Raw genomic sequence first — 143407 nt, 5'->3', positions numbered from 1 at the left:
TATGTGTGCTGAAGTTGGCTGGATTCGATCTCCTCTACTTAGACTAACAAGCTCCAATTAATAACACAGTGTCTGTGTTACAGAGAAATGTATAATGTAAATTCTACATTGTATACATTTTCCTCCAATCTAGGGCCACCATAACAAAATACTACAGGCTAAGTGGCTCAGGTAATGGAATTTTTTTTTTTCTCACATCTCTGGAGCCTAAATCCAAAATCAAGGTGTCAATAGGTTTGGTTTCTTCTGAGGCCACTTGGCTTGTAGATGGCTGCCTTGCTGTGTCCTTAAACGGTGGCCTCCCTGTGTTGTCTGTGTCCTGTTCTCTTCTTATACGGATACCAGTTATATTGAATTCAGACCCATTCATATGACCTCATTTTACTTTAAGTACCCTTTTAAAGATCCTGTCTCCAAACACAGTCACAATCTGAGATCCTAGGGGTTAGGACTTCAACATGGATTTTGGAGGAAGTAAACTCATAACAACCACACTTGACTCTGAAGTGCAGAGAAACAGAATGAGCCAGGGTTGCCATTTAATTAGTTGATAACCAGCCAAGGCCAAAACTCTGAGAAATTTAGGGAACATTTGGTGGGCAGAAGTTTATACTTGAGATTCAGGAGACAGGGCTCCCTGACTCTCAATTACTATCTCATAATATGGTCCAACAAGAGATTAATCTATCTTCAAGTTTTTTTTAATAAACTAATAAAAGGTAACCACTAAACTACATTTTAAAAAAACTACACAGAACCCAACATCAGCTACTAGATTTTTATTCTTCCTACCCTGTGCCATTCCCATTAGCCATTCTGAATACAGAACTCTGAGGTATTAAAAACAGATAGATACAGAGTATATCAAAGTTGCACGTTGTGGTGAGATTTATTTAATGAAACAATTTTTTTTTAAATCCCAAGTCTACATTATTGCAACTGTTACAAATAGTTAACAATATAGGGATAAAATACTATTATACCAACCCATCAAAGATGTCAAATTGAAAATGGATGTGAATTTAAATGTTGTATTGGTGATGAATTTGAATGTTTGCTGCTCACTTTCTGGTGAAAAGAGCTACATTTGCCATCTGGTGAGCGTGATTGGTAACTTGTGTGTGTGCGCTGCTTTTCTGAATGTTAAGTAGCAGCAACACTGTAATTTTGCTAATCCTTTTCCAGGAGTAGGATTGTGGGAAATGACAGGGCTGCAAAACACACCAAGGAGGAGCCGTAGCAAAGAGAACAGCAAAGCAGGAGAAAAAAAAGACCTGTGAAGGCTCAGAACTCAAGCAACCCAGGAAATGATGGCAGACACACAGTTGAGGTAGGATATTGTGGGACAACCCCAAGCTCGTGACATCTGAGCTCACCCTGCAGCAGACCTGGTACTTCCTTGGGTTTCTGCTCTGTTCTCATCCGTACCTCATGGAAGCACTAAGAAGGGCCACTCCATCTTAGTTTAGAAAATCAAGTAAAAGAGTGTTAATCTCTTTGGGGACTAGAAGAAAGAAAGAAATCCCTGGGGCAGGGCAGGGGGGTATCTTGGCAAAAGTGCATGGTTTTAATTTAATGTCTGTTACTTTGTCTTTCCTCTTTAACACCATTGAAATTAAATCTCTGTAATTCAATTGAATATGGAGTGGAAGGCCCCAAAGTAATTCTCAAATCCCAACAATGGTGTTACAAGGTAATCAGGAGGAGAGTGTATCTTCTCAACTCCTGCAGGCAACAGGGGCAGCATCTCCATCTGGAAGGATCCAACAGAAGATATTACCCCAGCAACTGCCTGTGTCCTCGAATGAATATTCTGAGTTCTAGGTACAGCAGACTGGTTCTGACTGGTCTTTCTTGATGGTCTTTGCTTAAGGATAGGGTTAGGGAAAAAGCACCATTATAGGAGCTTCCCAGACTCTCAAAGCTTACCATGAGTGAAAAAGCCTGACTCTGGTGGGGAGGGGGGTCGGGGCTTGGGGGAGTGAGAAAACAGAAGGCTGTTTAAAAGTAACATGCTCAAGATCATGCAGTTATTTTCACTAAACACCTCCTGAACACCTTCCTGCCAATCCTGGGCTACCTGCCCACAAGAAGCATTGAGAAGATCCCATTCCTGCCTTGAGTCACAGCCTGGAATGCTCTTCCTCTGATAGGCTTGGGGCAGCTTTTCCTTTCCAAAATCAAATACCAAGCAATAGTGACAATACGAACAGCTAAAGTGGCCAGGCTTTTGCAAAAGGACCCCGCATGCCTTCTTTCTAATTCCTTTGGCAATCTTGGGCAGAGGTATTAAGTGAACCGTAGAGCTGACACACTTGAAGTTAAGCAACTTGCTAGAGGTCGTTCAGTTGCTTGATAAGCCAAGGTCTGGAAGCCATGTTCCATGTCTTGACCCACCGTCCTCGGGCCATGACCATCTCCGCTCGCTCCACCCCAGTGCACAGTGTGCTCCACCAGGGCTGCAGCTCTCCTGGAGATGAGAAAGCCCCAGCAGATAAGCCAATTTGCCTGTTTCATCGCAGACTCATCAGCTTTGCTGAAATCGGTATTTGCTCCATTAAATGGTGAGAAGAGTCTAGAAACAGGTTATTTCTTGATCAAGACTACTTGGTATGTGCCCCATTTCTTCAGCATCCCTGGACTGTCTGTTTACATTAGATTGTGAAAGATTTGGCATTACAGCTCCTCTGTAGCCTCTCTGGGGACACCCCCCCACCCCAGTTTACTGTCTTCCCTAATGGACTTGCAAAAGCTGTATCTAGTACAGAGGAAGACGTAAGAGAGTGTATTTGCGTGTGCACACGTGTGTGCGCCTGCACACAGATGCACAGACGACACCTGTAAGGAGTTGCAGGGAAGTTTCCAGACACTCTGCTGGCAGCTGAAGGTGCAGTGATGAGTAAGGAAAGTCCCTTTGCTCTACAAGTCTGTGAGTAGCAGATTCAAGAGGTACACGTTTTTTGTTTGCTATGAAAACAAAACAAGACGTGTATGACAACTCCAAATTAGAGTTTGAATTAATGAGATTCTAAAGAACTTCCCTACCTTCAACTTTTTGGAGTCCTTATTTTAGTTTATCCTCAGAGTGATCTTAAGGGCCCCACTGAGTGGGCATCTCCTTTCATCACCGGAGCAGGGGCTCGGAGCATGCTTGTGTTCCGGGGTCCATGGGCTGGTGGTGGAGCTGAACTGAAGCCAGCTATCTGTCCCTTCGTCCTGTGCTGTCGCCACAGCCTGTGTGGGAATCTAGAAGGGGTCCCCTCGGGACAGGGTCTGTCTGGCCTGGCCTGGCCCTGGGCAGGGCCTTACCTTATCTGCTTCAGCCCTGGGCTTGGCAGGAAGGGGGGCACTTCTCCCTCAGTTTCTGTTTCCTTTGTTTACCAGTCTTCTAGCCCCACAGGTAAGCTCTTACTGACAGTACAGAAGAAAGTGACCCAGGAAACCACCCAAAAGTCTGCCTACCTGTTGCTTGGCTGCCTTATTTAAAGCTGGGGTTTCTTTGTTTGTTTTGTTTTTTGTGCTTTTTTTTTTTTAAGATTTTATTTATTTCTCTGACAGACACAGCGAGAGAGGGAACACAAGCAGGGGGAGAGGCAGAGGGAGAAGCAGGCTTCCCGCTGAGCAGGGAGCCCGACTGGGGGCTCGATCCCAGGACCCTGGGATCATGACCTGAGCCAAAGGCAGATGCTGAGCCACCCAGGCGCCCCAAAGCTGGGTTTTTATTTAAAGAAAATTAAATTTTAAAGAGAAAAAAATATCTTAAGGTGCCAGTTACTTCATAAACTTTTAAGAATGATAGTTTTATTTTGTTCTAAGGAAAACTCAAGAAGAGTCTTATACCCCTGAGCCACTACCCCCAGCCTTCTCTTTCCTTGTGGCCATGAGACTGGCCCACTGCTCCCCAGACCCCTCCACACCTCAGTGAGTCTGCTGGCTGTGTGGATACAGGGTCGCAGGTGCAGGAACGGAAGTGGGAGCGTAGTAAGGAGTCATGGCCGGGGCTTGTGGGAGAGGCAAGGGTGGCCAGGACTGAGGTGGCATGGTAACATGTGGTTGGATTGAGGATAGCTATGCAGCTGACCCCCTAAGTGTTCAGGGGGAGGGACAGGGAAGGAGCTGGGCAACTCTGAGTTGGACTGAGATGGGAGGTCTAAATGTGCTCATAGGGTTCTTCTGCAGACCGGGTTCCCTCCTGGGCCTAACAGCTGTGCCTTTTCCAAACTGTGCTCCATCTGAGGGCTTCTTGGATGCCAAGTTCCAGCCTCAGGGCATTTGCACAGCCATCCTTCCTGCCTGGAACTGTCTCCCAGGTTTTCAGAGGCTGGCTGCTCTACTCATTCAGACATCAGTGCCAGTCTCAGGTCCTGGCTGAGGCCTTCTCTGAGCACCCAGTTAAGGCAGCCTCCCAGACACCCCTGCCACAGTACCCCACTTTATATATGTGCGTAACCTTTCTCACCAGCAGAAATGGGCTTGTTCACATGTTGGTTTACCTGTGCAATGGTGCCCCACCCCACCCCCCGGAATGTAGCCTGCTGGACAGGTGGAGCCTGACTCTTTGGTCTCTATCTTATTCCTAGCACTTAACATGAAGCCCAGCCCATAGAATGAACTCCATAAATGGTATATGAGTGGTTGAAAGAATGAATGAATGAATGAATGAATGAATGAATGCATGCATGCTTCAGAGAATTGATGGAGATTGGGAACTAGCTATCTCCTTAAAATACTCTGACAGAGTTCCTTACACTCTCCAGCATCATATAGCATCACCCAGGAGCTTGCTGTAAATGAAGAATCTTAGCTCCACCTAAGCCTACTGAATCAGAGTCAGCATTTTACCAATATCCCCAGGCAATTGATGTTCATATTAAAGTGTAAGAAGCACTGCCTGGGACACTGAGACTCAGAGTTGCCTGCACATTGGAACTCCTGGGGAGTACTACAAAACACTGGTGTCTTGGCCCCTCCCCCCTAGGATTCCGATCTGATCGGTTCTTGGTGTATCCTAGGGCCCAGCCAATTATAATGTGCAGCCGAGGTGGAGAACTAGCTGGTGTCTAGTGATCTTTCCTGTTGGCAGGCAAAAAGCAAGACTGAAGGAACGGTAAGTCTTGAGGAGGGTAGGAAGGAAGGGAAATTGGGATTGCCTCCCATCTTGGGTTCAGCTATCAGCAGGGCACTTGTTTGCCCTTACTGGTTATGTTTGAGCACCCTTCTCTGGGTTTCTAAGACACTCTGAGCCCTGTTTTCCTCCCCTTCATGTTGCTCTCTGATGGGAGGGCTGTGTCTCCCCCATCAGACTAGGGCATGACCCAGGATAGGGACTAAACCCTGGTCAGACAAGGACCTCCATAAGCCTTCTCACTTCTCTCCATCCCCTAAAACAAACCAGTTCTCCAGAGCATTCAGCACAATGTTGTCTGGCAGGTGCTCAACAGGGAAGGTGGGTCAGGCTCAGGATAGGCTCCAGAGCCATGTGTGTGAGCATGCCCGTGTACGCAGGTGCCGGTGCGCACGCTGGTGCACACTCCCTGCCGACTTTCCCCACCCTCTCAGGAAAGCCAAAGCTCCTCTCAGGCCTGGTGGGCCCAACAGATCCTCTGGACAAAAGCTAGAGGAAGGTAGAGAGAACAGAAAACTGAGAGCAATTAGAAAAATCAAACTCAGCGGCTGTGTTTTCAATGGAAATGAGTCTTTCCCCCTGCTGGAACCACCCAGAACAAATGAGAACAGGACTCCTGCCCATCCCTCAGTGAGGCTTCCAGTTAAAATGCAGACTGAGTAGCGAGCTGTTCTCCTGTCTGCTCCTTGGTGTAAACAGCTGACCAGATCCTTTGTTGGGAGTGGCTTGCTGGGAGGCAGCACAGCCAGTACACCCCTGGGACCAGGAAGGGAAGGAGGATGAGCTAGACAAGACGCTCACCTGCATGTGAGCCACACCCCCTCCCCCACTGTCTTCCCTGGCAGACTGCCACTTGCCACGGTTCTTGTCTCCCACTCTGGCTCTGTGTCCCCCACATCGGCCTCTTAATGAGCGGAAGAAATCGCTAACTGGAGGCTTTCTCTCTGCCTCGCAAAGTTGCTCACTTTGTACCACCACCTCAGATCAATGCACCCAGCCCTCCGGGGCCCACCCCACCATCTGCCTGAGCTATAGCTCATCCCACAGGGCTTTGTTCCTTTTCATTACTCACTGCACTAAACTGGACCAACAGGAAAAAGGTGAGCGTATCTCACCCCTGGGCCTCTCCTTTGCCCATGGCCCACTATTTCTCCAGGGACCTGCAGAGACCCCCTGCTGAGCTTCTTGGTGGAGAGAGGAGGAGAACCTTCAGAGAACTCTACAAAAGCCTGGCACTCTTTTGTCAGAAAAGTGCCCAGAGCATTTTAGGTGCATTGCAGGGTCTCATTATCCCTACCCACAATTGTTGAGCCTCCAGATGCCCTGAATTTCCCCCCAAAGATCTGAAGAGGGTCCATGAACCTCAAGTGAAAAGTCACTTTGTATTTAAAAATATAAATTCACAAGCCTTGAGAAACTTGGCAGGTAACATAATTGTAAATGAAGAATTGGGTCAGTGGGTGATAAGGCATGGTGGGGATTGTGGCTAAAATGAAGCATTTAAAATCCACTTCAAAAATTAAATTATTACTAGATGAGTCACACAAGATGCATTTTTAGAATGAACTCATGTATTACCTATGTATTGTCATAGGATTTTCTAGGTGTTTGTACTCACCCCCAGCCTCCAGCTGATACTGAGATTTGCCTATTACTCAACACCAATCATTCCTCCTGGAGCATATGCCAGGTCCCCCTCCATCTTACTTGATAAGAATTTTCTCTTTGCTCTCCCCTTGTGCTGCTCCCAGTTCTTGCAGGGGTCTGCTCACTAAAAGGCCCAAGTTAAACAGCACCTCAGCCATGAAGTGACCCTGCCAGCCAGACTTACATCCCTCCCCACCTTTAATTCCTATGGGTGTTCTGGGGGAGCCCATAATAAGCTGCACTGTGCTCCCTGAGCCCTCTGACTCAGCTGTCAATTGGGTGTGGGGGGATTTTGTCCCACCAGGGGACATCTGGCGATGTCTGGAAATACTGATGATCATGATTTGGGGATGGAGTACTTCTAGCATCTAGAAATAAAGGTCAGGGTTGTGGCTGAATGTCCTATGATGCAAGGGACAGCTCCCACACATGCAAATGAAAATTTTCTGGCTCAACTGTTGATAGTGCCAAGGTTGAGAATCCCTGTCCTGAGCTGGCCCAGAATGAGCTCCTGGAGGGCAGGGCTGTGTCTTGGTTAATGCTTTGCTCTCAGGGCTTATGGTACAGGGTCTGCAAGGTAGGAGGTCTTCAGTGCAGGTGTGCTGATGAGGTGTATGGCTGGAGGATAGGCAGAAGAGAAAGAGCTGGGGCACCTGGGTGATTCAGTCCGTTAAGCATCTGCCTTCAGCACAGGTCATGATCTCAGGGTCCTGGGGTCGAGCCCCAAGTAGGGCTTCCTACTCAGTGGAGAGTCTGCTTCTCCCTCTCCCTCTAACCCTCTCACCCTCTCTTAATCCTAATGCCACCTTCCCCCACTTGTGCTCTCTCAAATAAATAAATAAAATCTTCCCCAAAAAAAGGCCTATCTTGGCCCCAGTAGTGTTGAGTCCAGGAAGCGACCTCACACCCTCTGGCCCTCCTCCATGCAGACCACTCCACTAAGGCTGGAGAGCCATGAAATGAGTTTGGTGAGAGGGGCTTCATGAGCTTGGGGAGGGGGCATTAGAATTGTTTGTTTAGTTGGGCTCTTTAGGTTGTAAGAACAGAAATACATCTAGGGCACTGTAGGAGGTGAACCATTCATTCACTTTGAAGAGACGTGAATGGAAACCCAGGCCTTGGCAATTGCGGGGCACTGCGGGAGCGGGGGGTCGGGGGGGGTAGGTAGAGATTACCTGGTTTGGTACCTTCCTTTCAGAAGATACAGAGAAAGCCCTGTCACTTCTTCCCCTCCCCCACCTCCCTGCCCCAGGTTCATCCAGGCTCTGCTGCTTACCCTTGACCTGGGCCCCTACCAGGCCAACTTCTCCATTACCACAGTGCCTAAGGCACTTTTTAGTGAAAATATTTTAATTTCTTTTAAAATCAGAAGAAAAAAAGAATATGATAATATATAACAAAAATATATTTAATAATGAATGTAACCTAGATGATATCCCTCCCTATGCCAATGCAGTCATATAATTTTTAATGTATTTTTATGAAGAGAGGGACCTGCCCACTGGGGCACTGCCCATTACACTTCCCTGTCCCTCTACACCAGGACCTGGCAGGCTCAACTCCCCAATGAGCCAATTCTCCTTGCTTCTTAACAAAAATTCCAGAGAATGTATTGGAGACATTCTGAATAAAAACATGTATCTAGGAAGTCTGCTGACTTTGATGAATTTTCCTTGGGAAAGGGTTTTCCGGAATGGACTCCATTAGGTCAATTTAATTCCTTGATCAATTTTCTATAAAGCTTCGTTAAGCTATTTCCAATGTTTTCACTTTTTCATTTTGATTTGATTGAAACTATTTTCACTGGGACCAGTTCCTTTTCACTTAATTTTTATAGCAGAAATTTGGTCCAGGTCCATAGATCAAATTTTTGTCAATATCAAAGTTCACCAATGAGAGAGTTGTGGCAAGTCCCTCCTATGACCTTTATTTCTACCAAGTCCATTTTCCAGGGTCCAATTGTTCTGAGTTTTGTCAAGAATATTGGATTCCTCCTTGAGTTCTAGTAGATTACCAATGATCTAATGTAGCCATCTTAGTTTTTTCTATACATTGGATAAAATCTTTAGAACTTGTAACTAACTCTAAGCTTAAACCACAAGAAAACTGTGATAACATCAAGGAGCTGGGAGGGAGGGAGAGGAAAGGAGGCAGAGTGGAGAAGAGAGAAGTTTAGCAATCCTAAGGATGTCCTGGGTGGGAGGGACAATCAATGGGAGGTTCAAAATGTTCTTCTTCCCTGTTCCAGCTCATCTTTGTCTACTCTTGTCTTATGTCGTAGGTTGACTACCCTTGTATCAACAGTGGGAAGAGGAAGCCTGTGGTATGAAATAAAATGGCCTGGAAATACCACTGAGTCCCTCCCTGGGGCAAGCCAGTGTTCCTTAGGAAGGAAGGAAGGCATGACACCTGGGGTCCTGGAACTGGGCAAGGATAGTTTCCGTCTGGATGGTCCTGTCTGTGTTGTGAAGCCCTCCCTCCCACCTGTGCTATTTCGCATGATTTCTAAATCATGCAGGGAGGCCAGTGGTATCACCTAAGTTATGGATGATAAAGGAAATAAAGCCAGTAAGGCATGATCTCTTCTTTTATACTTGGGAATTTCATTATGCCTCAGAGCCGCTCACAAGATGGGGAGTGAGGTGTCCCCCTGATGCTTTACAGTTGGCAAAGTTTCCTGACACTTCTGGGGCACAAAGGGAGGCCCCATTGCTCTATGTCTAAATATTTAAGTTGCTAATCAGGCTCGCAGTCCTTAAAAGGAAAATGTTTTCTCCTCCTACCTTAACAATATACCTTAATAATGACAAAATTGAAAAAGAGTGTTTTTTTCCCCAAATGACTGAAAAATGGCCAAAAGTTAGTAAAATAGCAAAGAGGACTGCATTTGATCATTGCTATGGACAGGAGTGTTCTGTTGAAGGGCTAATGATATTTGAAAGAATAGTAAACACACATATAAGTTATACATTGATTTATTTTGTGAAATTTGTCCCCCTTTATTTCAACAAAACTATTAATTATGTAACAACATAATTATAATGAACAACATAACTACATAATTAGTAACACAGTTTTGTCCTATTGATGGAAACGCCAAATGAGACAATCTTTCTTAAATTCTTAGACAGTTTTCCTTTAAATTCTATATGGAGAAACTTCAATTTTCTGAGACAATAACAACTAGAATTCTCAATATATTCCTTACAGCAGGAGTTAGATCCAAAAATGAACCATAAGTTTTATAGATCGTTCAAATAGTATAATAAAGTTATATTTAATGACTTATACTATCACAAGAAACATGACATAATGTTCTGATTTTCCCGTGTAAGTTTCTATCACTTATAGACTGGAAAATCTCTTCCTGCTGTATCTAGCTTGTTACTACTCAGAATTCTAGTCCCTGAAATGTTCATTGCTGGTCTTGTGATGAGATCAGGGGCTGTGGAAGCATGTGGCGCTCAGCACACTCTTTTTTTTTTTTTTTAAACATTTTTACTTATTTATTTGACAGACAGAGATCACAAGTAGGCAAAGAAGAAGGCAGAGAGGCAGGCAGAGAGAGAGAGAGGGAACCGGGCTCTCTGCTGAGCAGAGAGCCCAACGCAGGGCTCAATGCAGGGCTCTATCCCAGGACCCTGAGATCATGACCTTAGGCAGAGGCTTAACCCACTGAGCACCCAGGTGCCCCCACTAGGCACACTCTTAATTCAGCTAGTAGTCTTTCATAGCATAAAGAATCTATTAGCGTTTCCTAAATTCATCACATTTCTCAACACTGGGGTATTATAAAGAAAACCCAGAGTGCCAGTATTGGTTCCAATCTCTTTAATTGCGACTCTACCTTAATCTAGAGTGGTCTGAACATAGTTGCTATAAACTGGGCTATCAGAATGTGAATCTTCTCCTTTATAGTCACATGGGCATTTTACTTTGTTTTCTAATTATATTTTACTGATATATCGCATTTATTGCATATTTTCTATGAAGCCTCTTTCTGTATATTTTTTTAAAAAAGCATTTTCTCTAAACATTTAAAAATATTTTCAGTCCCTTAAAAAAATGACATGACCAATTTAGCCCTGTTTGTTTTTGAAAATAACGTTTTGCTAACATTGTTAATGGCAAGCAAGAGTTCGTACCCAGTAATTAAGGATAGCACAAATTTAAAGAACCCTCCTTCATTTTCTGTCAAAGACCATGCTTTATCTCTTTATCTGAGGATCTGCTGTTTACCCGAACAGTTGTAGTAATGCTGTATGTTGTCCAAATTACATCTTGATTCCTTTAGGAGCATTTTGCTGTCGTTCCCATCAACTCTATGACAGGTTATAAGGTCAGATTTTATTTTATTTTTTTGTTTTTAAGATCTCATCTATTTGAGAGACAGAGAGAGAGGGAGCACACACATGCGTGAGCGAGAGAGCACAAACAGGGAGGCGAGGGAGAAGCAGGCTCCCCGCTGAGCAGGGAGCCTGACATAATATGTGTTTCATCAGGATGTTCAGTCTTGGGACAGACCCAGAAAAATATCATATACAATCACTGAATTGTCCAAAGAATGCCATTGCATGGGCACAGCTAAAGTCACATCTTCCAGTATGGACGGAAACCACATGCTGTATGCAGCACAGAGAATGCTTCTGCCTTTTTGGCTGAAATTCTGGCTCACGCACTTTCCTTTTTTTTACGAGTGTATTAGTGGCATCATTACAGTTACCCTTGACCATTCACTGTCTATAATTAAAAGCTGTTTATTCAGTTCACCACATTAATCCAAACCTTTACTTTCTATAAAAGACATAAAACCAGTGAAATGCTCCTTAACTTTGTTTTCTTTTTCTGTAGTTCAGAACAGGGACAATAAGCATTAGTTATTCATCGTAGCCTTTGTCTATGATACAATCTAATTGATCTGAGTAATAGTTACTTAAAATTTTTTTTATGTTCCATTTCTTTTCTCACTTCTTATCCTCCCAATTAATTAAATCATTGTCTATATCCTAGGTAATTACTTATTTCACTTCTATAAAAATCCATCCTACATGTTTGGCAACTTGGGCATTAAAATTTGAAGTCATTTGGACAAAGGAAAAAAAGACAAAATAACAGACTCTTAAATACAGAGAACAAACGTGGTTGCCGGAGAAGTGGTGGGGGATGGGTGAAATAGGAAAAACAAATTGAAGTAATTTCTACTAAATCAAGGCTTTATTATTTTGTTTTATGTATATGTTATACCTTTAGTGCCCCTCCCCACCCCAAATAAAACATGTTTAGCTGAACATAGGACACATGATTTTATTCTTTTAGGAACATCCCACCAATGTTCCCTAGTGCTGTCCACTTGTCTTTGCTGAAGACTGTCCACGGGTGATTGTCTATCTCTCTTCTCCATTTCTAGTAATCATAGGAGTGCTTTTTGGGGGGTATAAGTGAAATCCACTCACTTTGTTGTTGGCAGTTTTAAAAATTTTAATCAGACTATCTCTTTCAAGATTTTTCTTTTTCTTTTTTCCTTGTTTTGCCTGCATTCCACTGTCATAACTGTGCTATCATGATTTCTAGTTGTACTCATGCTCGGTAATCCCAGGGATTCAAGACAAAATGAATTACATCCAGAGTATACAATTTGAGTATATTTTCATCATAGGAATATAAATTACATCAGTCATAAAAATCAATTTTAAAAAAGTTTGTGAAAAATTTTATTTTTTCTAAAAATTTTATTTAACTAAAAAAGTTACCTATTACACTTTAAAGACTAAATACAGAAAGTAATAAATATCAAAAGTTGAAATCAAAATTACTAAACCTAGAATTCTTAATTTTTTGAAATTATAATGAAATCTTGTTAAATATTTTACAAAAATAAAACCACTGTGATTCTAGCATTCAACTGAATCTATCTAGTTAGAAATACCGCGTTTCCTGAGTCTCTGATCTATCGTGCTTGCGGAGTACCAATAATTGCTAAGACTGATTAGATGCTTATTACATATTCTGACGGCCCTATGAAGTGGGAGGGATTAGTAATTTTTTAGCGTGGGCAAACAGAGAAACCAGAGACTTGTCCTGGCGTCCTCAGGCAATGAGGGGCAGAACCAGGACTCACCCCACAGCTGAGTACCACCCCCGCAAAGGCCACCGGGCAGGTGGGTGTTCTCTGTCTTCACCCTGATACCTCTGGCTCCTTGAGGCCTGAGGCTGGGTGTCCTGACACCCCTAGCCCACCTGAGCCGGGGGCCTGGGTCACAGGTCCAAGCCCGCGTCGCCACCTGCGGCGGCACGAGGGTGCCACCTGCAGGGCAGTGGGGGCCCTGCCCGAGAAAGGCCGCTCTCAGGGCGAGAGAGGTCCAGCTGGGGTCAGGCCCCCACTGTTCCCACCGGAAATAAGAAAGTCTGGATAAGTGGAGTCAGGAAAGACTCACGATGCTCTCCTGACCATTCATTCAGTTACCCCTTTTCACTTCTTCCTTTGGCAGACGGAAAGTTCTTCTCAATGTCTAACCTCTATCCCTCAGACTGCAGTGGAAGCCTTTTGCACTGCAGAGCCAACAGGGCAACCCCAATCTTTGTAGCTGCTTCCTGGGGGTGTCCAGCGGTCCAGGGCCTTGGAAATGCTTTGGGAGTTCCTACCCCATTCCAGCTAACCTGGTCTCTCCATCCATAACTCTCGCTCAGACCCATCTCCTTGCTTTAGGGAAAGTTCTTCTCAGTTTATAAACGTTTGCCTGGAATTTTGCTACCAAATTACACCTTCACAGCCCTCACAACAACCCAGGGAGGTCAGGATTGCTGCTGTTGGTTTCCTAGGGAGATGGTGTGACTTGTTCCATGGGGGGAGGGGTGGGACAGGCTGGAAACGGTGGAGATCTGATCCTTGCCCTTCCAAGCACCCTCCTGGCTATGGGAAAGGAGTGTGTGCAGTGGTGAATTCCTGTGTCTGTTCTCCATGTAAGGGGGCTGTGCAGAGCCAGGGTGCACATTCACGTGCTTTGTCCAAGTGTATGAACGACTGAGATCACTGGGCATCTATTTCCAAGATCAAAAAGAAAACAGAAGAAAAAGACCTCAGCTACCCCATCTCTTATTGTAAAAAAAAAAAAAAAAAAAAAACCACACACACACAAAAAACCCTCATTCCAAAACAGATCATAGTTTTAAATGTGAGATGCAAACCTATAAACTTCTAGAAGCTACGAGAGAAAGTATTTGTGACTTTGGGTTAAGCAAAGAGTGTTCCGATATCAAAAACATAATCTGTAAAAGAACAATGTTGATAAGAAAGTGGCCTTCATCACTATTAAAAACTTCTGCTCTGCAAAAGACACTGGAAATGTAAACACAGCCTGGGAGAAAATACTTAGAAATCATAGCCCTGACAAAGGACTTATATTCAAAATATATAAGAAAAGAAATAACCCAATTAAAAAATAGGCAAACGATCTCAAGAGCTATTTCACTAAAGAAGAAATAAGGATGGCGTATAAACACATAAAAGATTCAGAGCAGCATTAGTCTTAGGGTAATGTAAATTAAAACCAAATGAAACAACTTAAATATTCAAAAATAAGGATATAGCTAAATTATGGTGCATTTGTGAAAAAGCATATTATCCACCTTCAAAAATTATATTTTTCTCTTCAAAATAACATAAAAAATACTTATGGAACAATGTATTAAGTAAAAGAAACAGGATTTAGAGATAGAAACATTTGAAGGAAAATTATGTGTGTGTAACATACATGTATTTTTTTAAAGACTTATTTATTTTAGAGAGAGAGCATGTGCACATGGGGTGGGTGGGGGGTGCAGGCAGAGGGAGAGGGAGAGAGAGAGAATCTCAAGCAGACTGTCTGCTGAGCACAGAGCCTGACCAGGGGCTTGAGCCTGTGACCCATGAGATCATGACTTGAGCTCAAATCAACAGTTGGCTGCTTAACCGATTGAGTGACCCAGGTGGCCCCCACACATATATTAAATAAAAACTGAAATACATAGGGGCACCTGGGTGACTCAGTTGGTTAAGAGACTGCCTTCTGCTCAGGTCATGATCCTAGGGTTCTGGGATCAAGTTCTCTGCTGAGCAGAGAGCCTGCTTCTCCCTCTCCCTCTGCCCCACCTCCCCAGTCATTCTCTCTCTCAAATAAATAAATAATTTTTTTTTTAAAAACCCTGAAATATATAAACACATAAATAAGTCTCATTTCAGGGTGTGGCAATTACAGGTGATTTCAGTTTTTCCTTTACACTTCTCAGAATTCTCCAAAATATTTCCCAATATACATATTGCTTTTATAAATTGTCTAATAAAAGAGAAAATAATGGATGCATATGTGAGCCCCTACGCCTTCCCATTGAAGATGCCACCCCAGCTCCCTAGAATGGAGTTTTATACTTAAATTCCCCCTCCCTATGGCCTTGTCCAGAAGCCCTTTTCCACTCCGAGCTCTAGAAGCTGCTGACTTCCCTTCCCTCGGGCAATACCCCTCCTTCCTGGCTGTGTCCTCGCTCTCCCATCTCCTCCACCTGCTCCTCCTCCCTCAGCCTCCCTCATGGATACTCCTGCTGCCCCTCTCCTATGATGGGGTCCTTGGGGACCCTTCCCACCCCTTTTGCTTCCTGATCTTCTTTCTCTCCCTATGGGATTTCAATCACTCTGTGCCATCAGCAAGGGCACCCAGGACACCACATCACAGTGTCTGACCTAAACAGTCCAGGCAAGCTCCAAACCCTTGCTCATTCACCCAGCCATTCAGCAGATGTTTATTACATGTCTATTGCCAGACACTGCTCTGGCAATAGCAGCAAAGGCGCTGCCTTCCCAGACCTAATATTCTAGCAGAGGGTTTGGGTAATAAACATGGCAACAAATACATAAAGGAATGATCTTCAGAACCTGCCTGTTACAAGGTCCCTGGGACAGTTGAATGCACATGAAAACTTGAGAACCACTCCTCTACACAAGCCTTTCTTCAAGTATGGTCCCAGCCAGTGACCTCAGCATCTCCTGGGAGCTAGTTAGAATGCAAATTCTCAGCCTCTGCCTAGACCTACTGTATCAGAAAACCAGCACCTCTGTTTAACAAGTCCTCGAGGGGATTCTGCATGGCCCCATAAAGGGCTCCTCAAGGTTAGGGACCACATCTCATTTATCTTGGTATCTGTACTAATTTCCTATTGCAGCTATAACAAATTACCCCAAACACAGTGGCTTAAAACAACCTGAATTTATTATCTTAGGGCTCTGGAGCACAGAAGTCCCAAATGAGTTTCACTGAGGTAAAATCAAGGTCCTGGTATGGATGTGTTCCTTCTGGACATTCCAGGGGAGAATCCATCTCTTTGCCTTTTCTGGTGTATAAAAGTTGCCCACATTCCTTGGCTCATAGCTGCATCTCTCTGACCTCTACTTCCATCGTCACACTTTGATCTATGACCCTCCTATCTCCCTCTTCTAAGAACGCTTGTTATTATAAGGAACCCACTCTGAAAATCCAGGACCATCTGCCCATCTCAATATTCTTGACTTCATCACATCTGCAAATTTCTTTTCACCATGAAAGGTACTATATTCCCAGGATATGGGAGCATCTCTGAAGGGCTGTTATTCAGCCTACCACAGCATCCCTCCCAGAACATGTGCTCGGCAAGGGTCTGCAGAAAGAATGAGCGAATGCAGAAAGAAACCAGGGACCAGAGGAAGCCTCCCTCCTCCCCATCCTATGAGCACTGGCCCTCTGACAGCATCTGACCTGGTCCCAGGGTGGTGAGACCCATCCACGTCCCCGTGCACATTACTCCTTCAATTCAAGTGCAGGTGCGTTGGGCAGGTGAGGCTCAGAAGTGAGGCTCCGCCAGCCAGAATGCAGCCAGGTGGCAGCACTCGGCAAACACCGGGGCTGGCAGACCAGCAACCCAAAGGTCAGCTGTGGGGGAATACAGGGTGCCCGCTGGTGGGTCTGGTGTCTGGGGCCACCAAGAGAACATGCCCTTTGGGCTCAAGCGCTAACTCAGCCAGGCGCCGCTGAGATGCAGGAACTCCGCGCCTCCTCAGTTACTCCATGTGCAATGTGGCATGATTGCAGCAGCTTTCCCAGGTTGTTGAGAAAACTGCAGAGAAGGCATGAAGTTCCCTGCCCTGGCCTGGTAAATGAAGGCGGGGTTGCCCCCGCTAGGGAAGGGGTCAAATGGGGAGCCAGAGCCAGCCAGACTGGCAGGGGCAGTGTGGGCGCTGACTCTGACCGTGGGTGGCCCGGGATTAGCCTTGTTTCCCAGGCCCAGCTACCCCCAGGCCTGACAGCCCTGGGCTTTGGGTTTTGGGTCTTCCTTGGCCCTTTATTTTGGACAATTTGCTGACACCCCTTGTCATTCACTGCAACAGAACTGAACTCAGAGAAGGGAGGAGTCATGGGGCCCCAGTGGGCTTGTGGGCCTCCCTGTGGACCCCAAGGTGGAGTAGAAAATGCTCAGGATTTTGGGGGGAGGAAATCTGCGCTCACTTACCAGCCTCCCTGAGCCTTTAAGCCTCAGTTTCCCCTATCCACACTCAGGGATGATGCAATCTGTCCCCGCTCTTCCTTGGCCCTTGGTGGTCAGGACGTGCCAGGGAGGCGAAGGGTAACACGGGTGCTGGGAGTGATCAGAAGAGGCTCTGCCTGGTGTCTTCTGCCTGGGATTTGAGGCATGCCTGGGAGAGGGCTGTTTGTCCTCAGTTAGATTCAGGAATATTTGATAAAGACATTAGCGTGCTGTAATGGAGGATACCAGCTTGGTGCTAAATTAAATATTTACACAGCCCTCCGTGATCTTCTCCCTCTCTTTAGTAGCTCCCTCCCCATGCTAAAATATTTAGCAGGGATTTCAGGAGCATTCTCAAACTGAGCTATGGCTCAGAGTTATCTGATAGTGAGGAGGACGTGACCACGGGTTCCGGCACATTCCCAGGCCCAGCCACTTTCATTGGAGGCGAGGTCAGTCCACTTGGCTCGGCCAGATCTGTGTACTGGAAGAAAGACATTGCACTTGGATCTTTAAAAGGCAAACAAAACAAACCATGTAGGCTAGGTATGACACAGACTGGAGCCAAAGGGACTTTCTAGAAAACAGGTCAGAAACCATAGTGAAAAAAGTTGCACAACCATTTTTGAGGAGGAAGAAATCCCAGCAGGGCAGATGGCAATCTAATATAAATTCAGCCTTTATGTCATGGAGCCCCTCAGGCCGCCCATTTGCCCTTTTAGTATCTTCCTGTTCCTAGGATGGCTAATAGATTGCTCTGCTCCCAGTATTCTGATGGGTGAGAGTGACAGCAAGTACTCCATATTTCCCAAAAGTGGACTGTTTCTCGAAGGCTTGATCCTGGGAAAGGTTTGAGGTCGGCTGGCTCATGGGAATAGGAGTCATATTTTGGACAGTAGCTGTAGGATATATACTGTGGTGAACTTCACAGCAGACATGTCCCAGGAGAAATCATTATGTATTTAAGTTTCAGAAATCAAAACGTATCCTCTGATTATTAAGAAAGGCAGACTTGGGGGGGGGGGCACCTGGTTAGCTCAGTCGGTTAAACGTCTGCCTTCGGCTCAGGTCATGATCTCAGGGTCCCAGGATCAAACCCCGCATCGGGCTTCCTGCTCAGTGGGGAGCCTGCTTCTCCCTCTCCCCTGCCCCTGCTCGCTCTCTCTCTCTTTCTCAAATAAATAAATAAAATCAGAAAGGAAGGAAGGACGGACGGACAGACAGGCACAACTGTTGAGAGCACAAACTTTGCACCAGTCCTGAGTTGAGTCCCTGCCGTGTGACCTTATTCAAGTCACTGCCTCAACTTTCCAATCTCTGAAACAGGGACAGTGACACAGGGCTTCAGTGAGCATTCAGTGAGATCTGCTGTCTATCGAGCTTACAGCACCTGACTGTCGTGAGAGCTTGGCAAACATGGATTGTGATCATCACTCTCAATCCTCTTGTCAAAGCGAAGGTTGCCTTCCCACTAAAGGTTTTGTGTAACTCTGTCCTTCCATGCCCAGGCTGACTGGTGTACATCACAGGGCTCAGGGGCCATCAGGAGCTGCCCTGCCCAGCCGGCCAGGCCCCAGGAGGTCAGCAGGGGAGCACTTCCGCCTCCCACCTCTGACAGCTGGGTGGGGACAGAGAACACAGCAATCTTCCTGCTGCCTTTCCTGAGAACACAACTTCAAAAGGTCCACACCCAGATTTTAAGAAAGCCTCAGGCCCAGCGCCAGCCGCCCTCCTCCCTGTGGTCAGCACCCTGTCCCGGTCCTGCTGATAGAAGTGACCACCCAGAATGCCACTGAGAAGGTTCTGGATAGCACCTGTCCCCTCTCCATCTCAGAGGAAAGACCCAAAGCCAGAGAGGAGGAGGCCCTTGTCCTTAGCTGAACCCCACTTGGGTTCAGATCTCAGCCCTGCCTTTTCCTAGCTAGTGGATCCACAGCAGTGGGTCAGAGTGTCCCTGTCTGACCCTACAGATATCCTTAGTATTGTACCAAATAACGGGCCAGGCAAGCAAGGCTCATAGGCCGGGTTACCTGCAAGCCCCAGCAAGTGGGCGCCTGAAGCAGCATTCAGAGGAGGGGCTCCTTTACAGATGGGACTTCAATCAAGGCCTTACCTTGCCTATAAAATACCCCTACAACCGGGCCTGAATGCCACTGTGTGTCTGAAACCTTAGCTTCTTTCAAATGCAAATATCCCACAAAAGCAGCCCACACAGGGACCTGTGCTCATTTACACCTGAGTTTGAATAGATGTATTCAACAGCCCTCCCTGAACAAGGGGCTAATAATAATTACTAGTATTATATATTCAGCCAAATATTTATTGCACAAACAATATTACAACCATCTCAGGAATCAAAGAATCACCCGCAGTCCGAAACCTTTCAGTTTTCTTCTTTCCTCCTCGCCACCCAGCTCCCCTCCAGCCCTTGGTCATGCCTACGTACAGCTGGACTCCTGCCCAGTGCAATTTCGCACTCAACACTGGATCTTTAGCGATCCCCCGTGTTGCAATCATCCTCGCAATTAGCTCTTACAGTGGGCGTGCTGCTGCTCACCAGCGCGCTGGGGCTGGACGCTTAGGTGACTTCAAGTTCACTGTTTTTAGATAAAATGGCAAAACTTTGTTCCAAGAGCTTTTTCAGTGTCTGAGGATTATTCCCTTAGGATACAGCCTCAGGTGTGGGACTGCCACGTTCAAAGTGATGAGTTTGCTGGTGGCTCTGGAAAGAGATCGGAGTCCAGGTTTTGCCTGCAGCTTGAAGACAGCTGGTGCCTGGGGGCTGAAAGAGAGCTGGGGTCGGGGAGGGGAGGGTCTCTGGGTTCAAGGGGGCAGTCAGCCTTTGCTGGGGTGGGGGTAAGAGCCCTTAAGGGCAGTTAGTCCTAGAGGAGAGGCTGCAGCCTCAGGCTGAGAGCAGATAACCAGGGGCTGCAGGGAGGAGCGCTCCCCGGCTCCTGACACCCAACCTCCACCCCAGCACTCCTCTGGGAGAGTTTGACTCGCCTCCAGCAGGTGCCGTGTCCACACCCGGTGCGTGGGGCTCAGGGGTACAGGAGAAGGAGAAGCCCGGGGAAGCGCTGAGGCACGTGCATGGATGGCCCCCCAATCCAGGCAGGAAGTACAGCAGCAGTCTCTGCTGGGGCACGTCTGTCAGCCATGGCTCGGCTCTGGAGCCGGCCGGGCAGGCTCCCCGTATCTGGATGACTATTTGAGGTGTGCTGGGTCCAACCCAGGGCACTGCAGGCAGGATGATAAGGACACAGACGTGGCTTCGGCTCTCTGACACACCCAGAGTCAGGCAGCCCCCAGAGTCGGACTACCTCGGGGTCTCCATGCTGTCTGCTTCCCAGAACCACCTGGGGAACTTTCGAGAAGATCCAGGTGGCCACCTCCAGAGATTTGGGTTGAACAGGTGGCTTGTGCTGACATCTCACCAGGATGGGGAACCACTGGGTTAGATATTGCATTTTCTTGGTGGGGCGTTTTTGGATGCAAGTACGGAGGCTATGTGAAGCCACGAGGAGAAAACAGAGGTTGCTGTGAGTTGGGATGGTGTTTGCGGGAGGAGGGAGCCTACATTCCCTTCGTCATCTCCATGTGTGCCCTTCCCCCAAAGAAACCCTCCCCGCAAATAGACAGGTGCCCTTCTCTACCGATGCGGTCCTGCAGCTCTCCCCCTGCAAACGGGGGGCTGCCTGAGCCCCTTGTATGGAGGATTGTGGGCCCTCGGCCACTGTGCAGATCTGCTTTGACCTACGAAGCTGCTACGGTCTGCTAGGCCCTCTCACGGCATCTCTGCTTCTTCTCCATGAGCATCTTTACTCCTTAGGTCAAATGACCCTGAAGGCCCTTCCAGATTCTCTTGTTCTTGATGGATACTGGCCCTGAGAAACCCAGCTGGCACAGGGCAGACTGGGACAACCTCCAGGTACCCCAGAGGACAGGCCCTTGTGGTCTTTCCCTGGGGAGGCCAGGGGCCAGGCCCTAAGCATGGCCCTGTGGCCTGGCCCTGGCCATGTTGAGTCCCAGACAAGGAAGGGGGGGCATCACCCTCCTCCCCTCTCAGCATCTTCTCCTCCACACACACCATTCAGGGGCCAGCCCTTCATGTTCCATCTACCCCATCCTGCTCCAAGGATTGCATCCACACCTGGGCAGGGTTTGCCGGGTGGGGAGGTGGGGGCTGGGATCTCCATAGGGAATGCAAAGCTCTGTGACTCCCCACAGCTCCTCGACAAAGGGCTGTCAAGCCCTGGGCATCCGCAGAGGGGCTGGGGCACAGGGTGGGGTGAGCACACCCTTCTAGAGCGGTGTCTTTCCCATAGGTACCCCACGAGGGAAAGGTGTTAGAGAAAGAGGCACAAAGGATGCTGTTGAAATAGCCATGACCAGACTGGGAGGTGTTGGGATGGGAAGTCAAAGGAAGGGGAGTCCCCCAACTTACCGCCCCAGCCTCCTGTCTCTTTCTTAGACAACCAGGGAGGGTGTCTCCCGGGCAGCTGAGATGTGGTGAGAAATTGAGAGATCACGAGGTGTCCCCAGGGGGAGGAAAGACACTGTATTGGGTTGAATGGTGTCCCTTAAAAAGATAATGCCATGTCCTAGCCTCCAGTCTCTGTGACTATGAATTGATTTGGAGAAAAGTGTCCTAGCAGGTGTCATTAAGTTAAGGATCTTGAGATGAGATCCTCTTGAAGCCAGTGACTGGAGTCCTTGTGCAAATAAGAGAGAACACAGAGTGACACAGAGAAGAAGGCTATGTGATTGGAGCCAGGCCACCGCAAGCCCAGAACCTCCCAGAGCCCCCAGAAGCTGAAAGAGACAAGGACTTGGGGTCGTATGGAAATTTCGAAAGGGTTGTGTCCCTCCAGACGCCTGGATCTGAGACTTCCAGGACAGTGAGAGAGTACGTTTCTGCAGTTTTAAGCCATTGCACCTGTGGTGATTTTTTTCAGTCACCCTAGGAGGCCAATGTCTGAACACAGTGGCCCAAAGGGAAGCTCTTCGAGAAGTTCCCGTGAACCATGAACTCTCCCTGAGCGGCCATTTCTTCTCCCATGGACTTGATCCTCCTTCCAGCCCTGATGAGGCAAAGAGAGAGCTTTGTCAGATGCGCTGTCGGGCAGTGCTGGCCCCTCTCCCGGCCTCAGTTTTCTCATCTGCAAAGTGAAGCAGTGACCCCAGCCTGAAGACTCCATCACAGGGACCCAAGAGGAGGGACAGGACCTGGGAGCAAAGTGAAGGTTGGGTGCACCCGAGTCCCACTGTGATGTGCGGGTGCATGATTCCTGCTGTCTGACAAGGTCATTTGGACAAAGAGGACAGACCTTCTGGGCCCCTCCAGGAGGAGCTGGCCAGCCCCCAAGGAATAAGCTCCTTTTTGGGAAAAGTACCTCTGACATGGGGTGCCAGGCACACCCAGGTGCCAGGGAGGGCAAGAGGGAGAAAGTCATATGGATGGGGAAGGAATGTCCTCCAAAAAGGGAATTGTTGTAAAAGTGTCCCAAGGAGAACTGACATTTCTGAGTGACACCTTCCTTTTCCCCCTGCCCTCCCTCCATCCTCTAACCACTTGCAGATGAACCCCCTTTCACGGTCCATCTCTCCTTGCCACGAAGAGAGGCAGTGCCCAGCCCAGCATGGGGCAGGTCCACACATTTACTGAGGCCCTGGAAAAGAAACAACAAAACCTGTGTTAAATTCACTCAGTGCTCCTAAGTTCACAGAGCACTTCCAAAAGTGTTCTGTGGTCACCGCGATAGCCCTGCAAGGAATGAGCTTTGGATCCCACTCTACAGATAAGAAACCGAGGGTCAGAGAGGAGAACCAGCTGCTCACTCTTCTCTGTTTCCTCCCATGTGAAGTTGGGGAGTTGAACCCAATACTCCATAAATTCTTCTCCATGTGGTCCAAAGCGCTCCCCACTCCCCCATCACCTGGCTCTGCCCTCCCTGTGTGCATCCACAGCTGCCCTCCTTGCTCCACATCCTTCTTCAAGGGGTCCTGTTTCACCATTCAGCTGGGCTTTAATCTTCCTGCGGCAGAGGCGGGGTGGGGGAGCTGCTGCACCTGCCAACCATGTGGTTGGTCAAGACCGGCTGATCAATTAATCTGAGCACCCTCCTTCTGGTTTCGGAAGCCCCTTAATCTTCCCCCTTCAGGTCTCAAGGTGCACTCAGAGAAGCCTGCAGTGGGCAGAGGTGGCCCCTGTTCACCTTGGCAGGGGATGCTGGTGGTGGGCTGTGTGACCGCTCTGTGTGCGCCACAGCTTCTGCAAGAGTGGAGAGGAGAGGGGGTGCGACCAGCCCTAGACTTTGAAAGCGGGACACCCTGTTGTGCCTATTCTGCCTCAGAAGCCCATCACTGTCACAGGCATCAAAAGATGACATCAGAAAGCACATAGTGCCTTGCCTTGCCTTCCCCTTCAAAGGGCTTCACATCTCATATGCCATTTAATCCCCCAAACCCTTGGGAAGGCAAAGCCGGGATTATTAACGAGGGACTTGTCCAAGGCCACTCTGAATTCAGCAAAAGCTGGACTGGGACCCATTCCCCCTGTGCTGACCATTCTTGTCAAGCTCTGGTTTGCACAAGCTGGCTGCCTGTTTGCGTGGCCACCTCACTTCCTTCCGAAAATTACCTCTGACAGGACAGGCTGATTAGACTGAGACACACGCACATACACACACTGCTTTACAGCTACAAGGAAACCTCAGCAAGACGCCCCATAGCACGACTCAGGATCCATAAAAAGGGCCTTAGAGATAATTAACTCACAGCAAATGGGGAAACAGGTTCAGAAAGGGATAGAGACTTGTCTAAGGTCACAGACCTAAATGGAGGTTTCAGGACTCCTGGGTCCTGTGCTCCTTCCACTGTGTCTGCACATTTAACAAACATGGCAAGGCAGGAAGCAGAAAGAACCCAGAAGGCCTGGGTGGGCAAAAAGGACAACCTCCATCTCAGTGTGGAAGTTTTGCCCAAAGGGTGCATGTTCCAGAATTCCTCAGGGGGTGGGGTGGGAGCAGGCAGGAAATAGCAGCAACCTGCTCCGTCAGCACCTGGGAGCAGCCTCACAAGCTGGAGGGCTGTTTCTTTTTTGTCCCCTGTGTCCCTTCTACTCTTGTCGCTGTGTCCACTGAGTGGCAGGCGTCCAGGCCCAGCACCTTCCAGATCAGGGAAATGGAGTTCTGGGGAAAGGCAGAGGGTGGCAAAGCTCCCCCGGGGCAAGGGCATTCCGGAGAGAGCCAGTGGAGCTGACGCCGAGGCCAAGAACAGCCCAGGGTGGGGAAAGGACGTGGTGGGGTGGGGCTGCGGGTACCCAGTTGTTTTTTTCCTTTCCCGTGCTCCACCCGGTGCATTCTTCTGAAGGGCAGGCTCCCAGACCTTGGTCCCCGGGAGTGGGGGTGGACGTGAAGCACATGAAGGGGTCCAAGGGGTGGGAGGGCCTATGCGCCCCTCGCGACTCCACCAGGCACAGCGCTTGGGTGGCATCTCCGGCCGGCGAATGGTGGGCGCCGCTCTGGAGGTCACGGAGTCAGGCGTCGGGGGCACGCGGTTGGGCGCTGGCAGGCGCCGGGAGGGGGTGCCCCCTGCCCTCGGCTCCTCCCCCGGGGCCGACGCGCCCCGCCCCGCCCTGCGCGGGAGGGCACCGGGGGCGGGACCCGCGGGGAGGCGCGCCGACCGGCCGGGCCAGGTGCAGCGCCCGCGTGTCTGAGGGCCGCCGCGGCCCCGGAGGAGTGTCCCGGTGTCCGGCCGGCCCCTGCCGCGCCCCTGCGCCCCTCGCCGGCCGCCGCCGACCCTCGGAAGCCAGGTAACCGAGGGCGGGACTCCTGGCCGGCTCCGCGCGCGTCCTCCGCGGTTGGGAGTCCACGCGCACCCCGCCGTCCCCACGCTGCCCGCCGCCCGAGGGCCGCTCTCGGGAAGTTGGCGCCGGGACGGCCGCGCACCGGGCGGAGCGACCGGCACCCGTGGCCCCGCACGCCCCGGTCCCGGGGTCCTGCCCCGCGGGGGGCCGGTGCGGAGCCTGGGCTGGCGCGCGGGGTCTCCGCCGACACGGGGGATGCTGGTCTTCTCTCTCGTCCCATTTCTCACTCCCCTGAGCGTTTGCGTCCCTCCTTGTCCCCGCAGCCCCTTCACAGAGTCCTGCGCTGGGGACTGCGGAGTTGGCGATTTTTGGAGGGATGTTTACATTCGCGCCTCCTGCCGCCTCGGGCCAGATGCATGGAGGGAGAGCCGGCCTCAGCAGGAGGGGTGCGGGTGAGGGGGCGGCCTCTGTCAGGGCGGCCGTCTAGGCCCTGCTGCAGTGGGAAATCCCGATTTCTGCCCTGTCTTTTGGCAGGCCGCCGCCCGGCTGGGCATCCTTGGGCACCCCCAAACCCCAGCCCTGCGCAGGAGAGAACGTGGCTCTCCTGCAGCCCATCAGGGGCCTGGACGGATCTGCTGGGTTGGGGTTAGACGGTGCCCCTGCCCACGCAGGACGGGAGAGAACAGACGAGGGAGGTTTGCCAATCAGAGAACTAACATGGACACATCTCTGATTTCACCCCCTCTCTCCCCCATAAACCAGTGAGGCAGTGGGTCTTATTCCATTGACAAACGAACAAAAAAGGGACTCAAAGAAGTTCAATAATTTGCTGGGAGAAAATGGTGTATCTGAACTTCAAGCCAGTCTCCTAGAACCAGATGGTTGGTTCTCCAGTTTTGCTGGGCCCCTGACTCAGCAGGGTTTCATTTCTTCTCCCCTCGTCCCTTGAGGTTCTTCCCCTGGAAGGGGGAGGTCAGGAGAGGGTCCCACCAAGAAGAAAGAAAATCGGGTCCTGTGGCTCCTGGGGGAGAGAGCCAGCTCCTTGCCCAGCCACAGGACCGCAGGAGAGCAGGCACCTGTTGGGCTCACTGCCCTCGAGGTAGTGCCTGGCTCGCAGGAGGTACTTAGCAGACCAGAAGAATGAACCTGAAATGACAGAGCTCCTTTTGCAGCTGTTGGATCTCTGCCCTTGGTGGGGAAAGAGAGTCCTCTGAAAGGTAGGACCCAAAAGGTGCCTACTACCTCGGAGGGTCCTTGACCTCCTTACCCACTTGGGGCAGTTTGATGCTTTATAAATCGGCAGGCACATCCATAATACCAATGTGCCTTTCCAGACAGGAAGGCTTTCCCTTTCCCCAGGTCTACTTCTTCTTCTTCTTTTTTTTAAAGATTGTATTTATTTGATAGAGAGAAACAATGTGAGGAAGGGAACACAAGCAGCGGGAGTGGGAGAGGGAGAAGCCAGCTTCTGGCTGAGCAGGGAGCCCAATGCAGGGCTTGATCCCAGGACTCTGGGATCAGGACCTGAGCCAAAGGCAGGCGCTAATGACCGAGCCACCCAGGTGCCCCACCCCGGATCTACTTCTTGTGGCTCTCCACTTTCAGACCAGGGAGAAGCAGAGGGAGATGGGTTGCATGCCTAGCTTGGCCCTGTCCTGGGAGGCAGGGGACACTGTCCCATCTGCACCGGGGTCCTACCCAGCCCTCCAGGAAATCTTATTGGGAGCTTGACTCTTCTCTGCCTCCTCTCCCTCCTTACCCTTTCATGGGGGGCAGCCATGGATTGAGGGCAGATAACTTGCTTTTCTGGGCCATGGTTTCCTTATCTGTCACATGGGGACAAAAGAGTGTGCATGACTATGAGTGAGTGGTCCAAAGTGCTCTGTGAGTTTCTGTGTATGAGCTCCCCACGTGGGCTGTCCATTCTGTCTGGGAAGTGACCACACACCCATCTTGGCCTCCCTCAGAGAGCCGGCCTTATCCTGAGCATACAGGAGGTTCACAGGAAGGGGCCCTTGATCAAAAACAAGTCTCCACAGGAAGAGAAATTGCCAAAATTGGTGGAAAATGGGAGTTTTTAATCCTTCTCCCTAACCCCATGTAAGAAGAAAATACCTGGAGGCTCCAGGAGGGGGGACCAGAGGGGTATGAGAGCCCCTTGAGGTGGAGGTGGTCATTGTCTGACTCATTCAAGGCCATAGTCAAGTGCGGAAAGCCCGGCAAGGGGTGTTGGACTTTCCATGGCAGCACCCTGAAGACCGCTGAGGCCTTGCCAGGCAGTCCGTACCCCTGAACTCCTCTGGAGACCCAGATGTCTGCTTTGGCCTCAGGACAGACCAGGGTGCTCACAGTTGGTCAGTTTTGTTCCCTGGCGGAGGCCAGTGAGAGCGTAGCTGGGGTACAAGCCTTTGCGGCCCCTGTCACCACCCCCACCAGCTGTCCCTGCACACATGTAGTGCCCTGCCCAGCTTCCTACTGCCAGTGCCTGAGGCTTAACACGAACCCAGCAGAGGGAGAGCTTTAGACCCAGAATTTCTCAGTGGAAACAGCGTTTGAGGTCCTATCCCTGCTACCTCTTCCCAGCTCGATTTTCCATAGTATTTATCACCATCTAAAATCCTATTTTAGCCAGGTGTCTGTCCCCTACCCCTGGCTGTTAGGGGTGATCAAGAACTGCCGTGGGAAGAATGTTCAGGTTACCTAGAGGGACAGCTCCTCAGCTGAGCAGATGGCCACCCACATAGGGTGATTTGAGAGAGCCAAGGAGAATTGCTTCCCTTAAAGCCCCCCTCCCCAAAAGAAGACTCACAAGGCTGCTCTCCAAAGGTAGTTGGTTCCTTTTGGTAGTGCTGAAAATAGTGCCTCTTCCAGGCAGCCTTTAAAAAATTCCCTGGGACACTGGAAAACCAAGGGGGATCAAAGCTGGGCCCTTGGCAGCCCTGGGGGAAAGGAAGGAGCTCCAGACCACTGGGCCAGGGATGACAAACCAGGCTGAGAAGGTGTGACCAGATGTGTGCACCAGGAAGAGTGAGGACACTATCCTACCCAAGGTCCTGGGGAAAGCTTGGGGCTCTGAGGCCTCCCTTAGGAATCTGATAAGAGTGGTTTCCTTGGAGGACGCAAGAACTACATAGGTGTAGGGACAAGCAGGATGGAGAAACTTGAGTGTGGGGGTGGAGGGGAGGGCCAAGAATTGTCTACAGTAGAAGCTAAAACTTTATGTGGTCAAAAAAAAAAAAAAAAAGCCTAGGTGCACTAAGTAGCTTCAGCTCCCAACCCCCGCCACCCCCCACCCCAGCCCCCAGTCATTCATCCAGCTGTCATTTTTCAGGAAAGGAATTTTATCTGTGTTTTAAGGCAAAACTCTGGGGCCCTGTGGAGTCATCTGGAGGATAGATGGAAGAAGAAGATTTTCCAAGGAAGCTGGCAGGGGCATAGGTGGGAGGTGGGGTCCCTGGAGGCATTTCCTCCTCACACTCATGGGAAATGTAGTCCCTGCCTTCTTTCCTGATTGCGTGGAGGGGGCGATGGTCGCATTTTTAATACTGGGAATAAGCATTCAATAATTGTCAGCTGGTTGCCAGGCACTACAACCCAGCGGGCCACACAGGATGAAAAGCCTGGGGGCCAGGGTGGTCGGCACCCCCACACAGAGGAAGCTGTTCTCATATGGGCCCACCCAGTAGACAAGTGGGGACTTTGGCTGTTTCCCTGAGCCCTGCTCTTGACCCCCAAATGCTTTTCCATTGCCACTGTGGTTTGCCATATTAAGATTGGGAATGTCCCTCTGCCTTGGTGTTGGGGGAGACACCAGAAATTGTGCCTCTAAGGATGTATAGGAGTTTACCAGCTGCTTTGAAAAACTGGGGAGGAAGAGGACAGGGAGATGGAGGAAACAAAGGTAACACTTGCCTGAAGCAATGATTCTGTCCTGGTGACTCCTGGGTCCCAAGCCACCGTGGCTTCCCCCATCCTTGCTCCCCAGCTGCTCCCTATGTCGTCCCTTCTGCTGGAGCGGGTGAAGCCCCAGCCTGAGACATAGCTCATGCATTTTTGACCCCTGGCCTCCTCTTTATCACCGCCATCACGATGAGGCTGGTGGCTTTCAGCAACAGGGGATGGAAAAGTACCCCTGTTGTGACATGAGGTGAGTCAGTCCTCCAGTGATGGGGTGCTCTGTCAGCTCTGATGCCTGGACCTGTGCCCTGGTGCTTGGCTTGCAGTTGGGAACACAGTGCTCGTTCCTTGGGGGCAAGGACAAGGGTGACTCGAGATAATATTTTGAGATTATGTAGATGGTAGTGAGAAGCCAGTAGGTACAAGAGAGACAATCAATTTTAGCGTCTAGGAGAAAAGGCGGGGCCCCCCTAGCAGTGATCCAAGGTGTAATTCCTGCCCACGCTGTGCCCTCGAAAGTGAGGTTTGCTTTAGAGAGCTGTCCTCGCTCCTGGCCTTGAACCAGGCCAGGGCCACCCCCAGAGTGCTCTGTGGGGATGTGAGTTGTGAACTCTGCCTAGGCGTCCATCGGGTGTTTTGCCTGGATGCACCACGGTCCTTGAGACGTTCTTCCCCTTTGATTATTCGGGCACCCCTGGCCAGGCTGACCTGAGCGGGATGATTGGGGCCTGTCCAAGGGGTAGAGCCCAGCTGTCTTGGGCTTCTCAATCCTGTGGTTCCGCATTCGGCAACTCTGCCAGCTTGCTACCAGTCTCTGAGCTGGTCACCGCGTGCCTGGTAGCTGGAGGAGGCTGGTGGCTGGTGGGAACTGGATTCTAATCCTTGTACTAGTTTGTCACAGTACAACTTCGGCCAGGTCGCTTCCTGGGCCTCAGTTTCCTCATCTGTAAAAGACAGCTTGGCTAGATCAGGGTTTCTCACTTCAGCACTGCCCATGTCTGGGACGGTTCTTCTGGATAGTTCTTTGTTGTGGGGGCTGTCCCATGCATTGTGGAGTGCTCAGCAGCATCCTCGGCTTCTAACGACCGCCCCCTGCCCCCCGCCCCCCAGGGATGCCAGGAACACCACCTCTCACTCCTTCTTGACAACCAAAGATGTCTCGAGATGTTGCTAAATGTCCCCGGAGACAGGATCATCCCTGGTTGAGAACCTCTGGGTTGGATGATCCTTGACGACTCCCCTCGGATTATTCTCAGGATGGGGGACACATTTGCCTTTTCTAGTCCCTGTTTTATAAATATGGCCTGTGTGTCAACAAGGAGCCCAGGGATAGGGGTCCAGGGTCTTGTAGGGTGGGACATGAGCTGGGAAGAAAAGGGAGGTTCTGGGCCTTTGCCTCTTGCTGAGCACCAAGGCCACGTCCGCTTTGCCTTCCAGACCTTGGGTTACATAAGAAGATGGGGACGGGCAGGCCTGTGGCCGGCACATGCGCTAGGTCAGCAGCCTTCCACCAGTGACTAATCATCCCCCTGAGCCCTAAGGACTCAGCTTCTCCTCCTACATGGGCCCTTCTCCCCTCTCTCTCTGCCTGTCCCTGGGGAAGATACAGGAAGTGAATCAGCCCACCCGCCAAGCAGAGGGGGAGGGGCAGAGCCCACTGGTGTTGGACACAAGGGCCATGCAGCCTGCACGGACTGGACCCAGCCCTGGTTTGGTCTTGTTTATTCCTCCCAAGTGAGCTGTTTATTAACTCTGTCCGCAGAAGTCCCTTCTGACCTCACTGCTTGACGGAAGGATGAAGAGGTCTCTTCTCCAGAGATGGGAGGGGTTTTTCCATGGGTGCTGGAAGTAAATCGCTGTTCTGGGGATGACAGGCTGTGAGATTTGGGATAATGTTAACCAAAATGATTGGTTTGGGTTTTACTTTCTGTTTCTTTTAAAACTTTTTACTGGGTTTACTTGCTACAGAACATTGATTTCAGGCGTACACCATGATGATTTGACGTCCATATACCCTTCGAGGGGTTCGCCATGGTAAATCTGGTTACTGCCTGTCCCCATCCCAAGTTGACTTTTAGGCGCTACTCTTGACCACTTCCAAGTCTGCACAACATATCACTGACTCTGGTCACCATGCTGTACATCACATCCCCATGACCTCTTCATTTTGTAATTAGAAGTGCACCCCTCTTCACCCCCTTTTTTTATCATCTGCCTTGAAGGCCTATAGATGGCTGTCAGCGGCGGGGCTAGGAGCAGTCAGTTAATTAGACGCAGTCCCTGCCTGCCGAGGCCTTCAGGCCTTCAGTCCGTGCGGACGAAGATTCAGTCTGTAACTGTCTTTACCAATGTGCCCTGTAGACTCAGTGTAGACACAAACAGAACTCTGTACTCGTTAAACACGAACTCTCCATCTCCTCCAACTGACAGCCCCTGGTGATTACCATTCTTCTTTCAGTCTCTACGAATCTGATCATCCCGGGTACCCTGTAGGAGCGGGATCAGGGGACACTCAGACTCCTGCGTCTGGTTCGTTTCACTGAGCACCCTGTCATAAGGCTCATTTGTGTTAAGGGGCATCTGATTTTCTTTCCTTTTTAAACAATTTTTAAAGACTTATTTATTTTAAAGAGAGAGAATGAGAGAGCGAGAGAGAGCCGGGAGGAGGGAGAGAAAGAAAATCTCAAGCAGTCTCCTTGCTGGGCATCCAGCACAGCCCTGGGACCCGATCTCACAACCCTGGGAACAGGGCTTGAGCCCAAAGGGGAGTCAGAAGCTGAACTGACTGCGCCCCCCAGGAGCCCCGGATTTTCTCTCCTTTCAAGGACTGACTAGTGTCCACTGTATGGAGGCACTGCGTGTTCTCTACCCATTCATCTGTGGACAGCCCTCTGGCTTGCTTCGACCTTCTGGCTGTCTTCAGTCATGCTGCTGTGAACACGGGCCTGCAGGTATCCGTGTGAGTCCCTGCTTTCAGTTCTTTGGTGGGTATATCCCCAGAAGCAGAACTGCTGGATGGTATGGAAATTGTGTTTAACTTTTTGAGGGATCACTGTGCTGTTGAGGAAGAAGTGTTAGAATTAGGCTTTGAGGATGAACACGAGCTAAACTAACCTAGCTAACCAAGCATCTTGGTAAGGGGAAGGCAGGGGAGGGGAAAGCCTAAACTGCGCCACGAAACCCAGTGGTGTGTGTGCTCTGGGCTGAAGCAGGGTGTGGCAGGCGAGGAGGCCAAGGAGAGGGTAGAGGAGGAAGGGTCTGGGACCAGGCTGGGGAGCCTGGGCTCTGAGAAGCATGGAAGGGTTGTTTGGTTTTAAAGATTTGATTTGTTTATTTGAGAGAGCATGCGAGTAAGAGGCGGGGGTGGGGGGAAAGGGGGGGATCTGAAGCAGGCTCTGTGCTGAGCACATAGCCTATGGCAGAGCTCGATACCACAACCGGGAGATCGTGACCTGAGCCAAAACCCAGAGCTGGGCGCTTTACCAATTGAGCCCCACAGGTGCCCCTTTGGACAGGGTTTGTAATCAGGAAGTGACACAGGCCGCTGGTGTCTTAGAAGGATGTCACAGGGGTGGTGTCACAGGTGGACCGGGAGGGAAAGAGGCTTAAGGCAAACAAAACTGGGTAACACTTGAAGCCACACTGTTGGGGCACATGGGGGGTTCGGGCATGAGGGTGAGCACACTGCCCAGAGGCGCCTGGGTTTGTGCCTTGGCGGTGGGATGACTGGTGGTGCCCCTGCTGGGCTGGCTTACAGGGGAAGTGGCTGGTCTGACAAGATAATGGAGGAGGAAGCCCGGGCTGGATGGCTTGAAGGGTGTCTTGGAACCTCTTGGGTGGAGATGAGGGTTTGTGGGGTGGGCAGAGCTGTGGTACCAGGAGAGGAGCGAGCTGGTCAAGGGGCCAGGGGAAGGACTGCCATGGGATGGCACAGAGGACTCAGCAGAGTTGGAAGCCAGGAAACGGAGCGGCCTTTTCCTGGGACAGGAATCCAATCCTGTCCACTTTTATCAGTCCAGACAATCAATCTCTGTGCTTAAGGCTGGGCACTGGGGGTGGGAGATACAGAGATAAACATGAGCCAGTGACTTCAGTTCATTTATTCATCCTGTAAAGCTTAGAGAATGGAATGTGGCCGATACCTTTGCTCAGTTAAATATTTAATCACAGTGGGGATAGGTGATAATGGAGCATGTTTTAAAAGTGTGTCATTTAGTCTACAGCTGGGTTTTTCACCTCAGCACCACTGACATTTTGGACCAGAGAATTCTTGGTCATGGGGGCTGCCGCGTGCCTTTGGCTGCAACCCTGGCCTCTATACGCCTTAGATGCCAGGAGCTCTACACAAACCCCAACCCATTCATAGCAACCAAAAATGTCTTCAAAACATTGCCAAATGTCCCCTGGGGTGGGGGGGGGATGACAAAAATCACCTTTAGTTGACATCCTTTGGTCTGGAGGCCAGGAAAGGCTTCTTGAAGGAATGTTAATCTGAGTTCTAGAAGATATATAAGAATTAATCAAGATAAAGCAGGAACAGGTGTGGGGAGCAGAGGGGAGAGTATTCAAGGCACAGGTGACAGTGTGTGCAAAGGCCCTGAGGTGGGAAAGAGCTTGAAGGGAAACCGGTGAGGGGAGCCTTGGTGGAGGTGGGGAGAGTGGCTGGCTTCTAGGAATACTTGGGAGGGAGCACAGGCAAGGAAGCCTCTCTGACGTGGAGGACGGAACTGGCTGGAAGCTGGTGAGTGACACTTGGGCATGTTGGGTTGGAGACCCCTGGAGACTTACTTCCATGTGGAGCCCTGAGGTCAGACAAGAGGTCTGGCGGGAACTAACACATTTGGGAGTTACCTGCAAACCGATGACGAGTGAAGACTCGGGGTGGCGTGTGGACCAAGAAGAGAAGAGCAAAGAGGAGGACCTGGAGGAGAGTTCCACCATTTAGAGACTGGGGAAGACTGCCCAGAGAGGGAGCACAGAAACCGGTAAGGCTTGGTGCTCCGGAAACCGGGGGAGGCGTGTTCAAGGAGGAGGGCGTGGCCGCCGTGAAGTGGGTGGGGCCAAAGCGAGGACTGGCAAGCAGCCCCTGGAGGCTGGAGACCTGAAATGGGGGAGGCCAGTTCCCCTGGTGCAGCTCAGGCAGGTCTGGCGGAGGCCGCTGGGGAGTAAGGCAGGAGGGAAGGGAGACAGCAGGCAGACAGTTTCGCCAGAAGCCTGTCTGTAGAGGTGAGAAGAGACTGTGGAAGCCCAAAAGGGATGTTTGCTCATTTAATCTGCTTGTTGCCCCTGCCTTTTGTCTTGGAAAATAAATGTACATGGATCAGAATTTTAAAAATTGCAAAGATTTCACTGTGAAAAGTCTCCATCTCCTGTCTCCCTCAGCCTCCTAGTGTTCTCCCTTCTTGCAAGCAACTTTCCCAGTTTCGCAAGCACTTTATTTCTTGCGTGAATTAAAACATACATGGAGAGTAGTTCTCCCAAAGTGTTAGTACACTGTGTGTTCTTTTCTGCCCCTCATTTGTTCTTTTCCCACTTAGCTGTCTTGGGATGCTTCCAAATCAGTACGTAAAGTACTTCTTCATTCTTATTTCCGGCTATAGAATGTTCTACTGTATGGATGTCACACCATTTATTTGAGGAATCTCCTGGTTTTTGGACATACAAACAATGTCCCACTGAATCACCTTGTGCTTTAGTCAGTTGGCAGTGCTGGTGGTTACCCGTGGGATAAAATCTCAGAAGTGGAATTGAAGGGCCAGAAAGTGTGTGCCTTTGTATTTTGAAAGACATTAGCAAATTGCTCTCCATAGAATTTTTAGGAATGTATACTGCCAGCAGCAATGTACAAGCATGCTTGTTTCCCACGCCCTCTGACATGAAATGTTACCAAACTTGCTGATATTTGCCAATCTGAAGACAAATAGTTGCTCAATAGAGTTTTAATTTGCATTTCTTGGGCTACCAATAAGGGTGAACATATTTTCACACACATGAGAGCCACTTGTGTTTTCTGTGAACTGTCTCTTCATATGTCCTGCCTACTTTAAAAAAAAAGATTTATTTATTAATTTTGAGGACAAGATAGCAGACTTTGGGGAGCAAAGCAGAGGGAGAAGGAGAAAGAATATGAAGCAGACTCTGTGCTGAGCATCTAGCCCAACATGGGGCTCAGTCCCATGACCCCAAGATCATGACCTGAGCCAAAACCAAGAGTCAGACACCCGACCAAGTGCACCACCTAGGTGCCCCTGTTTTGCTTACTTTCTATCAGGTCTTTGGTCTAGAATATCACTTACAAGTGTTTCCCCCACAGTTGGTCAAAGTTTTTGTTGTTGCTGCTCTTTTTTTTTTTTAAGAATTACTGATGCTGACAGAGTCACCCGAGTGGCAGGTCCCTGGCGTGGAGGTCCCTGAGGAAGCACTGGGGTGGGTTCCAGATTGGGAAACTCCTCTCTGCTGTGTAACAGGCAGAGGAAGGGAGGAGGCTGCCGGGCAGATGGTTGAATTAGTCCAGGGATGGGGCTGTGTTGATGAGGCATCAGAAGATTAGAGGACAGGAGAATGATGGCATTAGCAAGAGAGCCGTTGGATTAGCAAGTTCTAGAAACTGAGTCTGATAAGGGGAAGCGAGTGGATGGTGTTGTGTGCTTTCTTAGGCTCTGTGTTTGTCTCTTGGGCACCGTTAAGTCGTGGGGCCAGACTAAAGGCTGCCGTTGCTTATCTTGCCTGTGATCTGGAGTCTTTCTTATCTCGCTTTGACATGCCACGCTAACATCTCCCGCCCCGAACCACCCAGCCCCAACTACCAGCCAACTATGGATGGCCCCTGTACCCTGAAGCCCACCCGAACTGTTCAAACTAGACAACCCGAAGCCAGTCACCCTGCCCGGCTTCGCCTTCCCCTCCTTCCTCTGCCTCCTGACCAGCACTTGTGCTTCTCCACAGGGCCACGTGTGGCTTCTCCACGTGTGGCATAGCTTGCCCCCCTCAGGAAATGTAAGTAAGGAAAATCTTCTTTCAATCTCAGGGAGGCTCTAGGATGCCACTGTGGGTGGTTAAATAAGTAGGCTCTCAGGGCGGGCTTCCTGGAGGAGGTTGCCTGGAGGTGAGGCGAGGCCTTGCAGTGGGATGGCAGAAACACTGGTTGGGAGGCACAAGGGGGTGTCTGTGGAGAAGAATGGGCAGCTCAGAACCGTCAGAACCAAGGCTGGAGAGAAAGATAGGAGAAGAGGCAGATCTGACCACATAGAAGATCTGACCACAGAGAAGCAGCAGAAGCGATAGGGTCCACAATGCAGGGCAGGGCCTGTGGGTACAATTTAAAAATTCCGTTTTTTAATTCCTAGGAATAATTTCATTTTGTGTTAACGCCCTACGGGGGTTCAGGGTGGGGCTGCTTATGATGAAAGATCTAAACAGGGCCTGGTGGTCCACCCCAACTCTTGACAAGATAGCAGACTCCCCTGCCCCCTTCCCTTTTTGATGCCACATTAACAGCACCCGTCCCTGAACGACCTCAGCTCTCCGCCTTCCCTCCCTCAACGTGCTACCATCAGCACCCCCACATGGCACCCCACACCCACCTTTCTGCCACTACACGGCAGCCATGTTTCCCCTCCAGTCTCAGGGGAACTTCCACCATCCTGGTGGTTTCTGCCTCCTCCATGAACACTCCGCTCCCAGAGCCTCTCTCCCTCAGGATCAGCTGCCACACTGGCCAACTGGTTCTCAGCTTCATGGCATTTGAACGAACTCTTGAAGAACAAACAGCTTCGGAAACATGGCGGACAGAGTAATAGATGGGGAGTGGCGGGCTGCGGCCTTGTTTGCTGGGGGCCCTGACCCACACTGCCGCAAGTCACACAGAGCCTTTTTTGGGGGCTGAGGGGTGGGGGGGTGAAGTTGCCTCTTGTAATAATGTGGGTCCAGATCCCCGTCCTGTGTGCCGTACGTCAGTGAGTCCAAAGGAAGTTCGTGAATGCGTGCACACAGTTGGCGATTACTCATGCTACCTCTCGATTTCTTTCTTGTTGCTTAGAGCGTTATTTACCTTCCGGAGGGTGGAATTTGTGGGGAAGGAATCTCACATTCATCAGGCACCCATCTAGTTCTGATGAACTCTGAACTGGGCCATGGGCTGTGGGGTTTAGAATCATGTCCTATTTGCTCACCGCCCCCCCACCCCACGGAAAGGTAACATGTGATGATTCACCAACACGCTCTGTGGGCCCACCTGCCAGTGCAGAGAATAAAGGGAAGCCATGCTGTGCTTGGCCAATCAGACTTCTAGAAAGAGGAAGAGCTTGAGCAGGCAGCTGGTATGGAAGAGGTGGCCGAGGGGAAGGGTGCGGGCAAGAGGTCTGGCAAGGAGGCCCCCACATTTCTGGCAGTCCACAGGCCAGCCGTCCATGAGGGGAGGTTGAGGGTCAGGATTCCGGGGTAACAGGAGATGGTGATGGATAACAGTAGGATGGGGGCAGCAGGGTATCCACAGGATACCCTGTGGGACTCCCCACAGGGTCTGTCAGTGTTGGGAGGGGGCGGTTGTGCATGTTGAAACCTCTCTGCTTTTAGGGGAGCCCTCGGGACCCTGGAGCTAGATGGGATGGGGATGGGACTCAGTGACCTTGCACTTCTGTGAGTCGGGTGAGGGTTTTTGCCTCCTGAAGGATTCTAAGGTTGCCCCCAGGGCAGGAAACAAGTGTTTCCCCAGATCCCACTTGGGCTTGGGCTCGGGCTCGGGCTTGGGCTTGCAGGAGATCTTTTGGAAAGCGGAGGAGAGGATCTGCAGCTGGGAGAAGAGAGGGAGGGAGCCACCGAGGGGGGCAGAGTGTCGGTTTCTGATACGTGGGATGCCGGTAGTTTATATCTTGGATGTTTTTGGTGCATATCCTCTCTAGAACCTGACTGATGGTTTAAAAAAAAAAAAATGTAAGTGATAAAAAAAGGAAATTGTGTGAAGGAGGATGAAACACTTGGCTTAACCACGAGGCTGGAGAGAGGATGTGGGAGGGAGAAAGTGACAGCCCTGCTGCTCTCCTCCTTCCTTTGCCTTCCCTCCTTCCCTCCTTCCCCTAGTTCGTTTTGGCTTAATCTTCACTGCCCTCCAGGGACAGTTCCTCTGACAACAGACACTTGAATGCTGGAATGGTTCATAACAAGACTAGGGCTTCTGGACTTTCCCCAGGCCCAGCTTGCTGTGTGATCCCAAGTAAGTGGCCCAGCGTCTCTGGGTCCAGTTTTCATGCCCGGTGTCTCACCTGGAGTCCTGGAGCAGAGGAGTTTTGCCTTTTAGGTGCCTTGGCTTGCCAACCTCAAGATTTCCTTAAAAGTCTGAAAAGAGCAGAACGGGGTTCCGAGGAAGTGAACTCTCCAGAGTTTGGTCGGGGGAGCTGTTGAGCTGGCCCAGTGGGCCTCCACCAGGCCCACCTGGGTATGCCAAGTGCAAGCACCCACCCTTCATTGTCCCAAGGCCTCGGATTTGACTTTCATACGGAAAGCACATCTCCAGATAAGGTGGGCTTTGTGCCGCTAAAGCCTGCTTTGTTCAGGCTCCGGTGCTGGTGTGAGGAGGAGGCTGAGGGTTCTGTGGGTGACGTGGCTCCTGGAGCTGGGGGGGGGTGGGGGGGGGGAGGCAAAGTGCTTCATGCACCTGGGCGCATGGCCGGTCCTGCCTCCAGCTCCCCTCCCTGAGCGCCTGCTGCTTCGGGCAGGTGCACCCCGTCCCCTGTCCTCATGCTGGGTGAGAAACGAGGCACAGACAGGTCATGCAGCTCGGTTAGAGTCCCTTGGGCCTCCCAGGGATGGCTCAGTCATGCGTGAGCCAGGTCTTTGGGCTCCCTGCCCAAGTTGTCTTCCCACCTGTTGATTCTCTGCTCCAATTTATCCCCCTGGAACGCCAGCCATGGCCAGTGATTGTGGAAGTGAATTCACTCCCACTCAGGGAGGAAGAGTGGGGCCTCTGTGGGGAAAGTGAGAGGAAAAAGATTTCCTCTAATAATGTCAGCTCAGCCCTGTGACCCCTCCCCTGTCCCCAGGGTTCTGGAATGCACCTGAGGCCCTTCCTTCAAGACCCAAACAAATGAATCCGTATCACACGGTTGAGGTGGCCCCACTTTACTCCCTCCTCACACAGATGCAAACCAGCATGGCATCCTGGGGCCAAGAGATGAGAGACCCTTTTATAGGTGTGTGTCCACCTTAACGGTGCTTCCGGCTTCCCAGTGCTCTGGGGGACACCATGGGGACATGTGCTTGGGAGAGGTGTTCTCAGCATGAAAATGATGTTTTCCTTCTCACTTTTCATCTGGAGGCTTGGTGTTCCCTCCCTGGGCAAAGTGAGTCCGTTTCCACACTAACCAGCTGCTGTAGGGGCTTTCGGGGGCAGGAAGGAAGGACCAGAGCTCAGGGACAGGTGCAGCCAGGATTCCCCCTTCCCACCATCCCATGCTTGCCAGTTCCACGCTGTAGACTCTGGTGGGCCCTCTTGGGTTCTGGGCAGACCCCAGGGAAGAAGCTCAGGCCAGCTGGAGCTTCAGAGGTGGTCTGGCTGCCGAGGCTCAGGGAAGGTGGGGGTTCACTCTTGATGCCCTCCTGAGCTCTGGCTGCATGGTCTTGGGGGCTGAGTTGGAAGGACCTATTATTCCCATTTTTCAGAGGTTTTTAAATAATGCGTTTTGCTTCAGCCCTTGAAAAAAGCCCGTGCTTACTACTAATGCTAGAATAATGACCTGTGTCACATATCAGCCAGTGGGGCTCTTAATCCATGGCTGCATTCAAATATTGTGAAATATATTGCTTATGACCTTGGGCTAGCAGGAAAAATACCACTCTGGCGAGGAGGAAGGAGGGTCGGTTTTGCTATCTAGCTGGTGGTCTGCAGCTGGCCGGAGACATGAGCACATCCTATCAGCTCAGGCACCACTGGACACCCACTGCGTACCCAGCGCTTACACACTGGCTCCTGTTCATGCCCGAAACAGACCAGGCAGGTATTCATTCGGGATTATAAAAGCGCCCATGTGAGGCCATATTGGGAAAATTCAGCAGAGTCTAAAATGCCCATAAGGGCCTAGAATAGACCATGAGCTCAATAAATGGGACTTCAAATCAAATCCCCATTTTACAGAGGAGGAAAGGGAGGCCGAAAAGGACTCTGGGACTCAAAACCAGGTTGACCAGACTCCAGAGCCCAGACTCCCCTGTCTCTGGTGGGAATGGTTGTGTGTGTTGTGCACCCTTTCCTGTCTGGGACTGTGTCCTCCTTCGACCTTCAGCGTCCTCTTGTCAGCTGAGGGTTGGGCACATGCCCCCCACCCCACCCCAGTCCATATGAACCTCTTTCTTCTGCCAGTTCACAGTTCCCCGGCTCCTTGCCACCCCTGACCATTTCCCTAGCACCTGTGCCCTATGTTCTTTGGGTAATAATTACATGGACTAGTTCACCCACCAGTTTGATCCGTTAACAATCCCCCCAGGCCCGATGGGTGAAGCTCAGAGTTAATGATTGCTGAGAAAATCAGCTCATGAATTTGAATCATCTGAGGAGGAAGTCGGGGAGGGAGGTGGCTTTGAACTATTGGGCCTGGATGGGGGCTGCACCCAGGGTCTGGGCCTGCTCCTCGTGCCCCTCAGTGCTCTTGCACCTTCCTGTTCTCCAATTCTTATCTCGCACCACCAGCATGCCGGCCCACTTTCCCACCCCGGCCTTTCCTGTGCGGTCCCCCTCCCTGGGGGCACCCTTCTCTCCTCTGCCAAAGCCAGCCCTTCCCCTCTCAAGCTTTACTTCCTCTGGGAGCCTTCTCTGATGACCCAACATCCTTGCTCTGGGTCCCTTCTCTGAACTCCCCTGCACAGCTGGGCAGGTTTCCTTCTGAGCTCTCCCTAGCATGTCAGGCACTGTGCGTGGTTCCTGGGACTCAGCCGTGAGCACGGCAAGACACTGCTGTCCAGGAGGGGGACACACACGCTGCTCTGGAAACTCCTGGGCAGGCCGAGGTATGACAAGGGGCTCCAGAGGACGCCCGGAACCAGATGGGAGGTGAGGGGCTCGGGTGGACGGACATTGAAGGGGGGCATAGAATTTTCCAGGCAGACAAAGTCTGAGAGTAGGGCGTCTGGAAGCAGAGAGAGCCATGCGTAGAGGTGTGAAATTAGGAGGACAGATGATGATTCCCGTGTGGCTAGGTGGCCTTTGAGGCACCTGTGAAACACCAAGCGAGTGTGTCTGGGAGGCAGGGGGCCTCTCAGAGAAGTCTGTCTCCTTCGTTCCTAGTGATCCCTCACAGTTGATTATGGTGTCTGTCTCCTCAGAAAGAAGGGATCTCTTTGAGGGCCGCCATGATTTCTGACCATCGAACTCAGCAAGGCCCGAGTCATGGGCACCTGCTCCCTGAGGGGATATGGAACCGAATCTAAAATTTGCCTCCTTTGGGGCCCATCCCTAGACCCTCTCTCATTTAGCCTCTCTTCCCTCTGAGCACACGCTTTCCACCTTTTCCTCCCAGCTCTGGTCCCCAGCTCCTCGTTCTTTCTCTCACTGTTGGCTCCGAGTGTCTTGTGTCCTGAGTGGACCTAAGCCGTGTGGAAGTGGACAGTCCCAGAAGCTCAGGGCAGTGGTCCCAGGACTGGGCCTTGCGTGAGATTCAGCATTGGAGCTTGATAACCAGCCAGGTCTCTGGGGGGGCCCCCCGAGGATTCCGACTGCGAGAGCCTGAGGTGGGTTCACCTAGTCTGGTCTGCGTTTCCAGCCTTCACCTCTGCGTCTTTGGATTCACAGTTGAGTTTGGGACTTGATATGAGAAGAGGTTTTCCAGGCCCCTGTCTCGACCTGTAACTTCACCTTCCTCCCCAGGGTAGTTGCCCCAGAACCCACCTGGATATTTTCCAGGTGGGGAGCTCAGTGCCCATGGAGCGGGCCTTCCTCCCTGGGTGTCAGTGCCTCTGTGGTGTGACCAGAAACCCCCCTCCCAGAAGAACCCTTTGGGGGATCTTGGTTCTGACCTTATGGGCTGCATGATCTCCTCCAGGGTTCCAGACCTGCCTCCCCAGGAGATGGGAAGGTGCTGGGTGCTTCATCCTCCCCAAGTTCCCCTCCTTTCCTTCCTCCTTTGCTCTGGGCTTTCTTTTAGGCTGACAGCCTTATCTCAGACTTTCAGTTTCTGATCAGATTAGAGGCTTGGGAAGCGGGTGAAGATGGGATCTGGAGTTCTCCAGCAGCCTGACTTTTGACCCCAACAGTCAGGACCCACATTCACCTTCCATCGACCTGGCAGGAACTCACACTTTCCCAGCCTTGGGGGACGAACCCCCTATACACCTGCCCTGGAGGCCAGAGAATTGTGAGGTGTGGACACCCCAGTCTTCACCCTGCAGAGCTCAGTGCCAGACCAGCTCTGGGTGGGCTCTGTTCTCCCCTTGGACTAGAATGTCAGCGGTCTCAACTCTGGCTATGCTGTAGGTCACTGGGCTTCACCGGCTCTCCCTGACCTTTGGAGAGCTTACCTTAATTGAGCTGTGGTGGGCCCCACCAAGTACTATGTTTGAGAGCTTTCTAGGTAGTTCTAAGGTGCATCCCAAGTTGAGGACCACTAGGCTGCATTCCCAGAACCCATCAGGCCAGCTCTTGCATGGAGATAGTTATATGGGAGTAAAAGAGCTGGGCCCTCTTACTCTGTATATCCCAAATATTGAAATATTATTTTACATTATCTGTATTTTATACATTTTGTGAAAGCGTATTTAAAAATTTAAGTCAGGGGGTGCCTGGGTGGCTCAGTCAGTCGAGTGTGCGACTCTTGGTTTTAGCTCAGGTCATGATTTCAGGGTTGTTGAGATTGACCGTATGTAGCACTCTTGCTGGGTGGAAAGCCTGCTTAAGATTCTCGCCCTCTGCCCCTCTCCACCCCCCGTCAAATAAATAAATAAATATTTTTAAAAAATATAAGTCCGTAAAACAAAATATTTAATAATCAAAAATACATCAATGTAAAATAGGTAAAAATAGACATTACAGCTCTAGTCTAAACTCACAGATAGACAAAAATGATGCAATAAAACCGCTAAAATCTACACAAAGTACGTTGGTGGTACCATTGTATCTCAAGCATGTTTTTTTCCTACCAGACTTTTGATAAAAAGCTTTTCCTGGCTCTCCCCTAGCCGGAGAATGGTGAGAAGAGAGATTTGTCAGATTTCATCGAATATTTTCCGCTGACACGGCCTTTTGTTTTTTTTTCAGGGACTGCTGTCTTTTATTTAAAAGGAGCCATCGCTCTCCTTCCTGAAGCATTTCCGGTTTGTCCTCAAGTTCTTTGGTTTTATCTTGTTCAGATGGAGAGTCTGATGCAGCATTTCCTGTATCAGTTTTGGAACTGTTGTGTTGATATTCCATGTGTTAGGAAAGCAGGCGAATAGAGTAATGATCATTCTAGCAACAGAATTTTGCTTTGTCTGCGCCATGCACTGTCTGAGGAGGAGTTGAGATGTAGTTCACATTTCAAAGGTTTTGGATTTGTTTTGTTTTGTCTTGGGTTTTTTGGTTTTTTTTTGATGTGATTATCTCCTTTTTAAAACATATACAAAAATTGAGACATATGCAGAAATTCCATGCCTGACCTCAACAGTGACCATCTTGTGGCCAATCTTCCTTCCACCCTGACCCACCACCCCTGCTCCCAGCTGGATTCTGTCGAAGCTGATCTAAGACATCCTATCATTTCATCTGTAATTCCTTCACAGTTCTTCTCTCAGTGAATAGGGCTCTTTAAAAAACACAGCTGTGGTTCTATGATTGCACCTTAAGAACTGATCATTTCTCACTGTCATAAAATATCCGGCGTTCAGATTTCCTCAGTTGTCTTGTGCTTTTTTTTTTTTTTTTTTTTTTTTTACAGTTGGTATGAGATTTCAGACCTTAAAAATTCACAAACAAACATTTTGGACCAAGGGAAAATACACCATTTTGGCACTGAGGTGTAAGGTTTATGAATAAAGCCTGGCAACCACTGGGCAGAAGGTTCTAGACAAATGGGCCAGACCCTGCTTTTGGGGTTCAGCGTGTAGTGGGCAATGGAAGTCATTCAGTTGTTCAGCAAATTATGCATTCAAGGGGCACCTGGGTGGCTCAGTGGGTTAAAGCCTCTGCCTTCGGCTGGGGCCATGATCCCAGAGTCCTGGGATCGAGCCCCACATTGGGCTCTCTGCTCAGCGGAGTCGGTTTCTCCCTCTCTCTCTGCCTGCCTCTCTGCCTACTTGCGATCTCTATCAAATAAATAAATAAAATCTTAAAAAAAATTATGCATTCAAGCAACAGTGATACTGCGCCCGGTCCCAGCCTGGGCACAGTGGACACAGCAGTGAACCAGGCAGACTTGGCCAGTCTTGCCAGTGGGGAGCCAGGACATTTCACTGTGAAATTTGCAAATAGGACAATAGAGACTCTTGCAAATGATGCTTGAGTTTACTTTTGAAGAATGGGTAGAATTTCAGGGCACCTGGGTGCCTTAGTCAGTTAAACGTCTGTGTTAAGCTCCGGGACATGATCCTAGGGTCCTGGGATTGAGCCCCATGTCGGGCTTCCTGCTCAGTGGAGGACCTGCTTCTCCCTCTCCACCATACTTGTGTACTCTTTTTCCTCTCTCTCTCTCAAATAGTGTCTTTGAAAAAAGAAAAAAGAATGCATAGAATTTTGTTAAGAAGAGAAAGTGGAAGGAGAGATGTCCTTCTCCTAGTAAACAGCAAGTGCAAAAACATGGAGCATTCAAGGACAGAGAAGAGTGATGGGGTGTGATGGGGTGTGGGGCATGTGGCAAGACTGGTGGCAGGTGATGCTGAGGCTGGGTGGGCTGTGGAGGTCTTGAGGATATGCTAAAGAGCGGGGTCTTCTAGGGCCTCCAGAGGAGACCCTCTGACTTTGTCATAGGAACATAAAATTTGGACCATGAGTTGGGAGAGCAAAGCCTTGTCAAAACTATGAAGAGTTATTGGATTTGCAAGCCCTTCCGGGAGCCCTCCACTAGACCGGGAGCCTCGCATGCGGGGGGCAGGCTGATGTCTCTCTTCAACCCCATGGTTTTCCAGGGCTGGCCTGGGGCAGGGCATTTGCAAGGTGCTCACTATGTGACCACTGACTGATGACCTCCTGGAGCTCCCAGTGCAGGGCGCTCTTGCCCAGCTCTACCTTCACCATGGTCATGGCAGAGGGAGCCCCCTTAAGCTGCGGCTGGGGGAAGTAGGGTGGCTTTTCCAAAATGGGCGAGCTGTTTGGCTTTATGCAACTGTGTCCCACTTACCCTGAATGGGGGACTTCAAGGCCAGGGTTGCCTCTGGGCCAGCAGTCAGGATGGGGCACAGGGAGGAAGGCTCAGATTCGAGATTCTCAGGTGGTGGGTATAATAGGAAAGGCTGGTCAACCTGCAGATTGGCTCACAAAGCTAATTTCTCCAAGACTCGCCAAGGGTTCCCTTATTTCCTTTTAACAGCATTTTTGCTTTGGTGAAAACAAACAAATGACACATGCTCATTGTGGGCAAACTCCAGTGTCATAGAAAAGGAGGAAGGGAGTAGAGCATATCCCTAGGGCTGACCACTGCCGCCTAGAGGGAGCCACCTTGAGCACTTTGGGGAACATCCTTCCAAACACTTTTCCATCCATAAACACAAGCAGTTAAATGTAACACAATTTTATACGGCCGGTGTTACAAGATTTATGCGGCCCCATAACCTGCTTTTTTCATTTAACAACATGTCATGACACTGTTTCCTGTCAGTAACCACAGATCTGTAACATTTTTAATAGCCGCGCCATGCAATTTTGCATGGCTTGACCGTAACTTACTGGGCTAGCTCGCTAGTGCCAGAAATTTGGATTGTTTCCAGCTTTTCACAATGTGCTAAAGAGTATCATTCAGCTTTTTCAGATGTGCAATAATCACCTAGCAGTAAATATCTAGAATAGCCAGGATCCCTGGAACAAAGGAAAGGCTTGGTTCATTCCCAGGTCCTAAAGCCACGCTGGGAGGTCACCATGGCAACCTCTCCCCGCACATGGAGCGCCCATTAGCTACACCTCCAACCAGGGAGGTGGGTCAGAGCCTGAAAGGTAACAGTCTAGTTTCAAGCAAAACTCTAAACCCAGGGCAGAAGGAGCATGAGGGTGTGTTAATGCAGTACTGGGACGGGCTAGGGTACAGTAGTGTTAATAGTCACTTTTTATTGAGTGCTTGTTATCTGGTAGTTACTATGGTTTTTTCATCCTCGCAAGAGTCATTGATAACTTTCATTATTCTCATTTAACTGATAAGAAAATGCAAGTTGAAGAGATTAGGCGATCGGTCCAAGGGCACCCAGGAAATGATAGAGCCAGGATTTGAAATTTTCTGGCATCCACCGCTCAGAATTCTCCTTACTGTCCCTTGGGCTGCCAGCCTCTCCCCCATCAGCATCCCTGAGCCCTCTGGTCCTGACTCCCACCCTCTAGTGCATTCATTCCCACTGCCTTCAGACGGTGCACCCCAAGCCTTCATGGGGGCTCTTCTCCAGACCCTGTGCTGGGCACTAGCCACTCCCTCCTCTCCACCACCCCACGCTGAACTGTGGACAGCTCCCCAAATGTGTATTCTGCCCACCTCCGCACATTGGCTCCTGCTGTACCCTCAGTTTAGAGCGGTCTCTGTCCTCCATGGCTGCTGAACTCCTGCTTATTCTTCAACACTTGGCTCAAGCTTTATGTCTTCAAGAAGTCTTTCCTGACTCCCTGGTGTGATGCCCCTCCTTTCTGTTCCCCCCAGAAACAGCTGATGGTTCCAACCATCAGATGTGTTTTGTGTCACGTGTCAGTGTTGATCTCCTGCACTAGAATGTGAGCTCTTAGGGGATGAAGGGGTCCTCCCCCATGTCCTATGTAGTGTCAGACACATAGTGGGTGTTCAGGAAGTGGGTGCTGAATGAATGAGTAAATGACCAAGCATAGTCTTGTCCACTTTCCATTGCTGCTCCTTGCCCCCCCCAGGCAGCTCTCCCCACGGGGAGCAGAGGGATGACTTTGACCCAGGCATGTTGGATGAGCACCTTGTCTACCAGCAGCTGCTCCCAGCTTCCCTGCCTCTCACCTGGCTGCTTCCCCAACGTTGCCCCTCAACACCGGCCCCCAGCCTCCACCCTCCTCCAGACTGGCTCACCGCTTTCTCTCACAGTTCCTAACCTTGCCCTACCAGGGAAACCGAGATACTGGGCAAATCCTCTAGATCATTGTTCCTGCTGCCCCCCACCCCCCAACTCTGTCAATTTTATTCCATCAGAACCATGAACTTGACTTTTTCTTATCCCTTGGATCTTCTGTCTGCTCTTCTCCCTCTGGAGGACCTCTGAAAGTCACCTCTCTTTGCCTCCTAAGTTGATCTGTACCCTTGCTCGCTCCTTCAAGATATGGTCACATATTTTTAAACTGCAAATCTGTGCACATCAGACTCAACCGAAAACTGCTTTGGTCTTACTCCCTTCCTTCATGAGTGTTACTATTTCCCAGCCTGTGGGACATGGCACTCCGAGACTCTGGCTGTCTCTCTCTCTCTGTCGTCAGATATCTGACTTCGATCACCAGAGCCCAAAACACAGAGCTCAGGGCCAAGTCTGGCAGGCATTGGCAGGGTTGTGGGGGGGCCGTCTACTATGAACCTGACTGCGCTTACCCCATTTACCTGGAAAGAAGAAATAGCAAGTTGCAGCTGTATGTGAACTTGACCTTCAGATTTGTCAAGACAAACTGGAGTCCAGGTTTTTCTGTGAGGTCCCTTGATTTTTTGATGTCGGGTTACCTTTTCTTAATAGACTTTCTTCTTTTTACAGCTGTGTTAGGTTTTTAGAAAAATGGTGCTGGAAGTAGAGTTCCCAGTGCCCCCTTCTGGCCCAGCCCCTTCCCCTATTATTAACAGCTTCCGCTGCCATGGTACATTGGTTACAAGTGATGACCAACACTGATACGTTATTGACTGATGCGGGTAGTTACATCAGGGTTCCCCAGCGTATGATGTCATGTACCAACCTCTATGATACTGTACCAGCGGTTTATTTTTTTTCTTGCCTCTTATTTTTGAAACAGTTTGGAAGCCCAGAGCCTCTGCTTTCCGTACCCATCCATCCCATGACACCCCTCCCATTCATTTTCTCTTCCCTGCCCTGGGTTCAGCTCTTCTCACCTCTCTGGACTCGAGAGCTTCCTGTCCCCGCACAGGGGCAGTGTGCTGTTGTCTCTCTCTTCTTTAGCAGACGGGGATCTCCTTGAGGCACTCCGAGAAGTCCAGAAGCCTGGCAGTCTGCATCCCCCGGTGCCTAGGACAGGCCTTGAGGGCTTTGGGATTCACTGTGTGCTTGGATGCGGGCTGGGTCTGGGGCTTCCAGGGAAACTGATTTGAGTGCAGCTGACAACAGGGAGAGAGCAAGCATGTGGCAGGTGAGAGAGCTGGTCAACCTCGCGTTTCAGCGGCTGCTGGGAGAGGAGAGGAGGTATCCCAGCAAGTATAGCTCTGCAAGGGGGAGAGCTGAGGGGACACACAGCTGCGGGTGGCCGGATGCTGGAATCTGTAGCAGGAGTGAGCAAAAGTCTCCAGAGGGAAGGGACCTCGTGAGTGGGATTCATGCCCTTAGGAAAGAGGCCTGAGATGGATCCATTGCCCTTCCTGCTGTGAAGACAGGGCAGTGAGGGTGCAATCTGCAATCAGAACAGGACCTTCACCATAACCCGACCATGCTGCAACTCCCCCCGCCCCCCATCTTGGACTTCCAGCCTCTGGAACTGTGGGTGAGAAATGTTTGCTGGTTTTTGTTGTTGTTGTTGTTGTTGTTGTTGTTGTTGTTTAATATTTTATTTGTTTGGCAGACAGAGAGGGAAAGCACCCAAGCAGGGGGAGTGGAGGCAGAGGGAGAAGCAGACTCCCTGCTAAGTGAGGAGGCCAGTACGGGGCTCAATCCCGGGATCCTGGGATCATGACCTGAGCTGAAGGCAGATGCTTGAGTAACTAAGCCACCCAGGCGTCCCTTAACTTTTTTTTCTTTTTTCTTTTTTTTTTTTAAAGTAGGCTCCAGGGGCGCCTGGGTGGCTTAGTGGGTTAAAGCCTCTGCCTTCGGCTCAGGTCATGATCTCAGGGTCCTGGGATCGAGATCCGCATCGGCCTCTCTGCTCAGCAGAGGCCGGCTTCCTCCTCTCTCTCTCTGCCTGCCTCTCTGCCTACTTGTGATCTCTGTCAAATAAGTAAATAAAATCTTAAAAAAAATAAATAAATAAAGTAGGCTCCACACAGGGCTTGAACTCATGAGCCTGAGATCAAGACCTGAGCTGACATCAAGAGTCAGACACTTAACTGGCTGAGCCCCCCAGGTGCCCACCATTTCAACTATTTTGAAGTGTTAAGTTCAGTGACATTACTTATAGTCGCAGTGTCGTACAAACATCATCACTGTCCATTTCCAGAATATTTTCATCATCACCCATTAAACAGCAACTTCCCATTTCCCCGTCTCGCCATCCCCTGGCAACTTCTGTTCTATTTTCTGTCTATAAATTTGCCTATTCCTTACCTCTGATAAGTGGAATCCTACAGTGTTTATCCTTTTTTGTCTAGGTCATTCACTTAGCATGATGTTTTCCAGATCCATTCATGTGGTCGCCTGTGTCAGAATTCTATTCCTTTTGAAGGCTAAGTAACATCCCATCACATGTACGGACCACATCGTGCTTGGTCATCTGCTGATGGACACTGGGGTCACTTCCGCCTTTCACCTATTGTGAATACTGCTGCTCTGAACACGGGTGTACAGATATCTGTTTGGTGTCTGCTTTTAATTCCTTTAGGTATATCCCCAGAAGTGGAATTTCTGGATCCTACAGTAATTCTCTGGGTAATTTTTTGAGGGACCGCCATACTGTTTTCCAGAGTGGTTGCACCATCTTACATTCCTCCCAGCAATGAGCTAAGGTTCCAGTTTTTCTCCATCCTCATCTACACTAGTTCCTTTTTTTTTTTTTTTTTTGACAGCCATCCTAATGGTGTGAACTGGTATCTCACTGTAGTTTTGACTTATGTTTCCCTAATGACTAGTGCTGCTGAACCACACACTTTTATGTGCTTTTTGGTCCTGTGTATGTGTTCTTTGGAGAAATGTCTATTTAAGTCCTTTACCCATTTTTTTAATTGGGTTATTGTCATTGTTGAGTTGTAGGAGTTCTTTATATATTCTGGATATGAATCTCATCGGGTATACGGTTTCCCATCATTTTTCACTCTCTTGATAGTACCCTTTGATGCACAAAACATTTTAATTTTCATATGCATATTTAAGGTAAAGCAGGAGTCTGCAGGCAGCTTGGGGCTGCTCTTAGATTCTGTCCACCCCTATTCCCCAGCTTCCCTAGTGCACATTCAACCCTCTGTGGTGGCGAGGACCATTTAGTGGTCCTCTGGGAGGGGCCTTCTGTCACAGTGATGGGAGGGAAACTCTGCCCTGGTTGCCTCCTGGGCTCTGTGCTGTTTTCGGGTTAACATAAAGGAGATCTAGACAGGAGCCCGGGGGAAGGAGGAAATCAGAGGTGGGCTGGCCAGGCAGTATGGCCAGAAAGGGGCCACCTGTCTTCTCTCTGGTCCTCCCCACCGTCTCTTCGTGAAACCTGAACTCCCTCTGAACGTTGCTTCTTTGGGTCAAATGTACAACTTCTGTTCTGAAATGCCATTGATGACATTCATGCGTCCGGTGGTAACTTGAATTAGAGACCTCTCAGCAGCTTCCTGATCTCATGTTTCTAGTTTTCTAAAGCAAGCATGGGAAAAATTCCCTACCAAACAGCCTTCTTTGTTTTTGCTACATATGCCTGACTATGAGTTTTTTGTTTTCCAGCCTAATTTCTTTCTTTTTTTTTTTTTTTTACCCAGAAAAGAGGAAGTAGCATAATAGTTGGGCCCATCCAGAGTTTTTCACATTTGGGGCCCACTGCATTCCTTTATTTTGAACAATTGGTTGGCTGTATGGACATTTTGGGGGAGACACTGTAACCCGAAACTCTCCCCATCCATGCTTGTTTGGGATCATTCCAGAAGGCACCTGACACACACAAGCAACTGAAAGAGACAGAAAATGTTATACAGATGGAGACTTGGGCAGAAAGTGTAACCCAGATTGAGATTTATTCCGGGGACGTGGCCTCTGATTGTAAGAGCTGGTTTTGTTATAAAGGAGACCTTAATGATCCCTTTCAAGAGCAGAGTAGGAAGATGGAAGGAGTAGCCATGGCGAACTGACCCAAGCCGATCGCTCACTTCCAGTCTCTGTGTTTCATCAATTCCTACGGTGGTGGTGTTTTATGAACTCTGAAATCAGGATTCATTTCCAGAGGGTGCCTTCATCTCCTGATTATAATGTGCAGCACTTCTTTCCCTGGTACACGAAACAGTGGTGTGACTTCCAGCTGAGAGTGTCTGGAAGTACGTCAGTGTTTAGAGGTAATTGAGAGCAAGGGGACCCCCAAACCCTCACGGCCAGACAGCACGGGCACAGCACAATGAGAGTCTCAGGCTGAGTTCCCCTGCCATCCACATATTTTTCAGCAGGTGCCAAAGCAGGAGGATGGCCTGTTCTGTGGGCAGGTGAAGTCCTACCTAGCACTACCCTCTTTAACGCTTTTGCACACCTTTTCTGTAAGCACGTGCAAAGTTGATACAACATTTATGTGGGGGCCTGGGGCAGCTGGACTTCTTGGCTTTAGGCTCCTGAATCCTCCCTACAGGGCTCACCTGGGCTTATTCGGGGGGAGTCACCCTGGGGCATCCAGTCACTGTCCCGGCTCATGCAAGAGGATGGGCGCCTGGACGATCCTTCTCATCAGCTCCCATGTCTTCTGTTCCACTCATTTCGCCAGTTAAACAGCACCCATTGTGCTAATTCGCGAACACTTTTTGGTGTGGGTCAGAAATAACCCCCGCTGAACCAAAGGTGTGGCCTCTGGAGTGTGAGTTTCTGCTTCGTCTTTCAAATGCTAATTAACCACCACCCCAGGGGTGTGGGTTAAACCTAACCATTTCATATCACGCTATCTGTGTGAAGTGTTTGAAAGCAAACCACTTGCAGTATAATAATAGCAAATGAATACTTCCGACTCAGGGTACATTGTGTAACAGCGGCATTAAACACAGCTTCTCTAGACCTCAGGGACACCTGGGTGACTCAGTTGGTGAAGGGTCCTTGATTTCTTGATCTCAGCTTTGATCACGATCTCTGGTGGTGATCTCAGGGTTGTGAGATGGAGCCCCACGCCGGGCTCAGTGCTGGACCCGGAGCCTGCTGAAGATTCTCTCTCTCCCTCTCTCTGCTCCTCCCCTGCACCACTTGTCCTCTCTCTCAAAAAAAAAAAAAAAAAAAAAAAGCACAGACCTCATATAACTCATATGGAAATGAGACTATTTTTCACTTAAACTATGTTAGTAATTCTAGAACGTGGCTATAGTTATGAAGATATTGTTATCGAAGATGCTTGTGAAGATGGTGAATACACTTATTTCTGTGAGATGTCAGTGGAAAAAGCAGTATTTTAAAATTAATTCGTTGGGTATAGTAAGGGATTCTAATATGTCTAGCCACATTAATAAGTTAATGTTGCAGAGAGAGAGATTGTGTACTAGTTCATCTGCATCCCAGAAGTTATACATTTTTTCGGACCTTCTCATTGGGAAAATAGCCCATCAACTTATATTCAGCAACTTTATATGTAGGTATATTTGGGAGGTTACAGGGTTTGCTAGCCAAGTCCTCGGGGCCTGGGATCCAGTGTATCGGATGAAATTTCTAGCAGGGGAGGTATCTCCAGGAATAAGGATGGAATGCTAGCCTGAGAGGGGTGAGGTGGTCAGGGGCAAGTTTCACCTTGTATTAATTTTGTTTGGTCTTAAATCTGAGAAATCTGAGAGGACTAGCTGGAAATTTGATGGTGATTTTGTTGTGATGATTTGGCCTTTTTTTTTTTTTTTTTAGTGTTGTTTAGGGCTATTTCAGGAGAACTTGGCAGGTCTTGGAGAATATGTTGTAGCCCATTTCCCTTTCTTTTAGCTGTTCTAAAACATATCTTTAAGCTGTGAGACCCTCATTTAAATGAATCTCACATGGAACACCAATGTACCGTTGAAATCTTAGCCAAGCTTCACATTGTGTCTCTAATGGGAACTGTCTGAAGCCCTTTTGTCTTATTCACTCTTGTTTCTAGGCCTCTGCAGACAGAGACAGCAAACCAAGCTGCTGTTTGAAATACTGGAAATTACACTCTGGTTTTTATAGTGTTGGTGAAATTAAGAGCTTGTCGTGTGATGGGAACAAAAAACACCAGTGAGTTCATTGATGTTCAGTTACATCTGCCGTGATTAAGAAGGGATATAACATATGAATCATAAGCCAGGTTGTTTCATGATTTCGACAGACAGAAAGGTTTACATTTCAGATGCAACCTAACAGTGGTTTAATGGAAGAGTTCCTGCTTCCTTGGTACAAAGACAGGACACAAGAAATCTCGAGCTTTTGTAAGACCCAAGGTCAAGTCTTACCCAAGAGTTTGTCTCAACCTGATTAACAGACAAGGATGGCCATCCTTTAACCTCTGGGTTATAAACATCATCGTAAACATTCTGCGTGGTCCTTCTCTCAGCAGCAAAGGGAAATTAAGACCTAGTGCTCTGTGCTAGCTCTTCGTAACCTTTATTCAAAGCCCCTTCTCTACTGAAAAGGAACTTACAAAACCAGAAATCAAATCCTAGTTTTCTAGCAGCCATTCACTGTGTGATCTTGGGCAAACCCCATAGCTTTTCCACGCTTCCATTTTCTTGCCTGTAGAATAGAAAATGAATCTTCCTCTCTGAAAATTAGTACTAATAGCAAGTGTTTGTTGGACCCTTACTTTACGCCAGGCCCTTTAAATGGGTTCTGGCGTTTCATCATCATGACACCCCCATGAAGAAAGTACTACCGTTGTTTCCATTTTACCCTTAGGGTAACTGAGGCACAGGCGTTAACGTTCCTTGCCCAGGGTTGCACGGGTTGCACTGGTCTTTGAATGCAAGTGGCTTGAATCCAGCACCCAGGCCCTGCCCTGCCCTGCCTTGCCTCCTGAGATGGCCACAGTGGGGGTGAATGAGATGGGCCAGGAAGCAAGGTGATAAGGATGGGGTTGGTGTGGTGGATGAAAGTTTCCCTCCTTCTCAGGGTGACTTGTGCTAGCTAGTTGGGTGTCTCATCTCTTTATACATTTGTTGGGGAGAGTGACTGTCTTATTCCTCTTTTTTTTTTTCCTGTGCAGTGAAAGAAGAGAATGGTATGGAGGCTGCCTACTTCCGTCCATTCTATGTGTCACAAAGCGATACAATTTTTTTAAAGCTTTATTTGTTTATTTTAGAGAGAGAGAGAGAGAGAGAGCATGAGCAGGGGGAGGAGCAGAGGGAGAGAGAGATTCCTGGAGCAGACTCCCTGCTGAACGTGGAGACTGACATGAAGCTTGATCCCAGGACCCTGAGATCATGACCTGAGCCAAAACCAAGAGCCGGCCACTTAACCAATGGCACCACCCAGGTGCACCAAACCCATACAATTTTTGTATCTGTTTAATTCTCACCGTGTCCTTCAAGCCACAGCAGCCCATGGAGAATCCTCAATTACACACTTAGACTTACCCGTACCTGTCATGTGATAAACGTGGTAAACAGTGGCTGAATGAAGAAGTTGGGGACTCCTCTGCTATTGTCATTACCCCTTATGTTTGCAGTTTAGGCTGGTCATTGTATTGGGATGGTATGTGCTGGGAGAGAAGGGGACCGTTCCTTTTCTTTGTCTTTCCCATGACATTGAGGCTACTCGAGGGAGTACTAGAGGACCAAGGTGGGCAGGTGTGTGGAGACCAGCCTTGGCCCCATTGCTGGAGGATTTCCTGGTGTGCCTGAGGTCCCCCCCAGTACCAGACCTCCACCTTGTGTCCTGTCACTGGGTGAGATCATGGTGCTTCAGAGAGTTTGGGAGTCTTGGTAATTAAGCCTGCAAAACTGAGAGAACGAAGGTGGACTATGGCCCACTCACATCGATGTTGTTTGCAAAGTATTAACTTTTATTTTCTTTAACTTCGGTAAAGTGCGCTTTAAAAAATTATTTTCTTGGGGTGCCTGGGTGGCTCAGTAGGTTAAGCCTCTGCCTTGGGCTCAGTTCATGATCTCAGGGTCCTGAAATCAAGCCCTGCATCGGGCTTTCTGCACAGCGGGGAGCCTGCTTCCCTCTCTCTCTCTCTCTGCCTCTCTGCCTACCTGTGATCTTTGTCAAGTAAATAAATAAAATCTTTTAAAAAAATTATTTTCTTAAAAAATTATTTATTTTCGGGATGCCTGGGTGGTTCAGTCAGTTAAGCGGCTGCCTTCGGCTCAGGTCATGATCCTGGGATCGAGTCCCACATTGGGCTCCTTGCTCCGCAGGGAGCTACTTCTCCCTCTGCCTCTACCTGCCACCCTGCCTGCCTCTGCTCTATCTGACAAATAAATAAAAATCTTAAAAAAAATTATTTTCTTCATTATTCTGTAGCTTGGAAATATTACACACTTTTTATAGTGGTAAAATATGCACAATGTGAAATTGTGTAACGATTTTTAAGTGTCTAATTCAGTGACATCACAGTCAGAACGCTGTGCAACCATCACCACCACCCGTTTCCAGAACTTTCTGTCATCCCAGACAGAAATTCAGTACCCATGAAACAACAATGCCCCATTCCTCCACCAATCCAGCCTCTAATCTACTTTTTGTCTGTGTGAATTTGCCTACTCTAGGTACCTTGGGTAAGTGGAATCCTACACCATTTGTTCTTTTGTGACTGGCTTGTTTCCCTCAGCATAACGTTTTCAAGTTTCATTGATGTTGAAGCGCCGATCATAGCATCATTCCTTTTTAAGACTGAATAATATTCCATTATGTGCCTAGGCCGTATTTTGTTAGTCTACCCATTCATCTGCTGGTGGACACATGGGTCGTTTCCCCCTTTGGACTTGTGAATAATACATCAGCGTTTTTAAGAAAGAAGCAAATTTATGGCAATGAAACATAAATATATTGCATTTTGTTACAGAGTTCTATTTTTTTTTAAGATTTTATTTATTTGAGAGAGAGAGAGAGAAAGAGCATGAGCATGAGCAGAGGGGAGAAGACAGAGGGAAAAGCAGACTCCCTGCTGAACTGAGAGCCCGATGCGGGTCTCAATCCCTGGACCCTGGGATCATGACCTGAGCCGAAGGCAGACGCTTAACTGACTGAGCCACCCAGGTGCCCCAGAGTTCTAGATAATAACACATAGAACATAAAGACTATAATAAGCAGCAAAAGTGTAAACAAACCACAAAACGAAAACCACACTTTAAGTTCAGAGGACGAGTGCCGTTGCTTTAATGAATGGTGTTAAGCATTTCACTGAAGGACCAGCGTGAGCCAGGCAGACACCCCGAGAGTTTCCAGCCATCCTAGGAGTGTCCTCTCTAAGCACTTGGGCAGGTAGCTTTGCTCGTAGGCGGAGGTGGTTGGTGTCTCATAAGAGGTACAGGCAGGGTTTCTGGACCTTCTGAGGCAGGGACAGAATTCCCCTGGGGGAGCTCTAAGGATGGGGCCGATCTTGGCTCAGCAATGATGGGAGCTGTGGGGGGCAGAGGGAGGCGTTAACCAGGGTAAATTCCTAGCACTGCTCTTTCTTTGCTAAACCCAGCTTGCATGTTTCTATTTCTCAGGCCGTCCTGAGGGCTTCAGGCCCCTCTAGCTCACATTACTCACAGCTGTTAAGCAGTCTTAATCTTGCATTTAAACAGCCTTGTTACTTGGAGTTGCTGTGTCCCCTACAAGTGCCTCAGATTTGCTTGTCTGCTTCTTGTGTGTGTCTCAGGGCAACAAAGCTCCCATCAGCCTTCTGGAAGAGCTGCTTTTCTTTGGGTGATCTGGGGCAAGGCCTCTGTCCTCCTCTGCCCGCGAATGGACACAGACTCGGGATCACACGGCTGGCCCAGGGGCAGCCCACGATGCTGCCGTGAGCCAGCTGCTTCAGCTGTCCCCTAGCCTAAGAGAAGTCACTGCCCCCCTCTGGCCCTGATGTCCGACATGAGGGGACCTGGTGGCCTCCAAGGCTCTTCCAGCTCTGCAGTTTCATGATCGCCCCTACCAGGAATGAATGACCTCCCTCCAGCCCTCTCGGAATAAATGACTCAGCGGTCTCATAGACCTGCTGCTGTTTTTAAGGAAGCCTGATTATTTTGCCGTCACAAGCAAGTGTTTGTTCAGTGGTTAAACAATCTGATGGTCTTGATCCAGCTGGAGCTGGGCTGGGGCTGACTGGATTTCTTCACGCCGTCCTCTTGCAGGGAAGCAGCCCTGGCACCGGCTGGCCACACGCACCCCGGGCCATGTCAGAACTCTGAGCCGGCGACAGGGAGCAGCTGTCCACCACTGGCCATCCCAACCCAGCTTCGAGATGCTGAGCCTGAAGCTGCCCCAGCTGTTTAGCATCGACCAGGTGCCCCAGGTATGTGCCGAGTTCCCGGGGCGTGGCGAGGTCATGGTCTTTGCCTCCTGGGGTGGGGGACCTGTGCTGGCTTTGTCTACAGCCAGCGGGCCTCCTGTTTCCCCCACCTACACTGAACCTGGAAATGGGAGGGATCCCAAGACACCCCTTCCCCATGACTTCTCTATTTTATCCCAAACAAAGCCTTTATGGAGATTCCACATTCAAGCTGAAGACAAGTAGCCAGGGGCATCCGGCTGGGTAGAAGTTTCCTTTGGGGCCCTCCCTTGGGTTCCTGAAAGCAGGCAGGGGCCAAGTCGCCTCGGGTGTGTGGTTTTGCCCTTGTCCTTACCACTTGCAGGAGGCTCGGGCCCAGTGTGGCTTGGGGCGAATGGGAGGGTGGTCCCGTGGGCCTCAGCCCTGGCCCTATCGTGGACTCCTGGGCCTGGGAGCTCACATGCGGCCTCCCTGAGGCTCCTGGGATGCCTTGACAATCTGCATTTGTAATCGGCCTGAGGTGGGGCCACACGGCAGGGGAGCCAAGGCTCGTGGGCCCACCCCCCTTCCCTGGCGGAGAAGACATTTCATATACACCCTCGGTGCCGGTTCACATTCCCTTCCTTTTGGACTGAAGATGAACCAGTGTTAATGTCAGGGTGGGAAGTTTCAGCTTGAGGATGTCCCAGACTGAAGGGAGACCTTTCACGCTGCAGACTGCCAAGTACTTCCAACTTTCCTCAGAGGCCTAAGACCCGGGCACCCTCAGCCCCCGTGATGGAGACGAGGCGCGGGCAGACTGCCTGTGAGGCTGGGTGTCTGCAGCTGGGTGGCACTGGGGGGTGACAGAACGTGAGGCAGAGCTGTCTGGTGGGAAGAGACGAGGGACGTGGCAGGGGACAGACAAATTAAAAATGAGGCTGGCCTTGCAGGACACCTCCCGCGGGCTCCCAGGGCCGTGTCTCCTCCTAATGGGATTCTCTGCTGGGTTCTACCCACAGACCACGAATGGCTGCGATTAGTGGGAGCACGGGGTGAATTCTTGGATTCATCCATTCATGAAAGTTTTCTTGATAGCCTGCTGTGTGCAAGGTGTCATTCCATGCCAGACTCAGAATAATCCATACAAATACTGCCCCTAAGCAGTTTTAAAATGTGGATGTGTGCTTCTGTTTTAAAGTGGGTTAGGGTGTGTCCTCAAAGACCCAGAGGAGGGATCGACCACTTCCATCATGGGGGAGGAAGGGCCCAGGGATGGCCCCGTGACAGGAGAGATCTTGAAGATGGGTTGAGGGTGGGTAGCTTGTGGGATGTGGACCAAGGCAAGTAGGTGGAAGGACTGGTGTGGGCAAAGGCCTGGAGACAGGGAAGCACCGGGCAGGTGTGGGGCCTTTTGGGGGCGGGGTTATGGGTGCTGCTGAGATGTCTCTCTGGGTGTTTTGGGCAAGGTCACATTCAGAGCAGGTGCCCAGGAAAGAGGTGAAGGGGAAGTGAAGGTCTCAGTGAGTACTTTGTGGGCTTCTGAAGCATGGAGATCCTGAAGACGAGGACCAGAAAACCCAGAGTGCTAAAGAACATGTCTCTTCTGTCCAGTTTTCCATAGACAGTGGAGGTGACAGTATCCTTTTCCGTAAAATGGTGCTAGTCAGAGGCAGAGAATCAACATCGAACCTCACATCCACTATTTGCTTTGAAACCTTCCTTGGGTACTTACATCCATTCCCGGGCTTCGGGGCCCCATGCTCAAGGTTCATGGAGCAAACAGGGGCTCTGTCTCCCTGGAGGGTACTTTTACTTGAGGATTTGCTGGGGGAGGGGGACAGAAATGTTTGTTGCTAAAACAGGTGCAAGTATATTGAGGAGAAAAATGCATACATAATTTGCATGAATATTTAGAATAGACCTCCTACAAATGCTAAGCTTACTTTTGTGGGCTCTTTGGGTTCTGATACCCAGTCTGTGGAGTGACATTGGGCAAGATACTTAATCTTCTGACCTCAGTTTCTGCACCTGTAAAATGGGGTGATGGGACTGTCTGCTTCCTGGGGTTATGGTAATGAGATGGCCCATGTGAAGTGCCCGGCACCTGGGGACCATTCAGTAATGTTGGCTGCATTACCATCATCAAGTCTTCATACAGAGGCCCTGAGTAGCCTCTCGTTGGTATGTTAATGAGCTGTGTGGACTGGGCCACTTCCCCACCCTCTCTGAGCCTCAGTTTCCTGATCTGTGAAATGGAGATAATATCTGTTAATTTAGTCTCACAGGGCTGTTTTGAAGATCCAAGAAAAATGAGATAGAACAGCGGGACTATTATGAAAGAAAGGAAGCATAGCCAGATGGTGTGTTCTTGGGTAGGTGGGTTTGGGCACTGGGGAACCAGGAACTAACTCAACAGGCAAATGGTTTCTCCAGCCCGAGGTTTCTCAAAGGGGGTACTTGGATCACCACCATCAGAATCATCGGGAGCTTATTAAAATACAGTAAGAATGGGTCCCCTGGGTGGCTCAGTCGGTTAAACATGTGCCTTTGGCTCAGGTCATGATCTTGGGGTCCTGGGATGGAGCCCCGTGTTGGCCTCTCTGCTAAACAGGGAGTTGTCTGTCCCTCTCCCACTGCCCTAACCCCCAGCTCATACTCTTGCTCACATCTTCTCTCTCTCTCCAATAAATAAGATCTTAAAAAAAAAAAAAGTGATGAAGAATGATTGCAGGTATTTTTGTATTATTCTTGATTTTAATAAAAAGGAATGCTTTGAGCATTTCATCGTTTAAAATAATGTAGCTTCTGTGTATGTACGTATGTAAATAACCTTTATCAATTTAAGGATATTCCTTTCCACTCCTTGTTTTCTAGTATTTTTTCCCTTTAAGAATGAATTTTACAGAATCTTTTTTTCCCCCATCAGTCCATCTTTTGAGATGGTCGTATATGATTTATTTAAGATATTAGTGTGGTGAATTACACCAACTGATTTACTAATGTTAAGTCAACGTTGCATTTAAGTAGAACTTGGTCATGGTGTAATATCTTTTTAATCTACTGCTGGAATCAGTTGTTTAGGAACACTTTGTTTTTTTAAAGATTTTATTTACTTGTCAGAGAGACAGAGAGGGACAGAGAGAGAGTGTAAGTGGAGTGTGAGGCAGAGGGAGAAGCAGGCTCTGTGCTAAGCAAGGAGCCAGATGCGGGGCTCGATCCGAGGACCCTGGAATCATGACCTGAGCTGAAGGCAGATGCTTAACCGACTGAGCCACCCAGGCATCACCTGTTTAGAAACCTTAAGATTTTTTTTTTTTTTCTATTTTTAACTAGAGAGAGAGAGAGAGCATGCACACAAAGCAGGGGGAGGGGTAGAAGGAGAGGGAGAAGCAGGCTCCCCACTGAGCAGGGAGCTTGACTCGGGGCTGGATCCCAGGACCCGGAGATCATGACCTGAGCCAAAGTCAAATGCTTAACTGACTAAGCCACACAGGTGCTCCTGTTAAGGAGTCTTAAATCTTCTTTTTTTTTTTTTTTTAAGATTTTATTTATTTATTTGACAGACAGAGATCACAATTAGGCAGAGAGGCAGGCAGAGAGAGAGGAAGGGAAGCAGGCTCCCTACTAAGCAGAAAGCCCAATGTGGGGCTCGATTCCAGGACTCTGGGATCATGACCTGAGCCGAAGGCAGAGGCTTTAAACTGCTGAACCACCCAGGCACCCCAAGGAGCCTTAAACCTAATGAGTTGATGTGTAATGTTTCCTTCGGATACTGCCCTTGCTTGGATTTGGATTAGGATTTTGCCAGCCACAATGAGTTGGAGAGCTTTGCCTATTTATTCTATGGAAAACTGTATAATATTAGAATATGTTCTTGAGTGGGTGGTAGAATGTACCTGCATGATTGTCCCACAGGGCCACCCCATTGCCCCCCCCCCCAGGGGAACACCATTACCTGCTAATCTACATGAATGGCAGCCTGTTGTGTGGGGGACGGAACAACTCATCTTGCAGCTGAATTGTCTTTGTGAAAAGAATTTTTTTTACAGCAGCTTTGTTGAGATATAATTCACATAACATAAAATTCATCTTTTAAAAGTACACAGCTTGGGGGGTTTTAGTATGGTGACCTACACAAAGTCTGTTCCACAAACTCTTACCATGGTCAATTTTAGAACAGTTTCATTACCCTAGAAAGAAACTCTGTACCCATTAGCGGTTGTTTCCTACTTGCCATGGCAACCACTGATTTACTTTCTGTCTCTATGGATTTGCCTCTTCTCAGTATTTCATATAAACTGGATCGTGTAATAAGTGGCCTTTCGTGAATGCCTTCTTTCACCAAGCGTCAATGTTTTCAAGTTCATCCATGCTATACCCTGTATTAGTATTTCATTTGTTTTTGTGGCTGCCTAATATTCCATTGTATGGATGCATTGCTCTTTGTTTATTCATTCATTAGTTGATGGACCCTTGAGTTTCCATTTTTTGACTATTACAAATAATGGTGCTATGAACATTTAAGTATCTGTTTTTGTGTGAATGTGTTTTCAGTTCTCCTAAGTACATGCCTAGGAGTGGAATGTTAGATCATGTGGTAACTCTATGCTTAACTGTTTTATTTATTGTCATAAAATACATTTAACATAAAATTTACCATCTTACCGATGGTATTAAATATATTCACATTGTTGTGTAACAAGCACCACCATAAATCTCCATAATTCTTTTTTATCTTGTAAAACTGAAACTCTGTACCCATTAAACAATAACTCCCTATTTCCCCCTCCCCTCTGGCTTCTGAAAACCATCATTCTACTTTCTGTCTTTATAATTTTGACTATTCTAGTACCTTCTATAAATGGAATCATACTGTGTTTGTCATTTTGTGACTGGCTTATTGATTTCACTTAGCATAATTTCCTCAAGATTCATCCATGTTGTACATGTCAGAATTTCCTTCATTTTTGAGGCTGGATGGTATTTTTATATGTATCTACCAGATTTTGCTTATTCATATTCATTCCCTTATCAATAGATACTGGATTACTTCTATGTTCTGGCTCTTGTGGATAATGCTGCTATGAACATAGGTGTACAAATACTCCTTTGAGATCTTGCTTTCAGTTCTTTTGGGTATATACCCTGAAGAGGAATTGCTGGATCATCTGGTAATTCTATTTGTAATTTTTTGAGGAATCACCATACTGTTTGCCACAGCGATGGCACCATTTAACGTTCCCACCAGCAGTTCCCTAAGGTTCCAGTTTCTCAATGTCCTTGTCAATGCATGTTTTCTGGTTTTGTTTGTTTGGGTTTTTTTGACAGTAGCCATCCTACTATGTAGGAGTACTTTTGATTTGCATTTCCCTAATGATTAGTGAGGTTGAGCATCTTTTCATGTGTTTATTAACTGTTCATATATTTTCTTTGCAGAAATACCTGTTCAAATCTTTTCCTCATTTTTAAATTGAGTCATTTGTCTTTTTGTTGTTGAATCATAGGTGTTCTTTATATATTCTAGATATAAATCCCTTATTGGATACATGATTTGCAAATATTTTCTCCTATTCTGTGCACCATCTTTTCACTTTACTATTAGTATCCTTGGAAGCACAAAAGTTTTAAATTTTGCTATTATCTATTTTTTTAAATTATTTTCTTGCTTTTGATTTTGGTGTCATATCTAAGAATCCTTTGGCTAATTTGAGGTCATGAAGATTTAGTTCTATATTTTCTTTTAAGAGTTTTATCTCTTACACTCAGATCTGTGACCCAGACTATTCCTTTTTCAATAAATTGTGTTGGCCCTTTACTGAAAATCAATTGAGTATGTGAGGGTTTACTTCTGGACTGTAACTTCTATCCTATTGATTTATCTGTTCTTATGCCAGTACCAAACTGTCTTCATTAGCTTTGTAAGAAGACCTGAGAAATGTGAATCTTTCAACTTTGTTTTTCCTTTTCCAGATTGTTTTGGCTGGTCAGGGTCTCTTGTATTTCCATATGAATTTAAGGATCAGCATGTCAATTTCTGCAAGATGAACACAAAGGCAGCTGGGATTTATTTTAGGGATTGCATTGAGTCTGTTGATCATTTGGAGAGCATTACCATCTTAACAATATTAAGTCTTTCAATCCATGAACATGGGATGTTTTTGCATTTATTTGGGTCTTTAATTTCTTTCACTGATATTTTGTAGTTTTCAGGGCCCAGGTCTCACACCATTAAGAGTTTGTGATACTGATTCCTAAGCATTGTATTGTTTTTGATACTGCTGTACATGGAATTTTTCCCTTAAATTCATTTCCAGATTGTTCATTGCTAGTGTATAAAAATAAAACTTAGTTTTGTATATTGATCCTACGTTCTGCAACCTTGCTGAACTCATTTATTAGTTCTAATAGTTTTTTAGTGGATCCCTTAGGGTTTCCTATTAAGATTGCATCACTTGCAAATAAAGTTTTGCATCTTGCTTTCCTGCCTAGATACCTTTTGACCTAGCTGGAACTTGCACTATGATATGGCATAAAAGTGGCAAAAGCAGACATCCTTATCTTGTTCCCTATCTTAGGGGGAAAGCATTCCATTTTCCACCACTAGGTATGTTAGCTGTGAGTTTCTCATAGGTGGCCTTTACTGGGTTGAAGAAGTTTAAAAAATTTTTTTCTTTTAGGATTTTATTTATTTATTTACTGAGAGAGAGTGGGGAAAGGGGAAGAAGAGAAGAAGGGGAGGGAGAGGGAAAAGGAAAGAGCAGACCCATTGCTGAGTGCAGAGCCCATCACAGGACTCAAGGAGAGGCTCAAGGTAGGGCTTTACCGGGAGGGGGTGGGTTCTGCACATGGGGGTTGACCTGACACACTGAGATCATGTTCTGAGCCAAAACCAAGAGTCTGAGGCTTAATGGACAGACTGAGCCACCCAGGTGCCCCTGGGTTGAAGAAGTTTTATTCCTGTTTTGTTGAGTGTCTTCTCATCATGGAATGCTATTTCTGTGTCTATTGACATAATCATGTGGTTTTGTTTTTTTCTTCTCAATTAATCTTGCCAGTTTATCTTTAAAAAAAAAATTTGAGAAGAGGTAGATTTGTGGCTCAGTGGAGCCTCTCTATTTTGTATTTTATATCTCTAATTTCTGTTATTTTTTATTGTTTTCTTTCTGCTTTGGGTTCCTTTTGCTGTTTCTGCTCTAACTTTGTAGTTAATCACTCTGCCTTCTAATGTAAGCAACTGAATTACATATGTTTCCCTCAAGTATTGCTTTAACTGCAGACCACATGTGCTTTTTTAGTTCATTTCTAATTTCCATTTTGATTTCTTAAGTAACTTACAATTGCTTAAAAGTGTGTTTGCATTTTTTTTTAATTCCCCAAAGTCTGGAGTGTTTGTTATTGATTTCAATTAATTGATTGCAGCCTGGGAGTGTCCTCTGTATCATTCCCACCCTTGAAATCTGTTCAGCCTAGCTTTATGGTTTAGTACATAATCAATTTTCACAAATTTTCTAAACGTGTCTGGAAATAATGTATAATCTTCTGTTGTTGGGGACACTATTGCGTATATGTCCTATAAAATCCAAAATTTTTCTATTATTACTGATTTTATTGTTTGATCTATCCAGCTTTGAGATATGTTAAAATCTTCTGCCATGATGACAGATTTTATGAATTTCTCCTTATACATAAGTCAATTTTTGCTTTATATACTTTGAGCCTGTGTTTTTTAGGTGCATCTTAATTTATGTAATACCTTCCTGGTGCAGTAAATTTCTTAATATTTTGTAGTGATTCTCTTGCTATGTAGTAATGCTTTCTGTCTTAGAATCTGTCATATAGCAACTCCAGCTTTATTGTTTTTGTTATTTGTCTGGTTTATTTCTTTCCTTCCTTTGAGTTTTAACCCCTTCCTGACCTTATATTTTAACTGTATCTCGTATAAATGGCACAGAGTTGGGTTTTATCTAGTCTGACAGTATTCGTCATTTAACTGGACTGTTCAGTCTGTTTATATTTATAAAGATTACTGACACATTTACATTTATTTTGATCATTTTACACAGTTTCTATTTGTTATTTTCTCTGTTTAGTTTTCCTTTATTTTCTTGCTTTCTTTGGATTGAGTTTTACATCTTTCTTTCTTTTTGCATTTTAACATTTGATTTTCTCCTCCACTTTTTTTATAGTTAATGTCTAGAAATATGCTCTAGGGGTGCCTGGGTGGCTCAGTCTGGTTAAGTGTCTGCTTTCAGCTCAGGTCATTATCCCAGGGTCCTGGGATCAAGCCCGACGTCATTGGGCTGCTTGCTCAGCAGGGAGTTTGCTTGTCCCTCTCTCCCTCTGCTTGTGCTCTCTCTCTTTCTCTCTCAAATAAATAAATAAATTTTTAAAAAGAAGAAATATGCTCAATATTTGTAAGTTAGTGGCTACTGCAGCATTTTAACATGAAAAATTGTACAAGGCAAGAAAGGCAAGGCCTCAGCTGATCACACAGAATGTTCTAGAATGGGGTTTGTCCTTCAGACTAGTCCCAAATGAGAAAGGGAGGCCAGGACTTCATATCCACCATCAGTGGATGTGTGTGCTGCCTCCGGGCAGGTAGTATAGCGTGGGCAATGTAGTGGCCTTTAGCCAAAAGCAGTTCCCATGGAGGGATGGGTGGCTCAGTTCTGAAGGAGGGAAGGGTTCCCTGCTGAATGCATCCTGATATCTACTACAGGAGGACACCCTGCTTTGAACTGATCTGGCCTAGATGTCACATTAAGTAGAAGTAGTCACATGGCCCCAACCTAATTACAGAAAAAGCTGAGAAACATAGGAAAGCAGATGGAATAGTTGGTGAGCACCAATTGATCCCTGCCACACCTAAGTTCTTGGATATGAGGACTGACTGGCAACTTCAAAAACTCCTAAAAACTTATCATTTTATCTTCAAATGTCACAACAAAACTGTTGTATTTTTCTCTTTCTGGAGAAATGTTCTCTAATTTGATTTTTCTTTTTTTTTTAATATTTTATTTAGTTATGAGAGAGAGGGGGAGCATGCACCTGGGTGGGGGGAAGGGCAGAAAGAGAAGGAGAAGCAGGATCCCTGCTGAACAAGGAACCAGATGTGAGACTCCATCCCAGGACCCTAGGATCATGGCCTGAACTGAAGGCAGATGCGTAATCGACTGAGCCACCCAGGTGCCCTTTGTTTTTCATTAATCTCTTTCTCTTAATCTCTCTGAACAGCTTTCTTTGAATCTGCTTTCAGTTCACTAATTTTCTCTTCAGCAAGATCTAGTCTGCTTTTTATCCCTTCAATGACTTTTTATTTCAATGTTTCTTAACTTCCAAGTTATATTAGGTTCTTTTAAGTCTGTTTTCATTCGTATTTTTAAGCTATTTACTTAAACATATCAAACATACTTTTATATTTCAGCATCGAGGAATAGGTATTTATATAGATATCTATATATATATAGATAGATAGATAGATATTTCAGCATCTATTCCTCGAGGTTCTTTGCTGTTTCTGGGGTCTGGTTTGTTTGCAGGCGTGCGCATGCGTGTGTTAAAGCAGAAACCCTCCAGAAAGGATTTGCATTTGCTTTTGTTTCTTACCTGAGGGAGCCACAAAACTTTGACCTCTGTTTATTTGTAATCACTTTAATTTTGCTACTGGAGATTTCTTGGACCATAGAGGCAGTATGGATTTGAGTCAGAAACCCATATGAGATCTAGCTGATGCTTCTGAATTCTGGGGAGGGATTGTTTCAGAGGGACAATTTTCCTTATTGTCTCCTTCTGCCTGGTGGGATTTACTTCACATTCTCTCATCTCTAGAGTCCTAGTCTTTTTTTTTTTTTTAAGATTTTATTTATTTATTTGACATACATCGCAAGTAGGCAGAGAGGCAGGTGGTGGGGGGGGTGGGGAGGAAGCAGGCTCCCTGCTGAGCAGAGAGCCCGATGTGGGACTCGATCCCAGGACCCTGAAATTATGACCTGAGCCAAAAGCAGAGGCCTAACCCACTGAGCCACCCAGGCGCCCCTTGAGTCCTAGTATTAATGGCAAGGTCAGCCTTTGGGCTTGGGATTCATCTCTTATATGCAGAGCCTGGCAGTAGAAAATTTTTCCAGAAGGCATCTTCCCACAGGGTGCTCCTGGTTGCCCTTTGTTAGGGGTCTTTGTGACTTCTTCACTCTTGTTGCCATCTTGCTGATACATTTATCCAGAGAATGATGCAGAGTTCATCCAATATTTTAATTGTTTTAGTCAGAAAGATCTTCGTGACAACTAATGGTCCATTATTCTTCCCAAGCCAGAAGGCCCCCCCAGCCATTCTTCCGGGTTCATTCTCCATCACTCTGAGTCCAGTGGTCTTTCCCTTCTGAGAACTCTGCTAACACTTAGCATTTCCATCAATTACAGCAATCCCTCGTTTCACTTGGGTGGATGCAGTGAAGCATGATGGGCTTTTGCAGCCAACAGACTGGCGGCTGCATCTCAGTTCTGCTGTTAAATATGGCCTTGGAAACTTCTCCCATTGAGCTTCAGTTTCCTTATCTGTAAAATGGGATTGACAGTCTCGACCGGTGCAGTCCTCTCACGATGATCAAATGAAACAAGTGGGTCTGAATTTAGAGACCTATGAAAACCTAACATGCCCTGGGTCTGAATTTAGAGACCCATGAAAACCACAGAATGTGTAGAAGTTACATATGGAGCTAGCAAACAATTATATAGAATGATTCTGTTCTCCCTTGACAAATATTCCTTCATAATCACGGAAGAATATGTGAAAATCTCTAATTATTATATAGCGAAGTCAGCAAAATATCAAAGACAGCTAAATTTAATGATTGTTGCACAATCATTAATGGATGTTATGATGGATTAGTGATGTTGGGTGAGTAATAAAATAAAAACATGCGTAATTTATAAATTACTGCATGCTTATTCTATTAAATTTATTTTTTGCCTTTATTTCAGCAAAATTATGGGTTATAGTGCTGTAATAAACATTATCATGTAATTTGTATTCTATTAACAGTGGTTCCAAATTAGATCACTATTCTTGAGTCACTGAGTCTTTTTTTTTTTTTTAATTAATTTCATTTGGGAGAAACTTCTGTTGAGTTTCTGCTCAGTTCTGCTAAGGTAGAGCAACTGGAATTATCAAAAAATATTCTTGGGGTGCCTGGGTGGCTCAATTGTTAAGCGTCTGCCTTCAGCTCAGGTCATGATCCCAGGGTCCTGGGATTGAGCCCCGTGTCGGGCATCCCGCTCTGTGGTAAGCCTGCTTCTCCTTCTCTCACTCCCCCTGCTTGTGTTCCCTCTCTCACTGTGTCTCTCTGTCAAATAAATAAATAAGATCTTTAAAAAAATTCTTAAAGTCATATTTAGAATCAGAAATGAACCATAAATTTTATCAAGTCCAAACACAATGGGGTTGTATGTGATAATTACAATTAAGAAGAAAAATGTTCTCTAATTTTAATTTCATATACATTACCATCTTCTATATGGTGCTTTTTACTCTCTCTTAAAACAATATCTAGAGCCATAAAGTACTTAAATTTGATTTTTCTTTTTCCAAGAAAAAAGATACCATAAAGAAAACTGAACAGGGGCACCTGGGTGGCTCAGTGGGTTAAAGCCTCTGCCTTTGGATCAGGTCAGGATCCCAGAGTCCTGGGACTAAGTCCTGCATCGGGCTCTCTGCTCCACGGGGGGCCTGCTTCCTCCTCTCTCTTTCTCTACCTGCCTCTCTGCCTACTTGTGATCTCTGTCTGTCAAGTAAATAAAATATTTAAAAAAAAAAGGAAAACTGAACAGAGCAGTATTTCGCTTAGTCAAAATTATTCTATAATCTATAATGCTCATTTTAATCAACAGATTAAAAATACTCTGTTTGGAAGTTAATGTCAGGATTATTTGTATGTGAATCTTCTCTTTCATTGTTCAGAATGCTTTTGTTCCTTTTTTAAAGTTTTATTTATTTATTTAAAGATTTTATTTATTTATTTGTGAGAGAGAGAGAGAGAGAGAGAAAGAGAGAACATGAGAGGGGAGAAGGTCAGAAGGAGAAGCAGACTCCCTATGGAGCTGGGAGCCCGGTGCAGGACTCGATCCCAGGACTCTGGGATCATGACCTGAGCCGAAGGCAGTGGCCCAAACAACTGAGCCACCCAGGCGCCCAAGTTTTGTTTTATTTAAATGTTATTTTTGTTACATATTTCACATGTGGCTCTTTGGGTTTAGAAAAATCCTATACACATCTAAGATAATAAATGTGTACTTTAAATCCCTTTAAAAGTGGAATAGCCAAACCTCAGTATTTTTTAAAGTTTTTGCTAACATCATCCCATAATGAATACCTGTCAAGTGCTCAGACTCAAAATTAATGTCATTTCCTCCCCAGGATGGGGTTTGCTCTGTATTTGAGGACTGTCTCTTTCACTGATTTCTTTCCATCGTCTTGCATCTTTTCTAGATGAAATCCAAGAATGTAATGGCATTTATTTCGCATTCCCATGGTGTGAATCAGAGATCTAGGGTCAAGTCTGATACACGTTTCAGCAAGATGTCCCATATTGGGGACACCTGGGTGGCTCAGTTGGTTAAGCGACTGCCTTTGGCTCAGGATGGAGCCCTGTGTCAGGGAGGCTCAGCAGGGAGTCTCCTCCCTCTGCCAGCCTCTACCCCTGCTCCTGCTCTCTCTCTTTCTCTCTCTCATTTTCTCTCTCAAATAAATAAATAAAATCTTCCCAAAAAGTCCCATATTGGAGAAGATTCGGAGAATGTCGTGCATCATCTTTGAATTGTTCCAAAGGAAGTCATCAGTCCTCCTAGTAAGAAACTGAGACCACGTATTGCCATTTATTTCCAGCTCTCAGATTGCTTTTGGATTTGGGATCAAATTCTGACCTTACATTAGTTTCCTCTTGCTGCCAGGACAAATCACCAGACTTGGTGGCTTCAAAAAGAAGGTAAATTTATTATCTTACAGTTGCAGAGGTTAGAAGTCGGACATGGGACTCACGGGGCTGAAAGCAAGGTGTTGGTGGAGGCTCGAGGGGGAGAATCTGTTTTCTTGCCTGTCCCAGCTTCTCGAGACCACCTGTGTCGTCGGCTCCTGGCCCCTGCCTGACTTCAGACCCCACACCGTGGCATCTCGGCCCCTCTTCTTCTGCCCCCTCCTTCTGCTTTTAAGGACCCTGGGATTACACCAGGCTCCCCTGGATAATCCTGACCATCTCCCTGTTTTAAGGTTAGCTGATTAGCATCTGTGACCTTCATTCCCTTTTGCCATGTTAACCTTACGTAGTCACTGTTTCTGGGATGAGAGCGTGGGCAGCTTTGGGGGGCCATGACTTTCTGGTCACGTTACACTGTTACCACAGCCTAGCCCATGGCAGATTTTAAAATCAGCCCCTACACTGAAAATTGTCTTCCTAGTTCTTAAATCAAACACTGCATTTTTACACCAAATGGAAATCCGATGGAAAATGTTTCAACTTCCTTGCTGCTTTTGTAGGTCTGTGCTCTGTATAGTGCTAGTCATTCAGTGGGACTTTTCACCCTGGTATACCCTACCTGAATTAAGCAATATTAATTTTTAAGACATTTTATGTGTTTTGTCACTGTATCATCTATTAAATTACTAATATCCTTTGAATCCTCCGCCCTAGATAGTGAGATGTAATTTGGCTAATTACTTTTTATCTATCTTTTGTGTTCAGCGGAGAAATTTAGCTTCATTTTCTGTAAATATTGGGGCACATGTACAAAAAAATCCTTCTTAACTGAACATCAGACGCTTCTTTTTTAAAAACACGACACTGATCTCAACGACATTGATCTGTCATCGCTTGATCCTGACAATGGCTGGCTATTACTTCGGTCTGTTTGTAGTTCTAGTAAATTGCATGTGAGTTGTGTACAAGCGGTTTTATGGTATTTTAATTGAGATCCGAAGTGCTCCCTCTTGCCAGGGCTAAGAGTGGCCCGTCCTGGATGAGATAATAGCTTCGTGTCCAGCCCGGTATCAAGGACACCGCAGGCTTCCTTCAACGGCAGGTTGTAATCCGTGTATCAGCTCTCAGCCTGCCCTTTGCCTTGTCTGTTACCTCCGTGCCTTCTGCTTGCAAACACCTTGCCAGACTCCTTCCTTGTCTTTTTCTCCTGCTCTGGCTTTTTGTGCCCATGTCTTTAGGTGTGTCTTGTCCCTTACCTTAAGGGAACCTTCTCTTTTGCAATGAATTGGGTTCTGGGTGGGGAGGTGCCCGTTGGATGCTGGGGGACAGGATGGACCCATCTTGCACGCCCTAGGAGGTTGTGTGGAAGGCAGGGCTCCCCTTTCTCCACCGAGCATCAGCAAGATCCCCAGGCCATCGCCGACACCTGTGGAAGAACGTTTTCGAGACACCAACTTAGAGAGAGTGTCACCCCACCTCCCTGCTTGTCTTAGCCAGCTCAGGCTGCCATCACAGAGGGCCACAGACTGACTAGACAAACAGAACTTCACCTCTCACAGCTCCAGAAGCTGGAAGTCTAAGATCAAGGTGCCGGCAAAGGTTGGTTCTCTGGAGGCCTCTCTCCTTAGCTTGCAGATGTCGCCTCCCTGCTACCCGGTCACACAGTCTGTGCTTACCCACCCCTGGTGTTGCCCCTGCTTCTGAGGGACGCCAGTCAGATCAGACTGGGACCCACCCACAGCCTCATTTTAATTTCATCCCCTCTTTAAGGATCCTGCCTCCGATGACAGTCACATGCCAAGGTCCGGGGAAGGGGTTGAGGGCCTCAACCTACGAATTTTGTGAGGGACACAAAGTGAGGAACACTTTGAAGAAGAAACCAAGGCTCAGAGAAGCACCTGACAGTTGAAAATCACACCACAGGCCAAGAGATGAGAGCTTCCTGTCCTCCAGAGCCCTTCTGAGAGGCCGCATGTAATGTAAGAGGCCAAGAAATGAAGTCTTAGGTGTGAATGCCACTTTCAGATTTGCTCCCCCCACTTCTAGGAGCTTAGAAAATGTCTTAACCTCTCTGGGCCTCAGTTTCCTTTTCTGTGGAATGGGGACAGTGAAAGGCTGTCTCTCACAAGGTCCTGAGGACTCCTCGAGATTTGGACGGGATGTGCAGATTGCCTCACTGAGAGCATCTAACCCCCCACTCTGCCTCACCCCTCTGCCTGCTGTCAGAATCCGCTCCTGTTTCCCACGAGCCAGAACACTAGATGATTTTCCCCAGGTGATTTGCAGTTTAATAGCTAGAAAAACCGAGGGTTTGAAATGGTCTCAGTGGAATTTCAGGCGTCAACTGGCGGGTACACAGAGTCTTTCCCGGAAGCTAAGCCTTGGCAGGCACTAAAAGGAAAACCCGCTGCTGTGGCCTTCCACTCCAGGTACCCGGGGGTTCTCCCTTCTAAATAATAAGCTGCACACGATTTGATTTCATTTCACATTAAACTGCCTAGCCTGGAACCAGGGATGCGAGGTGGATTCCTACAAATCAATTCCACTGTGCAAATTAGCCAGCACCTGCTAACCTGGGGGTGCTTAGGAATGAGACCCAGCTACAGAGTACTAAAGGCAATGATTGCAATTTGCCTTTTGGGGTGAGGACTGGGTGTGAATACAAAATTGTTTCCAAACGTTTCATTTGTTGTTGAGATTTATGTAGTATGTCTTCTTTTAAGATCTACTCTACACAAAGCTCTTTGGCAGGGCCAGAACGGGAAGTGGAGAGAATGCCGCTCCTTTCCCCTGCTCAGAGGGGCTCAGAGCAAGAGTGCATCTAGCATTTTGGCCTAGTAAACTGAGGTTCAATTTGAGGAGGGAAGGGGCAGTACAGAACATCGCTCCTCTGGGACCGAAGGACTCGCCTTCTCTTTTTTTGTCCATTCTTTATGTACTTGTCCTTTTTCTTTTATTTTCTTTTTTTTTGGAGGGATTGCTGTAAATCCTGCCTCTACGGCTGGTTAGTGAGCTTCCCTTACGTGCCTGGGTTCAGGATAGCAGGTCAGAGGAGAGTCTTTTAATATAGGCCCAGTCCTGGCATTGGTGGTCAAGTAGCATCCCCAGGCCTGGGGCAACATTCTTTTTTTTTTTTTTCCTTCTTTTTAAAGATTTATTTATTTATTTATTTATTTGACAGAGAGAGAGAGAGAGAGAGAGATCACAATTAGGCAGAGAGGCAGGCAGAGAGAGGGAGGGAAGCAGGCTCTCCGCCGAGCAGAGAGCCTGATGCGGGGCTTGATCCCAGGACCCTGACACTATGATCTGAGCCGAAGGCAGAGGCCCAACCCACTGAGCCACCCAGGTACCCATGGGGCAACATTCTTAAGTATGGTCAAGTTGTCCAGCTTGTGAATTTCGCAGCCCTTCTGTTCCTCTCTGGCTCTTGACTGTGTAGGTGCCTTGTCTTGCTTCCCCAAATACAGGATCCAAAGAGTAGTCGCACCCTGCATCACCACAGGCAAAATGTAGGTGATCTCCCCCTCTTGTTCCCATCCATCCACTTCCCATCTATGGGCCCCCTGTCCCCACTTTCCTACAGCCCCGCTTCCCTATGTGCTACCACCCCCCCGTGCCCAGCTGTCTGCAGGCCCCCGGTCATGAGCTGTCCTCCTACACAGGATCTGCTAAACTCATTCATGTGAAGGAGTGAATCATCAGTAACAGTGGTTCCATTCTGGAGTCTTTGCATCTTAGTAAGAGGCCAATGCCTTAATAAATTTTTTTTTCTTTATGAAGGGAAGATTGAAATGTGAGTTGGGATAATAGACCCCCAATTTCTGCCGCAGGGCTTTTGCATGCCCACCAAGCATGCACTACCCTTCTCCCATGGATCGCAGGCTGAAGACCATGAGCCTGTCTGCCTCCCTGTCAGTGACCCTGGTGGGGTAGGGAGCTGTAAGCCAGGATTCCTGCTGCCCAGGACAGAAGGCTGTCCACTGTAAACCAGGGACGTCAGCAGGATTGAGTGGTGAATCAAAAACTGGAACAAATTGCTTTAATCAGTTAAGACCCAAACCTAATTCAAATAGTATTTTTTCACTGGACCATGAACCAGCTTCATGAGTCCCCCTCCCCCAGTTGACCAGTTGAACCCAGAACTGAGCTAAGGGAACATAATCATGGTTTTTTAAAAAGATTTTTATTTTGTTTTATTTTACTTTATTAATTTTATTTTATTTTAGTATTAGAGAGAGACTGCACGCGTATATGCACACAAGCAGGGGGAGCAGCAGGCAGAGGGAGGAGCAGACTCCCCACTGAGCAAGGACCCAGAAGCAGGCCTTGATCCTATTACCCTGGGATCATGACCTGAGTCAAGAGCCAAAAGCAGATGCTTAACCAACTGAGCCACCCATGTGTCCCCTTTTTTTTTTTTTTTTTTTTAAGATTTGAAAAAATTTTACTAATTTGTCAGAGAAAGAGAGCACATATTCAGTTTTATAGGTGAGGACACTGAGGCCATGAGAGTCATGGCCGGCTCAAGGTCACATGGCACTTCAGTGGCCCAGATTTGACTCTTAAGCCTTGTAACCCTTCATTCTCCACTTGACTCAGAATCTCAAGACATAGTACATGTTATTTATTGTGTTCTTTTTTTTTTAATAAAGATTTTATTTATTTATTTAACACAGAGATCACAAGTAGGCAGAGAGGCAGGCAGAAAGAGAGAGAAGGAAGCAGGCTCCCCACTGAGCAGAGAGCCTGATGCAGGGCTTGATCCCAGGACCCTGATATCGTGACCTGAACTGAAGACAGAGGCTTAACCCACTGAGCCACCCAGGTGCCCCTGTTTTCTTTTTTTTTTTTTTTTAAAGATTTATTTATTTATTTGATAGAGGAGGGGGAGGGACAGAGAGAGAATCTCAAGCAGGCTCCACCCCAACCCCCTGCACAGCGCCCAACATGGGGCTTGATCTCATGACCCTGAGATCATGACCTGAGCCAAAAACAAGAGTCAGTTGCTTAACCCACTGTGCCACACAGGCGCCCCCCATTATGTACTTTTGAATGGAGATTCTCTCTTAAGCTACAAAGTTGTAACCCAGAAGAGAGAAGGGTGGTGAGATTGCCATTCTCCATCTCCCCTTTCTCCCTCAGACCCAGAAAACCACAGGGAAAATTGTAAAACGTACTTGTGACTCGATTTAGATTATGACTACTAGTATTACCATTGTCATTACTTGCCTCAATGAATCTACTTATTTTTTACCTTTCAAAGCTTATGACAATGTCCATCTACATCAGTGGTTCTTAACTGAGGTCCCTTGGGCCCCAGGGGATGTTGGCACTCTCTGGAGACGTTTTGGGTCATCACAGCCTGGGAGGGTGTGTGCCCCTGGTGTCAGTAGGGAGAGGCTATGGGTACGCTCACCCCTTGCCTAGGACAGCCCCCCCGCCAGCAGTCATCTGCCCAGAAATGTCCATAGCATCAAGATTGAGAAACCCTGGCTCGAATCAACACACAAGGGAAAGAAAGTCTACTGCACATCCTCAACACATAGACTCTCCCCCTTGTTCTTCCCACCCTCTGCCCCGCCTCGCATCCTTAAACTTCTATAATCCTTGTAATCGCCACAGCAATACAATTTACATTCTAATTGTTTTCACGTAATAGCCTATGCTGGGCTTCGGTGCTCTTGCCTCCTTTTCACAATTACGTTTTCAAAGGATCTGCTGGAGTCCCCTGGGCGGGTTGACGCCCATAAGTCGGCTGACCAGTCCATCTGTCTTCTCAGGGGTGGTGACCCGGACGTGCGCTGGGTGGGCCGGCCATGTGGGGAGGGGCTGGCTTGGGCAGGTTGTGGTCCACCTGCATCCTGGGCCCATGCCTTCACTGTGTTCATCATCAAAAGGCCTTTATGAAGCGCTTTGGTGAATATATCCTGGCACCGGGGGAGATCTTCTGCAGAGATCTTGCCACCAGCTCCTGACATCTGAGGCATGTTGGCTCGGACAGACAGCGTTTATGTCTTCCAGCCACAAAGGCATCCAGAGTCTGGCCTGTAGGCCCCAGACAGAGGATACAAAACCAGATCCTTAGGCAACATTCATGACAAGAGTGAGTGGGTCTGTCTGGGAATGCGGAGACTGACCAGATTCCCAAAGGGAGCCGGGGTCTTGAAGTCCCTCCTCCGGCTGCTGCGGGCCTCAGGAAGGACATGGGATTTTAAAATCTATGTAAGGGAGGAGGGAAGGGGAGGAGGAAAGCAGCTTGACAGCTCAGGGACTTGGGGTCACGTGTTCCAGGCTCAAGAGTTCAAGTGCACAGCCTGGGGGAAAAAGATATTGCCAGAGCTGTCCCTCCCGAGACCCTCTCGCCACCCTCCAGCCTCACCTCGGTGCTCCTTTCTCTTCCCCCAACAGGTGTTCCATGAGCAGGGTATCCTCTTCGGCTACCGACACCCACAGAGCTCCGCCACTGCCTGTGTCCTCAGTCTTTTCCAAATGACCAATGAGACCCTCAACATCTGGACGCACTTGCTGCCCTTCTGGTACCTTCCAGCCCCCTGGACTGGCCATGTCATTCAGGAGCCCTGGGGACTGGGGCTTCTTCAAATCCCAGGGGGGTTGGGAAGGCTGAGAGTCCGTGCTGGGATTTTGGGGACTTCCCCCTGGGGCATGAGGCTGGAATTGGAGATGTTGGGGCCCAGCGGCTGGGGTGAGCTTTAGCATATGGATTTCTGGCAGCTCCCCAGTCTTTCCCTGCACTGGGGTCTGACTTGATCTTTTCCTCTTCAGTCTGGAGGTTTTTGGAGTCTTCCAGAAGCCCTGGTTAAAATGTCACGAGCTCAAGTAAGTCACTTAACCTCTCTGAGCTCCATATTTTCCCGACTGTAAAGTGGGAGTGATCATCAGAGCCCAGCCCAGGGTTGCTGTTAGGATTACAGAGGGGCTGTGGGGGCAGGGGGTGGGGAGGACTAGGCAAAAGCATGGGGCAGGGAGCTGTGGGGGCCCCGTGATTGCTCTGGGGCCACAGCAGCCAGGAGGCACTTGGTCGGCAACCCTTTAATAGAGCAACCACTAGCTCAGGAGTCCACTAAGACCCTTGCTGGCTGACACACGGGGGTCCAGGGAATGGGGTGGCTTGCTTCCATCACATGGCAAGTTCTGGCACGGCCAGACTCTGGACTCCCCTTGGATCTTTGTCCAGAAGCCAAGAGAATAGGAGGAACCCCAGGGTTTGCCGCACACAGAGACAGGCTCCAGAAGGCCGTGCTTGCTCAGAAGTCAGAAGGCAGATCCACGACCAAAATGCAGGGCAAGCCACCCTGTTCCTGGGGCCACACCTGTGTCAGCCAGTAGGGGTCTAGGCTTGGGGTGGACTAGGGCAATCTGGAGGGAAGCCTTTGGGCCCGCTGTCATCCCAGGGTGGCCTCCAGATCCTGCTCAAGGAGCCTGTTTGTCATTTTATTCTATTTGTGTGTGTGTGTGTCTGTGTGTGTGTGTGTGTGTGTCCTTTTAAATTTAAGCAAACTTGAGTTAATGTAAGTAAAAAGTCTAAATGGTCCTAAAAGGGCACTTGCAGATGGGGACAGAGTCAGTGTCTTCTTTGGGCCTCTGTTCTCCTCCTTGGAGTTGTTGGTCCTCCCAGAGCCCCTCTGGAGGTGTGAGGGGTGTGCACAGCCCACCCTGAGTCCTTGCCTCCTGCTGCCCTTCACCAGCTTTCTTCCCTCCCACCTCCATCTGGCCCCCTGGCCTCCCAGGCTGCATGGTGTTCCATTGTGTGGATGAACCGCGGTGATGTATGGGGTTCCACAGTTTGGCCTGCTGCTGGGAGCGCTGGCCCTTCCCTGCTTGTCTCTGGGCCTTGGGCGCCTGTGCACAGATCCCTGAGGGGCTGGGTGATTTTGTAGCTGTCCCGAAGCTGGGCTGCTCTGGCCGAGGCTCCCTGCTGCATACAGCCCCCAACACTGCCAGGCTCTGGGAGGTGGTCACCACTGAGCAACACAGGGTGGGGACGGTTTGGGAGAGCCCCAAAGAAAGTAGGTCCAGGGAGTCATCTTGAGATGATTGGAGAGGTTTTGGGACCAGCATGTAGCTTCAGTTCTGTTTTTGCTGGGACAGAGGAGAAAGATCGCAAATGTCACCAGAAGATGGAGTGATGCTCCTTGGGTTCCTGTGGGGAAAGCTTTGGAGGCTCCTTTCCTAGGAGAGCCCGTGAGTAGAGGTGCTGGCTTTCTAGCAGTGGTGGGTCTGGGGAAGTGGGCAGCTCTGTAGGCAGGTCCCCTTGCCTGGGTCATAGGGGAGGCAAATAGGTGGCAGGGCTGTCCTGTGTCTCTGTGTGGGGATGGACCCAGAGACCTAGACTCGGAAGGTCCCCGAGTGGGGCCAGGTGACTCAGAAAGGCAGTGGCACTGTTCATGCAGGAATAGCCTGGAGAGGAGGGAGAAAATCGTCCTGTTGTCTTCCAGACTCTCAAGGACCCCCCGGGGAGGTTGCTTCTGTTTGAGGAACCTTCCTCTAAGGGGACAAAGACAAACGACAGGTCTGGTGACAGGACCCATGTGGATCTTCTGAGGAGTGATTGAGTGCCACAGGGTTCTTTTATGTAAGGTTCAAAGAGGTGGGGAAGGGTTATGAAGATTGCCTTAGATATTTGATGGGCAAGTTTTCTGTGGTCCTGTTGAGGGGAACTAGGGCTGATCAATTGGAGACAGATCCCAGGGAGAGAGGTGTCAGCTCAGTGAAGAACTTTCTGACACTCAGAGCTGCCTTGAAAGGTGGTGAGCTCCCCATCCCTGGAAGCATGCAAGCTGAGCCTGGAGGATCACTTAGGCAGGATGCTGTAAGAGACATGTAAGAGTCATTGCAAGGTGGGGAGAGGATTGTACTAGATGAACCTAAAGGCTTTCCTCTTGCCCCTTCTGCCCATTCACCCTCCCTCACTTGTAGTATTGCACCAGAGTGAGAACACCTAGGGTTCAGTTATCCCAGAGGAATGGGGGCAGCAGATAGTCTGTGAGGAGTATGGAGGAGCCCCCAGCCATGGGGGTCGAGCTGGCCATGCTGTGTTCTAGGTTCTTCGTGTGGAGGTTTGTGACCGCCTTGTATATAACAGACATCCAGAATGACAGCTACTCCTGGCCTCTGTTTGTGTACATGGGCACCAGCTGCGTGTACCCCCTTGTGTCCAGCTGTGCACACACCTTCAGCTCCATGTCCAAGAATGCCCGGCACATCTGTTACTTCCTGGACTACGGGGCCGTCAACCTCTTCAGCCTGGGTATGTGGGGCCCTGCTCTGTCGTCCTCTCCTGGCAACTGGGCTCCCTGCCCCACCCCCTGGGAGCGGAGCCCACCGGAAGGCCTTGACGGGCTTGCAGAAGAGTCACGGGAATGCCTGTGCCTCCTCCGGGCTCCTGATGAGTGTTTTGTAGGAAACTTGCCCAGAGCTGTGCTGGCAAATGTTAACCGATTCAATGGGGACAAAAGCCCCAACCTTGGGGTAGGCTGACTTGTGCCCAACTTCTGGCCACCAGTGGGACATCCCTGCACATCATCATGGAGTAATTCCTCTCCACAGATAGAGGAGATGCATTAATGGAAAGTTACTACTTTTGTCACTGTGGTTCTTTAATTAAAAGTTTATGTAGTTGGCGGGGTTTAACAGTCACTTTGTGGGATCTCCAAAACCTTAACTGTTTGCTGTCACAGGCCAGGGGGAGCAGCTCGTGCATCAGGGCGGGTCTCTCACCAGCCTGGCAGAGAAGAGGGGGTCACGAACCCCGCTTGTCGAGGGGCTTTGATGAGTTCGCCATGTGCTCAAAGTGCCACGGGAACCGAGGGGTGAACCCAAAGCAGGCGAGGTTGGGTGTTGAATCCTGAGCCTCCTCGTGTTTTTCTGCCAGCTATGGGGCCCCTTCCTTCTGGCTCCCCTTCTCTCCCCAGTTGTCAGGCATCCATCTGTCCCCAAGTATCCCTGCTCTGACCTCTTATCCCTCCTGCTTCTGCTCCTGTTCCAGGTATGAAAGCAAAGGCCTTATCTTCCCTTGTCCAAGAGGGTGTCCGTGAGGATCACGTCTCTATCCTGTTTCCTCTCCTCCCTCCCTCCACAACTCTCAGACACACACACACACACATGCATACACATACACACATGCACACACAAACACGTGCATACACATACATACATGCACACGCAGACATGCACACACGTGCATGCACAGACACAAACACACACAGGATTACCATGTCACCTCCCAACCCTCCGTGCTCCCTGAACCACCTCCCTCTCTCTGGTCACGGTCACATCACTCCTGCTTCTCCTCCTGCCTAGTGGACATGTTCTCTTTTCTCTTCTGCTCGCTCCCTGCTCTGCTCCCCTGGCAGTAGACAAGCTCAGAATCTGGCCTCGGGCCTCTGCTCTCATTCAGGCCGGCATCAGGGTGACTGCACACCGTCCCCTAACACCTCTGGACCGGGCTCTCCCAAACTGTCCTAGTCTACCATTAACCCAGGGTCCGTGTGGTGTCCAGCCCTGTGACCGAGACTGTCCACATCCTCCCTCACCACCCCCACCACACACATCCACTCCCCCTCCCTCAGTGCCTCACCTGGCTCCTGGTTCCACCCCTACCTGGTCTCCCAAGTCAGAATCTGTAAATGGCCCTTGGGTTCCCCTCCCTCCCACTCCCCTGCCATCTTGTCTATTAGTTAGTGCACCCTGACCACAGCCTCCTCTCCATCTCCTGCTCCTCCCCCACTCCTGCCCACTCACCCCCACCAGGCTTCTCTAACACCTACTGACTATGGCTCCCCTCCCACTCAAGACCTTTCAGGATTCCCAGTTACCCCGGATGAAGTTTAGACTCCTTAGTCCGGAGGCTTCCAGAGCCCTTGACCACCTGCCCAGACTCGTGCTAAGAGCAGGCATTTGGGAGTCCCCACTAGACCACACCCGGGACACATCACGGGATTGGCAGAGGGGGGCAGTGGGCGGCATCCTGCAATGCCTGTTTGTGGCCCAGCTGCCTCCAGCCCATCAGTCTTGGGTGAGTTTCTTAACCTCGCTAAGCCCCGGTCCTCTCATCCACAAACTCAGCATCGTATCCTCTTCAGGCACGAAGATGAGCTGAGTGTTGCAGGTGAGGTGCACAGCACAGTGCCTGGCTCTTAGCCTCCGAGAGGAGCCATTACCGCCACTGCGTCCTTGACCTTGACGTCAGTCCCCAGGATGGCAGCTCTCATGATAGCTGCATTACAGGCGAGAATGAGGCACCATGAAGGAAAGTGACCAGGTCACGTGGCATGTAAATGGCAGAGCTCGGGTTTGAACTAAAGTCCTGGGGGGCAGCCGCCACCCTGAACCGTTTCCCTTCCTGTCACTGGCTTTTTGGATTTGTTACTTCCTCAAGGTCTGGTGCCCTCCCATACCCCCTCACCCGGGAACTTCCCCTTTCTGTCCTTCAAGGCTGGGCCCCCACCCGCGGCTTCCTCCAAGCCCCCAGACCGGGACCTCTGGCTTCCACCTCAGACTCCTTGCTCCTTTGTCCACGAACCACCTCTCCTTCCTGTTCTCCATTCTATCCTGTGGAAACCTGCAGTCCGCTAGGGGTGGTGTTTGCTCCCTCTTCCCTGCTTTCCAGCTATTCCTTCCTCTAGGCCCTCCTATGCATTTTCACTAGGTTTGGCTGTCTTAATCCCTCACTCAGAAACCTTCCATGACTCCATATGGCCTCAAGAGGATGTTTACTTTCCTTAGTCTGGAATCCAAAGCTGCCTCTCTTCCTGCTCCCCAGAATGCCCTCTAAAGAGATCTGAGCATGAGTACAATGTGTGTGGCGGGTCCCCATGCCACCCTAAGTATTTCTCTGACAGCAGCTGGGTGTCCTACAATTCCACTCATTTCTGACACCGTCCTCCTGGGGACTGCATCTGTTCCCATAGGTGAAGTGCTCGGTCCCCCAAGACTGCCCCCCACCCCCGCGGATGCCAGACACAAGCTCGGGTTGTTACAGACTGACTATACATCTGAGGCCCCATGACCCTGGCTCCCAGACCTCAGAGAAACATTTTATGTACTCAATTACCAGCTGATTATAAAGGAAAGAAGTCAGGAACAGCCAGCTGGAAGAGATGCGCAGGGCAGGGTGTGGAGAAGGGCTCTGAGCTTCCAAAGTGTCCTCTGAGCACGCCCCCTTCCCTGAATCACTACTTGGTCACCAACCCGGAAGCTCTCTGAACCTCTGCTTGGGTTTTTATGGAGACTTCATTCTTCAGGATTGGTGAAGTCATTGGCCATTGGCCTTCCCCTCCCAGAGGTCGGGGTGTGGGGCTGGAAGTTCCAACCCTCTGGTAACACGGTTCATTCTCCTGACAATCAGGTCCCAAAGCCTCAGATACTTTCCAAATCACCTCATTTACATAACTAAAGACCCCTTCCTTTCTCTCCTGGCTTAGGAAGTTCCAGGGGTTTTAGGCGCTTTGTGCCTGGAACAGTGGAAAAGACCAAATATCTATTTCTTACTAGAAGTCATTTGGCTTCCCACTGCCATTTGGGGCAGGGTCTGAGGCTTCCCTGCTCCTGTGTTGCCTGCGGAACTTGGCGTGCCCCTCAGCCCCCATCAGCATACCCAGAGCAAATGCATCCTGGGCTGGAGGAGACCTTCCTGCTCCAGATTAGTCTGGGGAAGAGTCTATCCCTCAGGAAGCACTTCCCAGCGGAAGTCCCACAGGCAGCCTGCTGATTCCAAGCTCTTTCTGCCTGTGTCACCCGGGGAGCACCACTTGGCCGGCACCTGACTCCATCTGTCAAATGGGGTCAGAGGGAGAGCTTGAACTTGGTGCGGCCGAGGCCCGGGTCAGCCCTGAGCTAGGATTCTGGTGTTCTCTGGGTCTTTGGAATAACAGGTGACCATAGGGTGGACCCACAAGGCCCTGGGCGGACAGGCCTGTGGCTGTCTCTCCCAGAGGAGACCTGATGAGGGTAGCTGGGGAGGCCTTCTGGGCCAGGTCCCTGGACACATGTGGTCCCTTTGAAAAGGACAGTGATCTCTGTTCTTTCAAGGGAAAGCAGCAGCAAACGGTCTCCCGAGGGCCCTTCGGGAACCTTCCTGTCCCAGATTCCCAAACTTAAAGCAATGAAACATCGAGGCTAGTCTCTCACACTCACCTCTCCGCTGGCCTGTCCCCCAGCCCACTGATACCATATGTCTCCTCGCCTTGGCAAGGCCCCTCTCTCCCTGCAACGTCTATCTTTACACGAGGGGTGTACCGTGTCATAGGCACGCTGAGAAAAGCTGGGCACCCTGAGGGGTCATCATGGACCAGAGCTTGGGGATCAGAGGGGGGACTGTCCCTGAACTGCCTCAGGTGGAAGCTTGGTTTTGCCACTTTCTAGCTGTGTGCCCCCCAGGTGGGTTGCTAACCCTCTCTGTGCTGTCACGCTGTCCTCTGTAAATGAGGACAAGGGCAAGGTTTATGGTAGGGGGTGATTGTCAGGATTATGTGAGTTACCCAGTGTAAAGCTCTCCGGCGATGCTGGGCTCATTCTGAGGGGAGGGTTGGGGTAGGCAGAGAAGAGAGGGAAGGTCTTGGGGGGTGGGGAGGGCAAGGCACAAGCCAGGTGTGGTGGCCAGGCTCACCCAGTGGCTGGGGTTGGGCGTCCCAAGGGTCCAGGCCACACTGCGGCCTGGCTTCCGGCCCAATGCTGGTTTTCTCCTCCCCAGGCTCAGCCATTGCGTACTCGGCCTACTCCCTCCCGGATGTGATGGTGTGCACCACCTTCCATGACTACTACGTGCCCCTGGCCGTGATGAACACCATCCTTAGCACCGGCCTCTCCTGCTACTCCAGGTACCCGGCTGCTGGGCCTCAGACGGGCGGTGGGGGACGCTCCAGGGAAGGGACGCTCAGAAACCTGGGGCTCCGCTCCAGCCCCGCTTCCCAGGCACCCATCCTGGGCGTCTGAGGGGACTCCACACGTGGCTTAACGCTCTGCTGTCACTGTCGTGAAATGCGTAATGACTTTTGAACAAGGGGTCCTGTACTTTCCTTCTGCACTGGGACCTACGAATGATGTAGCTGGGCCTGTTGCGGGACGAATCACTTATTTAGCCTTCTTGGACCTCAGTTTGCTCATCTGTAAAATGGGGCCTGCACACCTACCTACCTTGTGAGACGGATGTAAGGGTTGTAGGGAACGTGTCCCGCATGCCTGGCCCAGAGGCAGCATGTGGGCAGTCTGCCGGTGGCGACCGAGCGGGCCCACGTCTAGACACACACACTCGCCAGCCGATGACATTCAGGTGTCTGCCGTGTCCCTGAGGAAGCCCCGTGGCTGTGAGGCTCACGCACATGGCTGGCTCTCATTCCCTCTGGTTTCTCCCTTCCACTCAAGAAAGCTCATTGGAGTGTGAGTACCAGAGATGATGTTTGGGGGCTAATGACTCTAGTTTACTAAGCTCTTTATAAAAGCCAACTGCCCACATTTCCTCTTCGCTGAATGATTTAGGAAACCTTTTCAAGTAGTAGTGTTGGGGGACAGCCCTGTCTGGGCTGGGGTGCTGCCCGGGCTGGGGGCACTCGGGTGTGGCTTAGGAAAAGGCCCATGGGAGGCTGACAGGTTGCACCCAATCCCCTAACCCCAATCTCAGTTCTGGGGAGCCGGCTGGAAGCTCCCCATTGAACCACTGTCCCCCCGCCCCAGGAGGAAAGTGGGGGGAAGGGAAGCTTCTGTACCTTGTCTGCAATCACTGTGGCTCTTCCTTTCCTCGGGTGACACTTGGGTGTCGTAGGACCAAAGGTAAGCAGTTTTCACAAACTGGACAAGCTGGTTTTCTGTAAAAAAATGGAAGGATAGAGATTCTTAAAGAGCATCAAGAACACTTGCTCCAACTTGTCTCCACTTGCCTGTCTTGAGACTGGTTGGGAGCATGGAGTTGCTTTGCGTGGGAGGGTGTCTCGTTTCTAGACCCAGTGTCAACAACGAGGGTTTGTTCATCCCATGAAAACAAGCCTGGGGAGGGAGTGGGAGCTGAACTCTCTTCCCCTTCCCTGGCAATGCAGAGCCCCCCTACAGCTATGAGGACAGGGGGTCTGCCCTCAGGGTGGAAACCCAGTCAGACCTCACCGGGTTATTCTTGCCTCCTCCCCACTTCCTCAAGGACGCCTGTCAACTAGAAACTCTTTCTGGAGCTCAGCCTCTGTGCCAGGCTGGAGCTTCGAGGACTGCAGAGGCAATGGGGAGGAGGGGGTTGGGCCCTGCCTCAGGTGAGACAAGGCGTAACACACATAGAAAAGTAACCCGGATGCCAGCAACAGCCCAGGAGAGATGAAGCGTGGCCTGGAGGCACGGGGCACAGATGTGTGGACAGGACACACCTAACTCTGGTCCCTGGATGAGTCATGATCCTGTCTCGTTAGCTCCTGTTGGCTGTGTAGCTGAGCTCTTCGGAATTTAGGATTGGAGAGAGGTGAGCACTGTGGGCTGAGGGGGCATGGAAGGCTCCATGAGTGTTGAAGGAATAGTCCCAGAGTTCATGATCCAGGACAGTTTTCCTAGGAATCCCCAGTGCAAGTTAGCTTAGCTGCCTTTTTTTTTTTTTTTTTTTTTCCCCTTAAAGCTTCCTGAATCATCTATCAGCCACCAGGGTGGATGGTTTTCTTCTAGCCAGAAGTCCATCCTAGTTGTTAATAAAAAATGGGTCTTCTGGATGTGGCATGCCTGTTACCTTTGGACAAATTTATTTGGCAGGGCAGGCTGGCAAGGAATCTCATGATGCCTGTGTTTGGAGGGTTCTCCCTTGTCAGTGAAATGAATTATTTCTGTTTACTTATGGGACACATCTGTTGCTATTCCATGTATCCAACCATTCATTCATCCACCTTCTCGTTCACCATCCCCCTACTTAACCACCATCTATTCATCCATCTACCCAACCAGCCATACACCTATCCGTCTACCCACCTGACCCAGCCAGCCAGCCATCCTTCCACCTACCTGTCCACTCATCCATCCATCTACCCAACCACCCATCCACTCACCCACCCATACATCCATCCTCCCACCCACTTGCCTACCCATCCTTTCATGTACCCATCCATCCATCCATCCATCCATCCATCCATCCATCCATCCATCCATCCATCCATCCATCCATCCTTCCAACCAAACAGCCAAACAACCAACCAGTCAGCCAGTCAGCCAGTCAACCAAACAACTAACCAACCACTCACTCAACATTCCTTAAATACCTGCCATACTCCAGGCATCGTGTTAAGATCTGGGAATAGCAGGAGGAGTGAGGCACAGCCCTTGTCCCGAGAGAGCACCAGTGCAGTAGTCAAAGCAGATTCCCCAAAAGCCCACATGGAGTCATCATTTCCTCTAAAGGCCAGAGGAAATGGCATATCGAGTATAGTGTTACAGAATGTAATGTATGCAAATAATGGTAATACAAAATGATACCTGCTACGATACACAAAGTTCTGCAGAGCAGTAAGGGACTGAGTATTGAGGGAGGTTGAACACCCGAGCTGGAGAGGAGGGAAGGGCCTTTGGGACAGAGCACACAGCCTGCACAGGGGGAGGGGGCAGGAGAAGAAGGCCCTGGGTGGCGGCAGGGGGCTTCAGAGTTGCTGGAGCCGCACAGCTGGAAGGAGGAGAGTGGCTAGAGAGGGTCTCTGACAGTGGCTGGGATTTGACGTGCCTCTTGTGCCCTGCTGTGGCCTGGTCCTGTGCTGGCGAAGGCTAGTGATCTCCACAGGAGGGCTATGCCATGAGGGGCTTCCAGGTGTGTCTGTGGCTGCGGGCGTGGGGGCCTGTGCTGGAATAGAAGCCTAGGAAGAGGTCCAGAGGCAGAGTGGGATGTCCCATCAGAGGGTCCTTTGGTGTCCCTTCTCGCCTGGTCCTCTTCCCTTTCCTGTTTTCATTCCCTTTTTTGTCTTCAGTGTCTGAGGAGTGAGAAAGCTGGCTCCTAGACCAAGAGAGACTCGGCCCCCATTCACTTGAGGAGAAGCAGGTGGAGAGAAAGGCCAGGGCCCCCTGGGGTCCCGGATTTCATGGACTTCTGGCTTCACCTTAAACAAGGACATCTGAGAAGATGTCTCGGGGTGTTCTACCATACTAGGGCTTCAGAGTATTTTCCAAGATTTCTCTCCTCGCCCTCCTCCTCTCCCAAGCCCACCCTCCCTCTCGCCTGGGCTCCATCAGTCCATGGTGTGTCCAGGAGTGGTCAGAGAATGGCCATCTCCTTCCTTGAGCAAGAAGCAGACCACAGACATCCTGGGTGGTTTTTAGTTATTCACGTGCTTACTAGAATATCACGGTCTAATATCACGGCATTCATTCCATTGTACTACCTGTCCTTGAGGTCAGTCTCCACATAGAGCACTGTGGACTCCCCTTGAATCTAGTGCAAATGAATGTTCCAGAAACCCACCTGCTGCTTCTGTAGCATTTGAGAAGGGAGATGGAGAGAACACATGACCTCTCTGTCGCTCTCAGAGCAAGATGGGGTGACAGAGACCTGGCCTGCTCATCCCGCTGGACACCCAGAAGCCCAGCAAGGCCTTCTCACTCCCTTAGGGACGTCAGTCACCCAGAATTTGCTGTCCATCACAAGTCCCTGTAGGCTCTTTATTCACTCATCCAACGTGTCCAGAGGTTGTTTTATTTTGACAAATAGTTGCCCAGTGAAATGCCCTGTGGTCAGTGCTGTGAAGGAGAGAGGTGACTTTTCATCCTTGGTGGAAAGTGGGCTACGCCGTGAGAGCCATGCCGGGGCGGTGGGTGAAGCTGCGGCCCACAGCAGACCAGGGAGGGGGTTCGGAGGTCAGAGCTGGAGGCAGGAGGCTCACAGGCAGTCAGGGGTTCTGAGGGTCAGCCAGATGACAAAGTGCTACTAGACCCAGAGGCCAGCACGTGGAAATGTCCGTGTTCTGCGATGTCACCCACACAATAAAACAGCCATAACCACACCACACACACACACACACACACACACACACACACACACACACATCCCTCTGCAGTGGAATGTTTCCAAAGGCCCACTGGTCAAGCATTGGTTCCAGAATTTGCTTGCACCTCCAGCCGGCTTTGTTGCAACAAGATTTATCAGCTTCTGGAACAGACCCTCTCCTGGTGGAGGCTTCTGCCAAAATCCAGTGCTTCCTGCCAACCTGGTTCTAGGCAGATGAGGCCTGACTTCCTTCTCGTTCTCTGGTCTCTCCACTGGGCTGTGCAGGGACTGGGGCTTACCAGGTGGGGCTTTGGATACTGGAGGGGAGGGGGGAAACCAGTGCTTTCTTTGGAGGATTCTGCAGCTCCTGCCCCTCCTTCCTGGAATCTCTGGCTGGGGCGACACCCTGTGGCTAACTATGGAATTGCACCTTGGTAGTGGGAGGCCCCTCTCTGTGGCTGCTGGCCCTTCTGCCATTTATTCTCTGTTGCTGTCTCTCTTCTGTTCTGCTTTTTCTCCTTTTTTCCCCCTGTAGACTCGGCTTGGCAGATGGAGAGGCTGTTTCGTTTGCCCCTGGGGAAGCAGTTTATCAGGCCGGGAGAAATGTTGTCTCAAGTCACAGGAAATCCGTGGTTTGGGGGATGGCCCTCGCCAGCCAGAGCCAGCTTTCTTCCTGTGTAAGTGGTCACAGAAAGAGCGTGCTTTCATAGTGAGCCTCTTAGAACCCAGGAAAGATAGATGGTGACCATGCATGGGGAGGGGGGAGCGGGCTTGTGGTTGGACTGGGTTGGCCAGGGTAGGCTGTGAAGGCTGTTGAGACAGGCTCTGGCTGTGGAGGGCAATGGGAGTGTGTCCCATTTTCTCCCTGGGGCAGAGCGGGTATAGGCAAGGATGAAGGCTGGGTAGTGGTCTAAGGCTGGCTCAGCCTGCCGGAGGGGTGGGGGTGTGAAACTTGGAAGCCAGACCGCACTGGGTGTAAATCCTAACTTCGCCTCTTATCAGCTCATCTGACTTTAGGCAAGTCTCCCAGAACCTGTCTCTTCCCTCCTGTTCCTGTTCCCTGGCACAGCTATAGCTCTGAGGTGGGGATGGGGAGAGAATGAATCCCACTACACACCTTTTATTAAAAGCTGCCATTTATCAAGCGTTCCTCTGTGACGTGAGCAACTCCTTGCAAGTATGGATTATCAAATCCTTGCAACAAGCCCATGAAGGGGTACAGTTGTGGCCCCTGTGTTACACGTGAGGACTTTGGGGTGCACAGAGGTTACCTAACCTGCTGGGGGTCACATGATCACAGAGGGCTGAGGCAGGACTCGAACCCAGGCTGTCCAGGTCAGACACTGCCTGTGAATCATGGCCTGGTGTGGCCTCACCTCTCCCAGGGCTGGTGGTTTACTCCAAGGCTGGAGGGTCTTGTTTGGGAGGATGATATGTTGAGGTCCCTTATTTCTCTTCCTCCTTTTTCTTCAGCTTCTCTTCCTTCTCTACCCCATGCCTGCCGTGTGTTTCTCTGACTTAGGATGGGGTCAGGAAAGGAGAGACATGCACACATACGCTTGAAAGTTGGAGCTTATCCCTGGAGGCTGCGGGGCTTCCCTGGGGCCCACAGCAGCTGCCTCTTACTCTGGAGCAGGGATCCTCAGGCTTGGCTTCCTGGAGGGCTAGATAAACACATCAGCCTGGGGGACATGAGGGTCCCCTGATGGCTCAGAGGGTGGATGTGGGAGTCTCTGCCCTGTCCCAAACCAAAGGACATGGGGAGCAGAGAGCTTTGTAGTCAGGTGACTGCACCATCTACGGGGACAGGAGTAACCTGGCCAGGGGCCAGTGGCCTGGGCTGGGTGGAGCCATAGGTTGTGTTTGGTGGGGAAAAGGGCAGGCTGTGGGCTGGCACGGGGCATCTGGGGAACAGGGGTGGGGAGCGGTGGTGGGACACGGATTCCTTCCCAGCTGGAGAGCGTGCTGAGGAGCAGGACTGTCAGGGAGGGCCTCCCTTGTCTGACTCACTGTCCCAGAGCAGCCATCCCACCAGCCTTGGCGCCCTGACTTTGCATACCACCTTTGTGGGTACCCCTGTGGGGACAGAGGGAGGACCCAGCTCTCCACAATACACTTGGTATTGAAGCAGGGACCTGCCCTGTCCTGTGGCCTGGGGCCCGAGCACGCCTTACCTGAGCCCCAGTGCAGGGCTGTGGTTTTGTGCAGAGATCTCCCTACTCCTCTCCTGCCCTCCTTGTATCCAGCCTGTCCATCTGCGCAGCCCCATTCGCCTCACCCTGGGCTGCCAGCCCCACCCTGGTTGGGCCCAAGCCCGCTGAGGCCCCATCAGTCTCCGTCTGGGAGGCCCTGCCCTCTCTGCCACAGTCAGCACCACTCATTTTAAGGTTTGGTTCATCTTCGGACTGGAGGAGGGTTGATGAAGTGGAGGGGGAAAGGCCACATTTACTCAGTTTCCCCAGGCTAGTGTTCCTGGGTGTGGCACTAAGGATTCCAGAACCTTCTCCCAAGTCATTAAACACTTCCCTGAACCAAGGGCTTCTGCACAGCAGTCACCTGGACAGCTGACTAGTCAGACATCTCATCTTTCCCAGACGTGCTCGCCCCAGGGGCCTATGCCTGGGGGCCACCCACGCCCCACAAGTCTCCCTGTCTTGTTGTTACTGGACTTTGAAAAGGCTCTGGCATTTAGATAACTTGCCTCCTGAAGCTCCTTTCCAGCCCAGTACCTCCTTCCTGGCTTCTTGGGACACCACTGCGTCTCATGATGCGGCCCCAGGAGATGGTTTCCCCTGAGGCCTTCCCACATGCAGCCATCGTGGCAGGAGAAGTAGACAAGGCCAGTGGAGAAGCTGCTGGCCTCAGGAGGAAGGTTGCCCCAAATACTTGCCTTCTGTTGGTGACTTGCCCTCGGTTACTCATAATGCGCATGCGCGTGTGTCATTTAATGAAAATGTTTTCATTCCCATTTCTTCCCCCTTTTCCTTTCTTGATCTAGGTTTCTTGAAATCCAGAAGCCTGGGCTCTGTAAGATGCTTCGCATCCTTGCTTTTGCTTATCCCTACACCTGGGACTCCCTCCCCATCTTCTACAGGGTAAGGGCCAGGCTCCATCTTTTCCCTGCCTGTTGGCAACACCCGGGACCCTTCCATTTCCTGAGCTCCTGGGGATCAGAGTGCCATGCTGGTTACTGCACATGGGAGTCGAGACCTTCCTTATTAGAGGGTACATAGTAGTTAGGAGACAGCAGGAACATATGCCAGACCACAGACGATGCATCAGTGGCCAGCACTGACTATGGGCTCAGAAGTAATCATGGAGGGCTGCCTAGGGGAGGCAACCTGGGCTTTAGTGGAGGGACCAGGAGAGCAGGCTCTGGAGGCAGATCTCTAATATGTACTCACTGTAGGGCTTTGGCAAGTTATGTGCCATCTCTGTGCCTCAGTTTCTCTCAGCTATAAAATAGGCATGATAGTAACACCTTGGTCCATCAGCCTGTGGGGAAGATTACATGAGGGAACATATAAAATGCTAGCCAGTGACAAGTGTCCAATAAACGCATTATGTATTATCATCAATTAACATGCTAGTAGCAAAGGAAAAAATGTGAATGGGGGCTCTTAAGGATAGATGGGGATTAGACAGAGAATAGGTAAGAGAACAGGAAGAGGGTGTAGGAGGGACACAAGAAGGGGGAGAGTCCAGACACTCTCAAATTAGATGGACCAGAGTTCAAATCCCAGTCCCACTCCTCACTGGCTGTGTGACCTTAGGCAATGCACACAACCTCTCTGAGTCTCCGTTTCCTCATTTGTAAATGAGGCTAACATCCCCTCCTGCACGGGGACGGGGAGGGGAGGGTTCACTTAATCCGCAGATCTGAAGGGCTCAGCCGTGCCTGGAACATGGCCTGCACCCAGTGAGGGTTTCCTTTCCCAGGGGCAGCCTGAGGTTTGATGCTTGAAGCAGGGACAGAACAGGGAGGGTCAGAGCAGGCTCCACCTGTGTGGGCCCCAGGGGAGATTCCCCTGATCCTTCCCCAGGGACAGAGAACACATACAGGAAACCGGAGCAGAGAACAGGCGGGTCCCACGCACCAAAAATCACACCACAGAGGTCCGCGTTATGGACACTGTGTGCTCTCTGGTGCCCGGCTGTGGCAGACGGTGGACAGTGGGGTGGGGAGGTCTCATCCTGAATGGTGATGATGAGGACACAGGTTCTGGAATCATCCTGCCTGGATCCAGATCCTGACGTCATTGCTCATTCGTGGTTTGCACATCACCCTCTGGTCTGGCTTCTTCATCTGCAAAATGGGAAGCTGGAGTCCGCCTCATGGTAATTGTTGAGGCGGGGCTCTGATGAAATCACGCAAGAAAGGGACTGGCCCAGTGCCCCAGGTTAGTGGCGGCAGCTGTCGATGTTCACAAAGATAATACAAAAGCGATGCTTAACTCTTAAACAGCATCATGGCCATAATTAATACATTTTGATGACTCAGAAGGCCTTCCAGGGATTTCTGGGCCTTAAAACCTTAATCAGGAACATGAAAGTAGGCGACTCGCTAGTAAGAGGTGAGTTCAAGGGTGAACAGACCACTTTTTACTATACTTACATTTTACCCCCAGACAGTAGAGTAGCAATAGGTCTACTAGGGTTTTTCTTTTCCTGCATTTCTTTCCTTTTCATTTGTTCCTAAATAACCCAAAAGTCTTTATGAGCATTTGGAGGATTAAAATACAGTTGCCCTGGGTCTCGGATGATCGCAGGATGGGAATTCTGCTCTCACAGTCCCTGAGAGTTCCCTTTCCAAGCCACAGACCTGAGGCATGAGGGCCTTGGCCTGTGGCGTCCACACATGTGCGCAGAGATGTCTTGAGGCGATGAAAAGGGAGAGGGCCTCTGTGCAAGACCTCATGTTTCTTTAACTGCCCGCAGCTGTTCCTGCTGCCTGGGGAGGGTGTGCAGAATGAAGCCATCTTGAACCACCAGAAGCACATGGCCATGACCCTCCTGGCCTCTTTCTTCTACTCCGCACACCTGCCAGAGCGCCTGGCACCCGGTCGCTTCGACTACATCGGTGAGTGTGGCGGGCGGGGAAGTGGGGGAGGCCCTGTGGCCCGGGGTCGTCCAACCCAGAGACAGATGCCAGTGCATGCGGTGTGAAGGGGAAGCAGGGGCAGGGAGAGCAGCATTCCTCAGGAGCTTGTTTAGGAGCAGGCCAGGTGAAGCAGAACTGGAGACCGGGTTGTATGCAGCCAGCAGATGGCAGGGCTTCGAAGGTGGGGGAGGATGGAGAGCAGGTGGGTCTAGGATTTAGCCCATTCCTATGGGCTATGGGGCCCGAGAGTGCCATTATTACCCAGAACATGAAATCCCATTGTTGAACAGACACTGAGGGCGGCCCCGGAGAAGAACAGGACAGACAGTGCAGTGGGCTCTGAGGCAACCAGATGGCAGGAACCGTGCTAAGGAGGGGAGAGTGTCTGTCTCGTTCGGGTGGGCGCAGTAGGGCCAGGAGGCCTAGTAGAGCAGTGGTTCTCAGGTCTGGCCCCCAGACCATCATTTTCTGCATCATCTGGGAACATGGAAATTCTCAGACCCCGGCCCAGACATCCCATACCAGAAGCTTGGGGCCAGCGGCCCAGCACTCAGGCTGTTTGACTCTCCAGGGGAACCTGAGCTCACTACAGTGAGAGAACTGATGTGGGGGAGGGGCCGTGTGAGCCCCGGGACCTCCACCTGCTGGGAGAGTTCCTTCCCTCCCTATCTAGGGAGGCGGGGTGGGCACTGGCTGGAGGAGGCACCCTTGGGTGCCACTTCTGGTGAGGTTGATAAGTCCCGGGGACCAGTGTTCCTTAGATAAGCTGTCATGGGCATCCAAAGGTCAGCCCCTGTCCTTGAATGGTGGGCAGGGACCTTAGTTCTCCCCATGCCCATTTTGCCCAGTGATTTTTCATCTCCTCCCACCTGAGACGTGGCCACATTTGCTTCATTGATTCTGAAAAGACCTTCATCTCTTTGACTTACTCTCTCCTACCAGGAGGCATTGCAAAGACCAAAAGGCTGGGAGGGCAGGTTCCCCCCAAAAAGGAAGGAGACAGGAGGGCCAGGGGACTGGAACTTGCCAGCAGGAGCCCTGTCCACTGGGGAGCCCTGCCTAGATGAAACAGAGGGGTTGTATCTGATGTCTGGGGGCTTCAGGCAAAGTCGTCCTGGGCCTTGTTTTGCCAATGCCCTGGTTTCTTAATAATGTTTCATTCATTCACCTTTAGTCCTATCCTCTTGGGCCTCGGGGTACAGAGCAGAAAGACACCCCTATGAAGGAACATTTGCCAGACAGTTGTTAATGACAGGTCACCAACAAGGGATTTGGAAAGTTCTCTGTCTTGCATTCATGGAGTCTGCCAGACGTGAGCCTCCCTCTCCAGTGTGGGCCAAGGTGCTGACTGGTAAGGGCCGGCTCAGAGAAAGTTCTTCCACGTTCCTGGGGGGGCCAGAGTGCTGAGATCACTTTTCCTGCCGCAGTCGCATCTCAGATACATCCTGTGCCCGTGGCGTTTTCTGTCTTTGGCTCTCCTGCTCTGGTTGGGGACAGGTTTGTGCCTCTGGGAGCTCACTCAGCTGGTCACTTCTTTCTGCTTGGATGTATGTCCTTGGAGAGCAGGGCTCTCTGCTGGACAAGAAGCACTTTGCTGCATCCCAAATGGACTTGGCAATTCTACCAGCCCCCGAGTATAGCCTGAGCAAGGCAGGGGCAGCTTGGGACTGGGCACACCTTCTTCCCCAGGGGACACAACCTGAGGGGCTGGCAGCTCCTGCCCTAAGGGGCTCATGGGCCTCCCACCGGAGAGGGCCCTCACTCCCACACTCCCATTCCTGTCTCTGCTTCTGCTCCAGACTGCAGGTGCCCAGGCTGCTCCCTTCCTGGGACACAGTTATCAAATACTTACTCTGGGGTAAGACCTGGGTGTATGACTTCTCTCTTTCTCTTTCAAAGATTTTATTTATTTATTTGACAGACAGAGATCATAAGTAGGCAGAGAGGCAGGCAGAGAGAGAGGAGGAAGCAGGTTCTCCGCTGAGCAGAGAGCCCCATGCGGGGCTCGATCCCAGGACGCTGGGATCATGACCTGAGCTGAAGGCAGAGGCTTTAACCCACTGAGCCACCCAGGTGCCCCTCATTCTCTCTTTTTACTGAAAGAATCCTTTTTGAACTCTTGTGTTGTATCCGGGTGCTAGGATGGCCATAACAAAGAATCACATACCTTGGGGCTCATACCACAGAAATGCATTTTCTCACAATTTTGGAGGCCGGGAGGCTGAGACCAAGGTCGGGGCGGGTTTGGGCTCTCCCGAGGCTTCTCTCCCTGGTTTGCAGATGGCCCTCTTCTCGGTCTCGCTCACATGGTCTTTCCTCTCTGTATGTGCCTGCCCAGGCCCCCACCTCCTCTTCTTAGAAGGACACCAATCACCGTGGGTCCAATCTAGTGATCTCATTTTAATGTAATTGTCTCTTAAAAGATCCTATCTCCAAATACAATCACATTGTGAGGTACCTGGGGTTGAGACCTTGACCTTCAGAACTGGGGAGAGGGAGACACAAGTCAATCCATGACACGTGCTGTCTTCTCATCTTCTGGTTTCTAAGGGTTGTCCCACACACAGTCCTCGGCCCTGGGCAATAGACTCCTTTCTTCACCAGTACCAACTCAGCGCATCCTTGCCCACCCCCACCCCTGCCCCCTCTGCTGGCTAGCCAGGGTCCTGCAGGGCATGGGGAGGAAGTGTCCCCTGTCATGTGTGGGATTAACCAGCAGTAGGAGGCTACCTCCTAAGTCTGGCTGGCCTCTCCTTTGGCACCGAAGTCAGAATAGGAGCTGAGAAGTGCTGGCCCTGCAGAGGTGAACTTTGGCAGAATGTAAGACTAGAACCTCTTACCGGAAAACACAGGACTGGTGGATAAGGTGTTTGAAACATGGACTTGCTTTGCTCAATGGCCTTTTTTATTTTTCCTCACACTGCATTTTAAAAATAAATGTATTGAGGCATACTTTCCATACCAAAGAATTCCCTAATTTCAACTATACAATTCCATGATACTTCCAGCAGACTTACCTAGTAGTACAACCATCTGCATACATGAGTTTTAGAACATGACCATTGCCCCAGTAAGATCCCTCATGCCTGTGTCCTGTTAGTCCCGATTCCTACCCCCGGTCTGAAGCAGCCACGAATCCGCCTCATGTCTGCGCATTTGCCTTTTCTGGATATTTGACATAGACGGAATCTGACAGTACATGGTCTCTTGTGCCTGGCTTCCTTCACCCAGAATAACATGTCGAGTCTACAGGCCACAGTATAGAATCAATAGTCCATTATTTTTCATTGCTGATCTTGGTGGCCTTTTCTGTGTTTGCTGTAGGTCACAGTCACCAGCTGTTCCATGTGTGTGTGATCCTGGCCACTCACATGCAGATGGAAGCCATACTTCTGGACAAGACTCTGAGGAAGGAATGGCTCCTGGCACATGCCAGGCCCCTGTCTTTCCCTCAGATAGCTGGAGCCATCCTTCTGTGCCTCGTCTTCAGCCTCAGCAACATAGTTTATTTCTCAGCTGCTCTGTATCGGATTCCCGAGCCAGAATTACATAAAAAAGAAACATGATTCAGACCGTAACATGTTCGTGCCAGATGTCAGCCTTAAGCTAGCCCATCCTAGCCACCCTAACCCAGCCGCAGGGAACCAGTTTCCAGAGGTCTGAAATAGCCGCAATGGCTGATGTCTTGGCATTTTTGAGTGGGTTCTTGTCAATAAGGTATTGAACTGGGGACATTTCTCTAGATGTGCACTGATTCTATATTATTTTAAAAGGGGAAGATGGGTTCAAGTAAGTCCTTGTTTGGGCAGATTCTTAATATTTCATTAAGTTTTAAATTTATTTAAAATGGGTTTTTCAATCCTATTTAAACAGTTGGAAGAAGCATGCCGCCCTTGTAGCTTGACATTAAACATTTGAATGAAGCTTCATGACCTTTGTAGTATTACCCTTTGCAAATGGAACTTACTTCAGTTGATGAGTTCCACATAGCATAGCCTCTCCCAAGAGCTCCAGGGCGGGAGAATGAGCCAGAAAGATCAGTGTAAGGAACCTGAGTCAGAGGAAGTTGGGTCTGTGGGAGTTCTGGGGACAGGGGAAGCACTCCAGAAGGGAGAGACCTGGTTTGGGGAAGGGTCTTCTTCCTTTCCCCACCTAGTGAAAGGAATGGATAGAAAAGAGTCCTCTTTTCCACAAGTCCGTTCTACCTTATAGTGCCAAAACCCATGTCATTAGAACACGCACATGGCTGGCTGTCCATGTTCTATTTTTTAATGTTTTCATTAAATGCCGGTTTGATGCTGCACCTTATTGTGTAGTATGGGTCAAATGTGTAGTGTGTGGGAGTTGGCTGACTTAAGCTCTGTTGGCTGAGTTCATCTGTCACCTTTTAAACCAACGTCATCACGACATTTGGGGATGTTGTACATCTTCTAAATATGTTGCAGATGTCAGAGTTCATGTGCAGGAGAAGTTAAGACCTTGTTAATGGGTCAGTCAACTGTAGTGATTCTCAAGCTTTATCGTGAATCAGAAACACTTGGTGGGTTTCCAGGATTTCCAGGCAAAGTCAGAAGATTCTGCATTTGTCGTTTAAAATGTAGGTCTTTTAGAGGAGATTTGCTCTAAATCTGAGTAAGTCCCCAGGTGATTCTAATGCAGAAGGGCCCCAGGCCAAACTTGAAGAGATGCTTTCCTCATGAATTCCAGAAGGCATTGGGCCTATCAGCTTGCTGTGATTGACCCAATTTTCAATGACCTACCACCTAAGGATATAGCCCCTTGTTTTCTACTCTTCATGAGACTGAGCAATTTCTCATCTTTTGCATTGGGAGTTAAATTTTAGTATTTCCTGGTGTTTTTGGAGAGTACAGAAATGCTGATGCAAACCAGTTTTTAACAGAGGCCCATCAATCCCTGGTCTGCACTTGCTAATGACTTAAGGGGCTGTACATCACAAAGCAGGATCTTCTTTGCTGCCTTAGGAATACCCCCATATCTTAGAATTCTCCTCTATGGTTAGCAGGCCCAGAAACTGAAACGGCCTTGTGAATAGTTCATTGTCCAATCCTCTAAGGACAAGTAAAAATTTATATTGGATGAGAGTGGTCAAGAAATATTATTTCATTAGTTTTATTATCTGTTTACTTCCTCTGGGGAAGGTAGACTGATAAAATTATATGGGCTGGTAAATTTTTGGTACATTAATTGCCAGCTGCCTGACAAAATTTAGTTTTTGGCAACAATCTGACATTGTTAGTGGAATTTTACCCCAGCAGGGTCTGTGGGCTCCCTTTTCATCTTGCTGTGACTGCAATTTTATGCTGAGATAGTACAAAGTTTAAATACCCTATTCTAGTAATGCCAAAGACATGAAGCTTTTTAATATATCTTATTTAGAAAAAGTAAAATAATGTTTTTTGTTTAGCTCAGAAATAGTTGAAAGATAATAAGGTGATTCATTTGAAGGACATTTAAATTATTTAATTTTGGGTTATGTGGCTTTTTCACCATACTTCACAATGGAAAAAGAAATGCTAGATCCACAAAATAGGAGCTGTGATTCATAATGTTTTTAGATGTTTGGTAAACTTAGTCCCATGGTATACTTTTGGACAGTGTTACAAGTTAAAATTTGAGAACAGTTTTCAATATACTGATTTAGAAGCTTCTAGATGTGGGAAGTGGATTTACATATATTAATTAACCTTAGGTATTAAGAGTACTGGGGCTAGGGGTTCCTGGGTGGCTCAGTGGGTTAAAGCCTCTGCCTTCGGCTCAGGTCAGATCTCAGGGTCCTGGGATCGAGCCCTACATCGGGCTCTCTGCTCAGCAGGGAGCCTGCTTCCCTTCCTCTCTCTCTGCCTGCATCTCTGCCTAATTGTGATCTCTGTCAAATAAATAAATTTAAAAAAAAATTACGGGGCTAGAGTTTTGCTTAAGCCATCCCAGAAAGTCAAAAATGCTGGCATTGGGTGAGCTGAAGACCCCACTGGGAAGATGTCTTTTCGTGTAGCACCTCTCAGTGGTGCTTTTTTTGAGTTTTTTGAGTGTCTCAATTCGCCCCTGAGACACACCATACTTCCATTGGTGGTGACTGCTCGCCATGGCACTGCCTCAAAAGGGGTGACAGACTCCCAATGGGATGTCCCTATTCTTCCTCCCCCTGTTGAGAAACAATACGCCCAAATTTCCCAGACGCCACAGTTGCGATAAAGCCTGAATGTGTGTGAATGAGGCCACGTCGTCAGCTTCACCTTCCTCTGCTCATCTTAAGAGTTTCACTTTCCATTGCTCACTTTTTAGAGAGAATCAAATTTGTTACTGTGGATTTGAATGAGAAGTGGGAGGTTTTAGAAATCATTTGAGTACAAAGTGGTCTAAATATTTGGTTTGCTGCAGTCTTTCTCAAAGTGCTTATTGTGGAACCCAGCTCACATGAGAAGTTCTAAGGAAGGCAAGTTGGAGAACGGGGCGGTCACATGTGTTGGATAAACCCTTTGTGTGGCTCTATTGTGTCCCAAATTTCTCTTGGCCATGACCAAACTATATGTTTCGCTATATGAAACACCTATTAACACTGTATGATGACGCTCTATAACTATTAGTTGAATGCCAGCCTCTGATTTTCTAGCCAACAATCTATCATGGACAAAAAGGCAAAGACCCATTTCTTTCTTTTTTTTTTTTTTTTAAAGATTTTATTTATTTATTTGGCAGAGAGAGATCACAAGTAGGCAGAGAGAGGCAGAGAGAGGAAGGGAAGCAGGCTCCCTGCCTAGCAGAGAGCCCGATGCCGGGCTCAATCCCAGGACCCTGAGATCATGACCTGAGCTGAAGGCAGAGGCTTTAACCCACTGAGCCACCCAGGTGCCCCCAAAGACCCATTTCTAAACTCAGATGTTCTTCCAACTTACAGCAATGTCTAGCTTTCTTAAATTGCGTGGGAGAAAGAAAATAAAATTTATTTGTTATAATAAATTCCTATTTCCCCCCTTGATTTGGTTATGTTTCACCTATCACACGGCAAACGTGTTTGTCATAAGAAAGAGATTGCTACACACCTGTGCGTTGTTAAATCATTCTGTGGATATTTCTTTTGTGCCTGCTACATATAGAATGAACGATGTTTTAGGGGCTGGAGATAAGAGAAGTGAGGAAAACCCACCTCACTTGCATGGAGGAAATGTGCTGATGGTCAGTGGGAAAAGGGATGAGGCCAGATAGTGGGGAGTACGCTAAAGGAAATAAGCCTGGTGGAGAAATGGAGGTGGGAGGGACAGGGCTGAGGAGATTGGATGGCCACTCGGAGAAGCTGACAGCTGAGGAGAGCTTCGATGGCTAAAAAGGGTCCCACTTTGCCAGCATGTTGTGGGGTCGGTGTTCTGGGTTGATGTGGCATATATGCAAAGGCCCCAAGTCCAGGAGGCACTTGTCCTGTTGGAAGTATGGAAATCAAGCCACTCATCCCTGAAACATATTAACTCTAGAAAATGTATGGGTCACTTGACTTTTGAACAATTCTGGAATTTCTCCTGGATGTTCTTCCCAGGAGATTGTGCAAGGGGTTTTCCTCTGGCCTCTTGGTATTTGTATGAATGCTTCGACTCTGTAATAGATGTATTTCAGACAAAGACAGAGGGAATCTCAAAGATAATTTAATTCAGCCTCTCGAAAATGTGTTTGATGTTGTAAAATGCACATTGTCAGGCCCAGATGGACAGACGCAGAAAACCTTGGGAGGGAAAAGTAGTTCTTGAGTTTTAAATTTTAAACAAAAGCCCCAAGTGATTTTTAATATAAGAGAGTTTAAGAAACACTGGTCTATTTCAACCATTCTTTTTTTTTTTTTCACATTTGGAAAAATGTTCCCAAGTAGTATGAAGAATTCCCAGGTATTGGGGTGTCTTACAGGTTCAGTTGGTAGAGCACAGTTCTTGATGTCAGTGTTGTAGGTTTGAGCCCCATGTTGGGAGTAGAGATTACTTAAAAATAAAATCTTAAAGAAAAAGAGACTTCTCAAGTACTTTTCATCCTCCCCCCTTTGGGAATTTCTATAACTCTCTTCTCCAACAGTGAGAAACGTGGCTCTTATTATCACAAACTATTATTTCCTCAATCTTAGAATGTACAGAATGTCATTTCAGAATTACCAACCCATGTCTGCAAAAAGGCTTACTAATTAGAATTCGATATATGTTTCAGGTTCTTTTTGTCTTGAGCCTGAGGGCATATGGTCTCAATAGTCTAAATTACTTGGGTTGGTTATGGCCCATTTATGTGTATGTTATTCATTTGAAATATGGTTTAGATCATTTATTTCTTTTTGTATCAATTTTACAAGCCCCCCATGCCCCCCCAACTAAGATTGCTGATTTTATTGTCTTTTGAATCTGTAAAACATTAACATCCAGTCATTCATTTTCAAATGGCCTGGGGAGAGTCCCAGGGCCAGTGGATGTAAGATGATGCTGCCACAGCTGATGGGAGTGAACAGCTGGGTCCCGAAGAGAGTGTCCCAGTGTTGTGTGTTGGAAGTGCCACAGGTGTCCTGTCTTCGTTGTACCACCCTCCCTCAAACACTCTAGGCTTTGGCAGTATCTGGTCACTAGTAGTTACATGGTTCCCACAGATGGACTCACGTAGCTAGGTATTTGAGTTAATTATGGTTCCCATCAGCTGAAGTGTCAGCCTCTCCCCTGTGTTTTGCATAGGACCCTCTCAGTCCAGTTGGGCAGTTTCTTATAAAGTCAAACTTACACTTATGGTGAAACCAACCATCCCACCAAGAGAAATGAAAATCCCTATCTTCTTAAAGACCTTTATGCAGATAATTAGACCGTAATTGCCAAAGGGTGGGAAGAGCCTAATTGTCCATCAGCTGGTGGGTGGATAAACTGTCATGTGTTCATACAAGGGATTACTACTCAGCAGTAAAAAGGGAACATGTTACTGATACGTGCAACGCATGTGTGAATCTCAAAAGCATTTTGCCCAGCTAGAGAAGAGGCCTTCTGGAAAAGAGGAAACTCTAAGGGAGGAAGTCAGGAAAGTGGTTGCCAAGGGCTGGGGGTAGAGGAAGGTGATTGACCACAAAGGGGCAGCACAAAGAAGGTTTTGGAGTGTTGGGAGTATTACACATCTGACAGTGACGATGGCTACAGGGTGCTGTGTTTGTCAAATACGTAACATACACGGCACAACCAAAAAGAGTAGATTTTACTGGACATAAATTATACTCCATAACTTGACTTTATAGAAGCCTCCCTGTTCTATTACCTCCCTGTCTACTACCGTTATCCCTGGTGTGGATCTCTAATTCTAAGGGAAAGTGCAAATCTTTTACTGGCTATGGGGAACCCTTTGGGGGTAGAGATAAGAATGTGTTAGGTGGGGGTGCCTGGGTGGCTCAGTGGGTTGGAGCCTCTGCCTTCGGCTCGGGTCACCATCTCAGGGTCCTGGGATCAAGCCCCGTGACGGGCTCTCTGCTCAGCGGGGAGCCTGCTTCCCCCTCTGTCTCTGCCTGCCTCTCTGCCTACTTGTGATCTCTATCTGTCAAATAAACAAAATCCTTAAAAAACAAACAAAAAGAATGTGTTTGGTGTAAGATACCTGTTTTTTTGTTTTTGTTTTTACTTTTTTTTTTCTAAGAAAATAAGCTTTAGTATGGATAGAGGTGAGGAAGGAGAAACTGGCCAGAAGAAAAGCTGGAGTGGGGGACTCCACTTAAATAGTGGGTTATTTACCTGGGTCCTCAGCTGGTATGGATTTGTCCATTCCTTCCAAACATTAACAAGAGGGCCTCTCTTGCTGGGCGCTGGGGTGCAACAGCGCCACCTAGCGAGGCTGTGGGGATAAGCCGGTAAAGGATGCCATAGGGAAGAGTGACCAAACTGGGATGGGAGCTCTGAAGCAATGCAACAGGTGTTGGCAGGGTGTAGGGGACTGGGGGTGTGGAGTAGAGGTCCAGCATCCAGTGCCAGGTCGTTGATGAGGATCTTCTGAGAACTGAGAGTAAGAAGGCAGTGTCGGAGGAAAGCAGGACGGCTACATGAGCCCAGGGTACTTAAGGGCCATGTACCTGGAGGGGTGTCAGGGGCAATGATAAGTGATGAGCTTGGAGAGGAAGAGCCTTGGGGCCCTGTGGGGGTTGCCCAGCCCTGGGGAGCTACTGCGGTGTTGCAGGTAGGAGGGTGATGTGACCAGATCTGTGGTTTACAAGTGGCCTGGGAGGCTAGCCACAGAGAAGCCTGTTTGGTTACTGTTGCAGTCATCCAGACAAGACATGGTAGGGGCCAAGGGGATGGAGAGAAGTGGATGGAGAATTTCGAAGGCTATTTAATAGATCTGTCAAGATGGGGTGAGTGGATGTTGGAATAGAAGGAGAGGCAAAAGTCAAAGATGGTACCAGGGACCCCGGCTTGGGTGACTGGATAGATGATGATACCATCCACTGAGGGGTAGCAGGTTCAGGGGAAGAGATTAGGGTGTGGTAGGTATGACACCCAAATGGGTGCTGTGGGACACCCAAGTGGAGAAACCAGATGGGAGCTGGGTCTGTAGCTGAGAACAAATTCGAATGATATGTGAAGCCACGGGAGTGACCAGGAGTGCCCAAGGAGAAGTCTCAGCTAGCAACCAGGTCAAAACCCTAAGCTACAACATTGAAGGTGTCAGGTCCGTAATCAAAGGAACGTGACTGATACAAAGCGAAAGTCAAGCAAAGCTTTATTTCGTGCCCAGCATCGAGAATCAAACCGACCGTTCAGGGCCGCCTCTTACAGAGAGGGCGACCCCTCCCAGCCTCACAGACTAACTTTTATAGAGCAAAGGCCATGTGGTTGAGCCTGGCCACACACAGGTGGCCAATGAGATTGCAACACACAGAGAAAGCTACACAGTCATGCTCGGTCACACATGGGTGGCCAATTGAATTACAGTTCACCCCATAGTAGCTATTTGAACTAGTCTATCTCCTTGGTCAGAATTGGTGCCCAAAAGGCGGGGCCCACACTCCTTGGTAGCTAGGGAGACACTATGCGTACTCCACTGATTGGATATCTCCACCTGACCCGACTCAGCCCTGCATTCAGGCTCTGTTATCTCCACCTGACCTGACCCACCCTTGTATTTGGGCTCTGTTATCAGGGACTGGTCGACCATATTTTACTAGTTTCCTGGACTTGCTTTTAAGTAAGTTCCCCTGGGTGTGTGGGGGGGGTCAGTTTAAGTTTTACTGCATAAACAACAAAATGGCTGTTCAGCCGAGATGGAGTCGCTCTGGCTAAATAGGCCCTTACAAAGGGACAAAAAACAAAACAAGAAACGCCAAAAATGAACAATACACCTCATAAATGAATTCTGAGAAAGAGGGGCTTAGAGACCTAGAAGGAAAAAAGGGGGGGCATGGGAAAAGGAAGAAAATATTTTTAGTGTTGTTGAGAGGTCCAGGAGGGTCAATTTGGTTTAGTATCAAGGAGGTGATGGTCTCAGTGAGAAGAGTTCCAGTGGAGAGACTGAGGCCAAGCCAGACTGCAGGGTAACTAAGAGGTAAGTAGCCAGCAGCCGTGCCTAATTCCTAAATAATACAAATCCTAACTGCCATTTAATAACAGTTCTGATGGCTCAAAGACTCATCTATTAAAAAGCAATTAGGTCATTAGGGGGAAAAATTGTTATGTAGAACAATATGGGCCAAGGATATGAAATTATGTCCATTTAACTGGTGCGGTTGAGGAGAGGAGCGGATCCCCCTGAGAGCACAGATTAGATGCATATTTGATTGCAGTCCGTTTAGAGACAAACTGATGTGCCATAGAATCTGTTCATCGGATTAAAGAGTTGTTATGGACATTGTTCCTGAAGGGCAAAGACCAAACTTTATTCACCCCTGTATGCTGTCAAACAAATTCAACTGAGTAAAAGATCAACTTGGCTTTTTAAGGTGAACGGCAGCATCCTGTCTAGCAAACAAAGACAGGCTCGCGAGAGCTGTACAGAATTAAAGGTTTTTGTAGGAAGGAGGGTGGGAAAGGAAATCATTACTGAAAGAAGAGATAGGATTGTTTCAGGCCAGGTCACTTTCCCTCAGGGAGAAGGGCAGAGGGTCTTCGAGGATCATCTCATCTGCCATTGGTGGGGGGCGGACAGTAGGGGGAGGGGGAGATGGAGATGACGTCACCCGTGCTGAGACTGGAAAGTTCCTGACTGACCGGTTCAGACTACATTTTGGGGCGAAGTAGAAACTGTACCTAGGTAAGAGAGTAGGGCCCGGTTTGGTGACTCGGCCTAGCATGAGGGACTCCATTTTGGGCCTGTGGTTTTCTTTTAAACAACGCCCAGGATCAAACATTAAGAATTTCATAACACAACGTGTTATGTACGAAAGAGCTGGAGGAACCTGAGAAGGAGAACCCAGGAAAGGTGAAGGAGAGAACGAAATCCAATACGATGTGGTGATGTGGAAGCCAGGGAGGGAGAGATGCAGGGCACAGGACAAGAATAGGACACGCCTGTCCTGGAACACCTTTGACCTCGGAGTCGACCCTGGACTTGTCCTTCCATTGGCCTTCTTGTGCTGTAGGAAAAGAAACCCTCAGTTTCCTCCTGGGAAAGTGGACGGGGTTGGATTTTATTACGTCTGAGGTCCCGGTTTCAGCCCTGCAGCCCTGCAGCCCTGCATCCTGGACGCCGCGCGCTCCAGGCGGTCGCCTAGCAGACCGCCACCATTTCCGGCCGAGCAGTCACTTCCTCTGAGGCCCCGCCTTTTTTCCCTGCGGGCGGGCGCTGATTGGCCTGTATAAAAATGCGCCGGGCGCGAGCTCACGTGAGCTCGTGGTGGTGTTTGCCGGCTTTCCCGGGCGTCGCGCCTCAGCTGCCGAGTCCCGTTTCCCGCGGCCAGTTCCTCGGCCCGCCGTCTGCCACCCTCACCAGCCCGCCGAATCGAGCCTGGCGCCCCGCTCGCGCATCCCGGCAGCACGGAGCCCGCTGCCATGAAGCCAGCGTGAGTACCGGACCGCGGGGCAGGGGCCGGCGTCTCCTCGGTCTGCACCGAGTCCCCTGCTGTCCGGACCGCGGCCTCCAAAGTGGAAGCTCCCGCGTGGGCCGATAAGGAGAGCTCGGCTGGCGGGGACCGGTCCGCGGGGCGCCCTCCACGTCCCCACCTCCCCTCACGCTGGAGTCCGGCGTCCCGCTCCGGGTCCCCAGAGAGCAGAAGAGGCCAGCCCACGTCCGGGGAAACGGGGAGCCCAGAGCCTGGTGGGCTGCCGTCAGCTCGGGTTCCACCCACCTGGCTCCGGCGCCGCCGCCAGCCCTTAACGAAGTGGCCCTTTCCCGCCCGACCACCGGCGTTTCCAGGTTGCACTCTGACGCTGGTGGTGCGGGCGGGGGTCGCCCCGTGGGCTGTGCTCTGGTGCTGCTGGCGCCGGGCGGCCTCCGTCCCTGGAGGGCCCTGGCCCCCAGCGAGCGCGGCGTGCTCTTCCGAGTCCAGCCCCGCGGCCCGGAGGTTTAGACCAGGTACTGGGGCGGAGGTCCGAGCCGGCTGACAGCCCCGGCCCGCCCCCGAGCGCCCAAGCCCGCGGTGCACCCGGTCCGGAACAATCCTGCGTAAAGCAATACTTTGCCAAGGCAGCTGGTTTTCTGAAAGGGCCAAAGTCAAAATCTTTTATCTTAAAAAAAAAAAAAAAAAAAAAAAAAGTAGCTTAAGGAAACGCACCATGATATTTTGTACTGGAAACACTTAATTTGCTTGTTTCATTTCGGGCTGTGTTGCGAAAATAATTTATAATCTAAAGCCCACGCCAATAATTACACTTAATTTTATTGTTAAATGTTTATCTGCACTATAGATAAATGTGGGGGTTGCCTTGGAGGGAAGCCGCATGCTTTCGTGAAATTGGTGAAGTCAAAATATCTTTTTGATTCCAAGAGAGTAAGAAATTGCAGGTTGGAGACTAAATTTTGTTTGGGGACAAAGGATGATAAACTTGGAGAAAACAATTGTTCCTTAAAAGCGTAGACAGATCTTGATGAAAGAATCAAGTGGGATTTTCCCCACCTGCTTTGTTATCATTTGGTGAAGTTAATCCTTGTCCCTCTGCCTGGGCAATGGCTGTTGGAGCCGTGTGTGTGTTTGTGCGCATATATAAATGCTTTCAGGCTAAGCGTGGTCAATTACCTGTAGATTTTTCAAATTTACAGTGCTTCATTTTCTGTATAGTCCTTCCAGAAAAAACGCAAGCTATTTTAAATCTAGAACTATTACCTAGTACTGAAACCATCTCCTGAAACCAGTCTTGCTTACTTTTGCTTTGTGTGCCGCATATTTTCTTCTAATGCAGCTTATTCTTAGGTTATTTGGGGTGTAATGTTTTGGAACTGCTAAGGGAGAACTTTATAAATCCTAGGAAGGTTCTATATGAATTATAGGTGAGGTTTTTTTATGTTATTTTGAACTGAATGTTTTTTAACCTATGACCAGGTGGACTAAGACACCCAGGAAACTTCAAGGAAGAAAGGATCCCAAACAAGTCTTAAAGACCCAGTTGGGGTAAGGTCTACCTGTAAATTTGTGTGTGTGTGTTTTCTTCAGTCCTTTTCTGTCTTCTGTGTATGCTTGGAAGAGATGGAGATGTGGACGCATAGAGAACATTTGGTGAAATAGGTAAGGCTGGTTCCAGCTTTAAAATTTTGTTTCTATGTGGGATTCATTAGTCCAGTAAAATGAAGTTTTTGGTTGTCAGTATAACTCCAGTAACTAATTTAATTTGAAAAGTTAGATAATGAAAAATATTCTTCACCTGACCTGGAGAATTCTTCCTGCTTTCTCAGAAGGCAGGGAACTTTCTGCTTGAATGAGCATCCTCTCCCATCTTCAGGGCTGTTAAACAGTAACTGATGACTCGCTTCATAAAGATGCTGGTGTAGAACAGTTTGATTCAGTCCAATAACTAATCATAATTGCATATATTTCACGAGTTTCAGGCTTTTAGAGGCAGATGGTAAATAAGAGAAGGTTGGTTTATTCTGGGATGTTTTTCTCTCTCCACTGGCACTGGAATGTGTCTCTTGTTCTAAGTTGAGGGAACCAGGTACTTGGCACGTACATCTGAACAGCTTTTCCTTAACCTTATCACTGATGAAGAAGCCGTGTTTTGGATGTTGTGGTCATTTATTTGTATATTATTATGCTTATTTGTATATATGTATATGTTATGTTTATTTGTATATTAAGTGCTAAGCGGCCAAATTTTATTTGACATCCAGTTTCAAAGAATTCTAACAGCTTTTCAAATAATTCTCATTGTATGATGCTATTAATTTTAGAGATCTTTGTATTAGTGGTTGTATACAGCTTTATTCAATTGGTACCAGTATAATAGTGAAGAGCTGTGTGATTTGATGCTTTTGTTATCCCAAGTTTGTTTTAATTGTATGTGTATTTAAAATCCCTTGATTTTAATCCTGATATATCTGTTTACACCTGACACTTTCTGGTAGCAAGTTTTGGTTTTCATAGCATTAAGTTCATATAAGTCTCTTCTGTTGAGAGACCAAGTGTCAGATGAATGAATGGGAAGCTTAAATGAAAAGTAGTCAACTTTTGGGGCGCCTGGGTGGCTCAGTGGGTTGGGCCTCTGCCTTTGACTCAGGTCGTGGTCTCGGGGTCCTGGGATCGAGCCCTGCATCGGGCTCTCTGCTCTGCGGGGGCCTGCTTCCTCCTCTCTCTCTCTCTCTCTCTGCCTGCCTCTCTGCCTATTTGTGATCTCTGTCAGATAAATAGGTAAAATCTTTAAAAAAAAAAAAAAAAGTCAACTTTTGTTCTGGAAGCCCCTTCCTGTAATTTCACGTGTACTGTAGGGTACGCCTATTGAGCCTTCCTGATCAAGAGTGCTGCGTAGAAGTGATCAATAACACAACTGTTCAGCTTCATACTCCTGAGGGTTACAGACTCAACCAAAATGGAGACTATGAGGAGGTAATTCCCATTGGAATCAAGCTGTTTTTACTTGAGATGTTCTCTCCTGAAGGGCTTTAACATTTTTTACATATAACACAATTCACGTTTCCACTTTTTTGAAAAACTTGTTTACTTCCCTCTAACCACCAAATATAAAGTGTGGCTCGGCATACGTTTGGTATACTTGAGTTTAGAGGATTGCTTTAATGAGTTAATTTCTTGTACTAGATTATTTATTTTAGGTTATTTATTTGAGGTTAGGGATCATTTAATGAATGATTGTGCTGTGTGGCTATACACACAGACACATACACATAGATATAATTTCATGTGCAGATTAGCAGTAGGCATTGTGTATTTGTATGAAGTGTTATTTTTAGTAAAATCTTGAGCAAAGTGAGTTCAGTTCAACAAACGTTACATGAAAGCTGCAGGGCAGAAGGAGATTTTAAAAAATGAGTAAGGCACAATCCTTGCCTTTACAGCTGAGTTGGGGGCACAGAAGGAAGACAGACTGGTGTGCTGAAAGAGATGGACTACGGGAATGCAGGAGGAAGCAGTGCTTCAGGCTGTTGTCTCTACTTTCCAGCGGCCTTTCACTCTTGTGCACCCTGCTCTTGCAAGCTTGTCAGAAGCCTACCAGTGGACTCTGGACTGCTCATATTGGATGGACATCTCTTATTCTCATAATCTGTTTCTTAGCAGGACTGGCCTTCCTGAAGCCCTCTCCTGTCTCCTGTCCAAGTCTTCATGTTCTTGGCTCTCACAGGCCACTCTTTGTGGGCTCCTCTTCCTTTTCCAGCCTCTCAGTACTGGGGTGGGCTATATACCCAGGGCTCTCTTCTCTACACTTTCCGATGGCTTTAAATGTTGGTTATACAGTGATTCTGGAGGTTTTTTTTAATCTTCTGCCTAACCCTTTACTCACCTCTAAATTTGAACATCCACTGGATGTCATATATGCATCTCAAATTCTATGTGTCCAAAAGAACTCTTCTTTCCCCCCCCTCTAAGTCATTTCCTCCCTGTCTTCTTTCAGTAAATGGTAGCACCATGTGTGCTCATATGCCATCCATTCACCAGTACATTCCATCAGATCTGCTCCAACGTGAAACTGTCCTTTTGTTTCTATCTCTGCTGCCCCCACCCGTCTTAGCCTTGCTTAGCCAGGACTAGTGATTCTCAAATGATCTGTAGTGAAGGAACAGCTTTTTAAAATTTTCAGTGCATCGTGACCGATAATTTCGTGCTGCAGCTTTGCCATCTGAATTAGACCACAGAGAAGTGGTTTGATAATCTGTTCAATGAGATGAGCCCAGTGATGTCATACTGGGAGGTGGCAGCCATGTCAAATGGCTACAAAAGTTTCTAAACTTACTCCAGATTCTCTAATTCTCTCCTCCTAGACAGGAAACAAAACAATTCTCAGAGGGGCACTGGTTTGCTGACCATACTTGAAATCCAGCTGGACTGCTTGCTGCTGCTCTGAATCTTATTCTCCATTTTCCACAGAGCCACCAGAGAGATCTTTTAAAGTGTAAATCTGATCTTACCAGTTTCCTGTTTAAAATTTTTCAAGCCATAAAGTCTTTAAACGAGCAAAATCCTGCTTAATTTGTCTCCTATCTGTTTGTCCACGGTCATCTATTGCTAGCCACCCAGTCCTTTGAGTTCCTTGGATAAGCCGGGATCCTGCTTCAGGGCAGTTCTCTTGGTGTGGACTTTTCTTTCTCCTGGCTCTTAGCACAGATGGCTCCTCATCTGTGGATTTCAGCTAAAACATTAACTCCTCAGAGAGCGTGTCAGAACTACCTTATCAGAAGTGGCACCCTTTCCTCCTCCTGTCCTGGTCTGCCCTTTATGTGCTTCCTTGATAGCACTTAGCACATCAAGAGATTTGTCTCTTTTCCCTGCTATAATGTAAGCTTGAGGGGGATATGCACCTTATCTGTCCTGTTCTCCTTTCAATGAATATGGATGAAGCATGAATGAATAGTCTGGGAAGGCTTCATGGAGGAGTGGGCTTCAAAGATGTCAAATAATTGAGAACTGCCTTACTGTGAAGAACTTCATTTCTCTATTGGATTTCTCTATTAGATTAATCTCCTATGTATAAGTACATCCCCACCAGAAATCTTGATGGGGATTAGCAGTTCTCACCGCCTTGTCACAGAAGGCAGTGCTGGCCTGGAAATGGCTGGGATACCAGTCAGCACCGGAGGATTGTGCAAGTTCCTCCTCTGGGTCTTGGTTTTCTTATTAGTAAGAAGGGATTTGTTCACAACAACTTGGAGGTCATCTGACTGATCTGTCAGCACTATTTTATGTGTATCCTTTCCGTTCTAAGATTCTTCATTCTTCTTGTGAACTCTGTAGCTGTTTTACAGGATTGGGGTAAAACCTTCCATGAAGTAAGAGTTAGCCTAGCTAAAGTAAGTGTGTAATCTTTAACAAGTTATAAAATGAGCATAATAATTAATAGTATGTAATTGAAGGTAAGAATGAAATGATTCGCTGCCAGGCTAAGGTTAACACATGTTGTGTTAGCATATGTTTGAGTACTAATCTATACATGTCCCCTTTGTGGGGGGACAAAACTGCTAATTTTAAAAACATAAGGCTCATGATAGTGATATCTGTAACAGGTTGAATTTAAGGACAAGGGTATAAAACAGAAAAGAGGGTACTGCTTGACAAAGACTATAATCCACAATAAATTCTAGTGAATGCTCATGTAACAACTTAGTACTGACGTTCGTGAAATAAAAGCTGTGACATTCAGGAAGGTTACAGAAATAATTGCAATGTCTGTAATATAGAAAAACTAAAAAAATAACAAAGACAGAAATAATAGAACTCCAGCCTCTGGACAAATAGGACAATTTAGTTTACATGAAAATATATTCATATATACCTCAGTCCCCAATCAAATTTCCCAAGTTGGAGTTTGGTAATATTTTTGGTAATACAGTGTTATAATAATCATATATTGATAGAGATTTGATAATTCAAGTACTGATTTTTTTTAAGGTCACAAAATTTATTTCATAGAAAAACTCAGATGAGATTGTATTTACAGTTCATTTCTGATTTTAAGACAGTACACCAAATCACTTGATTTTATGCTGCTATGGCATTTTAAAAGAGCAAATGGTAAATTAGTATATGGAATAATACTTGATGATTTTCACAAGTCTGTGACTGAGTCATGATGATTTTGATCTTTGCTGTCCAAAATCAGCCTGGGTCTGTGAAGCATTAGTGGACTTAAAACTTCTACATTTTGTTTATAAGGGGTATAACTTGAGTTATGTCATGACTTTAAGGGTTCCAAGTTTAAAGACTTCATTTTTGGGGCGTTGTCTAGATCTTAAATGTTCACTAAGAAACATCTGAATACATTTAAACAGATGTATTTCTAGCTTAGAGTGAAGTTCCATTCATATGCTTTTTATTTTTTTCCTTCTTCACAGACTCTGTATTCATTTAAACAAGTATTTGGCATTCATACGACCCAGAAGGAGCTCTTTGATGTTATGGCTAATTCCTTGGTAGAGAACCTCATTCATGGCAAAAATGATAGGATTATTGAAGCTTTTGACATTTTCTTTTTTTTCCCCCTCTGAAAAAACTTTTTTGATACTTATATGTATTTGTTTATGTTTGGCCCAACTTGAATTCAGATTTGTTAGAGTGGTATAAAACCTACTTTTTAAAATATTTTATTTTTATTTAAGTAGGCTCCAGCTGGGCATGGAGCCCAACGAGGGGCTTGAGCTTACCACCCTGAGATCAAGACCTGAGCTGAGGTAAAAACTCGGAAGCTTTACCAACTGAGCCACCCAGGCGCCCCTACAGCCTTCTTTTTGAGCTGGTTAATTTTAAGTGTTTCTTAATACAGTGAAGAAATATTAAAAGTGGAGGACTTTTTTTTTTTTTAATTTATTTATTTGACAGGCAGAGATCACAAATAGTCAGAGAGGCAGGCAGAGAGAGAGAGGAGGAAGCAGGCTCCCCGCCAAGCAGAGAGTCCAATGTGGGACTTGATCCCAAGACCCTGGGATCATTACATGAGCTGAAGGCAGAGGCTTTAACCCACTGAGCCACCCAGGCGCCCCAAAAGTGGAGGACTTTTAAGATCTAACCCAGTGTGACCTTCAACATATAAGTCCATGTGACTTGCTACACTGTAGGTCTCTTTTTCACATATGGTGTGACAGGAAGTGGAAAAACTCACACAATGACTGGTTCTCCAGGAGAAGGAGATCTGCTTCCTCGTTGTTTGGACATGATCTTTAACAGTATAGGGTCATTTCAAGCTAAACAGTATGTAAGTTGTAATTTTTTTTTTTTTTTTTTTGAGTTGTGACTGTATCACTTGAGGGTATGAGGACCAAGAGACCTGTGGATACAGTAGTGTTAAAGGAAAACTAATACAGTGGATACATTCTGAAACTTTAAGTAGTAAATGTTTCTTATGTCTTAAATAAATGTCTTATGTCATAAATATTCTTACGTCTTAAATATGTCTTAAAAATAAAAATGTTTCTTATGTCTTAAATATGTTTTTAAAAAAACTAAGTTAAATTCTTAAAAAAATCATGGTCTGATATTTACCCCCACTTCAGGTTTTTAAATCTAATGACAGGAATAGCATGGATATACAGTGTGAAGTTGGTGCCTTGTTAGAATGGCAGAAAAGAGAAGCCATGCCCAATCCAAAGACTCCTTCTAGCAAGTAATTACATTCAGTGTGACACTGGCCTAAGGGGAACTCTGTCTGGTGGCTTTCTCAGGCATAGGGAATGACGAACATGAAAGGGAGCTGGTCTGACAGTTGACTGTAGTGAGATCAAAGTTGAGGAATGTTCTTCATTAAGTTTATTTGCTCAGTTCTGTTTGGTTTTGAGCACATGGTCCTTGAAATACTATTTAGAGAAGGTGCCACTTTGGGTGGGAAAGGGTAGAAAAGCTGTGTGTCTGGGAGGACACGGCAGGTACTGTTGGCTCACCACAAGTATGAATAGACTGCTTGCAGTGACAGGTCATTTAACTTAAATCTTTTAGTTTCCCCTTGGGATCGTTTACTTTTGATGCTGACTCTGTAAGTACTGACTTTTTGGCTTTTTTCTTTTTTCAGACGACAAGTAGACCTAGAGTTTGCAGATATGATAAATGTATAAGAATTCTACAAAGCAGAAGAGGTTGATGAAGATAGTGTCTATGGTGTATTTGTCTCTTATATCGAAATATATAGGAATTATATTTATGATCTATTTGAAGAGGTGCCGTTTGATCCCATAAAGCCTAAGTAAGTAGCAAAGAGTCCCTTGTCAGCTGCTTAACCTTGGGGAAGCCACTTTACCTCAGTGAGCCTTAGTTTTCTCAGTGATAAATGGTGATAATACCTTTGTTTTCCCAATGAAATATGATGTGCATATATTTCATACACATATAATATGCATAATACATCATGCAGTTGGTGTTCAATGCATAGTTTTATTCTTAACCAGATATGCAGCTGTATTAGGGAACCAGTGGGTTAAGGCATCTAAGGAGAAGAGAGACCTGAATCCTCATCTTAGACATACTTTTGAGAACTCTTGGCCTTGGGGCTGTATTTTTGGGTTCCCTGGAGTTACTTTTCAAGAACCTAACGCTTCGTGTTGGGAGTTTGTAGCCATGTTAACCATCTGCAGTTGGTGATCGCTATAGAGTGGAGCCCAAAGCTGTTGTCTGTACAACTGATACAGATCTTTCATCACTGATTAATGTGAAGTGACATCTGTAACATCATTCCACCAGAGTTAAAAGACAATTCCTTAGATTTCCTTGGGTCTTCCAGCTCAGACTGAAGAGGAATGATCAGCCTCACCTCACAATCTGTTTGTGCAAGAGTGGACTCTGGAGTCTCATGTCATATTAGTATCTTGTTCTTAAGGTGATTTTTTTTTTTTCTTTTCTTGGACAGACCGAGATCACAAGTAGGCGGAGAGGCAGGCAGAGAGAAGGGGGAAGCAGGCTCTCTGCCTAGCAGAGAGCCTGAGGCGGGGCTCGATCCCAGGACCCCGAGACCATGACCCGAGCCGAAGGCAGAGGCTCAACCCACTGAGCCACCCAGGCACCCCGATGGTTTTGTTCTTAAGCTAAATGCTTATCATCAGTGCTGTCTTTGTTAGGGCCTCTCAGAAATAAATAATATGAAGACTAACTGAACATTATTGGAGAAACACCTGGATACTTAGAAAACCATTAGACTGAGAACAGGTTTAATAAATTAAGCAATTTATAGATTACTTCCTTTCCCATTTGTTGTGTGTACCCATTTTCCTCAACTTTTTTTTTTTTTTTTTTTAATTTTTTTTTTTTTTTTTGAAAAATCAAAAGTGGGCAGAGAGACAGGGGGGGGGGGGCTGGGAGGGGGGAAGCAGGCTGCTTGCTGAGCAGAGAGCCCGATGCAGGGCCAAATCCCAGGACCCTGGGATCATGACCTGGGTGGAAGGCAGAGTCTTTAACCCACTGAGCCACCCAGGCGCCCCTTTCCTCAACTTTTGTGATAATTCATTGCTACCAATCCATTTCACTTTTTTACACACGTGCCACGTTTGTTTGGTTTGTTCTAAAAGAGATTATTTTCAAAGAAGCCTCTCTTGGTTTTAGTTTTATAAAAGGAAGACTGATAAATGTGCCTTGCATGCCTTGTGACCTTTCTGGTAACTCTTAAATGAACTCACAGGGTGCATATTTGGCATCGAATTCAGATTTAATTGGTTAGGGTGGTTTTTAACCTTTTTTTTTTTTTTTAAGTCTTTTTAAATACGATGAAGAAATACTACAAGTAGAGGGTTTTTAAGCACCCACTCATTGTGACTGTCACTACTGTGGACTGAGCCTGGCTGCTGTAATAGTAACTTTTACCTTATTCCTTTAGTAAGCGGAACAGTTGCAGCACGCCCATGAGAAACACAGATTTTGTGTATGTGATGATGTTGACTCTTTTCTTAAGGAGAGAGGGTGCAGTTATGCCAGTGGTTGGCATCTGTGGCATGTTTGCATGTAGGTGGCTTTTCGTTGGCACTGCGCTGGCTGCTACCTCTGAGCCCCTCCCTGCTGCTTGGGGAATCTGCCCTGTACTGAGTGATGGTGGCTGACACACATATCCGCCCCCCCACCCCCAGCTCAAAAGACTAAGGCCGAACAGGCGGCACCCTTTCCATCCTTATACTGCTGTGCAGATCAAAACTTGACCAGCCACTTTAAAAAGATTGCCACTCCTGGTATATACCAAACTCTTTCTGAATTTGTCTTTTGCGGACTCTGATGTGAGAACCAGCTCTGTTCAATTTTTAAAATTAGGGAAATGCTAGATTTTGTGGCTTAACCTGTGCACGTGGTGTTGCTATATGTAATACTGTTTTGTTCTCTACTTGTTTAGTGTTTTGTGTGCTTTATTAGAACACAGTAGAGCAAAGCTTCTAGAACAACATAGGTTCCTGTGACCCTGTTATAATAACTAATCCTGACTGTATACCCTTATACTTACCTACATTTCCTGGTTTTTTGGAGCTCTTGCTTAGGTCTGTTCCCATTGTAAGAATCGATGTCAGGTGGCCTGCCAGTTTAGTCCTAGTCTTAAATTGAGATATTAAGTTCTCATTATTTAGGAGACTGATGTCTTTCTTTCTCACAGACCACCACAATCTAAATTGCTTCGTGAAGATAAGAACCATAACATGTATGTTGCAGGATGTACAGAAGTAGAAGTGAAATCTACTGAGGAGGCTTTCGAAGTTTTCTGGAGAGGTTAGAAACCAAGCTAAAGTTAGGAAAATCTGAAACAATAAATAAAATCCTGAGAGTTGCTACTGTAATTTGATGGCAGTACTATTTAGTAGAAAGCATGTATACTGTAATGATTGAGTTCAGGTTTGATCAATGATGTCTCTGTCATCACAGGCCAGAAAAAGAGATGTATTGCTAACACACATTTGAATCGTGAGTCCAGCCATTCTCATAGCGTGTTCAACATTAAATTAGTTTAGGCTCCTCTGGATGCAGATGGAGAACAGTGTCTTACAGGTAAACTTGTACTGTGTGGAGTTTTTCTTGTTTTAACTGAACCATTAGTTTTTGGAACTAGAATTAAATCAGGGAAGTTTGACTGCAGTGAAGACTATTCTAGAATTATTAAATGTGGGTGATGACTTTTAAGAATTGTCCCATTAAAAAGTGTAGTTTTGGGAAGCTGGCTATTGAATCTAAGAACTGGAATTGTGCTGTGAAAAAGGTTTACAAATCTTTATAAATCTCTTTAATAGGGGAGATAAAATGAGTATGAGTCATTATTTTATCTCTGAAGACTCATTTTGTATGTGGGAATTCAGTTAATGGTTTTAAAATGTCAGCGGTTAACTTTCCAGGGTAGATACAGTTTAGGAGATGACAATTCTAAATTGTTCTTCTCTCCGCTGATAGGCCAGTAGGCCTCCCGTCTGCTGATCATCCTTTACTGATGGGCCTTCACACTACAAGGCTTACATCAATTAGTAAAAGCATTTGCATCTGAATAGGAATCATTTAATAACTTTGAGTTATTAAAGTGTAATTCCATTTGAACCTCATCATGAAGGTTTCTACTTGGCATGATGAGATGGTACGGCAGCATACTGGAGACCACCAGGATTCGAATTCTGAGTCCTTATTAATTTGTTAGCTGTCTGACCATTATAAACTCTTGATAATCCTCTGTGAGGATTAAAGCAGGCAATGCACGTAGAATTCTTAAGCCAGTGCCTGACTTACATAGAGTAGGTACTCAAACTAGCTAGAAAACGCTTGTAAGTCAAGCCTCCATATACACTTGCTGTCCTTTGAACACATCTAATATTACAAATCAGTTATGTACCTCTTTTCATTTTTTATACAATTAGAGTATTATGAAATTTTTCAATTATAAAATTGTTAAGTATCTGGTTATAGAAAAATTTTAGGATAGGCCTGTTTTAGAGTCACTACTTAGCAGACAGATTGAGATCTGCAGTGAGGCGCTGTGCAGCGTGCTAGAGATGAGACCATTGATTGAGAGGCAGTCCTTGCTTTCATGCGGCTTAGAGTATAATGTGGAAGACCAGACAACAGGCAAGTCATCGAGACTATCATGAGTATACTGAGCTTATGCTCTTAGCAGACTCTTCCACCAAAACCTGTATCCTTTGGCCCTACCGTTTTGTACTGTGCAAATGTGATATTTATAAGACTTAATAATTTGTTGATTGCAATATATTTGAAGAACACTGTAAACCAGTTATACCTAATGTTATTGTAATTAACGATCTTCTCTTCAGGAAAAGGAACAAATCACTCTAAGTCAGTTGTCCCTGGTAGATCTTGCTAGAAGTGAAAGAACAAAGGAACAGATTACGTGAAGCTGGTGAGCACAGCATAGTACTGGTTTATTGCTACAGTTCCAAAAACTTGAAATGTCAGTCTGTCACCTGCTTATTGATAGGTGGTTTAAGCATAGTTGTCTTCAATTTTGATAATCTGGAGGCTAAGTTTAGTGGCCATTGCTATTTCTTTAGTAATGTTGGTTTGGTATTAGTATGTTATATATATGTTATATATATTATGTATATGTTGTATACATATATATATATGTAACATATATTTGTATATTCTATATGTTATAGTACTACACTGACTTCTTGAAGAATGAGGGTAAGTGATTAAAATAAATATAAAGCAAGTTATATACATATTGTATCTATTGCTAGTAAAGCACCAGATCCTTAAAATTAAGTGATTTAACAGGTATTCCAACATTCATACTGGCAAAAATTGGCTTCTGGAAGTGGGAAAACTTTGAACACAAAAGCAAATTGGAAGGAAATCTTTTTTTTTTTTTTTTTTTAATCTTTCATTAGTGTAGCCGTTCATGTTATGGTTTACCTAATAGCATGTATGGAGTGCGTACTGTGTGCCAGTACTTGAACATTCATTTAGTCTGGGGGTGCATGTGAGGGAAAGTTTAGGGGGGAAGTTCATGTAGTTGACACTTAAGTTGAGTGAGCTATATGCAAGACAGGGTTATACTTGACAGAGGAGGCAGCCACTTGTAAACTTGTAAAAAGAATATGGTAGGGTCAAGGTCACTGAAGTGGGAGGGTATGGATTAGTGACTCACGACAACTGAGGCGGCAAGGCCATGAGGACTCGTCTGTCATGTTAAAAAGTCTAAATTTTGTCCTAACGGAATAATGGTGATTGCCAATTATTAAAGGACTAGTGTGTATCACAGTATTTACTATGCATGGGCTTGATTTCTTGATTCTGACCTTTCAGGATTATGTGATACCCATTTTCAGATGAGGAAATGGGTTGGGAGAGTTTACGTCAACTTCCCAAGACCCGAGCCTGATTTTAAACCCAGACTGGCTGGATTTTCAACGCTTGAGTCTTTCTGCTGTTATGCAGCCTCCCCTGAAAGGAAATGAAGAATTAGTCTTCTTTCAGAAAGACTGTTTTCCCATATAGAGAATTAATGTACTGAGGCAGGTCTAGTGATAGGAAAAGCAGCTGGGAGCCTTTTGCAGTAATTCAGAGGAGCAATCATGTGCCCTGGAGGCAAGGGTGGGAGAAAAGGGAGAGCTGGTTAAGAAGTTGACCTGCGTGTGGAGAGGAAGCAAGAGAGGAGGGCAGGTCCAGGATTGTGGCTGAGGAGAAAGCAGTTGGAGGTGCAACGGTGTGGGCCGTTGAAGAGTCTGTTGGATGTGTTCAGCTTAGTCCAGGGGAACTGCCTAGTCACTGGATGTACACACATTTGGAAGGAGAGAGATTTGACTGGAGGCATATAAGTTTAGGTTTTGCCAATATTATAGAAGCAACAGGGGAGATGAGATTATTCATGGAGGACACATGGGAACAGGCTGAGGGCAGAGCCTTGAGGAACAGATGCTTGAGGTGATTGATTGAAAGAGCCTGGGAAGGAGAAAGAAGGTGGTAGCCACGCGAGAGGACAAAAAACCTCCACATTGAAAAAAATAAATAGAAAAATTTAAAAAACAAAACAAAAAGAAACCCCTCCACATTGTATATGTGTATTTAAGATCGAGAATCTGGGATCCAGATCACAAGAGGAAGGATTCACCTTAATGGGAAGAGGGTTTATCTCCATGGAAGAAAGTAGAAACTTGAGGGTTCTGATGCTTTGGGAGAAAACCAGAAAGGACTAGCAATGTTGATACGGATGGGCAACAGCTGAGATAAAAACGAGGGCATGAGCAGGGGAAGAGGAGGAGACTGTGGCTGGGGCACAGGATTCTAGAGGAGGTGCAGTTCTGAGTGATAAAGGTTCAGGGTGTGGGCATAGCTGTGCAGCTCACACGGTGAAGACCGACTGACTGGAGCTGCGGGAGCGGGAGTCCTCGGCAGCACATTAGAGCAGTCCTCACAGACACCAGAATGACCAGGAGCAGGCGTGCTGGGGAACATGGAAGGGCAGCAGCTAGGGACTAGGAGAATGTTGCTGGCCTCCTCTGCTCACCATCTTTATGTCAGGCTTCAGAAAACAAGCAACTTTTGCTTGTGCTGCAGGGTGAAGCACTATCCTTCTGACAGAGGATAATCCTGTGAGGCTTTGTACCTCAGCTGCAGGGTAAAGCCCGTGGACACTTCACAGAATATCCCTGAATGAATGACGTAAAATATGTAGGATTACAAAGGAAACTGATTAGATGGAAATGTGTTTTTAGAAGTTTTTATTTATTTGAGGGAGAACGAAGGAGCAGAGGGAGAGGCAGAAGCAGACTTCCACTGAGCAGGGAGCCTGATGATGCAAGGCTCGATCCCAGGACCCAGAGATCATGACCTGAGCTGAAGGCAGATGCTTAACTGATTGAGCCACCCAGGTGCAACCCACCCCTTCCCTTTTTAAAGATTTTATTTATTTATTTGACAGAGATCACAAGTAGGCAGAGAGGCAGGCAGAGAGAGAGAGGCTCCCTCAGGAGGGAGCCGGATGTCGGGCTTGATCCCAGGACCCTGGGATCGTGACCTGAGCTGAAGGCAGAGGCTTTAACCCACTGAGCCACCCAGGTGCCCCACCTTTCCCTTTTTAAAGTAAGCTTCACGCCCAGTGTGGAGCCAAGGCAGGGCTTCAACTCACAACCCTGAAATCAAGACCTGAGCTGCTATCAAGAGATGGATATCTGGGGCGCCTGGGTGGCTCAGTTGGTTGAGTGTCTGACTTTGGTTTCAGCTCAGGTCATGATCTCCTGGTCCTGAGATCGAGCCTCACGTCAGGTTCCACACTCATCAGGGAGTCTGCTTGAGATTCTCTCCCTCTCCCTCTGCCCCTCACCCCCCCTGGGCTCTCTCTAAGATAAATACATCAATCTTAAAAAAAAAAAAAAAATCTGATGGCTGGCTGATTGAACCACCTGGGTGCCCCCCCCTTCCCGCTAAAAGTATTTTTTTTTTTTTTAAGATTTTATTTATTAGAGATCACAAGCAGGCAGAGAGCCCGATGCGGGGCTCGATCCCAGGACCCTGAGATCATGACCCGAGCTGAAAGCAGAGGCTTAACCCACTGAGCCACTCAGGTGCTCCCCGCTAAAAGTATTCTTAAGGCACTTGTCATTGTAATAATTTACATGCTTCTTTATTAATGCCTTAATTAAAGATGTATCAGTAGGTCTTATAACTATGTAATTTCAAAGTAGTGATGAACATAACTATTTGTAGCACTGTAAGGTGCTTTAAAATTACCTATGATTTGTACTGACAAAAATCACAGATACCACTAATACTATGTTTTGGCCTACATTCATAATTGAAAGGAAATGCTATTTCAGAAGTCTGGAAAAAATAAAAGGTACAATTTATTTCCCATCCAGTATACAGACTTCCTGAAATGTACCCATGGACAATATGGACCCCAGATAAAGAAATCATGGTAATTAGAGAGGGATGGGTAGAGCTCTCTGTGAGAGGTGTGAAGATGTAGGGAAGTCCGGTAACAGGAATTTGGGCTCCAGAGAGCACAGTGGAAGCAGGAAGGACACTGGGAGTTGGGGTCAAGGAAGAAGAATCCTGAATCATGGGACATTGTGGAGACACAGATGAGCTCTGTATTTCGAGAAGTGACCAAGGATGAGAGCACAGTGGGAGTTAGCTGATGTTTTGGGGTCTCTGCAAGTGAGCTCTCCTGCATCACTGGAGGCTTGATGAATCAGTCAGACTTGCCTTGGCTCAGAAATCCAAACAGGAGTGGTCAGAAGTAACAGCTGCATACCTTAGTAATCCTTGTTTGGGGGCACCTGGCTGGCTCAGTAGAACATGTGACTCTTGACCTCAGGGTTGTGCGTTCAAGCCCCACATTGGCTGTAGAGATTAAAACCCAAAACAAAAACTGAACTCCTTGTTTGGATGTGGAGGGGACAGTTAGTTGGAGACAGGAGCCCCTCTGGGTTCTGGGGGCAGGGGTGAGGTGGGACTTCAGTGCTGATGAAGCCTGATGCTTTTGAGATAATATTTTAATATGAGGATATTAAACATCTGCATTTAACATACTTTTTCACAGAATTCAAGATTTGGAAGAAACTTTATGGGCCATGAAATATATAATGGTGCATTCCACGGACAGTCCTTTTGATAGAATCCTTGAAGGATGGTGTTAACCCCCTCCTGAAACACTGCTATTAAAATACTCCTGAAGTACAGCCAGGCCATGTGGGGACAGCTTCTTAGACTGGGCCATCAAAACCCATTAGTTGTAATTTCCATATAGTATTTCAATGAAGTGGGGATTTTATAGGCAGACAGACCACATTGTAGCTACTGTATTGTTTTCAAATGTCTTCTGTCTATATTTTCCTGTCAGGTAACATTAATCAGTCATTAATGATGCTAGGAACATGTATGGAAGTCCTGAGAGAGAACCAAATGTACGGAACTAACAAAGTAAGCAACAGCCGGTCATCATTTGCAGAGCTTTGTTTGTGTGCGTTCTTGTGCCTTATATATTTGGGTTTGAATGTATTTACAGATGGTTCCATACCGAGATTCAAAGTTAATCGATCTGTTTAAGAACTACTTTGATAGGGAAGGTAAAGTAAGCATGATCTTGTGTGTGAATCCAAAGGCTGAAGGTTATGAAGAGAGCTTGGTAATTTTGATATATTTATCTTATAAAGTCTCAGCGTTTCTATGGTGAAAACAACTATTTGGATGTGAAGAATGACATTTTAAGTATTTTTAAAACTGATACAGAACCATTAGTTACAGAAGTGAACTAATGACTAATTTATTATTATTTCATTGAGTAATTTCTGAAAGACTTGAATATGCTGATTTATAAAACCAAAAACCCCCTCCAATGTGTTTTGTGTCTAGCAAGTCACGAGATTTGCAGAAGTGACCCAAGAAGTTGAAGTGGCAAGACCAGTGGACAAGGCAATATGTGGTTTGACACGTGGAAGGAGATAAACAAACTAGGCTTGGGGAGGACCAGTTGGAGATGGTAAGATTTGTGTCACATCATGTGCATGCTGATGTCTGTCAGTCTCCCTCCTTAAGACTGATTTCACAGTAGAGAACTACTTACTTCCTCCTCTCAAGAACCAAGTGCAAAGAAAAGGGAAAAAAAAAAAAAAGAACCAAAGTGTAAATGAGTCTTCTTTTGTTACATACTATAACTTATTTTCCCCATTTTTTTTTTAACTCATTTTTGAGGTATGATTGTGACAACTCAAGAAAGCACATGGCTCACTGAACTGGGGGTTCTAATCACAAGTGTATCAACTTATTTAAGTAAGCTTTCTCTCCTGTGTAACTTCTTGTAATTTTTTATAATTCAGCGCAGAACCACTGGTTACAGAAGTGGTTTTACAGAGTTTTCCACTTCTGCTGTCCTGTGAACTTTTAGATATCAACGATGAGCAGACTCTTCCCAGGCCAATCAAGGCATTAGAGAAATGACATCACCTATGGCAGATGATGATCGATGAATTTCACAAATAATGTAAGGGCCTAAAGCGGTCTGCAATCATTTCAACTCCAGAAATTTTAACAAATTTGAGTTCTTTGGTGGGGCAGATCTTTTTTTTTTTTTTTTTTTTTTAATTAATTTGACAGAGATCAGAAGTAGGCAGACAGGCAGTCAGAAAGAGGGGGAAGCAGGCTCCCCGCCGAGCGGAGAGCCAGATGCTGGGCTCCATTGTGGACCCTGAGATGATGACCTGAGCTGAAGGCAGAGGCCCGACCCACTGAACCAGCCAGGCGCCCCCTGGTGGGGCAGATCTTAAGGAAGGATTATCTGTTTCTGCACTTTGTATTCCTGAAAGGACTGTTAAATTAGACTGACAAGGAACTTTCCCACAGCTCGTAAAACAGAAGAAACAGGTAAGTGTGTATTCTCTCCCTTTTTTAAATCTACAGAAATAGACACAAAGGAATAATAGCTACTTTGCTTTTAGTTCCTACTAGTTACTTGGAAGGCACTTCATAAATATTACATCTTAAAAATGTCTTTGGGCAAATGATTTCATCTTCCATTTCTTGGCCTCCCTATCTGCAAAATGAGGATTTTAACTGTTCTTACCTCAGAGGATGTTGTGGCAATGAGATAATATGTGAGAATCATGTAGAACAGTGAACAGCCTGGTACTTAGAAATGCTCAGTAAGTAGGTCTATGGTTTTTATCAATTCATTTGAATCTTCAGAGGAAAGGTGTGAGATAAGTGGAATCTATATCCCCATTTTGAAAGGAAGAAATGTGCTCAGAAAAATTGTCATATAACTAGTACTTGGTGTTCCAGGGATTTCAAGTTGCATCCAGCTGATCCTAAATCTGTTATTTGTTTTTGCCGTTGTTTTGAACCAAATTACTTACCTGTAAGGGCTGACAAGGGAATGCCGTAGCACAGAATGACTCTATCTTTTTCAGTAAAAACCAGCTTTTCTAGGAATATCTCTCATACAGGTTTAGAAACCAAACTCTTGATTTCTTTCTTGACTTGTTTTCTGCTCCAGGCTGTCATAATTTGCTGAATAGCTACATACTGGTTAATAAAAGTTGATTTCACTGGTTATTTCGGAATTGGAGTAAACTTCGCCTGCATGCTTTGTTTCTGCTATTACGTTTAAAGTGTTAAGAGTTTGACAGTGCTGTTTTAAATAAAACTACATTCAAGGAAAACTACATGAAAAAGAAAGGGTGATCTTAGGACAGAAATTGGAAATAGAATGACTGGAGAAGAAAAACAAAACTTTAGAGTATAACGTTTATCTTGGCATGATTTAGTGGATGTGCGTGCTGGCTGGTTAGCACTGCTCTCTGACCTAGCTGTTCGCATTCCGGGCCTTTCACCACTGCTTACTGGGGGAGAGGCAGCCCCAGCTCCCTACTAATCTGCACCTCACCCCAGAAGAGAAGGGATGTGAGTGAAGAGCTTTAGAGGGGTAACGTACTCTTTAATTTTCTCAGTTAGGCTTTAGCAGTTGGAGAATGTTCTTGGACCAAATAAGTGAGTTTCTAGAGGGCTTTCATGAGTTTAGCTCTGATTACAGCTTGCTTTTTGACTTAGGACGATAGGTTTGTTTTCTCTATATCCTTTAAAGGGTACCCATTCCTTCTGGACAGAAGCTCATTGCTACCAATACAGTGTTCTCTCTTCTGAAAACAGCCTAAAAAACAAAATTCAGGACAAATTTTAGGGGAAAATCATTTTCACATGAAGTCAGTTAAAGTTTTGTCTTTTTCTGTGAGGCCCTTGTTTCGAAGTTCTCACTTCTAGGCATGGAGGTAGGAATTCAGATAACATTGTAGAGGGAACTGCTTTCTCCATGATTTTTCTTTCCACAGCTATGCCTGCGTGAGCAAACCACCAAAGCAGTCAGCTCACAGCTACATGCAGTGTTTACAAGCCAGATCCAGAACAGAGTGGTCTGCCTTCCCAGAATGAGATTTTAGAGAAGACAACTATGATCTATGAAGAGGACAAGCGTACTTTGCAACAGGAACTCGAGACTTAGAACCAGAAACTTCAGCGGCAGTTTTCTGACAAGCGCAGACTAGAAGCCAGGCTACAAGCAAGGCATGGTGACAACCAACCATGAAGTGGGACAAAGAATGCGTGAGTATGGCTCCCGTGGGATGGTGGCTGACTTCCACCCGAGGTGTTCCGAATCCCTGTTCCTAGGCTTAGGGTTTTGGTGGTGGTGGCAGCAGGAGCCACCGTTCAGTCCATTCTGTCTCCTTTCTCTGCCCTTAAAATGGCTGACCAGAGAGCCGGCATGACAAGGTGTGCTTAACTCTGGGAGGACTGTCATTCTTAGGAAACGAGGCGGCTGGGTGGTCTGGGATGCTTGTTTGGTGTGACTGAATTAGCCGTGTGTTCCTCTTGCTAACCTAGGAGCATGGGGTGGCAGCCAAGCAGCTGGAGATGGAAAATAAACTCTGGGTCAAAGATGAGAAACTGAAACAACTGAAGGCTATTGTTACTGAACCCAAAGCCAAAAAGCCAGAGAGACCCTCTCAGGAGTGGGACTGGGGAAAAAGTCACTCAAAGAGCCGTCTCTCTGTCACCAGTACCTGTAAGTTTTTTGTGGTGGGGTAGTCACTTGCACTAGAGAAAATGTGTTCAGATAAGGTAACTTTCTAGGATGCTCCATTTGTTTTATATTATTGTATTTCTCTAACTTCTATATGTAAATATTTCTGAATTTAGCATAATAACTAATTTATTGCAAATACAGAATAAAATATGGAGTGACTCAGTAAAAATGATTCTAACATGGGCTAAAATGATAGAAAAGCAGTGAATTGTTCCTTTCTGTGTTTCAGTCTTGCTTATTAATTTCTCTTCCATTTTTTTAGCTTTCTAGTAACTATATTGCTGAGCTTCCCACCAGCCAGCGGCTGCTGAACCAGCCACAGCTACATAGGCACTCTAATTCTTGCAGCAGCATTTCTGTAGCCTCCTGTATTTCGGAATGGGAACAGAAAATTCCTCCGTATAACACACCTGCCCATGTCACTGCTATTGCAAGGCGTAGGCAACAGGAGCCAGGACAAAGTAAAACTTGTGTCGGAAGGCAGGGAGGTGGTTCCCACATTCAGAAATGAGATAGAGCTAGAAGAGGACCACTGCTGCAGGGTCAGTGCCGGCATTCTCCTAAAGCCTGGTGGCCGAAGCGAATTGTAGGTTTGCTGGTGGCAGGGGCGGTTTGTGACTTGATTCATTCAGAAAGTTCAATGGAAAGATGGGTGAGCTCCAAATATAAGCAAGGGCTAATTTTTCTGTTTCTTACTTTGACAAATCACCCTGAGATTGAGGCCTAGCTCTTCATCTGAAGAAGCCTTGACACCTGGCCAATGCGTGCCCCAGAGTAATCTGGGCTTTCATTTGCATAAGCTAATAAGCAGCCACAAAATCAGCGAACAGTGTTTCAGAGCACATTTTCCATTTTTTTGTTTTCCTTCCTGTTTTTTTGCTGCTTCTGAACTTTTATTTTTTAAATTGTTTTCTCAAACTTATTTTGAATAGTTTCAAATTCAAAAGTTGAAAGAATGGTACAATATCCTTCTTTCCCCTTACCTGGATTTACCACTTGTCATATAGCCATTTTTTCCTTGAACTTCAAAGGAAGTCCCTATACTTTGTGACTTTTAGTCCTACTAAGGGCACTGTCCTGTATAAACAGTCTTTATCAAACCTAAGAAAGTTAACATTAATTGAAAATAGCCTCTATTTTTAATCTATGATCCTAACAAAGTGAATGTAGTTATTCACAACGTGCACGTGGTTATGTGTCTTCAGTCTCTTTTAATATAAAATAGTCCCTCTGCCACACCCTTTTTTTGATTTTCATGACAGTTTTGCAATAGTCCAGGCCTATTGTTTTGTAACTACTGAAGGTTTGCATGTCTAGTAAATTGCTTTTAATCTCAAGACCTTTATCTCAATTTATAAGGGCTTGGTCTCAGTCAACGGTGTTTAAAGAAATTCGTGTTTAAATTTTCTTCTTAAGGATTAAGGTAAAGTTTTTCCTTTGACTCTGAATAAATGGACCAAGTTAATGTGGATTTATATTTAGTAAAATCTTACTATAGCTATTTTAGAATTTGTCTTTTAACAAATTAATAGTATTTTGCTTTAAATTTTCTTGTATAATTTAGGGTACAGATAAGTTTCATTTAGATGGCCCGTACTTCTTATTAAGGGATAGTGATGAATTGCAAGGTATTTACCAAGACAACAGATGACTCTAAAGACTAAGTTCTTTACAAATTTTGCTTGAAACCTTTTTAGGGAGCAAATTTTGGTGACTGATCTTTCTGATCAACTCTAATAAATTACCTTTATTTTTCATGAAACTTTAGAGAGTGAACACTATTCAAGGCTTGCTTATGCTTGGTTAACTAATTCTGCTCTCAGATATTTAAGATTTACTAGAGATCCTTTAACTTCTCACTTGAAATCAAATCTCTTTAGAAGTGCAGCAAAGTTTAGGCTAGCATCTATGTATCCAGGTTTGTTGGCCAAAAATTATGTTAGGTGGGCTGAATTTATACTTCAGTGAAGAAGATGAAAATATCTGATTCGGTGAATAGCAGATTATAGTAATTATCTTTCTGAAGCCAGTTTCATAATGTACTTATTGCTAAATGTGTTCAGGAAAACTATCACCTTTGCTAAACGGTAGGTCACGAGAGCCTGACTTTGTTCAACATCAGGTCACTTTTTAAGAAGGGAAAATTTCCTGGGTTGCTGGCAGTGTGGGCATCTTTCGTGGCCAACTCTATCGCCCACGTTCTATAGTAGCAATGACTTAGCACTAGCAGCTGTTGCTTGTGATTACATAGGGGAAATGCTTCCATTCTCCAGACAGACTTCTTAAAGTTAGGATCTTTGTCTGTGACCAGGCTGGGAGGATTTGGCATGTGACAGACTTTAATTTGCTTTTAGTTAATACAAACAGGAGACATCTCAACCAGTGAGTTGTCTTTGGAACTATGTCCTGTATGTGAAATGCATTTCCTTAGACTGAACGTGCTAAATTTAACTTTCCCGGATTTACATGGTAGTTGACTGGAAGCAACAAGTTTTTAACTGTATGATTGATACAGACTGATTTGATACTACATTTGGTTTGGTTCTTGGAATCTTTATGAAATATTTGAGAACAAAATAGTTGGTATGTTTTAGCCATTATTGTGTTTGAACTTGTCAAGAAGTTCTACTTGAGATTTTAAGATCTCAAAATAGTCAGAAGTACTTCATTTATAGTCAGTCTCCTAATCATTTTATACATAGGGTTCTTATTATACCTTATGTTCTTTAGCATTATGTACCATAAAGTCCATTAGTTTTTACTTATTGTCTTTGTATACAGAGTGTTCTGTGCAAGTTTTAGAGCTTTTACTGACCTCATTTGAAGTTTTTGACATAGTTGTGGACCTAACAGATTACCTTACAATAGGAGGCACAAATAATGGTTTTGATAAAGTAAAATTAATGGTCTTGAATACCACCTACACAGGAAAGCCTAGCAGCATAGCCAGAATTTTTTCTTACATTGTTTTGTTGAAAGGAGAGCTCCTTGGTAGAATGTATACTGAACAAGCAGTATTAAAAGATGTTTGTTGGTTGTGTGGTTAAATACAAAGAGAATATTTAAATTATCTGAATAAGATATTTAGCTTTTGAAAAGGTTTATGCATTTGTTTTGATACTGTCATCAACTAATGTAGCCAAACCTGCTGCACTTCTAATAATACCCTTAAATTAATTCTGGGTTATGCTTGTTTCTCGATTCCTCTTTGAACCTGATCAGAACGTGCCACCAGTTTGTCTCCGCCACAGACGATCTCGCTATGCAGGAGACCGATGGGTAGATCATAAGCCTGCCTCTAACGTGCAGACTGAGAGAGTCCTGCAGCCACACATCCCTCCTGCCATCACGGTGTCTGCTGCAAATGGAAAGGCACTAGCTAAGTGTGAGAAGTACATGCTGTCCCACCAGGAACTAGTCTCCGATGAGGAGATTGAAACTAATCAAGGTTAAAACAAATTGACGGAGGACAAAAAAACATACAGAAAGTCAACTTTGCAAAAAAAGAACCACTTACTCTTTCTTTGACTCACAGGCTGTGTCAACAAAGATAAATGGGTAATGATAGAACCTTTTTGTTTGTCCGTTAGAAAACTAAAGGAACTGCTCAGGCTGTAAATCTGCTAAACTCCGACTAAGTTAGCTGCTCTCTAGTGAACGAGGCTCAGATCCTCAGGATTCTTTCTGTTCAAGGAACTCCAAATCTATAACATACTGTAGAGTTAGTTTCAGCCACTACTTTAGAAGCAGATCCAAACAAAGAACTACCATTTGTCGGTTCCAGATAAAAAGCCCACGTTAAAATGTGATGTATCAACATTTCTTACCACTGAGCTACCCAGATCCCTTTCCCTTCCCTAGCCTATAGAAGAATTATCCTTTGATCAGAGTCCGTGAATAATCAGAGAAAAGCCAATTAGAAAACATTTAGAGGATGTTTCTTAATTATAACCAGAGTTACAAATAAGACTATAAAATGAGTGGGGTGGTATATCCAGAGGAAAGTATAATGCCTTAGAACATTTAGAAATTTCTGGTAGATTTCTTGATCGTTGGTGTAATTTTTAAATTATAGACTGAAAAAAAAGGAATATGTATTTTTTGCAATTTGAGAATGTTACTGATTTTATTGCACTGGACTTTTTACTGAGAGATAATTTCTGAAGTACTTTAATAAGCACAGTCAGAAGCACTTGTGAATGGGACTTTCTTTACTGTTTCATGGAGAATCTTAAGTTCAGTTTGAAATACATGTTTATCATTCAGTTATATTAAAGTATAATGCTGGTCTTTCCTGTCTGCTTCAGGGTGATGTTTATAAAACAAGAGGTGGTGGACAATCTGTTCAGGTTATGGATATTGAGACTTTAAAACAAGAATTGCCAACTGGGTGAGTGATCATCAGATGTATCTCTTCAGAGGGCTTTAGACTTCTTAGCTGCTGCTTCTTGCAGAACACAATATCCTATAAGATGTAGCATTAATTAACTGAAGGAATGTAGTGATACCCTATTTCTAGTATTTTTCCTATTCTTAAATGCAAAAATAATTGTTGCATCATGTTTCCCCCTTTTCCACAGTCGAAAATGAAGATCTTCCACAGCAGCACATGCCCCATCAGATGGTAGAATCCGAAGGGACTGATGTAGAAACCAGGGTAGGGGTAAAAAATATGTCTGCTTCATAAAACTTAGGGCAACCTATTTTAACCCTCCTGGCTCCAGCTTTTCCTGCTCTCAGAAGCAGCTGAGGTCTGATCTCACATTGCCATTGCAGCCTATAGGTCTGTTCTCCACAAACCTGCCATGGTTCTCATGTTTGTTTAGGTCTGCTCCTTAAAGGAGTTCTCTGGTTCAAGGTCCCTGGTTTCAGTGTAGAGGGACAGGACTGGAGATTCAAGTCAGAGGGCATCACTGTAGAACAACAATTCACATCAAATTGGTGGGAACCTTCACAGAAGCACAAGTTCCCTGTGGAACTGTTACTCATTGTTACTCTAGCTAAAGGGAAGCTCTTCTAGAGCGAGCGCGGGAAGGGTAGGTGGTGTTAGAAGGCCCAGCTCTGGCCACTAACCTCTAGAGACCTTTCCAGCTCAGCATCTTTTGTGGCCTATGTCAAATAACCTGCACATATCTGTTAACATAGCTGTCTGTGCTGCACTAGAAAGCAATGTGGGATCCCACCGTGGATCGAAGCCATCCGAGCACAACTGTGTTTACAGACTATAGAGGAGCTGATCTTTTCCTCTTCCGTAATTTTCTTATCCGTGTTCTGTGGCTGTGGAGAAGACAGCAGGATCTCAGCTGGGACCTGGATATCAGCATCATGCACAACCCAAGTGAGTTCTGACTAACCGGGCCTTTGTGTGCGTGTGCTCCCTCCTCCAGTATTTCCACTATCACCCCATCTCCCTACCATCCACTTTTAAGAGGACATACGTGGTTTTTGTTTACCCCTTGGGACAGCTAGACCCTCTAGCAGACTGCAGCAGTGGGGCTGAGAATGTCAGAAGGCTCAGTGAGAGCAGTAACCGGAGGTAAAGGGAGATTGCTCATGCTTATTCACACTTGGCTAGTGCTCCTAAAGCTCTCAGAGCCAGACTGAGATCACCTTTAAGGAGGGAGGCTGGAGGCTTTAGTCAAGGATGACATCTCTTCGTGTAATTCATTTCTCCAAACTTGGCCTCTTGATCTCGTTATAGTGGTAAATGTTCACTAAAACAAAACAGAATAGTGGAATTTATGGTAGGGGAAGGAATCTCACTCTAAATACCGTTAATTGCTTTCTCAGGATTTGAACTTTCCCACAATAAAACCTGAGTTCTCGTAAAGCCTTTCCTAGGAGATCCAGTTGCTATGAATGCAAAAGTCAATACTAAATGCTGGTTTTCACATTGTAGGCACAAGAAACCATGACCTGACAGTCTCAGTAACCAAAGAGCATTTTCATTTGTGTCGGTGATTTCTCCAAAGTCATGCCAGGAGTCTTCTGAGTCACCTCTCAGCTTTGTTGAATATCACAGACATCAGATACATCATACACTGGTGCAGATCAGAGATTCCCCCTATGGTTCCAAAGATACCTAGGCTTCAGCACACTGTTTATATCCTATGCCCTGCCATGTAAACTTTTCCAAAATGCTACTGTTTTGTATATATTTTGTATACTTAATAACTAATTTGCACAAGTGCTTTGTCCTGGGTGACTTAGGAAAAATATATGTAAATCACTTTTTTGTGTGACTTTTCCTGCTCTTTTCTGAATACTTTTTTTTTTTTAAAGATTTTATTTATTTATTTGACAGAGATCACAAGTTGGCAGAGAGGCAGGCAGAGAGAGAGGAGGAAGCAGGCTCCCCGCTGAGCAGAGAGCCCGATGTGGGGCTTGATCTCAGGACCCTGAGATCATGACCTGAGCTGAAGGCAGAGGATTTAACCCACTGAGCCACCCAGGCGCCCCCTGAATACTTTTTTTTATAACAAATGCTGCTATAGATTAGCTTACAAGAATGCACTTTAGACATATTTGACAATTCAAACTTTCAAAATAAGGATGTCAGTAACTGGCCAACAGTAAAGCCATTTTAAGAAGTTGTTTTGAATTTTGTATGTATATATCTACTTTCCAACCTTTAGATATGCAAAAAGAACTGAAATAAATACTAAGAAATACAAAGTTTTGTGACAGTCATTTAACACATACTCCTAGCACCTTTGCTTTGAGCTAATGTTCATTTGTTTCTCTCATGTTGGGGCCACCTATATTAAAGCACACAAAGGAACCGTTTCAAAATAGGGTACTTCTGCCTAGGGACCCATTTCTTCTCAGCAGCACAGCTTTGAGGAGGGACCTCCTTGACTGGGGGGAGAGAGGAAAGGGGAACACACAAACAAAATTATCAAAGGACACTGAAGGAACATTCCCTACATTTCAGTAGGAGGTCTGCACAAGGACCTCTGGGAGTACCCTGTTCCAGGTTCCTTCCCCCTACCAGCGTGGAGGCAACCCCAAAGCAGGATCCTAAACCTACACTTCCCCTCACCCCTTACCTCTGTTGCCAGCTTCTGGATTGGCTTTTTTTTATAGGCAGTCCTGAGTGCTGCTCCAGAACCAGCTCAACTGGGGAGAAGCCAAAACCTGAGCTATTGCACCACCTTCTGGGAAATAAAAGAAAGGTCTGCAATGGCCACTCTGTTGAACTACACGAAAGTAGACAACTGAGGACCGTGTGCTATTTCAGTGCGAGGGCAGAACTACATCTAATTGAGCACTATAAAAACAATGGTGATACGGAATGACCAAACATTCCGCTGCTGAACCAAAGGTGCAAACTACTGTGATTTAACTGACAAGCAATTCAAAATAGCGACTATAAAGAAATCTGATGAGCCTATAAGAAAACTCTGAACAGGAGGTTGTTTTTTTCTTTACCAAGGAGTTTTTTTTAATTTCAAAGCCAAATTCTAGAGCTGACAAATTCAGTGAATGAGATGAAGAAATGCATTAGAGAGCTTAAGAAATAGAACAGATCAGGAGCACCTGGGTGGCTCAGTGGGTTAAAGCCTCTGCCTTCAGCTCGGGTCATGATCCCGGGGCCCTGGGATCGAGCCCCGCATCAGGCTCTCTGCTTAGTGGGAAGCCTGCTTCCCCACCCAGCTCTGCTTGCCTCTCTGCCTACCTGTGATCTCTCTCAAATAAATAAAATCTTTAAAAAAAATAGGGCAGATCAGATTGAAGAATAAATTAATGACTTAAAGGAGAGGAATTTAGAAATGATCCAGGAGAGGAAAGCTAAGATTTAAAAAAAAAAAAACAAAACCTGCAAGAGCTAATCATGTATGATGAGAAAAACAGAATAATCTACCAGAAGAAGGGGAAAAGGGAGGAGAGAGTGTATTTAGAGAAATAGAACAGAACTTCCCAAACCTACCTGGGGAAGGAACTAGAGAAGTCTTAAGAAGCTGTTTTTAAAATTAAAAAAAAAAAAAAAAAGTACCCAGGGAAGAAAGAGAGTGACCTACAAAGGAATTTCCATTAGCTTACTGATGGGTTTCTCAGAAATTCTACACACCAGGAGGAAGTGGAATGGTGCATTCAAGTGCTGAAAAATAACTGCTAACCCAGAACACTTTATCTGAAAAAGATATGCTTCAGGTATGAAGGATAAATAAAGGCTTTCCCTCCTAAAACAGAGAGCTCACTACTAGACATGGCTTGCAAGAAATACTGAAAGGAGTCCTCCAAGCTGAAATGGAAAGATGCTAATTAGTGACATAAAAGCACATGAAATAACCTATTAGAGACAAAGGTAAACAACATTTAGAAAACTGTATATTAAAATGTGTTAACCACTTAAATATAAAGGCTTAAGAAAAAGAGCAACAACAAAACTATCACCACTATAATTACTCAATGAATTCACTGCAAAAAAAAGGTAAACTATGACATCGGAAATATAAATGGGGAGGAGTAAAAGGGTGGAACCTTTATATGAAGATAAAGTGCTATCAGGATAAAAAGGACTCTTCAGATGTTTTATGTAAGTCACATGGCAATCACAAAGCAAAAGTCCATAAAAAGTCACAAAACAAAAAGGGAGGCTGAGCAAATCATGGAAAACCACATTATAAAGGCAGACAGAAACATAGGGAAAAAGAAACAACCAGAAGGCTAAATATAAGAGGTAGTACTATTATGCCCAAAATATAAATACAAAATACAAATCAATACTCAATATAAATAGACTGAATTCATCAATCAAAAGGCACAGAGTAGCTTGATGGATAAAAACAAGACCCAGCCATATGCTGCCTACAAGAAACTCCTCTCAACTTTTTAAGATACACACAGGCTCAAGGTGAAGGAATTAAGAGAATATTCCATGCAAGTGGAAACCAAACGAAAGTGGGCATAGCTTTACTTATAGCAGACAAAACAGAGGTCAAGCCTAAAAACAAAGAGACAAAGAAGGTCATTATGTAATGACACAACAGTCAATACATCAGGAAGCTATAACAATAGTAAACATATATGCATCCAACATTGGATCACTAAAATTTATTAAGCAAATACAGATCTAAAGGGAGAAACAGACACCAATACAGTAATAGTAGGGGACTTCAGTACCCCACTGTCAGCAATGAATAACTCATCCAGGCAGAAAGTCAACAAACTGAACTATAGAACAAAAGAACTTAACAGACCTATTCGAGCATTCTATCGAACAGAGGCAGAATACCCATACTTCTTCAGTGCACATGAAATATTTTCCAGGACAGATGACATGATAAGGCACAAAACAAACTGCAGCAAATTTATGAAACCACATCAACTACCTTTTCGGACCATAATGGTATGAAACTAGGAATCAACAAGAGGGAGACCAGAACATTTACAAATAAGTAGAAACTACACAACATACTTTTGAACAGCAAATGTGTCAAAGAAGAAAAAGGGAAATAAAAATTTACCTTGAAACAAATGAAAATGGAAACACAGCATATCAAATTTTACAGGATGTAGTAAAAGCAGTTCTGAAAGTTTATAGCAATAAACATGTTAAGGAATTAGAAAAATTACAAATAACCTCCCCCCCAAAGAATAGAAAAGCCCAAAATTAGCAAAAGGAAGGAAATTATAAAGATCAGAGTGGAAATAAGTGAAATAGGACCAGAAAAATGGAAAGGATCAATAAAACTAAAGGCTGGTCCTTTGAAATGGTAAAATCTTTAGCCAGACTAAGGAAAAAAGAAAGATTCAATTAAGAAATGAAAAAGGACACATTACAATTGATACTACAGAAATACATAGGACCATAAGAGAATACTACGAACAATTGTATGTCAACAAATTAGACAACCTAGAAGAAATGAATAAATTTCTATAAACACATAACCCATCAAGCTGAGTCAGGAAGAAATGGAATATCTGAAAGAATAATAAAGGGATTGAATCAGTAATCAAAACCTGCCCAACACAGAAAACCCCTGGACCAGATGGCTTCACAGGCAAATTCTACCAAATCTTCAAAGAAGAATTAACAATAGTCTTCTCAAACTCTTGCAAAAAATTGAGGAGGTAGGGATTGTTCCAAACTCATTCTATAAGGCCAGATACCAAAGAGAGATGAGGAACCACAAAAAAACCAGATCAGTATCCTTGATTAATATAAATGCAGAAGTCCTCAACAAAATATTAGCAAACTGAATTCAAGAACACATAAAAAGAATTATACACCATGACCAAGTGGGATTTATCTCTGGGAAGCAAGGATGGTTCAATATATGCCAATCAATAAATGTAATAGATCACATTAATACAATGAAAGATAAAAATCACATGATTAACTTATTAGACACAAAAAAGCAACTGACAAAATACAACATACTTTCATGGTAAAAACCCTTGGTAAATGGGATATAAATGGAACATAAAAAGGCCATATACAACAAACTCACAAGTAACATCATACCCAGTGGAGGGGAAAAAAAAAAAAATGAAAGCTTTTCCTCTATCATTAGGAATAAGACTAGCATTTCTACTCTCAGCACTCTTATGCAACACAGTACAAGTCCTTGCCTGATCAATTAGGCAAGACAAAGAACTAAAATCCATCCAAATTGAGAAGAATGAAATAAAACTGTCACTATTTTTAGATGATAGGATTCTGTACACTGAAAATCCCAAGGCTCTACCAACAAACTGATGGAGCCAACCAATGATTTCGATAAAGTTGCAAGATACAAAACCAACATACTTACATTGCATTTCTATACACTAGGTGTGAAACATGTGAAAAAGAAATAAACTTTTCCTGAGGGGATTTTGGGAAGATGGCAGAGAAGGAGAATCCTGAGCTTACCCTGTCCCATGGACACACCGAGACAACAGCTAAATCTATACGACTAACTCCAAAAATGACCTGAAGACTGAGAGAACAGACCTTCCACAGCCCTGTCCACTAATGAAACCCACTGCTGCTGCAGAGGCCTCTCAACTCCCAGGATGGCACAGCAGGCAAGGCAGGTAACTGCATCCAATGGGGCTGAAGGCAATCATGCATGACTCAGCCACAAGAGGGCACACCTGATTCTAGTGACCCTAGGGAGAATGCACTACAGGGCACTGCAGGACCTCTTCTATACAAGGCCACTATTTTCAAGACCAGGAGATACAGTGACCTACCTAATACATAAAAACAGACAAAATGAGGAGACAAAGGAATATGTCCCAAATCAAAGAACGAGACAAAATCACAGTAAAAGAGCTAAATGAAACAGATAATATACTTGATTAAAAAATTTAATGGTCATAAAGATGCTCACTGGACCCGAGAAAAGGCATCATCAAGTATGACATTTCACATTATAGAGTGCCAGAAGAGGAGAGAGAGAGAGGGCAGAGTATCATTTGAAGAAATAAGAGTTGAGAATTTCCCCCCTCTGGAGAAGGAAACAAACATCCAAGTCCAAGAAGCTAAGAGAGCCCCTAACAAGGTGAACCCAAGGAGGTCCAGACCAAAACACGAAAGAATTAAAATGCCAAAAAGTAATGATAAAGACACAAATTTAAAAGCAGCAAACCAAAACAAAACAAGATACAAGGGAAAAACCCATAAAACTATCAGCTGATTTTTCAACAGAAACCAAGCAGGCCAGAAGAACGTGGCATGATATATTCAAAGGTCTAAAAGGGAAAAACTTAAACCAGAGTAATTTACCCAGCAAGGTTATAACTCAGAAATGACGGATAAAGTTTCCCAGACAAACAAAAGTTAAACTGGCCTTGTAAGAAATGTTAAAGGGGTTTCGTTAATTGGAGGGGGGGGGCATACCTAGAAGAAAATAATGAAATGCAAAACCTTCAGATTAAAAACAAACCTACAGGGCACCTGGGTGGCTCAGTCATTAAGCCTCTGCCTCTGGCTCAGGTCATGATCCCAGGGTCCTCAGATCGAGCCCCACATTGGGCTCCCTGCTCAGAGGGAATCCTGCTTCTCCCTTTCCCACTCTCACTGCTTGTGTTCCCTCTCACTGTGTCTCTCTTTGTCAAATACATAAATAAAATCTTTAACAAACTACCTTTATTGAATTTTTACTTTTAATCACTTATAAAGCCAATATGGAAGTTAAAACACAATTATTTCTACAAAATTAAGCAAAGCATACACAAAAGGATGTAAAATATGACATACATGAAACATGGAGAGGAGTAAAAATTTAGAGGTTTTAGAATGTGTTCAAACTTAACAGACCATCACCTTAATACAAACTGCTATATACATAAGATGTTGTACATGAACCCAATGGTAATCACAAATCAAAAACCTGTAACAGACAGGTGCCCTATGTGGCTCAAGTCAGTTAAACAACTGCCTTCAGCTCAGGTCATGGTCCCAGGGTCCTAGGATCAAGCCCCGGGTCCGGCTCCCTACACAGTGGGGAGGTCTGCTTCTCCCTCTCCCTCTGTTGCTCCCCCAAGCTTGTGCTTTCTCACTTGTGCTCTCCCTCTCAAATAAATAAAATCTTAAAACAAAGCAAAACAAAACAAAACCTGTAACAGATACACAAAAACAAAGAGAAAAGATTCCAAGCATAACACCAAACAAAACCATCAGATCATAAGGGAAAAGAGGAAGAGAAAAAAGCAGAGAAAAGCCACAAAATAGCCAGAAAACAATTAGCAAAATGTCAGTAGGCACGTAACTATCAACAATTATTTTAAATGTAAATGAACAAAATGCTCTAATTAAAACACACAGGGTGACTCAGTGGGTTAAAAAAAACAAGACCCATTTATGTGCTGCTTACAAGAGGCTCACTTCAGACTATAAGACATACAGACAAAGTGAAAGGATGGAAAAGCATATACCTTGCAAATGAAAGCAAAAAGCAAAAAAAAAGCCATGGTCATATAAGACAAAACAAATTTCACTATTATTATTTTTCATGGTTCATTTATTTGAAAGAGAGCATGCACATGTGTGGGGGGAGGGGCAGAGGGAGAGGGAACCTCAAGCAGACTCCATGCAGAGCCCCACGTGGGGCACGCTCATGAACCTGAGATCACAACCTGAGCCGAATCCAAGTCTGACACTCAACTGACTGCACCACCCAGGCGCCACTAGACAAAACAGGTTTTAACACAATGTAGCAAAGGACAAAGAACACTACAAAATGATAAAGGGATCAATCCTACAAGAGGGTTTGACAACTGTAAGTATCTATGCACCCAACATGGAAAACCTAAACACATAAAAGCAAATATTAATAGACATAAGGGGAGAAATTAACAGTAGTACAGTAATAATAGGGGATTTTACACCCTACTTACATCAATGGCTAGATCATCCAGACAGAAAATCCATAAGGGAACAGTGGCTTTAAACAACAAATTACTAGGAATAAACTTAACCAAAGAGGTGAACAACATGTCCTCTGAAAACTATAAAAACACTGATGAAAGAAACTGATAATGACACAAACGGGAAGATACACCATGCTCATAAATTAGAAGAATTAGTATTGTTAAAATGTCCATACTACCCAAAGCAATCTACAGATTCAATGTAATCCCTATCAAAATACCAATAGCATTTTTCACAGAACTGAAATGAGTAATCCTAAAATTTGTATGAAATCACAAAAGACCTCAAATAGCCAAAGCAACCTTGAGAAGAACAAAGCCGGAGGTATCACGATTTCACATTTTAAGATCTACTACAAAGCTATGGTAATCAAAACAGTACAGTACTGGCATAAAAGCAGACACATAGATCAATGGAACACGACAGGGAGCCCAGAAATAAATCCACACTCACATGGTCAATCTATAACAAAGGAGACGAGAATATACAATGAGAAAAAGATAGTTTTTCAATAAATGGTATTGGGAAAACTGGACAGCTACATGTAAAAAAAATGAAACTGGACAACTTCCTTACACCATACACAAAAATAAACTCAGAATGGATTAAAGATCTAAATGAGAGACTTGAAACCATAAAAATCTAAAAGAAAACATAGGCCATCATCTCAGAATTTGTCCTTAGCAACATATATATGGATCTGTCTCCTCAAGCAAGGGAAACAAAAACAAAAACAAAACTACTGGGACCACATTAAAATAAAAAGCTTCTGAGGTGCCTGGGTGGCTCAATCATTAAGCACCTGCCTTCCACTCAGGTCATGATCCCAGGGTCCTGGGACTGAGCCCCACACAGGGCTCCCTGCTCAGCAGGAAGCCTGCTTCTCCCACTCCCTCTGCTGCTCCCTCTGTTTGTGTGCACATTCTCTGTCAAATGAAATCTTAAAATAAAATAAAATAAAATAAAAAGCTTTTGCACAGTGAAAGAAACCATCAACAAAACAAAAAGACACCCTAGTGAATGGGAGAAGATATTTATAAATGATATATCCAATAAGGGGTTAATATCCAAAATATGTAAAGAACTCATAAAGCTTAACACCAAAAAAAAAAAAAAATCCAAATAATCTAAAGATGAGCAGAGGACCTGAGTAGACATTTTTCCAGAGAACACATACAGATGGCCAACAGACACATGAAAAGATGCTTGACATCACTCATCAGAGAAATTCAAATCAAAACCAAAATGATGTATCACCTTATACCTATCAGAATGCCTAGTATCAAAAAGACAAGAAATAACAAGTTTTGGTGAGGATGTGGGGAAAACAGAACCCTCATGCATTGCTGGTGAGAATAAAAACTGGTGCAGCCTCTGTGGAAAACAGTATGGAGGTCCCTAAAAATTAAAAATAGGACTACCATATGATCAAGTAATTCCACTACTGGATAGCCACCCCCCCCCCAAAATGAACACTAATTTGAAAAGACATATTCCCTCCTATGTTCACTGCAACATCGTGTACAATAGCCAAGATATGGAAGCCACCCAAGTGTCCATCAGTGGATGAATAAAGTAGAGGCATACACACACACACACACACACACCACACAACACACACAGGAAATGTTACTTGGCTATAAAAAAGAATGAGATCTTGCCATTTGCAACAACCTGGATGGACTGAGAGTGGATAATGCTAAGTGAAATAAGTTAGAGAAAGACAAATACCATATGATTTCACTTATACGTAGAACCTAAAAAACAAAACAGACTCAAGTACAGAGAACAAACTGGTGGTTGCTAGAAGGGAGATGGGTGGAGGGATGCGCACAATAAAGGGGACTGGAGGTACAAACTTCCAGTTGTGAAATAAATAAGTCACAGAGATGAAAAGTACAGCGTAGAAAATATAGTCAGTGATGTCGTAATAATGTCACTGTAGTGACAGCAACTACACTTATCGCGGTGAGCAATGAGTAATGTGCAGAACTGTGGAATCAATCTGCTGTACACTTGAAACTAACAAAACATTGTATGTCAATTATGTTTCAATGAAAGGATTGTCACGTCTAAGAAAAAGATAATAATGGTCATACCCAAACAAAAAAGAAGGGCTTTCCCAGTCACAGCAGCATCAAAAACAAAATACTAAGGAATAAATTTAATGTAGGAGGTAAAAGTTGTTTTTTTTTTTAATTTATTTGACAGAGAGAGATCACAAGTAGGCAGAGAGGCAGGCAAAGAGGGAAAGAGGAGGAAGCAGGCTCCCTGCTGAGCAGAGAGCCTGATGTGGGGCTCGATCCCAGGACCCTGAGATCATGACCTGAGCTGAAGGCAGAGGCTTAACCCACTGAGCCACCCAGGCGCCCCTGGTTTTTTTTGTGTGTTTTTTTAAGATTTTATTGATTTATTGGAGAGAGAGAGAGCACAAGTGGGAGGGTGGGGAGCTGGGCAGAGGGACAAGCAGACTCCCTGCTGAGCAGGGAGCCTACATGGGGCTCGATCCCAGGACCCTGAGATCATGACCTGAGCCGAAGACAGATGCCCAACTGACTGAGCCACCCAGGCACCCTAGCGGTGAAAGTTTTGTACAACAAAAACTATAAGACTGCTGAAATAAATAGAAAAAGACACAAATGGAAAGACAGCCTGTGTTCAAGGATTCAAAGAATTATTATTGTCAAAATGTGTAAACTACTCAAAGCAATCTACAGAGTCAACACAATCCCCATCAAATACTAATGGCATTCTTCGCAGAAATAGAAAATAAACTGTAAAGTCTATATGTAACCACAAAGGGCTCCGAAGAGCTAAAGCAATCCCGAGGAAAAAGAACAAAACTATAGGTATTGTACTTCCTGACTTCAAACTATACCACAAAGCTACAGTATTAAAAACAGTGAGGTGTTGGCACAAAAACAGACACACTGA

At 46.8% G+C, this 143407-nt stretch overlaps 1 protein-coding gene and 1 long non-coding RNA gene across 8 annotated transcripts in view; one reads left to right on the top strand and one right to left on the bottom strand.

Moving 5' to 3' along the window:
• The first annotated feature begins 24765 nt into the window (after window positions 1–24765).
• On the top strand, window positions 24766–97116 carry PAQR5 (progestin and adipoQ receptor family member 5). 6 transcript variants are annotated; one of them, XM_032864588.1, is made up of 8 exons: window positions 24766–25112; window positions 57407–57567; window positions 76899–77026; window positions 79553–79758; window positions 84202–84328; window positions 91436–91532; window positions 93376–93517; window positions 96863–97116. In XM_032864588.1, exons 2-8 carry the CDS (start codon window positions 57517–57519, stop codon window positions 97102–97104), a joined length of 993 nt encoding a protein of 330 aa, XP_032720479.1. In that variant the 5' UTR covers window positions 24766–25112; window positions 57407–57516; the 3' UTR covers window positions 97105–97116. The 6 variants fall into 6 exon arrangements, with proteins under 6 accessions (XP_032720479.1, XP_032720477.1, XP_032720478.1 ...); XM_032864586.1 differs by lacking the exon at window positions 24766–25112 and adding an exon at window positions 40656–41000; XM_032864587.1 differs by lacking the exon at window positions 24766–25112 and adding an exon at window positions 43243–43298.
• Window positions 97117–131300: 34184 nt separating this feature from the next.
• The window catches only part of LOC116871811, a 19927-nt gene continuing 7820 nt past the window's right edge, over window positions 131301–143407 (bottom strand). Inside the window, exons 2-3 of one of the 2 annotated variants that reach the window (XR_004383518.1) lie at window positions 132718–132821; window positions 131301–132077 (exon numbers count right to left, since the gene is read on the bottom strand). This is a non-coding gene — a long non-coding RNA (uncharacterized LOC116871811). The remainder of the gene's footprint in view (window positions 132078–132717; window positions 132822–143407) is intronic. The other variant, XR_004383519.1, reaches the window with a different exon arrangement.

Source organism: Lontra canadensis, unplaced genomic scaffold, assembly GCF_010015895.1.
Source record: "Lontra canadensis isolate GAN:19392208 unplaced genomic scaffold, GSC_riverotter_1.0 scaffold28, whole genome shotgun sequence".
NCBI classification, from domain to species: Eukaryota; Metazoa; Chordata; class Mammalia; order Carnivora; family Mustelidae; genus Lontra; species Lontra canadensis.
The sequence above is the reverse complement of the archived record's forward strand: the minus strand, read 5'-3'. Positions and strand labels throughout refer to the sequence as shown.

Excerpts from the sequence above, each read along its gene's own strand:
- PAQR5 (XM_032864585.1), top strand. The coding sequence starts at position 49,716 with ATGTACGGACCACATCGTGCTTGGTCATCTGCTGATGGACACTGGGGT. Across the intron at positions 77,027-79,552 it reads ACGCACTTGCTGCCCTTCTG|GTTCTTCGTGTGGAGGTTTG; the intron begins GTACCTTCCAGC and ends GCTGTGTTCTAG. Across the intron at positions 91,533-93,375 it reads CCCTCCCCATCTTCTACAGG|CTGTTCCTGCTGCCTGGGGA; the intron begins GTAAGGGCCAGG and ends AACTGCCCGCAG.